This window comes from Garra rufa, chromosome 23, assembly GCF_049309525.1.
Source record: "Garra rufa chromosome 23, GarRuf1.0, whole genome shotgun sequence".
Taxonomy (NCBI): Eukaryota; Metazoa; Chordata; class Actinopteri; order Cypriniformes; family Cyprinidae; genus Garra; species Garra rufa.
The window spans coordinates 33,046,343-33,190,521 of record NC_133383.1 but is presented as its reverse complement, the minus strand read 5'-3'; the positions used below and the strand labels follow the sequence as shown (position 1 = coordinate 33,190,521).

General features: G+C 34.7%; 4 protein-coding genes across 14 annotated transcripts in view; 2 read left to right on the top strand and 2 right to left on the bottom strand.

The window, feature by feature from the left end:
- The window catches only part of ppip5k2 (diphosphoinositol pentakisphosphate kinase 2), a 73,407-nt gene extending 24,858 nt beyond the window's left edge, over window positions 1–48,549 (bottom strand). For all 11 annotated transcript variants that reach the window (XM_073830205.1, XM_073830199.1, XM_073830195.1 and 8 more), the window contains exons 1-25: window positions 48,268–48,549; window positions 44,786–44,842; window positions 42,606–42,886; window positions 40,895–41,090; window positions 36,602–36,692; window positions 26,123–26,208; window positions 23,026–23,180; window positions 21,334–21,435; window positions 20,060–20,221; window positions 19,827–19,948; window positions 18,219–18,320; window positions 15,464–15,550; window positions 15,258–15,333; window positions 15,044–15,153; window positions 14,160–14,245; window positions 12,907–13,032; window positions 12,703–12,824; window positions 9,565–9,747; window positions 8,935–9,076; window positions 7,548–7,771; window positions 7,305–7,432; window positions 3,816–3,930; window positions 3,598–3,705; window positions 2,744–2,860; window positions 2,377–2,547 (exon numbers count right to left, since the gene is read on the bottom strand). In XM_073830205.1, coding sequence (XP_073686306.1) covers window positions 2,377–2,547; window positions 2,744–2,860; window positions 3,598–3,705; window positions 3,816–3,930; window positions 7,305–7,432; window positions 7,548–7,771; window positions 8,935–9,076; window positions 9,565–9,747; window positions 12,703–12,824; window positions 12,907–13,032; window positions 14,160–14,245; window positions 15,044–15,153; window positions 15,258–15,333; window positions 15,464–15,550; window positions 18,219–18,320; window positions 19,827–19,948; window positions 20,060–20,221; window positions 21,334–21,435; window positions 23,026–23,180; window positions 26,123–26,208; window positions 36,602–36,692; window positions 40,895–41,090; window positions 42,606–42,767 — 2,973 coding nt within the window. In that variant the 5' untranslated portion in view covers window positions 42,768–42,886; window positions 44,786–44,842; window positions 48,268–48,549. The remainder of the gene's footprint in view (window positions 1–2,376; window positions 2,548–2,743; window positions 2,861–3,597; window positions 3,706–3,815; window positions 3,931–7,304; window positions 7,433–7,547; window positions 7,772–8,934; window positions 9,077–9,564; window positions 9,748–12,702; window positions 12,825–12,906; window positions 13,033–14,159; window positions 14,246–15,043; window positions 15,154–15,257; window positions 15,334–15,463; window positions 15,551–18,218; window positions 18,321–19,826; window positions 19,949–20,059; window positions 20,222–21,333; window positions 21,436–23,025; window positions 23,181–26,122; window positions 26,209–36,601; window positions 36,693–40,894; window positions 41,091–42,605; window positions 42,887–44,785; window positions 44,843–48,267) is intronic.
- A 10,315-nt stretch (window positions 48,550–58,864) lies between these two features.
- Window positions 58,865–78,533, top strand: ddx4 (DEAD (Asp-Glu-Ala-Asp) box polypeptide 4). Its single transcript, XM_073829610.1, has 24 exons — window positions 58,865–58,888; window positions 60,609–60,639; window positions 62,331–62,378; window positions 62,853–62,885; window positions 64,553–64,606; window positions 64,904–64,960; window positions 68,056–68,082; window positions 68,166–68,252; window positions 68,750–68,788; window positions 68,863–68,889; window positions 68,966–69,028; window positions 69,260–69,304; window positions 69,390–69,425; window positions 69,514–69,558; window positions 69,653–69,795; window positions 71,842–71,994; window positions 72,114–72,268; window positions 74,411–74,540; window positions 74,635–74,801; window positions 75,570–75,715; window positions 76,332–76,431; window positions 76,625–76,895; window positions 77,511–77,618; window positions 78,450–78,533. Exons 1-24 carry the CDS (start codon window positions 58,865–58,867, stop codon window positions 78,531–78,533), a joined length of 2,073 nt encoding a protein of 690 aa, XP_073685711.1.
- A 3,012-nt stretch (window positions 78,534–81,545) lies between these two features.
- On the top strand, window positions 81,546–105,136 carry slc38a9 (solute carrier family 38 member 9). The gene is made up of 15 exons (XM_073829744.1): window positions 81,546–81,590; window positions 88,156–88,268; window positions 89,403–89,532; window positions 91,370–91,488; window positions 91,778–91,841; window positions 91,931–92,024; window positions 92,580–92,750; window positions 92,866–92,922; window positions 95,352–95,549; window positions 96,020–96,127; window positions 96,489–96,595; window positions 100,493–100,606; window positions 102,104–102,252; window positions 104,038–104,127; window positions 104,675–105,136. Exons 2-15 carry the CDS (start codon window positions 88,186–88,188, stop codon window positions 104,838–104,840), a joined length of 1,650 nt encoding a protein of 549 aa, XP_073685845.1. The 5' UTR covers window positions 81,546–81,590; window positions 88,156–88,185; the 3' UTR covers window positions 104,841–105,136.
- A 1,976-nt stretch (window positions 105,137–107,112) lies between these two features.
- Window positions 107,113–132,768, bottom strand: sh2d4a (SH2 domain containing 4A). Its single transcript, XM_073830028.1, has 9 exons — window positions 132,572–132,768; window positions 130,401–130,665; window positions 129,737–129,896; window positions 126,111–126,234; window positions 125,868–126,006; window positions 122,827–123,016; window positions 113,121–113,251; window positions 112,759–112,976; window positions 107,113–107,538 (listed from the first exon to the last, which is right to left on the bottom strand). Exons 2-9 carry the CDS (start codon window positions 130,573–130,575, stop codon window positions 107,443–107,445), a joined length of 1,233 nt encoding a protein of 410 aa, XP_073686129.1. The 5' UTR covers window positions 130,576–130,665; window positions 132,572–132,768; the 3' UTR covers window positions 107,113–107,442.
- Window positions 132,769–144,179: the final 11,411 nt, after the last annotated feature.

The following is a 144,179-nucleotide window of genomic DNA, read 5'->3' as shown; positions in this document are numbered from 1 at the left end:
AAAATTACAATGCTAACATTTATGAATGTTGACTTTTACTTTGGCAGAAACCCGCAAGAAGACCTCAGTACTACTTTTTGCTGACAGCAGCAGATTTATGAATGATTCTCATCACGCTTTGGACTTGGTGCAGCGCTGTCAGAATAAATACAATTGGTGCGTGTATTAGACAACATAACGCTCTGTAGTTTATTCACTAATGGTTTAAGGCCATTTGGTGATTTCAGTCATCATACAGTAACCAGCAACAACCAGCCCTTTCTCTTCTCCTGGAAGACATGCGATACGGTTCTAAACAGTCTCTCGCTGTCGGTGCTTGTAATGATTTTTGCATCTTTCTCAGACAGTTTTAAATGCTTCCACACTGACCACATGTTTGCTGCATTAGTGCACGCCTCTTTTAGATCGTGTCTCGTCATTGATCGGGATAATTTATTCATCCTTTTCGATTATTCAAAATTAAAATAATTTTGGCTGCCGAACATTCGGTGCATCCCTAATTTGAATGATTTTGAAAGAAGAATCCGCAGTTACCACTTTGCTGCTGAGCTTTTAACGTCGCTCCTGAATGTTTCTGTGTGTGCGAGTGACTGTCTCTATGCGTGTGCTTCACGGAAGGCATTGATTTAGAACGGTGATTAAACTGGGACTACACTGTTCCAGCCAATCAGAATAGAGTATTCAGATAGACCATGATTTAATGACTGTTATAAATCATTTTCTCATTATTACAGATGGCTCTGATTATTTGGTTATTTAATGTAATAACAATTATAAATGGGCATTGAAGGAAAAATGTAGAAGTAACATACAGTTGATGGGTTTTTTTTTTGGCTAATAAACCTAAAAAAAAAAAAAAAAACATTTAGCATTCTTTTGAAATGCACAGTGCAACTCTGAGCTCTGAACAACTCTGTTAGTAAAGTTTGAGGACAAAATCATCACTGTTATATTTTGCAATATGTAATTCTATACCCAATAAAATTCTAATACCCAAACAATGTGCTATTTTCCTCCCATTTTGAGTAGATACTGTAGATAAAATTACATAGATGAACATACTATAGAAAATAAAATATGGAAAAAAAATGGAAAGAAACTGAAAGTGAAAAGAAGGCTTTGGCCATGTAAAAGCATATTCAGGCTAAGAGAGACTGTTGAAAGTGATGAAAATTGTGAGCACTTTTTTTACAGCGATGCATAATGTAAATGTCACAGCAATGGAAAAGTATGTTTAAAAAAAATAAATAAATAAATGAGATTCTAGCTATGCACAGCACATTCACTACCAGGGAAAAGTTGAAACACTGAATTAGTTTGTCATTTTAAATACCTTTAAATCTAAAAGCTTATGCTTAAATGCTTGAAATCAGTTTTGAGAACAAATTTGAGCATATGAATTTAAGTTCGTTTATTTGTTAAAGCTGCAGTTCGTAACTTTTGGTGCTCTAGCAGTTAATTAACAGAACTGTATGCGTCTTGTGGAAGAACATTTTAGCCGGAGCTACTTCTCTCTGTTTGTCTATGATGAGTCATGCAGATACTGGGCTACTCCACAGCGCTTTTCAACTAGTCTACAATAGTCAGAATATAAAAACTTATTACAGGTGTACCGAAGTGATTCAGGATAAGCCAAAAACAGTGTCAAAATGTACTCACTTATTATATAAATTGTGTACATTCTGAACACAAAAAAGTTACAGACTGCAGCTTTAACAGAGTTAATATGAACTAACAATTAACTAAACTTTTATAGAAATAATCTTAATTTCAATTTCAGCTAATATATTTCTAACATCAAAAGTTGTATCTGTTACTGTTACACGCACTATTAACTAACATTAAAAAACAATGTACACCTGTATTTTTAACTAAATACTGCAAAAATATATATGCACTGAAAAAAATGGTAACCTAAAAAACTGGCTTTATGTGAAATAGCTCTTTCAACAATACAATTGCAGGTTGCCACTTTTTACATGCAGTGTGGCTCATTGTTAGCTAATGCATTAACCAATGTTAACAACTGAAATGTTACTGTAAAGTGTTAGTGAATTATTTAAGTAATATTTAAATTAGTATTATTTAAAATAGTCTATCATACTAGGTAACTAAGTCTATGCAGCATCGCTCTAATGAAGCTATGAGTTCATTCATGCATTCAAATAAAATGTATAATGTGCTCCCTATAATGAGCGCAAAAAGGTCACACTACATAGCGATAAATTGTTTCATTTAAATTTGCTGTAAAAATGGGAAGTCTGTGTAAATAAGCCTGGATTCCATGACTGTCAACAGTGAATGACTTCATTTGATTACATTAACAAAATAGTTTAGAGACCCTTTTTTATAACAACATACTGTGTAATAACTTACTTCCACAGAGCCAATCTTTTTGGAGCGGGGAAGAGGGGACTTCCTGTGGATGTAGATGGGATCTGACACCATGGGCCGGAACATCATAAGAGCTCGATCCGGCTCATCACGTTTAGCACCACCGGCCTCCTCATCACTGTCATTATGGGATTTCTTCTTGGAGCCCTCATTCTGAAACACATTCAACATTTAAGTGAAGATTTAGAAAACTTAGATTTAGAAATACTGCAAATGAAAACATTCAAAAGAACATACTACAAACAGCAACTCCTAACTGTGATGGAATCTCAGGAAGAGGAAATAAAATGTGCAGAATCAATTACGAATTAAAAACAAAACAAAACAATAGCCATTAATGATTGCTAACCTCTCTGGATGCTGGTCTATATCCAAATCCAGACGGCAGGTTTTTATCTTCTTCACAGCCTTTAGCTCCTGGACTGAAATGAAGCTCCACATGGAAACGATCCTCTGATGAAGGATCCTACACATTCAAAGCCCTCATTAACACGCATTACATGTCTGTCCTCATACATACCTTAATATATACTGGATCACATACGAAGTTAATTGTCTTTTTTCACAATTATATGTGACCCTGGACCACAAAACCAGTCATAAGCGTCAATTTTTTAAAATCTGAATTGAATTTATACATATGAAAGCTGAATAAACAAGTTTTCCATTGATGTATGGTTTGTTAGGATAGGACAATATACAACTATTTGTATTACTATTTGAAAATCTGGAATCTGAGGGCGCAATACAATCAAAATATTGAGAAAATCATCTTTAAAGTTGTCCAAATGAAGTTCTTAGCAATGCATATTACTACTAATGAAAGATTAAGTTTTGATATATTTACAGGAGTACATTTTTTAAAATATCTTCATGGAACATGATCTTTACTGAATATCCTAATGATTTTTGGCATAAAAGAAAAATCGATAATTTACAAACATACCTGTGCTACTTATGTGGTCCAGGGTCACATATTTAGGGAAAAGAGTTTATTGAAGAAGGTACCTAAAATTCCTTAGAAATACTTTCTAAAATCACAACACAAGCACAATCATTTTATAAGGCAAGTTATGTTTTGTGTGTTCAAAATATGGCTTGCATGTGCAAAATTATGGCAGAAAAATCACTTCATACATTTCTTGGATATTAAGACAAAAGCTGTGATTACCTCTAACTTGTGTTATTTAAAAGCATTGGTACCTTGTTTGGGTCTTCATAGAGCATGATGACTATCTGAGTCATGTAGTTTAGCTCGCTGACTATTTTGAGGTAGTCCATCGCTCTCTTCCACTGCTCATCCCTGGCCTCCTGCGGATACAGTTGAACAAATTCCTTCAAGTAGAATCCAGTTTTTTACAGCCAGGATATTTCAATGCACTTCAAAAAAGCTTTACAAGATGATACTAATAAGGGCATACATCACAAAGGGCTCCATAACGCAAGATTGACAGCAGTGAGTGTACGTGACTCTCACTGGTGAAGTAAAGTCTGGTCCGCACATGCCGTTCTGGAGACATGACTCCTCTGGAATATCTGTAGACAGAACAATCAACCCAAAAAAACATTTAATTTCACCCAAAACCTGAGTTAATGCATAAATGATCATGACTTACAGTTTTGTTTTATTAAGGGGAGACACTGCAGGCAAAAACACTGTTTTGTCATGCACCTGTTGAGTTTGAGATTTTGGGCTTTTTGGTGTTTCATAGTGTTTTTTCAGACTAGTGGAAATAAAACACCCAAAAGACACTGTTAAGTGTTTCTTTTAAAGCACTTTATCTATTTGTGACCCTGGACCACAAAACCAGTCATAAGGTTAAATTTTACAAAACTGAGATATATACAAAAATAAATAAGCTCAATAAATAAGCTTTCTATTGATGTATGGTTTGTTAGGATAGGACAATATTTGGTCGAGATACATCTATTTGAAAATCTGGAATCTAAGGGTGCAAAAAATCCAAAATACTGAGAAAATCATCTTTAAAGTTCTCCAAATTAAGTTCTTAATAATGCATATTACTAATCAAAAATTACATTTTGATAGGTTTACAGTAGGAATTTTACATAAAATCTTAATGTGACATGATCTTAACTTAATTTCCTAATGATTTTTGACATAAATTATAAAAATCTATAATTTTGACCCATACAATGTATTTTTGGCTATTGCTACAAATATACCCCAGCGACTTAAAGGTCCACTGAAGTGCCTTGAAACACGCAGCGTTATTCTATGTGGTGACGTACTTTTAACTGAAACAAAAACATATCGCCCAGCCCCGCCCACTAATTTTGAATAGCCAATAGTAGGGCTGTGCAATTAATCGCAATCGCAAAAAAATCGCGATTTAAGCACATGCGATTTCTAAACCGCACAAGGTTGCGATTTTATCTATCCCCCCAACGGCACCCCCGCCCCTTGAACGTCAAGTTCATTTTATTTTCGATTTGTTGCCACATCACAATAGAAGTCATTTAAGGTTATCTTTCCTATAGAACAGGTCTATACATAGTTATTTTATTAAACATACTAAATTGCCTTATGTTATTTATCTTATTTACACTAAGGCATGTCATTTCTGTCTCTTCATGGTCGCGTGATTACAATGTCTCCACCGCGAAAACACGGACTGGATCGCGGACTCCATTCATAAAAACCGAATTTACTATAGCGCGGAATGCTACGTAATTCGTCGATTTTTATATTAATAAATCAAAAGTTGGTCTGTCACTTAATTCAAATCGCGATATGGACTAGTGTCTGTGAAAACTGAAATGCAAAAAGACCGTTTTAATATGAATCTTGCATGTTCCGTTTGCTTCTTTATGAATGAATGGTGGAGACGCGTTTTATTTTTTTACTACATTCATACTGAAGCACACGTGACGCTCCCGCTAATTTTTGGCATTTGCATCTCACAAATAAACTCATTCGCCAAATAGCTGCTTTGAGTTTCACTTTTACCGTTTCATTTGAGAAAACTAGCATCATATACACACAGAAACTTCACGGCAACCTGTCAAAATAAAAGTATGGTTTAACATGTAACAGAACAGTATTAGTCCTGTATTACTTTTGTACAGTATAATGTAGGTGTTTATATATTCCTATTTAAATAATTTACATAAAACAATATATATGATAAAAAAATATTACAACAAGATTAACCACTTAATTATTATTTAAATGTTTTAAACTGAATATAATTTTTCTTCCACACATTGATTTTAACAGTAAATTTATTTTTGTTTGACAAAAATTAAAAGGGTTTATTTATCATTTGATTAAAAATAAATAAATGTTTATGCTTTTTCATTATCAGAAAAATTAAAACACATAAGAAAAAAAAAAGATTTTAGAACCCTCAAAATGTTAAAAAAGAGAGTTTTGGACTTATTTTTCCACTGAAATGAATGTATTCGTTATTGCACAAAGTAGGCTAAAGTACTGGGAAAAAAGTAAAATGGCTTATTTATTTTATGTTGTCTGTTTTAAAGACAATTTTACTACAGTTTTGTTTATTAAACTTAATACTATGTTATTTCATGGTGAAATATTTTGTTATGCACTACTTGTGCACTGAATACATTTAGAATGTATGTATGTAGCTTGTTTGAAAAAGCAAAAAAAAAAAAAAATTCGCAAATAAAATCGCAATCGCAATATTCGTTCAAAAAATCGCAATATGATTATTTTGTCCATATTGCACAGCCCTAGCCAATAGCGTTCCAAATATCTGCTCGGGCCAGAGCCGTTGAGCTCGGTAAAGCCGCATTTGTAAGCTTATGACAGCCACAGACTAATAAATTACCCCACAGATTCAATATGAAACTCTTGCTAAAACGAAATAGTGATCATAATCATGCTGAGGCTGTGTAGTTTAATACATGCCGACCGCACATATGAGCGCATATGATCTGCTCCGGGTAAATGCGTCTCTCTGTAGGGGGCGGGACATTACGGACTCTAGAGAGCATTTGATTGGACAGAACGTTTGATGAGAAACTGAAGTGCACGGTGATATCATCCAAATCCTTGATTCATATTGGCGGAAGTGACGAGACTGTAAGTTTTGAATGCCCATATCTTGTAAACGCGAATTTTGTCTTTGTTTTGCAGCACACTAGCTTATAGATAACCTTAAGGCTAATATATTCATACTAAAAGCCAAAAAACTTTAATTTTGATTTCAGGGGGACTTTAAGACTGGTTTTGTGGTCCAGGGTCACATTTGTGTTAATAGATTTCAATTACAATACATATTTTGAGTTTTCTCAAAATGAGTTTTTTTCTTCTACACTGAGCCATAAATCTCCACTTCAGTAGCACTTTTTTTTTCCTGTCTATATTTTTACAGAGGGATTTGTTCATAAATAATTTTCTGTCTGTTCTGTTTTTTCCTGAATTATGAGAGTGACAATATGAGATCCCCAAAACCCCTCTGTAAAAACATTTGACTCTTATATGTCTAACAAATTAAACAAGAATTTTGAAACTGACTTCAAAAAGTATGCAAATTAGTGGATATTTCATTAAATAGTGGCTCATTTGCATACTTACACCTAACATTTCAGAAAACTTGTAATACAAAAAAATGCTTGCAATTATCAATGTAATCAATCAACTGGGCAAGTAAGGTCATAACTATTAGTTAATTTCTTTACCCTATATACCTGCAGTGTCTTGTCTTAAATCTCTCATAAGGGTCAACTTATGATACAAGTATTATACACCAAAACTAGAATTCATTTGGTAAACTGACTACTTTTCACCCTGTCTATATGAAGGGTTATGAATTGGTTTTGGTGCTCTTTCTTATTTAAGATTTCAATGTAAATTGCCAAGACTGCTAACACTGACTACCCTGAGTCCAACTGAAGCAGCAAAATAAACAATGTCTTACACTGGGTGCAGTTTATTGACAGTGTCATCGTCTTGTGTCCTTTGTAGATCAGAGCGGATCTTGCGAACAAGAGGTGTACAGTAACCTTTGGCAATGTCCAGTTTCTCAGCTTGAGAAATACCATATTCCTGACAAGAGCAAATAAGGACAATTACCAAAATATACCAAAATTACCAAAATTTTAGTAGGACAATAAACAAATTGATCCACATGGAGGAATTAAAAGTCAATTAAGATGGGCACCTGTGGGATGACAATGTCAGCCAGTGCTTTGGACAGCCGGTAAATTTCCATGGTGTTGTCGAGCTTTAATGAGCTGTTGTGCTGCACGTCGTATTTGATGCAGTCATAGATATCAGGTATCTTGCTGATGTTGTATCGGCCGTTCTTCATCTTGAAATCCTTCTCGAGTTTAGACCACCGTCGCAGCATCAGCTCAAGAGTCTCACTGTGGTACAGCTGGATATCTGTTAAAAAAAAACAAAAAAATAAATAAAAGTGCCACTGAATTAGATGTCACCAAACACACACCCTCTGGTGAAGGATGAAATGCACGTGGATTCACACGTTTAAAAAAAAAAAAAAAAAAAGTAATAAAAAGGCCAAATAGCATAACCAAGATTTATTATTATAAATTATTTATTATTAATTGATTGTTTTTATATATCATAAAAAAAGCTTTGATTTGAGTCAAAGGTTTTGAACAGCAAGACTTTTAATGTAAGTCTCTTCTGCTCACCCAAGCCTGCTTTTATTTGAATCAAAGTACAGCAAAACTGTACTATTTAAAATAACTGTTTTCTATATGAAAATATTTTAAAATGTAATTTATTCCTGTGATCAAAGCCAAATTTTCTGCATCATTACTTCAGTCTTCTAATATTCTGATTTGCTGCTCAAGAAACAATTATTATTATCATCAATATTTAAAACAGTTGAGTAAAGTTTTTCAGGATTCTTTGACGAATAGGAAGACACAAAAGATGAGCATTTATCTGAAAAAAAAAAACAACTTTTGTAAGATTACATACTACACCATTCAAAAGCTTGGAGTCAGTATAATATAGAAATTAATACTTTTATTTAGCAAGGATGCTTTAAATTGATCAAAAGAGATGATAAACATATTGTTACAAAAGATTTCTACTTTCTATTTTACTCAGCGGTTTGTTAATATAATAATGAATGTTTTTTTTATGCAGCAAATCAGAATATTAGAATGATTTCTGAAGGATCATGTGACTGGAATAATGGTGCTAAAAATTCAGCTTTGAAACCACAGGAATAAATCACATTTTAAAATATATTCAAATAGAAAACAGTTTTTTTACAGTAAAAAATAATATACAATTTTGCTGTTTTTGCTGTACTCAAATAAATGCAGGTTTGGTGAGGAGAAGATACTTTAAAAAAAACATTAAAAACTCACTCTTCAAAACCTTTTGACTGGTAGTGTATATGAATTTCAGAAATATACATGACATTAGATTATTACATTATACACCTAAAAAAGCATTTTAAGGTTTTGCTGAACACATGACTCAGTAACATTTCATTTATACACGAGGTGTAAATGTATTTGTTTAATGCTTTAATAATGTGCATGCACAGATTTTAACATCGAGTCTACCGGCTGATTTGGGGTCCTCCATTCTCTGGCGAATCTGCAGCGTCAGGTTCTGAATGAGGGAGTAAACCTTATCACACGTCTTCACCGGGTTTTTAATCATCTGCATGGACTTCACCAGAGATGTGCTGGAAGTGGGCGCCAACTAGTCCAAAATAAAACAGATCATTACTCACCAGTAACAGAACAATTCAGATAAAATGGGGGGAAATTCTGAGACCATTTTGAGAGTTAAAGTCACAGTTGAATCAATTTTTATTAATTCAGTAATGACAATTACTTTATAATAGGGCTGCACGATATTGGGAAAAAATTACATTGCAATATATGTGTATATGTATATGTATATGTGTGTGTGTGTGTGTTAAAATGTTAGAACATAGCTGAGGGTTTTCTTTTAAATTCAAATGTATAGCTTTAATTTAAAGTTAGTTTGAATTTAGATTTTTTTTTTTATAACATGCAGTAGAATAATAAAAAGGCAAAACAAATGCTTTGGTTAATAAAACAGGTTTAAAAATAAACATCTTTAGAGGAAATGTCAGGTATGGGGGACCTTGCAAAATTGACCGAAGCAGGAGGGGGACCCGGCCTAAAAAAGGTTGAGAACCCCTGCTCTAGATTGTCCCTGACCTTTTCGTAGTCTTCTGGCGTGAAGTCTCTGTCCTTCTGCAGAATGTCATGAAGCCGCGCTTTGACTTTCTGCTGGCAGCTGCTTAAGGAGTCACTGTCACTGTCCAGCAGCCCATTCATATTCGCACTCTTTACCATCTGCACCAAGATGGGCGTCAGCTCTCCCTCTAACGCCAGCAGACCCTGAGAACACCAGACATACTTTTACTCACACTCATGTGTCCAGTCATTGATATGAGAAATAATCATCTTAAAACAACAATATCTAAATAAATATATACAGTATCTCACAAAACTGAGTACAACCCTCATATTTCAACAACTTTTTAGTATATCTTCTCAAGGGACAATACTATAGAAATGAAACTTGGATGTATTTTAGAGTAGTCAATGTGCAGCTTGTATAGCAGTAGCAGATTTACTGTCCTCTGAAAATAACTCAACATACAGATATTATTGTCAAAATAGCTGCCAACAAAAGTGAGTACACCCGAAGTGATAACAGCAGTATGTTGTTTAACCATGCAAAGCCATGTGTCCTATTCATCATGTTTATGTTTTTGTCTGCTTGACAGGACCATACAAACTTGTGTATCTTGTATTAGAGAGGTTAAAATTAGGTGCTTTAGGTACAATTCTCTCATACTGACCACTGGATGTTCAACATGGCATCTCATGGCAAAGAACTCTGAGGATTTGAGAATTAGAATTGTTGCTCTCCACAAAGATGACCAAGACTATTAGAGAATCAGTAACACCCTGAAACCGAGTTACACTACAGTGGTCAGGGTCACACTGAGGTTTTCCAAGATGGGTTTCATTCTGAAAAGGCCTCGCAAGGGTCGATCAACGAAGTTGAGCACTCGATCTGTGCGTCAGGTGCAGAACCTGGCTTCAAAACACAGATGCATGAGTGCTGCCAGCATTGCTTTAAAGGTTGCAGAAGTAGAAGGTCAGCTTGTGCTCAGACCATACGCCACACACTGCAACAAGTCGGTTTGCATAGGCATCATCCCAGAAGGAAGCCTCATCTGAAGCTGGCTCACAAGAAAGCCTGCAAACAGTTTGCTGAAGACAACCAAGAGCACAAATTACTGGAACCATGTCCTGTGGTCTGATGAGACTATAAGATAAACTTGTTTGGCTCAGATGTTGTCCAGCATGTGTGGTGATGCCCTGGTGAGGAGTACCAAGAAAATAGTGTGTTGTCTACAGTCATCATGGTGGTGGTAGCATCATGGTCTGGGGCTGCATGAGTGCTGCTGGTTCTGGGGAGCTGTGGTTCATTGTACAGTACATAATGGAAACCATGTTTCCCTCATTCTGAAGCAGAACATGATGCCTTCCCTCCAGAAACTAGACCGAACGACAGTTTTCCAACATCATAATGACCCCAAACACACCACCAAGATGACAACTGCCTTGCTGAGGAAGCTGAAGCTGAAGGTGAAGGTGAAGGTGATGGGGTGGCCAAGTATATCTCCAGACCTGAACCCTATTAAGCACCTGTGGGTCATCCTCAAGCGTGAGGTGGAGAAGCACCATGTGTCTAATGTCCAGCAGCTCCATGAGGAGAGGAAGTGGATCCCAGCAACAATCTGTGCAGCTCTGGTCAATTCCATGCCCAGGATGATTAAGGCAGTGCCAGATAACAATGGTGCTAACACAATATATTGACACTTGGACAAGTTCACTTAGGGTGTACTCACTTTTGTTGCCAGCTATTTTGACAATAATATCTGTATGTTGAGTCGTTTTCAGAGGACAGTAAATCTATACTGCTATACAAGCTGCACATTGACTACTCTAAATATATCCAAGTTTCATTTCTATAGTATTGTCCCTTGAGAAGATACACTACAATGGTTGTTGAAATATGAGGGGTGTACTCACTCTTGTGACATACTGTATAATAATAATAATATATATATAATTTCATAATTAACATAAAAGCATGCAATACATTTTTTTTAATTAAAATATTTAAAACCATTTATGCTTTTAATATCCACACATGCAGCACACATTAAAAGTTAACATTTTCACCCTCTCTCCAAAACCCTCTCAAACTGTCAGACAAATTGTTTACAAAAATTAAGATTAATCACAATTTATACATTTGACGAATTGAGGTGGATGAAGACAATTTTGTCTTCTGTACAGCTGCTCTATAGCTGAATCGAATTTCATAATTGTCAAATTATGCAACATCAACACTGTTATTGAACTAAATTGACACTGAATAAACTTGACTTGAGCTGAATAATGAATAATACTGTCTTCAGCAAAGCTGTTTATAGCTGAATTAAACTTATCATAAACAGTATCATAATTGTGTATGTATGTAGGTGCAAGTTATTTCTCCACTTTATATATATATATATATTTTTTTTTTGTTTATTTATTTATTTTTCTTTGTCCTCAGAATTGTTCTAACTACTTGTATTTATATATTTACTAGTATTCCCATTTTATGCTGGCATTCATAATTGTATTTGTGTTTGACTCTGAGAGTAAGGACGATTTTTACTAATTTATTTTTTTTACCTTTGTTAACAGATTAAAACTATTTTATTGGATTTTAATTGTTTTTGTATCTCTCTGATTGAATAGCACCAATAACAAGAGTTAAACTAAACTTGTATCATACTTGTATTTATATATTTATTAGTATTCCCATTGTATTTTGTGTTTGACTCAGAAAGTATTTTTTTTTTGTTTATTTAGGGAAATAAATAAAATAATTTGTTTTTATTTTATTTTTATTAATTTACTTTGTTAACAGATTGAAACTATTATTTTGGATTTTAATGTTTTTTGTATCTCCCTGATTGAATAGCATCAATAAAAAGTTAAACTAAACTTGTATCATAATTGTTTATCTTTACAGTTATTGAACTGCTAATGACAATCTTGTCTTTTTAGAGTTGCTTTACATTTGAATTTGTCTCATATTTGATGAAGTTGGCATTACTGATTCTTTTTATCACTGAAAAGCTGCTTCAAAACAATCTGTATAGATTTTTTTTTTAAATAAAAAGTGACTTAATACATTGACAGCCATACTTTTAATAAACTAGATAACACTTAATATTTTATATTTAGGACTCAATAGAGAAATAAATGTGGTCATGCTACTTTTGCAAACGCTGCAGCAGTCATCTGAACGCGTCCTTCGTCAGAGGCGTATATCTTCAGGTCATGCCTGTATGTGCTGTGCAGACGGAGGAGGCCACAGCCAGGAAAGCCAGCATAATCGCCTGAGCAATGGAGAAAAATAAAAAAATAGAATGAGGAGCAGACATATGAAAGACATTAATGAGCACCGTGAGAGTAAAGTACCTTGTCCTCCAGGGTACATGCACCTAAAGGCCCGACCAAGCTCCTCAGCCTGAACCCTGCCTGCTGGAGTCAGCTCTCCACCCCACTTCAAAACCAGCAAAAGCGACGGGTCATCCCTCCGCACATCTGAACAATAACACACACAGATCCAAAAACATCAGCCTTGGATGCAACAACCATGAACTATTCATTCAATAAGAGCAAGAGCTTTACTCAAATTTTAAGCTCTCTTCTTTTCCCATGCCCATTTCTTTTACCTTTTTCAAATCTGAGACCGGTGGCTTTAGGAAAACAGCGAACGGTGGGCAGTATGCTTTTAATATAGTAAATATATGAGAAATATGTCAAAGTCATTATATGTGCCAAACTTCCTGTTGCCAGATGGTGGCGCTATGCCTATAACTGATTATTGGCATGTAGATGTGTTCAGGCCAGCACTTTTATCAAACATATGAAGTTTGGTGCAGATTAAAGACTGTATATTTAAGTTAGTGCAAAGCAGGTTGTATCCCATTGCCAAGAGGTGGCGCTTTGATTTTATCTGAATATTGGCCTTTAGATGTCTTCAGACATGGACTCTTATTGAACATATGAAGTTTGGTGCAGAATGAACTTGGTATGTTTGAGTTAATGTAAGACATGACATATCCAGACACGTCCTCCAACGAAACTCTAGGTCTTCGCAATTTAATGTCACATGGGCCTTTAGATTAGACTGACCAAATTTGGTGTTGATCTGAACAAATCTCTAGGAGGAGTTTGTTCAAGTACGACGCCTGAAATGTCAAAAATGACACAAAATTGGCTGAGAAAATAAAAAAAATAACCAACTTCCTGTTGGGTTTTGGATTTTACTCCAAGAGACTTATTTGTTGGTATTGGTGTGTTACATGTGCGTACCGATTTTTGTGCATGTACGTCACTTCTGAAACCCATATCAGACGTAAAGTTCTGATGTGTGTGCAAAGTTTCATGAGTTTTCGAGCATGTTTAGGCCCTCAAAAATGCGAGTCATTTTGAGGAATAATAATATTAATAATAATAAAAAATGGAGCAATTAAATATGAGAGGGGTAGATTTCATGACCTATCATTTTACTGCACTAAAACAAGCCTCTTTTATACCGTCTAATGTTTTTAATAAAATGTAAACTGATGTTAAACTTACACAAAACCATGCAAACAGATAGAAGGCCTGAAGAAACTAATAATCAATCATAACCAGCCAAAAGATACATGCAAGACTATTCTTACCTTCCTCTTCACTAGAGGTTTTAGGGCAGCCATGTGGCAGATATGTTAACTGGACCTTGCGATTAATGCCAGAGAAATGACCGTACCTGAACAAATAAAATGAGATATTACAAATGGGACAGAAATATAACTGTATATTTGATTAGAACAGGGCCACACTGCAAAATTAGCTTTTCTTACTTAGATTTTTTTGTCTTGTTTCCAGACAAAAAATCTAAAAATTCTTTAATCAAGAAGTATTTTCTAGACTAATAAAAATTATTTTTTTGTCTTCAGAAAAAAACGACTCAAAGTTAAGTGCGTCTTTGCTTGAAAAGAGCAAAATAATCTGCCAATGGGATAAGAAAAATAATCTTGTTTTCCGTTTGAAATTAGATTTTTTTTTCTTACCCCATTGGCAGATTATTTTGCTTGTTCTAAGCAAAAACTCACTTAATTTTGACTTGTTTTTGTCTAAAATTTATTTGTCTAGAAAATCTTCTTGATTTAAGAATTTTGAGATATTTTGGCTGGAAACAAGAAACATTTTTTGCAGTGCAAGCATAACTAGCATGGTCTGAAGATGATATAAAGGTGATACTAAATTTGGTAAGGATCTGATTAAAGCTCAGCTATTTCAATACAATTCAAAATAGTGGAGACAGCAATGTTGTCTTTTAAACTTTTCAGTAACGATCAGGACATGTTGACATGATATTTAAAGCAATTCACCCCCAAAATGAATATTCTGTCGCTATTTACCCATTTATTGCTGTACAAGTTTTAGTCTTTTGGAAACAACTACAAACCAGAAGCAAATGGCAGAAGGATAATAATCTGAAACTAATATGCCCAGACACCTTTGTTGTTTGGCCCCCAATAACAAACTTACTGGACCCACTTACATTTCAAGGACTGTTTTCAGCTGTTCAAGCTTTGCTTTGCTCTCCTCAATTTCTGAATCGTTATTTTGGCCGAGTTCTACTAACAGCTGCCTGGCGATGTCCAACACTTCCTGTCCGATTCAAACAGAAACAACAAACAACTGAGCAAATGAGCTAATCTGGAATAAATGAATGCTTTAAATATGTGTGATGAATAATATATATTTTTCTTTACTTGTAGTTGCTTTGGTTTTTTCAGTTTAAGTTTTCCACTTTTGTAACCTTCACATTTTTCAAAGAGGTCAAAAAACCTGAAAGACACAACATGAGAAATTAAAAAAGACATGCATAGTGTCAACTTGAATTTCATATTTTGTTGGAAGTAGTGAGAGTTCCTGAGGAATATAGATCAGTGTCAGAGTAGAGGTGAAATATCTGTACCGCTGATGTCGAACTTCCATTTTCATTTTCTGTTTGGGAGTTCTGTCACCATGTCGAATCACAGCGATCACACACCTCAACTCCATCCTGAAAGTCATACAACAGCACTTGAACAGATATAAACTTTGAGCTTACACAGAAATAAAAAGGTAGAAAGTTCCCCTACAAATGAAAATGCTGTCATCATTCCCTCACTGTCATTCCAAACCCATATGACTTTCTTCTGCTCACCACGAAAAGCGATAATTTAATGAATATCAAGCTGGGTGGAATCAATACAAGGGCAGTACATTGTGGCTCTCTTTAAACTTAAAGGGGTAGTTTACCCAAAATTAAATTCATTTACACACCATTCCAAACCCATAGGTCCTTTGTTCCTCTTCTAAACATTTTCTGTCACTCTTCTGGATTTCTGTTACGCCATTACAAATCCATGACACCAAAAGTGAATCAAATAGTTTAATCCTTCCAAAGCAACAGATTTAATTTAGGTTTTGTAAACACTTATCAGCGCACATGTAGTCAGTGTTGGGGAAAGTTACTTTTAAAAGTAATGCATTACAATATTGAGTTACTCCCTAAAAAAGTTACTAATTACGTTACTTAGTTACTTTTTATGGAAGGTAATGTGTTACGTTACTTTTGAAATCTGGGCAGGGCTTGCTTGTTTATTTTTAATATAAAAAGTTCTATTTTTGTCAAATGTAAAAGCCTTTTCACACCAAAAGCCTCAGGCTTAGAGAAAAGTAAATTCACGTCTGTACAGTAGACCGCAGAAGAAAAAAATGTCAACTCTTCAGCAATAAAATTATTTTTGACTAATTATCTTGAGTAATTTTTGCTTAATAGTATGGATGAATTGGATCATCGAAAGTTAATAAAATGGGATTAAATACATAAAGGATATTTGTATTATTTAACATATTTAATTATTGCAGGTTTGCGTTGAATTTCACTGTTTTTATTCATTTTGAGGAATACAGGATCTGTTTTTTTAGTGAGTGAGATGAATTAATGCATGTTCACATTTATTCTAGAACTAAAGCAACATCTTACTCACAATTTCTCTCAACATGGGGACAGAAGAGCTTTTAATCAACAAATGGGGGGAAAGTAACTGGCGTTACTTATTTGAAAAAGTAACTCAGATATTTTCTTGTCAATTAATAAGTAATGCGTTACTTTACTAGTTACTTGGAAAAAGTAATATTATTACGCAACTTGCATTACTTGTAATGAGTTACCCCCAACACTGCATGTAGCACATCAAATATGGCAAATGGAAGATCAAATGTGGTTTGTGTGATGCACAAGAACTAATAAGGTTTGTTTTCATGCCTCAAAAAAGCATGACTGAGCTTCTATTTACCATATGTGACCCTGGACCACAAAACCAGTCATAAGTGTCAATTTTTCGAAATTGAGATTTATACATCATCTGAAAGCTAAATGAATAAGCTTTCCATTGATGTATGGTTTGTTAGGATAGGACACTATTTGAAAATCTGGAATCTGAGGGTGCAAAAAAATCAAAATACTGAGAAAATCACGTTTAAAGTTGTCCAAATGAAGTTCTTAGCAATGCATATTACTATTCAAAAAATAAGTTTTAAAATATTTAGGGTAGGAAATGTACAAAATATCTTCATGGAACTTGATCTTTACTTATTATCGTAATGATTTTTGGCATAAAAGAAAAATCGAAAATTTCGACCCATACTTTGTATTTTTGGCTATTGCTACAAATATACCTGTGCTACTTATGACTGGTTTTGAGCTCCAGGGTCACACATTTGATGCTGTGTTGAACTGGTAATGTGAATGAATAAAAACTTAAATTGAATCTGTTCATCATATAAAGCGAACATGACGACCATACATTTACAACATTTTTAAGATATTTTGAATCGTCAAAACTTTGGACGTTCAGTGCAGAGACATGAACCTCTCAGGTTTCATTAAAAATATCTTCATTTGGGTTTCAAAGATGAACAAAAGTCGAACAGGTTTGGAATGACATAAAGGTGAGTAATCAATGGCAGAATTCTTTTTCTTTCTTTCTTTTTATGGTAAACTATTCCTTTAATAAAGTAGTGTCAGCTATAAACATCCCGCTAATAATTTTTGCCTTTGCTGAAAACAGAAGAAAGTCATACAAGTTTGAGACACAAAGGGTGAGTTGATGACAGTTTCATTTTTGGAAGAACAATTCTTCAGAAGAACATTGTTATTGTTTTGAAACAACAATAATTGAAGTTTCCTAATAAATAAAAAAGATACTATCACTGCAAAAAATGCTTTTCTTAGTTTTCTTGCTTCCAGACACAATATCAAAAAATTCATAAATCAAGTAGGATTTTCTAGACGAGTAAAAATTATTTTCTTGTTTTCAGAAAAACAAGTCAAAATTAACTGAGCTTTTTGCTTAGAACAAGCAAAATAATCTGCCAATGGGCAAAGAAAAATACTCTAATTTCAAACTGAAAACACGATTATTTTTCTTACCCCATTGGCAGATTATTTACCTCGTTTCAAGCAAAAACACACTTAATTTTGAGTAGATTTTTCCTGAAAACAAGACAAAAACAAAAAAAATTATTAGTCCATAAAGTCCTTGAATTACACATTTTTTTAGCTATTTTGGCTGGAAAAAAGACAAAAAAATAAGTAAGTAAGTAAAGCATTTTTTTGCTGTGTAAATGTTATTATTCCTACAAATGTAAAACAGTGTTTGTCTTTGCTTGCAAGGACATACATAGTGCCAGAGGTTGTGGGAACTATGGGAATGTCCTCTGCTTCTAAAGGTATGGACCACGGGATCTGAAACTGTGGAGCCAGTTCTCTCATGATGATATTCCTATTGGACAACAGAAAAACAACATCAACTTACTTTAAACAAATACTCAATTGACCTATATAGATTAATGCATGTTGTGCATTGAATGTACTAATAATCCATTAAGTATTGGCTCTCATAAATGACCATAGTGTAATTATCTGATTATAATGAAATTGCAGAAGTTTGTGTCAAAAAGGATAAGATTATGTCTTTGTATCTAATCAACTACTATTAAACAGGGTCCCCACATCTTTGTTAACTTCAAATTTAAGGACCTTTCAAGGACTTTCAAGGTCCAATGAACTTAAATTTAAGGACTTAATGTGGGGACAAAGTCACAAAAAGCTTTTTTTTTTTGCATTTATTTTTTGCATTATTCTATTTGTCTTATTTTAGTTTTGCATAAAACTGAAGAATATTCAGTAGATGCTATACTGTATTCTAAAATGGTCTGATATTAACTTTTGCATGGATTTGATTAAATACAGCTCATGTAACCAGAAGTGTTGAGGTATATGCTCGCACCTGGCCAAGTGGATGATTCTTTGTAATCTTCTTTGCACTGCTTTTCTTACTTAAATTTTATGTCTTGTTTCCAGGCAAAATATCTAAAAATTCTTAAATTAAGAAGGATTTTCTAGATGAGTAAAAATTATTGTCTTGTTTTCAGAAAAAAAAAAAAAAAAAACAAGTCAAAATTAAGTGAGGTTTTGCTTGAAACAATTTTTTTTGTATTTTAGCTTACCCCATTGGCAGATTATTTTGCTTGTTCTAAGCAAAAACTCACTTCATTTTGACTTTTTTTTTCTGAAAACAAGAAAATCATTTTCACTCGTGTAGGAAATCTTTCTTGATTTAAGAATTTTTAGATATTTTGGCTGGAAACCAGACAAAAAAATCTAATTAAGAAAAGCATGTTGTGCAGTGTGGTGAGCCAAATATCTTACACTGCAAAAAATGTTTTTTTGTCTTGTGTCCATTCAAAATATCAAAAAACTCTTAAATCAAGAAGGATTTTCTACATGTGTAAACCTTATTGTCTTGTTTTCAGAAAAAAAACAAGTCAAAATGAAGTGAGTTTTTGCTTATAACAAGCAAAATAATCTGCCAATCGGGTAAGAAAAAAAATCGTATTTCAAACAGAAAACAAGATTATTTTTGTTTACCCCATTGGCAGATTATTTAGCTTGTTCTAAGCAAAAACTTAATTTTTACTTGTTTTTTCTGAAAACAAGAAAATCATTTTCACTTGTGTAGGAAATCCTTCTTGATTTAAGAGTTTTTAGATATTTTGGCTGGAAACAAGACAAAAAAATCTAAGTAAGAAAAGCATGTTTTGCAGTTTTCCATGCATCATGTTTCTGCAGTTTCAGCCTATTTTTGCAATGTTTCACAGTAGCCTTGAATTATTTTTTTTTTAGATTCACAAACTTTCAAGAACCTGTGGGAACCCTGATTTAAGTATATTATAAACTTGAAGTGATTTTTGTACATGGATACTTTGGATTTGTATGATGTACTAACCCCAGGATTTTCGCACAGTCGTCATAATATTTCATGGAGTTCTTGACGAAGCTGAAGCCATTGACGTCACAGACGTATGACTGGCCATTGGCACGGAGCAGGTCGAACCCACACACTGTTTGCTAGAAATGAGAAGTTATAACCAACTTTCAGATATAAGGCTCTAACTTTTAAAACGAGTATCATCACGACACTTTTTGCATTTCATAACTGTTTTCAACATCTTCATTTACCTTAAAAGCCAAACAGACTTTCCATGCGATGAGTTTTTCTCTGGCATTGAGGATGACTGGATAACGGACCTCTTTCCCCTCACTGTCTCGTTCCACCTTCCCATCCAGAGCTGGAGATTTACGGGCCTCTGCATGGGCATAGTCTGGACCTACAGTATACACCTGAGGTGAACAAACACAAAGCATATGAACAGGTATAAACTATTTTATTCATCAGCGAATAAGTGTCTATGAATAACTTTAAAAAGTGGAAGAAAATCTTTGTGAAAAACTAAGCAACCTAAATGATTGATATTTATTGGAGTTAGAATAAATGCACAGGCTGATTAGATGAGCCTGCGTGATGAAGACTGTAAAACTGTCACAAGGTGGCACTATATGAACTAATTCCCATTTCTGCTTATAACTTTGGACACACACTGTAAACCCATTATAAGAGCAAATCGGTTTAGACATTCTTTTACACTAGTATTTTAGTCTATGATTAAAAGGATAGTTCACCCAAAAATGAAAATGTGATGTTTATCTGCTTACCCCCAGGGCATCCAAGATGTTGGTGACTTTGTTTCTTCAGCAGAACACAAATGAAGATTTTTAACTCAAACCAGTGCAGTCTGTTAGTCATATAATGGCAGTGGATGGGCACCAAACCTTTAAAAGGAAAATAAAACATGCACAGACAAATCCAAATTACACCCTGCAGCTCGTGACGATACATTGATGTCCTAAGACACGAAATGATCGGTTTTTGTGAGAAACTGAACAGTATTTATATCATTTTTTACCTTTGATACACAGCCACATCCATCTGTCCTGAGCACGAGCTTATCATCCGGATCGTTACATGTGTACGCGCTTCTGGCGTAGTATACGCATATGATATAAATACTGTTCAATTTCTCACAAAAACTGATCGTTTTGTGTCTTAGGACATTAATGCATTGCCACAAGCCACAGGGTGTAATTTGGATTTGTCTGTGCATGTTTTTTTTTTCCTTTTAAAGGTCTGGTGCCCATCCACTGCCATTATATATCTGGCAGACAGCACCGGTTTGAGTTAAAAATCTTCGTTTGTGTTCTGCTGAAGAAACAAGGTCACCTACATCTTGGATGCCCTGGGGGTAAGCAGATAAACATCACATTTCATTTTTGGTTGAACTATCCCTTTAATCAAAATTACCACCACTAATATGAAAATACATGGAAAACATGTTTGTTTGAGTTTGTTAGTGTATAAGCTTCTTTCCTATGTTGAAGATAAATGATTACAATACCTTCACATCAGTTCCATCTGTAGGCATGAACTCCTCATAGATGTAGGATCCAGTCTTTCTGACGTTACTCTCAGGAGAATAGACGCTACTTCTGCTGCCAATCTGAAACAGATGTAAAGTGGTCAGAAACTGTAAGACACATGTCTGCAGTTGGGATGAGTTTGAATGATCTGATACACTGAAAAACAACAACAGTGTTCCAGAAGTAAAACTATTTATGTATTTACAGTGATAACATATAAACCTTTCAATATCAATATACCATGCCATACGTTCTGATTTTATCTCCATGTTTTTGAATAACTGTTGTTTTGAATAATCATTAAACACAAACCAGAAAATGAGAAATCAGAAATGTCAGTTACACAAGCTAATTAAAGAGGTCATGAACTGAAATATCAAAATTCCCGCAATATTTTGAATATAAGAGGTCAATGTAGTATAAAAACATCCTGAAAGTTTCTGATCCCAGAGTTCAGAAAGAGTGGATGAACTTTATTTTTAGTGAAGTTGCAGACAATATCACTAAGAACTTGGTCCTTTGTTCACTTCATTTTACCACTGATTCATTTAAGGCATAATTTGACGTGGGATTTTTGGAAAGAATGAAACTAAAAGAAAAGCAGTGCCGAGTATATTCACTGAAAAAATAATTGTCTTACTTAGATTTTTTGTCTTGTTTCCAGCCAAAATATCTAAAACTTCTAAAAACAAGAAGGATTTTCTAGACGAGTACAAATTATTTTCTTGTTTTCAGAAACTTCTTGCTTAGGACAAGCAAAATAATCTGCCAATGGGGTAAGCAAAAAATTCTCATTTCAAACTGAAAATAAGATTATTTTTCTTACCCCATTGGCAGATTATTTTGCTTGTTTTAAGCAAAAACTCACTTAATTTTGACTTGTTTTTTTGCAGTGTATAACCTGCCACAAGTATTCAAACAGTCAAAACAGGACAGACAATAGCCTATTACCTAAAGGCTATAGCCTATTGATGTACAAATGTTGATAACATTATGAGTAGACATTAGAGAACAGTACAAAATATTAAAAAAGGGAGTTAATAACCTGACTTAAAGCAGATCAGCAATGACTACTCACTCATAAAAATACTGCATGTTATGTCCTTAAGTCTCTGTATAATGACAACCTATAAATTTGCATATATTAGAGAATTTTATTAAAAAATAAATGCTTTAATGAATGCATATTAAAAAGCATGCTATTTTAGTGTTGTTGTAGAAAAAAACTGAAGGCTCTGACAACAAATTTAGCTAGGCTTTAAACTCTATTCACTCCTTCAGCAACAACACAATGTGATTCCATTCATTTTCAATGGCAAGCTGGCAACACGAGGGACAGGGACTGCTGCCGTCTATAAACAGGACACACATTTATCAGGGCAAGGCATCTTAAACTATACACTTATGCATTTGTTTAATATACAGCAACACAAAGCACTCTCATGTTTTGGGTAGCTTGGACCATGCACTTTGTGTCCTCTATTTTTCCAGGTGTGTTCAATAAATAAATTCATTGTTGATTATATTTATGATCAGTTTTATTGATTAGTAGTTGATTAGAAGTAAAATTTAGAGTATTTTTTTAATACTTGCTTACTTGACTGAAAACAATGTAATGTGTTGTGCATTTTAGTGTTTAAGGATTGATTGTGAATGTGAAAGGGTCAAACCTTGCGGAAGAGCCGCTGACTGCCTCCTCCTGCAGATGTGGGGTAGTAGATGTAGACATTGTGGTCCTCAGCGCTCACAGGCTTCTCCACGAAAGGCTTTTGGAAAATCTCTCCATTCACCTCCACATGGTCCTCTCCCTCCACCAGATTACATTCTACAAAAACATCACACAATATCAGGAAGAACCTTATAAAGATGGCATTAAATTGTTTACTGAATGCAACATTGTTCTGTATTGATGCATTTTTTTAAGAGACAGGATATTTGGGTAGGACAAATTTGGAGAGTCCACATACACATGGTCATGATCAACCAATCAAATCATCAGTAAAGGCACTACACCTCCTCTCACACGACTTTACATTTGTCTTACTTAGATTTTTTTGTCTGGTTTCCAGCCACAATATCTATTCTAGACAAGTCAAAATAGTTGTCTTGTTTTCAGAAAAACAAGTAAAAATTAAGTGTATTTTTGCTTGAAACAAGCTAAATAATCTGCCAGTGGGGTAAGCAAAAACATCTTATTTCAAACAGAAAACAAGATTACTTTTCTTACGCCACTGGCAGATTATTTTGGTTGTTTCAAGCAAAAACACACCTAATTAGGGGTTCAAGCACATAGTACATATAAACGGCTCTAAATATGCAACCGTTGGTCCGATCAACTTGAAAATTGGTATGCAGTGTCTTGGTTCAAAGTGGCACAAGCGTCTATAAGGACATTAGTGTACCCCAAAAAACATGGGTGCCATCAGCCAATGAATTTTTAACACCTATTAGACAAGGTCAACGGCGGTCGATCGGAATGAAGCTCGGTGGGCATGTTCCACTCATGGCCCTAAAGGTCTGTAGCAATTTTGAAAGAAATCGTCCACTAGTTGGCCATAATGAGTTTTATGGCTCTGTAATCACGTGGAGTTTCACATATCAACACAATGTGCGATATCATACGATAGAGCACCTCATGCTGAACAACTTTGCCTCAAGAACCATTGCTGACAATCAAATCGTTCATTAAATATTTGCAATGTTAAAAACCTAACAAACTAGTCCTAGGTTTTTTAACTCAATCTCGATCAAACCACTGCAGTGCAGTTCTCTGGACTCTCTAGATCAATAATTACCCCCCCCCCAAAAATTTTTTAATTTTGTCCTTTGGTTAGCTATAACAAGGTAATTTAGAAAAGTGGCTTGACCACATAAACCCAAAAGCCTATAAAACCTTAACAAAAACTCAAAACTTTACGAAAATTGGTAAAAACATGTGGCAGATGACTCTTACCAAGCATGCAGTGTTTAATTGAGATCGGACCATAGGTGGCGCTATAACAATTAAAATAGTGTCAAAACATGATATTTCTATTGTAAAAGTACTAAAATTGCAATAAAATGTCCATATATTCACATATACACTATATCTTCATATCATACGATAGATCTACTCATTCTGGACAACTCTGCCTCAAAAACCATTGCTGTCAATCAAATCGTTCATTAAATATTTGCAATTATGTTAAAACCCTACGTTTGCAAACTAGTCCTAGGTTTTTCGCCCAGTCTGGGTCAAACCACTGCAGTGCAGTTCTCCAGATTCTCTAGATCAATAATTATCAAAAAAAAAAAAATGTAAAATTTTGTCCTTTGGTTAGCTATAACAAGGTCATTTAGAAAAGGGGCATGGCCACATAAACCCAAAAGCTTATAAAACCTAAACAAAATCTCAAAACTTTACAAAAATTGGTAAAAACATGTGGCAGATGACTCTTAACAAGCATGCAATGTTTAATTGAGATCGGACCATAGGTGGCACTATAACAATTAAAAGTGTCAAAAACATGGTATTTCTATAGTAAAAGAACTAAAATTGCAATAAAACATCCATATATTCACATATACACTATATCTTCATATCATATGATAGATCTACTCATTCTGAACAACTTTGCCTCAAAAACCATTGCTGTGAAACAAATCGTTGATTAAATATTTGCAATTATGTTAAAAACCTACTTTTGCGAACTAGTCCTAGGTTTTTCGCTCAATCTCGAAAAAAACCACTGCATCGCAATTCTCTGGACTCTCTAGTAATAATTATATAACAAGGTCATTTAGGAAAGGGGTGTGGCAATATATACCCAAAAGCCTAACCTAAACAAAAACTTTGGTGAAAATATGTGCCAGATGACTCTTAACAAGCATGCAAACTTTCATGGAAATTGGACCACAGGTGGCGCTATAACAGTTAAAAAGGCTTCAAAACCACACGATTTCTATTTTAAATGACCTCAAATTACTAAAAAAAAATGCTCATATATTCACTCAAACACTAGATCTTCATATCATATATCATTTATTTCATGTTGGCCTACACGCTAACAGCACAGAAGCCAAAAAGGCCTTAAATGCTCGAACCCTGGTAATTGCTGCTTTCAGCTATATTTTTGACTTGTTTTTTCTGAAAACTAGACAATTTTTACTCATCTAGAAAATTCTTTTTGATTTAAGAATTTTTAGATATTTTGGCTGGAAACAAGACAAAAAAAATCTAAGTAAGAAAAAGATTAAGCTCAGGCAAACACTGCTTTTTTATTTTTTAAGGTAAACAGGCAGAAAAAAACTAATTGACATGGTCTTGATTTGATCAGATTAGAAACTGATGTGAATTCAAATTTTAAAAAAAAAAATACAAAAATGCTCTGAAGTAATCCTGTAAACTACAAAGGGAGCCTGCGACCATTTAATTCATTATTTATTTATGTTCATGGACCCATATGTATAAATGAACTTCCCTGAAAAAATGAACAGAGGATCTGAATAAGCCTTTCAAAACAGTGAAAGTAACCCACAATAATTAATTATTAGAAAAACACAACTGAATAAAAGTCAAACTTTTATAATATAACCGCTTATATTGTAGGCTCTTGTTTCTTTTTTTTTTATTTGCAAGTTTCAGCTAAATGACACTTATGCTCTACTAACTACCTGAGAACATATCACTGGGACACAGATGATCTAAACACATTATCCGTTCACAGGTGCCACAGGCTTGCTTTCTGCAGTCTAAACTAGGTCAGTATGAGATTTGAGTTAACAAACCTTCTGGTCTGGCAGGATCTCTGTTCAGAACCGCAAATCGGGGAAGTTGTATTCCCTCGGCTTTCAGTATCCGATACACCTCTCTCCTAAAAATGAAAATATCACATATGAATTTTGATTTTGTAGTTGGAAAAGGTAAATTGTAAAAAAAAAAAAATAGCAGTTTTCAGAGCAGAGTTTTTGTTAAACTTCTTTAAATTTGCTTTAAGAAAACCAATTTTTAAAAATGCATTTAAAAAGCGTTGTTAAAGTCCCATCTGTCATCATCATCAACCCTTAAGACTTTTGTTATTGTTAAGACATTTTAGACACAGTATCGCCAGACAGTTACTTTGGAACTATTTTCAATGGCAGAACAAAAACAGAAGCGCCACTAGGTCAATCACAATTAGTGAATCAGTCTCTGAGTGATTCACTGTGCATTGTGTCCGCATCTCATTTTTGACTTCCCATATTGCTCAGAACTGAAAAGAACCAGTTGTGTCACTATGTGGAAGAACTACTGTGAGAGGTAATTTGTCATGTAGATGCAAGACATTTCAATGTTTCTACAAAAAAAAAAAAATCAAATGAATTCATACAATATATCACTTTTTTAAATATCCCTTCTGTTGCAATGACAACCGTTTCATGGGCAAATTAAAAAAATAATGATATCTGTGAAGTAGTGTTGTTTTTGGCGGCCGATTTTAATTTTAGTTTTAGTCTAGTCTTTGTGTGAACCTGTCATTTTAGTTCAGGTTAGTTCAAGTTCATACTCTTTTTAGTCTAGTCAAGTTTTAGTCGACTAAAAGTCTGAGCATTTTAGTCATATTTTAGTCAGAATTACCCATGACTATTTTCGTCTAGTTTTAGTCGACGAAAACTGATGCCATTTTAGTCTAGTTTTAGTAATGCAATTTTATTTAACCCAGTCAATATAGTATAAGTACCTAGTAGTATAGACAAAACCAAAGTTTTCTTTTAGCCAAACCCATTTCAAACAAGGTTATCTTATTATATTATTGTTATCTTATAGGCTGAAAAATGCATCCAATGCCAGAAAAAAAATACAGAGAAACAAGGTGTTTGAATGGTCAAGCTACAATTTACTAAAAAATTAGTGATGTGACGTTCGACACAGAAGCTTCGAATAATACTATTATTCAACTTAACAATATTCTTAATTTACTTGATCATCCTTGCATACACGAATCATGCTTGTACTTTTATTTTTTAAGTTTATTTACAGATGAATTCATTTCTTACACATAACTGCATGATATAAACTCACTATTTTGCCTTTTATTGTCATAATTGCATGATATTAACTCACTATTCTGACTTTCCTGTCATAATTGCATGATATAAACTCACGATTCTTTCTTTTATTGTCATAATTGCATGATATAAACTCACTATTCTGACTTTCCTGTCATAATTGCATGATATAAACTCACTATTCTGACTTTCCTGTCATAATTGCATGATATAAACTCACTATTCTGACTTTCCTGTCATAATTGCATGATATAAACTCACTATTCTGACTTTCCTGTCATAATTGCATGATATAAACTCACTATTCTGACTTTCCTGTCATAATTGCATGATATAAACTCACTATTCTGACTTTCCTGTCATAATTGCATGATATAAACTCACTATTCTGACTTTCCTGTCATAATTGCATGATATAAACTCACTACTCTGACTTTTGTGTCATAATTGCTTGATATAAACTCACTATTCTGACTTTCCTGTCATAATTGCATGATATAAACTCACTACTCTGACTTTCGTGTCATAATTGCATGATATAAACTCTCTAGTCTGTCTTTTTTTTCATAATTGCATGATATAAACTCACTAGTCTGACTTTTGTGTCATAATTGCATGATATAAACTCACTATTCTGACTTTTGTGTCATAATTGCATGATATAAACTCACTACTCTGACTTTTGTGTCATAATTGCATGATATAAACTCACTATTCTGACTTTTGTGTCATAATTGCATGATATAAACTCACTATTCTGACTTTTGTGTCATAATTGCATGATATAAAATCACTATTCTGACTTATGTCATAATTGCATGATATAAACTCACTATTCTGACTTTTTTTTTCATAATTGCATGATATAAACTCATTATTCTGACTTTTTTTTCATAATTGCATGATATAAACTCACTATTCTGACTTTTGTGTCATAATTGCATGATATAAACTCACTATTCTGACTTTCGTGTCATAATTGCATGATATAAACTCACGATTCTTTCTTTTATTGTCATAATTGCATGATATAAACTCTCTAGTCTGTCTTTCGTTTCATAACTGCATGATATAAACTCACTATTCTTCCTTTTATTGTCATAATAGAATGATACAAACTCACTATTCTGCCTTTTATTGTCATAATTGCATGATATAAACTCACTATTCTGACTTTTGTGTCATAATTGCATGATATAAACTCACTATTCTGACTTTTACGTCATAATTGCATGATATAAACTCACTATTCTGCCTTGTATTGTCATAATAGAATGATACAAACTCACTATTCTGCCTTTTATTGTCATAATTGCATGATATGAACTCACTATTCTGACTTTTGTGTCATAATTGCATGATATAAACTCACTATTCTGACTTTTGTGTCATAATTGCATGATATAAACTCACTATTCTGACTTGTGTCATAATTGCATGTTATAAACTCACTACTCTGACTTTTACGTCATAATTGCATGATATAAACTCACTATTCTGACTTTTGTGTCATAATTGCATGATATAAACTCACTATTCTGACTTTTACGTCATAATTGCATGATATAAACTCACAATTTTGCCTTGTATTGTCATAATAGAATGATACAAACTCACTATTCTGCCTTTTATTGTCATAATTGCATGATATAAACTCACTATTCTGACTTTTGTGTCATAATTGCATGTTATAAACTCACTACTCTGACTTTTACGTCATAATTGCATGATATAAACTCACTATTCTGACTTTTGTGTCATAATTGCATGATATAAACTCACTATTCTGACTTTTACGTCATAATTGCATGATATAAACTCACAATTTTGCCTTGTATTGTCATAATAGAATGATACAAACTCACTATTCTGCCTTTTATTGTCATAATTGCATGATATAAACTCACTATTCTGACTTTTGTGTCATAATTGCATGATATAAACTCACTATTCTGACTTTTGTGTCATAATTGCATGATATAAACTCACTATTCTGACTTTTGTGTCATAATTGCATGATATAAACTCACTACTCTGACTTTTGTGTCATAATTGCATGATATAAACTCACTATTCTGACTTTCCTGTCATAATTGCATGATATAAACTCACTATTCTGACTTTTGTGTCATAATTGCATGATATAAACTCACTATTCTGACTTATGTCATAATTGCATGTTATAAACTCACTACTCTGACTTTTGTGTCATAATTGCATGATATAAACTCACTATTCTGACTTTCGTGTCATAATTGCATGATATAAACTCACTACTCTGACTTTTGTGTCATAATTGCATGATATAAACTCACTACTCTGACTTTTGTGTCATAATTGCATGATATAAACTCACTATTCTGACTTTTGTGTCATAATTGCATGATATAAACTCACTATTCTGACTTATGTCATAATTGCATGTTATAAACTCACTACTCTGACTTTTGTGTCATAATTGCATGATATAAACTCACTATTCTGACTTTCGTGTCATAACTGCATGATATAAACTCACTATTCTGACTTTTGTGTCATAATTGCATGATATAAACTCACAATTTTGCCTTGTATTGTCATAATAGAATGATACAAACTCACTATTCTGCCTTTTATTGTCATAATTGCATGATATAAACTCACTATTCTGACTTTTGTGTCATAATTGCATGATATAAACTCACTATTCTGACTTTTACGTCATAATTGCATGATATAAACTCACTATTCTGACTTTCGTGTCATAATTGCATGATATAAACTCACTATTCTGACTTTCGTGTCATAATTGCATGATATAAACTCACGATTCTTTCTTTTATTGTCATAATTGCATGATATAAACTCTCTAGTCTGTCTTTCGTGTCATAACTGCATGATATAAACTCACTATTCTTCCTTTTATTGTCATAATAGCATGATACAAACTCACTAGTCTGACTTTCTTGCCATAATTGCATGATATAAACTCACAATTTTGCCTTGTATTGTCATAATAGCATGATATAAACTCACTATTCTGACTTTTACGTCATAATTGCATGATATAAACTCACAATTTTGCCTTGTATTGTCATAATAGAATGATACAAACTCACTATTCTGCCTTTTATTGTCATAATTGCATGATATAAACTCACAATTTTGCCTTGTATTGTCATAATAGAATGATACAAACTCACTATTCTGCCTTTTATTGTCATAATTGCATGATATAAACTCACTATTCTGACTTTTGTGTCATAATTGCATGATATAAACTCACTATTCTGACTTTTACGTCATAATTGCATGATATAAACTCACTATTCTGCCTTGTATTGTCATAATAGAATGATACAAACTCACTATTCTGCCTTTTATTGTCATAATTGCATGATATAAACTCACTATTCTGACTTTTGTGTCATAATTGCATGTTATAAACTCACTATTCTGACTTTTGTGTCATAATTGCATGATATAAACTCACTATTCTGACTTTTGTGTCATAATTGCATGATATAAACTCACTATTCTGACTTTTGTGTCATAATTGCATGATATAAACTCACTATTCTGACTTTTGTGTCATAATTGCATGATATAAACTCACTATTCTGACTTTTGTGTCATAATTGCATGATATAAACTCACTATTCTGACTTTTGTGTCATAATTGCATGATATAAACTCACTATTCTGACTTATGTCATAATTGCATGATATAAACTCACTATTCTGACTTTTGTGTCATAATTGCATGATATAAACTCACTATTCTGACTTTTGTGTCATAATTGCATGATATAAACTCACTATTCTGACTTATGTCATAATTGCATGATATAAACTCACTACTCTGACTTTTGTGTCATAATTGCATGATATAAACTCACTATTCTGACTTTTGTGTCATAATTGCATGATATAAACTCACTATTCTGACTTATGTCATAATTGCATGATATAAACTCACTATTCTGACTTTTGTGTCATAATTGCATGATATAAACTCACTATTCTGACTTTTGTGTCATAATTGCATGATATAAACTCACTATTCTGACTTATGTCATAATTGCATGATATAAACTCACTATTCTGACTTTTGTGTCATAATTGCATGATATAAACTCACTATTCTGACTTTTGTGTCATAATTGCATGATATAAACTCACTATTCTGACTTATGTCATAATTGCATGTTATAAACTCACTACTCTGACTTTCGTGTCATAATTGCATGATATAAACTCACGATTCTTTCTTTTATTGTCATAATTGCATGATATAAACTCTCTAGTCTGTCTTTCGTGTCATAACTGCATGATATAAACTCACTATTCTTCCTTTTATTGTCATAATAGCATGATACAAACTCACTAGTCTGACTTTCTTGCCATAATTGCATGATATAAACTCACAATTTTGCCTTGTATTGTCATAATAGAATGATATAAACTCACTATTCTGCCTTTTATTGTGTAATAAAATATTTCTTATGGTTTTCTTAGCACACATTTATTTATTTTATGAAATTGTCCAAAAATCGCTTGGAAATCTGGGACGTAAAAGAAACTTTTTCCACCTTTGACCACAAGATGTCATTAGTGTACAACGTGTTGAAAAGCTTCGAGTATGAACCTTTTTACGATACAGTTGAGGGGAATGATTTGGTGCTTCGAAAAGCTTCATTTTCCTATCACTACTAAAAAGTAGAAAAAAAATGTATGTGTTCTTTCTTCTTTTTTTTCCCCAAATATGAACCCTATCTGGCCGGCCATTGGTCCCTTTCTCTGTGTCAGACTTATGCCACGAGTGGGGCTTGAGGGAGTGACGTCGCCTGTGGTTTAGGATACAGCTCTGGCTACTGGGCATTCGCACATCAATCTTACATTATAACATTTTGTTTCGTCTCGTTTTTGTCAACGAAAATAAAGAGACATTTTAGCATAGTTTTTATTTTGTAAACAACATTTAGTCTCGTTTTTATTCGTCAACGATGTTTCATAATACATTTTTTTTAGTCATCGTCACATGACCAGCATTTTCGTTTCGTCTCGTCTCGTTTTCGTCACGTGATAAAGGTTCATTGGCGACGATATTTAGTCATAATTTTCGTTGACGAAAGCAACACTACTGTGAAGATTTCCAATCAGGATTTAGACCGAATCATAGTACTGAGACTGCTCTTGTAAATGATCTGCTCTTATCATCCAATCAGTGTTGCATCTCTCTGTTAGAGCTACTGGATCTTAGCGCTGTGTTTGACAATACTGACCACAACATTTTTTTGAATAGACTTGAAAATTATGTTGGCATTAGAGGAAGTGCATTGGCATGGTTTAAATCGTACTTATATGAACGCCATTAGTTTGTGGCAATAAATGAAGAGGTATCATATCGATCACAAGTGCAGTATGAAGTACCTCAAGGCTCAGCACTAGGGCCATTACTTTTCACGCTTTACATGTTACCCTTGGGAGAGATCATCAGGAAACATGGTGTTGGCTTTCACTGTTATGCTGATGATACTCAGCTCTACATTTCTTTGCGGCTTGGCAAAACATACCAATTTGCAAAACTAATGAAATGCAGAGTTGATATAAAAAACTGATGAGTAATTTCTTACTGCTAAATTATAAAAAAAAACAGAGGTGTTAATTATTGGACCTAAAAACTCTGCATGTAATAACCTAAAACACTGTCTAATACTCGATTCCTGCTCTGTGAATTCTTTGTCATCTGTTAGGAACCTAGGTGTGCTATTCGATAGCAATCTCTCCTTTGAAAGCCACATTTCTAGCATTTGCAAAACCACATTTTTCCATCTCAAAAATATATCGAAATTACAACCTATGCTCTCAATGTCAAATGCAGAAACATTAATTCATGCGTTCATGACCTCAAGGATAGATTATTGTAATGCTTTATTGGATGGTTGTTCTGCACGCTTAATAAACAAACTCCAGCTGGTCCAAAATGCAGCAGCAAAAGTTCTTACTAGAACCAGAAAGTATGACCATATTAGCCCGGTTCTGTCAACACTGCACTGGCTCCCTATTAAACATCGGATAGATTTTAAAATCTTGCTAATTACTTATAAAGCCCTCAATGGTGTCGGCGCCGATAGCCTTGTGGTTAGTGCGCTGACATATAGTGCTCACGGTGACCTGAGTTCGATTCCCGTCTCGAGGTCCTTTGCCAATCCTGCTCCCCTCTCTCTGCCCATTGATTTCCTGTCATCTCTCTACTGTCCTGTCCATTAAAGGCATAAAAAGCCCAAAAAATATTACTTAAAAAAAAAAAAAAAAAAGGCCCTCAATGGTTCAGCTCCTCAGTACTTGAGTAAGCTCTTATCACATTATAGTCCCTCATGTCTGCTGCATTTTCAAAACTCTGGCAGTTAGATAATACCTAGAATATCAAAATCAACTGCGGGCGGCAGATCATTTTCTTATTTAGCGCCTAAACTCTGGAACAATCTACCTAACACTGTTCAGGAGGCAGACAAACTCTGTCATCTCTTTAACCTGGCCTACACTTAAAACATTAACACATTTCTATAACTCAAATCTGTTAAAGAACTGTTAGGCTGCATTAATTAGGTCAAACAGAACCGGAAACACTTCCTATAACACCAGATGTTCTTGCTGCATCGTAAGAAGAATGGCATCTACACTAATATTAGTCTGTTCATTCTTATTCTGAGGTCACTATAGCTGCCAGATCCAGTCCATATCCAGCTCAGATGGTGGATCAACACCTAGAGACGACCTCTACAGGCCTGAATGTCATTGGAGACCACATCAACTAGATGAGCCCCAGAGACGATCATTAGTAAAAAAACTCCTCGCCTAGACCACAGGAACCAGATGAGTCCTTTGCAAATCTGACTTTGTTGCAGCAAACTTTTGCACTATTGACACTATTATGATACTACGCTTAAGTTGCTTTGACACAACCCTTATTGTTAAAAGCACTGTATAAATAAAGGTTAAAAAAAAAAAAAGCTCTCATGCATGGTTTAGGTTGCTGCATTGACCCCGGTTAAAGGCAAACATTCCAGCAGTTAAAACATTAGCTAGCTACTGCAAGCATCAACACAAGAGTAAACAGTGTCACAGCAATACCTCTCTGACAAACAAAACTTTCCACTAATAATGTTAACTGTTTCAGCCAAGTGGTAAACTGTTTGTTTTAGGCTAAAGGAAAATATTTTTTTTTCCATGGCAACAAGATTTTTCAGGACATTTAATGTTTTCTCTTATTTTCCATGTACTTTTCAGACTGGAAACATTTCATCAATATGAAAGAGTGCTGCTGTTCTGAATATAAGCACAGCTGGGATTTGGGTGTAGGCAGCAGTGGCCTGTAGCATGAAGCGAGATGAACAAACTCAAACTCAAAGAACAGTAATATTGCAAAATGTTATTATAATTAATTAAAACAATTTTTATTTTAATACACTTTAAAATATAATTTATTCCTGCGACGCAAAGCTGAATTTTCATCAGCTGTTACTCCAGTCTTAAGTGTCACATGGTCCTACAGAAATCATTCTAATATGCTGATTTATTATTAGGATTATCAATGTGGGAAACAGTTGTGCTGCCAATTATTATTATTATATTTTTTTTTGGAACCTGTGATACTTTTTTCCCCCTGGAATCTTTCATCAATAAAAAGTTAAAAAGAACAGCATTTATTTCAAATATAAAGGTTTTCTAACAATATACAGTATTGTTCAAAAGTTGGGGTCAGTAAATTTTTATTCTTTCTTTTTTTTTTTTTTTTGAAAGAAATAAATAATTTTATTCACCAAGGTTTGATAGCATAGATTTACATTGTTAAAGGAAAAATTATACTTTGAATAAATGCTGTTCTTTTTAACTTGTTTTTCAAAGAATCCGGAAAAAAAAGAATCATAGTTTCCAAAAAAACTGAAGAATCATGTGACTGGAGTAACAGATGATGAAAATTCAGCTTTGCATCACAGGAACAAATTATATAAAAAAAAAATTTTTTTTAAATATATATATATATATATATATAGCAATATTCCTGTTTTTTCTGTATTTCTGATCAATTAAATGCAGCTTTGATGAGCACTTTTGTGCAGCAGTGTATATGAATTAAAATATCAATTACCATGAATATAATATAAATATAGAAAAATAAGTTTATTTCAATTTTATTTCTAAAATTCTTTGACTGTAAACTGATTAAATTTGGAGCTACAGGGGAGTGGCTATATTGCATCAGATATATGTCACTTTGCTGAGAGCTGATTGGTCCAGTTTGGGTTTGCTGGCTTGGAGCTGGCTTCTAGCGCAAGTTACTATGATGACAAAACCTGCTTAAAACCAATGCACCTTCTTGAGCCTGAAATCTCAGAGTTTGCACAGTAAATGCAAACTTAACTGGGTAAAAACTAAAACCGGCTTTGTGCTACACTTGCCATTGCTATTCAGACCAATAGCAGGGTTTCAAACATGATTTTGCTATAATATAACAGGTTAAGACCGTATTGTAAGTTAATGTATGAGTAGAAACCATGACAGTCAGTCAGCCATGCTAAACACTATGCAAGTGCGCAGAACTCAAAGTGAACTGAAATCACTGACCACTTTAGGAATGGGGAACATTCTTGGCCCAGTTTATTCTCAGTTTGAGTAACTGTTTTGTTTTTCATGTCACTAAGAACCAAGATAGTCTTGATTTTTTAATCCGATTAATTTTGTCTGTGTAGAAAGATTGTGATGTACAGTTTCCACACACACAGCAAGTTTATGAATTCTATTAGTCTAAACAAGTATTTGTAATAAAAACAACACAGATGCATTTAATAATGAGCAAATTCAAAAAAAATAAATAAAAGCCCAATGAAATCAATTCCAGGGGCAAATGTTGCCCTTTAATGGATGATTACCATAGCAACATTTCAGCGCCTCGTGACTGAATGTGAACAGTTGAACCCATCTGGCTGTTTTTGATCAACATGATTGTAGTCTGGCAATCTTAGAATAAAATAAGAAACACGCGACATTTAATGTCGTTTCTAATCAACATAAACACAATTACAATACCTGGAAGAATACATCTACTAATCTATTATGTAAAAAGCATTTAGTTGAGCTGGCAACATCTTTTGTATTAGAGAACATCATGTGGTCCATAAACAATGCAATTAATCTGCAATTTGATGAAGACATGATGGTGGACATGAAGCTCACCTGTCCTGAATAAAGTACTGAAGATCCAGATCATTGATGACAAATGGACTCCTCAGCTTCTTATAAGCCACAGCCTTATCCAGTGGGAATCCTTTAAAAACAGACAATAAATGAATACATTCACACAAACATGTGCAGGGTTCATATCAAGAGAGAATGAAAACATCTTCATTCTTGTTCTTGATACAGTAACTGACTGGAACTATCTGTGCATGCAATATCCTTATCGCACACATTTCAGCCAATCAAAATAGAGTATTCATACCATGGTTTAAATAAGTACAGTGTCTTACAAAAGTGAGTACACCCCTCACATTTTAGCAACGATTTACTATCCCTTCTCAAGGGACAACACTACAGAAATAGTGTTTACAGCAGTATGTTGTTTAACCATGCAAAGCCACATGTCCCATTCATCATGTTTATGTTTTTGTCTGCTTGACAGGACCATACAAACTTGTGTCTCTTGTATTAGAGCAGTTCAAATGAGGTGCTTTAAGTACAATTGTCTCATACTGACCACTGGATGTTCAACATGGCATCTCATGGCAAAAACTCTCTGAGGATTTGAGAATTAGAATTGTTGCTCTCCACAAAGATGGCCAAGACTATTAGAGAATCAGTAACACCCTGAAACTGAGTTACACTACAGTGGTCAGAGTTACACTACAGTGGTCAGGGTCACACTACAGTGGTCAGAGTTACACTACAGTGGTCAGGGTCACACTACAGTGGTCAGAGTTACACTACAGTGGTCAGGGTCACACTACAGTGGTCAGAGTCACACTACAGTGGTCAGAGTCACACTACAGTGGTCAGAGTCACACTACAGTGATCAGAGTTACACTACAGTGGTCAGAGTTACACTACAGTGGTCAGAGTCACACTACAGTGGTCAGAGTTACACTACAGTGGTCAGAGTTACACTACAGTGGTCAGAGTCACACTACAGTGGTCAGAGTTACACTACAGTGGTCAGGGTCACACTACAGTGGTCAGAGTTACACTACAGTGGTCAGGGTCACACTACAGTGGTCAGAGTCACACTACAGTGGTCAGAGTCACACTACAGTGGTCAGAGTTACACTACAGTGGTCAGGGTCACACTACAGTGGTCAGAGTTACACTACAGTGGTCAGGGTCACACTACAGTGGTCAGAGTTACACTACAGTGGTCAGAGTTACACTACAGTGGTCAGAGTTACACTACAGTGGTCAGGGTCACACTACAGTGGTCAGAGTTACACTACAGTGGTCAGAGTTACACTACAGTGGTCAGAGTCACACTACAGTGGTCAGGGTCACACTACAGTGGTCAGAGTCACACTACAGTGGTCAGAGTCACACTACAGTGGTCAGAGTCACACTACAGTGATCAGAGTTACACTACAGTGGTCAGAGTTACACTACAGTGGTCAGGGTCACACTACAGTGGTCAGAGTTACACTACAGTGGTCAGAGTTACACTACAGTGGTCAGAGTTACACTACAGTGGTCAGAGTTACACTACAGTGGTCAGGGTCACACTACAGTGGTCAGAGTTACACTACAGTGGTCAGAGTTACACTACAGTGATCAGGGTCACACTACAGTGGTCAGGGTCACACTACAGTGGTCAGAGTTACACTACAGTGGTCAGAGTTACACTACAGTGGTCAGAGTTACACTACAGTGATCAGGGTCACACTACAGTGGTCAGGGTCACACTACAGTGGTCAGAGTTACACTACAGTGGTCAGAGTTACACTACAGTGGTCAGAGTTACACTACAGTGATCAGGGTCACACTACAGTGGTCAGGGTCACACTACAGTGGTCAGAGTTACACTACAGTGGTCAGAGTTACACTACAGTGGTCAGAGTTACACTACAGTGGTCAGAGTTACACTACAGTGGTCAGGGTCATACAGAGGTTTTCCAAGATGGGTTCCATTCAGAACATGCCTCACAAGGGTCGATCAATGAAGTTAAGCACTTGTTCTGTGCGTCAGGTTCTGAACCTGGCTTCAAAACACAGATGCATGAGTGCTGCCAGCATTGCTTTAAAGGTTGCAGAAGTAGAAGGTCAGCTTGTCAGTGCTCAGACCATATGACGCACACAAGTCAAGTCGGTTTGCATAGGCGTCATCCCAGAAGGAAGCCTCATCTGAAGCTGGCTCACAAGAAAGCCTGCAAACATTTTGCTGAAGACAACCAAGAGCATGAATTACTGGAACCATGTCCTGTGGTCTGATGAGACTATAAGATAAACTTGTTTGGCTCAGATGGTGTCCAGCATGTGTGGCGATGCCCTGGTGAGGAGTACCAAGAAAATAGTGTGTTGCCTACAGTCATCATGGTGGTGGTAGCATCATGGTCTGGGGCTGCATGAGTGCTGCTGGTTCTGGGGAGCTGTAGTTCATTGAGGGAAACATGGAGTCCATTATGTACTGTACATTCTGAAGCAGAACATGATGCCTTCCCTCCAGAAACTAGGCTGAACGGCAGTTTTCCAACATGATAACGATCCTTGCTGATGACAACTGCCTTGCTGAGGAAGCTGAAGCTGAAGGTGATGGGGTGGCCAAGTATATCTCCAGATCTGAACCCTATTTAGCACCTGTGGGACATCCTCAAGCGTAAGGTGAAAAAGCACCATGTGTCTAACGTCCAGCAGCTCCGTGAGGAGAGGAAGTGGAACCCAGCAACAATCTGTGCAGCTCTGGTCAATTCCATGCCCAGGATGATTAAGGCAGTGCCAGATAACAATGGTGCTAACACAATATATTGACACTTGGACAAGTTCACTTCGGGTGTACTCACTTTTGTTGCCAGCTATTTTGACAATAATGGCTGTATGTTGAGTTATTTTCAGAGGACAGTAAATCTATACTGCTATACAAGCTGCACACTGACTACTCTAAAATATCTCAAAGTTTAATTTCTATAGTATTGTCCCTTGAGAAGATATGCGGCTGTATGCGGTGGCATAGCGCAAATATGTGAATGAATGAAAGCGTAGTAAACGTCAACGGATATCCCCTGCTCAGGGAGTAGGGAGCAATGAACACTGTGCAGGGACTGTCATTCACGGAGCTTACTTCTAACGAGCGGTTATCTGAATCAGGTGTGTTAACTAACAGAGACATGCAAAATATGCAGAGCGGGGGCGTGATCTACCACATGTCCAGCCAAGCTAAACAAGTGCGTGGTTCGTGGTTGCTCCCTCACGTTGTATTTTGGCCTTATAAATGTTACAAACTGCGATCTTTGTGTCATCTTCACTCACACCATGTTTACACGTGACTGTGAGTGTGCGGCTGCGCGCGCATGGCCGTGACGTAATTGCATGCGCCGCTGGCAATAAAAGGATCGGCTTGGAATCGGCAAGAGGAGAAATTGACCGGCTGGCCACCGATCCGGGCCGATCATGCCAAAAACGGCCGATTCCGATCACTAGCCGATCAATCGGTGCATCTCTAATATATATATTATTATTATTAATTTACTCACCCCAATGTCATCCAAGATGTTCATCTCTTTCTTCTGCTCCAAAGAAATAACGTTTGAGGAAAACATTACAGGATTTTTCTCCAAATAGTGGACTTCAATGGGGGCCAACAGGTTGTAGATTTAATGCAGCTTTAAAGGGCACTAAAGCCAAGGAATAAGGGTCTTATCTATTCGAAAGGTCACACATGATGTAGGCAGAAATATCAACCCAATGTTTACAAAGCGAACATGCAAAGAAAGTCAAATGCCCTTTACAAAAAAAAAGACAAACAACGATGTTGGACGACTTTGAAATGGGAGGAGAAAATAAGATTTTTGCTTTACCCTATCTTTTAACCAAAGTACACAACAAAAAACTAACCACACGTGACCTTTTCAATGTGATTACGTTATGCGTGAAGTCACACATGTACATTTCGTAGAAATAGCACAAGACAAGCATTTGTGGTAAATAGTATATAAATGTATTTTTATTTTTTAGAAAATGACCGATTGGTTCGCTAGATAAAACACTTATTCCTCGGCTGTGACCCCTTTAAAGCTGCACTGAAACTACAGATTGGACCTTCAACTCATCGGCCACCAATAAAGTCGACTATATGGGTAAAAATCCTGCAATGTTTTCCTCAAAAATAAAAATGAATTTCTTTGCGACTGAAGAAAGACATGAACATCTTGAATAACAGGAGTGAGTAAATCAACAGGAAATTAGCCATAATCTTTAAGTTATTTTAAATTTAAACCATTATCCACGTCAAGTGACACAGTCATACGCAGTAAAAATAGTCAAAATGCCACAAACCTTTGGAATGGAATGAGATGAGACAATCACAGAGTGGCCAGTTCTCCACCGGCTCATTCAAGATCACTTCCTCTTCAAACGTAACCACAGTGATGTATTTAAACAGACACAGTCTTTCCAGTATCTCCTTCATAGGTTTGGACTTTGACTTCTTAGACATGGCACAGATACCAACCACGATCTGTCTCTCTGGAGGCTGCAGATAAAAACACACGCATCTCAAATTAAATCATTTCATTCGTTTGAGTCATGAGTTTGAATCTAAAATGTTGAGATATTAATAAAAGCTGTGTGTCATATAGGTCAATTGTTTATGTAATTGTAAATGTAAAAAAAGCATCCCTAACTAACAGCTGAAACAATACACCTGTCACCCATCCTCCAACGCAACAATCAAGTGGTCTAACAATCACAACTGCTTTATGAGCCTCAAAGTGCCATGTAAAGCTTTTATGGGGGTTAATTTGACTGCTGCAAATGTTAGTAAATCACATGACTTACTTAAACACTCTTTTACAACTGCATTTCTTTTCACAACTAATTTTTCACTAGGTTTTTTAGTAAATCCTGATTGTATTTTTTTTAACACCAAAAGAGGGTTTGCACTGGCACAAGCTGTTAGTAAATCTGGCATTAAGTGTGTATTTTACATGCAAATTACAAATTTACTAATGATTTATGAAGTATGCACTGATTTTTGTAATGTTCAAGGCTTTGAGTTTTCTACATTGATGCTTAGACATCTTCTGTATTCTACCCATATGTTTTTTTTTTCATTTCATTTCTCATTTTTAGCCAAAATATCTAAAAATTCCTAAATCAAAAAGGAAGGAGTTTTTGCTTAGAACAAGCAAAATAATCTACCAATGGCGTAAGCAAAAAAATCTTATTTCAAACAAAAAACAAGGTAATTTTTCTTGTTTAAAGCAAAAACTCACTTAATTCTGGCTTATTTTTTCTGAAAACAAGAAAATAAATTTTACTCGTGTAGAAAATCCTTCTTGATTTAAGAATTTTTAGATATTTTGGCTGGAAACAAGACCAAAAAAGCTAAGAAAAGCATTTTTTTTTTACTTGCACCAAATTTTATACACGGCTGATTGGGGCCATGTTTCTTTACAATTAGCCAAGTCCAACAGTTTATTAAAGGAACACTCCACTTTTTTTGGAAATAGGCTCATTCTCCAACTCCCCCCGAGTCAATAAGTTGATTTTTACCGTTTTGAAATCCATTCAGCCGTTCTCCTGTTCTGGCGATATCACTTTTAGCATAGCTTAGCATAGATCATTGAATCCTATGAGACCAATAGCATCACGTTCAAAAATGACCAACGAGTTTCCATATTTGTTGTATTTAAAACTTGACTCTTCTGTAGTTATATCGTGTACTAAGACCGGCGGAAATGCAAAGCTGTGATTTTCTAGGCTGATAAGATTAGGAACTACACTCCCATTGCGGCGTAATAGTCAAGGAAGTTTGCTGCCGTAATATGGCCAAAGCAGGCGGAGTATTATCAGAAATGAGTTCCCAGCTAGTTTAGCATTTGCACATGTGCTGCGTGGTATTACTGCTCCTGCTTCAGCCTTATTACGGCAGCAAACTTTAAACCTGCAGACAAATACTGCTGATATTTGTTAAATAAATGCAAATCACAAGGTAAATCTAAGACTCTCTTTTCTCTACTTGATCTGGAAAACTTCTTTTACATACCGAATCATATTCTCCATCATCTCTGTCTTCATCCTCTTCTTCCACATTTTCATACAGACAATCATAGCTGAGCACTCTGCCTGGATCGAGCAGCTCGTCTCCTTCTCCGTCATCAGCTCCCACAAAGAAGCGCGGGTGATCTAGGTCCTCGTGCACAGACATGTTCACCACAGTCACTCAGAGGCCCAGCAGAGGATATAATGAAGGTTAGAGCTGGTAACATCCAGCCTCACAGGCCTCTTCCTGCCCTTCACAGCCGCTCATCCTCACTGTGTCTCTCTCTTTAACAGCACAATAACAACAGCTGAATCAGGGGCAGTGTCTAATGTTTATGAAAGAAGACTCTAAGTCTGCTCAACAAGGCTACATTACTTTGATCAAAAACACATTAAAAGGTTATATTAGGAAATCTATTATATATATTTTAAAATCAAATTTATTTCTGAACAAACAAAGCTGAATGATCATATTATTCACATACATTTGGCTATGTAGTATACACTATAAAAGTATTAGTATTGGCTGTAGAAATAAATGCACTACTTTTACACTTTTTTTTGTCTTGTTTCCAGACAAAATATCTAAAAATTCTTCAGTCAAGAAGGAGGGAGCAAGCAAAATAATTAGCCAGTTGGGTAAGCAAAAATATCTTATTTCAAACAGAAAACAAGATTATTTTTCTTACCCCATTGGCAGATTATTTAGCTTGTTTCAAGCATAAACACTTAATTCTGACTTGTTTTTTTTCTGAAAACAAGACAATAATTTTTACTCTTCTAGAAAAAAATTCTTGATTTAAGCATTTTCAGATATTTTGCCTGGAAACAAGACAAAAAACCTAAGTAAGAAAAGCATTTTTTGCAGTGTAATACCTTCCCACTTGTTTACTTTCTTTGATCAAAAACACATTGAAATAGTAATATTATGAAATCTATTATATACATTTTAAAATCTAATTTATTTCTGTCCAAACAAAGCTGGATGTTCATATTATTCACATACATTTGGCTATGTAGTATATTTAATTAAATTATTAGTGTCAGCTAAAAAAAAAATTTGCAGACTGTAGAAATAAATGCACTATGTATTATTCATATGGTTTCAAAATAAAGTTACAAAATGTTAGGATAGGTTTGAATATAATCAGTCTTAATCTTATGCACAGCAAAAAATGCTTTTCTTACTTAAATTTTTTGTATTGTTTCCAGCCAAAATATCAACAAATTTCTTTAATCAAGAAGGAGGGAGCAATCAAAATAGTTTGCTAATGGGGTAAGCCAAAATATCTTATTTCAAACAGAAAACAAGATTATTTTTCTTACCCCATTGTTTTTTTTCTTCTGAAAACAAGACAATAATTTTTACTCTTCTAGAAAATCTTTCTTGATTTAAGCATTTTCAGATATTTTGCCTGGAAGCAAGACAAAAAATCTAAGTAAGAAAATAATTTTTCGCATTAAAATAGGAATATTATTACATTGATTTCTGTATAAACAAAGCTCTTATTATTCACATACATTTGGCTAAGTAGTATATTTTATAAAATTATTAGTGTCAGCTAAAAGGTGTAGACTATAGAAATAAATGCATAAATGCAAATGAATGTACTATTTATATGGTTTTGAAATTATAGAATTTTAGGATAGGTTTGAATATAATCGAAACAGTGTAACCATCAGGTAAAATGCCATACACTACCAGTCAAAAGTTTTTGAACAGTAAGATGTAAGTGTAATTTAACCTTTAGAAAACGTTTACATTTCCAGAAACTTTCCAAAAATCTCAGAAAGATTCCAAAAAATCTTGAAAACCAAAATTCCTGGAATGTTTCCGAAAATGGAAATGTTCCACATTTTTGCAACCCTAGCTGCACCACATGACTAATTTAGCTCATAACTTTTTTTTTAAACATCAAGTAGTAATACATTTTAGTCATTATTCTTTTCAAAGGAATAATAGTAAAATATTATGCAAAAAAAAAGAATCTCATTTTTAAATAGACGCTCTATTTTTTTCATTGTCATCAGGGCATTAGTATCACCCTGATATTTTAAATGGATCCCACATCTAAAAATAACTTTAATACAGAATTTAAAAACCATGTTTACAGGAAATTAGTATTTAGGTTATTATGAGAACTGCACAGTATATTTTGTCTGTTGAATGTTTAATGAACTCACCACTCGGATGTGTCAGAATAATCCCTAAATGGCCACACGTTCAGAGTTACTATTGTCCTGCATGGAAAAAAAGATAAATGATCCAGTTTTTGAAATATTAAAAAAGCTGCTTAAAAGCTGCAGAACTGGGTTACTGTTAAAAAACAGACAGAACGAGGTTATTTCATTCTATGTGCTCATGTCTTAAACAGAGTTGGCACTTCTCTAAAGACAAACACAGATGATTATGAACAGCACAACACGCTCACAATAAGATTAGGCAAATATTTGACCTTCTTCCCCGTACCCAAACAAAACATAATGATCAAGATCGCTTTCAATTCCACTTCAGTCAGATTATTACGGGAAGGGTTCAAAGATCTTAAATCTTTTTAAGGTGGTAAATATTGTACAAGTGCAGAACATTTCTGGTTTGTGAATACTCTGTGTTTTATTTAACGGGGACAAGTGAGTGCAGAAAATGCCCCTTCAGTTACAAGGTTGATTATCTCTGGTGGGGAGCAGACAGGAAGCTGACATTACAGATAGGAGTCCATGCTAACATTGTGCTGGTTTCAAATATGAGATTTGATTCAAACAAAATGCTTATTCTGACTTGTACATATTAAAATATATAAAAGAAAAAGGAAGCATATTACATTTTATTGTGTTTTAAATGAGTAAAAAAGTCTTACTCACAAATGGGCAAAACCTAGAATAGTGGCACATTTAAAAATATATATATTTAAAAAAAAATAAAATTACAAATAGAATTACACTACAAAAAATGCTTTTCTTACTTAGATGTTTTGTCTTGTTTCCAGCCAAAATATCTAAAAATTGTTAAATCAAGAAGGATTTTCTAGACAAGCAAAAATTGATTGTCTTGTTTTCAGAAAAAAATAGTCAAAATGAAGTGAGCTTTTGCTTAGAACAAGCAAAATAATCTGCCAATGGGGTAAGTAAAAAAAATCTTATTTCAAACACAAAGCAAGGTTGTTGTTTTTTTACCCCACTGGCAGATTATTTAGCTTGTTCTAAGCAAAAACACACTTCATTTTGACTATTTTTTTCCGAAAACAAGAAAATAATTTTTGATTGTCTAAAAAATCCTTCTTGATTTAACAATTTTTAGATATTTAGGCTGGAAACAAGACGAAAAATCTAAGTAAGAAAATCTTTTTTTGCAGTGTACAACTAATTACCGGTAGTATTTTGGGGTGAAAGTAATTCCTCTTTTAATATGTCATAAATTAATTTTTGTTGGAAATATGCCTGACAAGATCGTTACACTGAATGACATTTTAGTGGGTGTCTTCTGTAAATTAGGGAAAAATGTTAAATATTTATTTTGTGCTCAGAAAAACAAAAACAAAAATGCAATTAAATTAAACCGAAAACTTTTTAATATATATATATATATTTTTTTTTTTTTTTTTTTTTTTGGAAAAACAACAACAATTTAAAGCAGTATTACACTTACTGTTTTATTGCTTAAACCCTTTGTCCCATTTATATACGTCTATATAAGGGTCTGTCCATCTCAAGTGGTCCAACAATTTTAAAGTTGATTGCTCGAGCTATTTTAAATTGTGATTGGAATATATTTTTTTCTATTACTTGCTTTAACCGCATTGTGTTGTGGCTCACAAGTAAACTTTGCTTATACTGAGGTTTACGGAAACCTCTGTCTCATTTTAACACGACTCGCTCGCCCTTGCTGTGTTTTCCCAAATCCAGTATGGTTTTCTTTACCAAACAGCTTTAAAATCTCATTCTGTTGATTTCAGAGCTAGTAGAAACCTGGGGAAAGCCTTATTTATCTCATCATTTTGAGAAATGAACAAATATTATACAAGCTGTGGAACATATACTGTACATATACTGTGGAACACAGAAGATAACGTTCTGAGAAATGTCTCAGGACAATGGTTAACAAAACTGTTTGGTTTTTTTAACATTCTGCAAAAAGAATTTTGTCTTCAGTGGAAGACAGAAAATCATACCGGTTTGGAAAAACACAGTGAGGGTGAGTAGTGTTAAAATAAGATAGAGGTTTCCATAAACACTAGTATAAACAAAGTTCACTTGTGAGCCACAACACAATGTGGTTAAACCAAGTAATATATAGAAAAATATATACCAATGCAAATAATCACTTATAAAGTTAGAGAAATTAAAATAGCTCAAGCAACCAACTTTACATATACATATATATATAAATAAATAAAAGCAAAAACAAAAATGCAATTAAACAGAAAATATTTTAATATATATTTTTTATTTAAAGCAGTATTACACTTAATGTTTTTTTTTTTTTGCTTAAACCCTTAAATCCTCAGTGTAACAGTCTTGTCAGGCATATGTACAAAAAAAATCAATTTATGACATATTAAATTATGAATTACATTCACCCCAAATACTAACTAGTTGTAATTCTACATTTTTAAAAAGTGCCACTATCCTAGGTTTTGTCCATTTGTCACTAAAAATGTTTTACTTATTTAAAACACAATAAAATTTAATATGCTTTCTGATTCTTTTATATATTTTAATATGCACAAATCAGAATAAGCATTTGTTTGAATTTTTACATAAATATTGTGTTACACTGAATGACAAAGTAACATTATTTCAACCAAATTTTGACATTTTATTCTCCAAAAACCTCAAAAGTAGACACTTTCCTTACATTTTGTAAATTTCATAGATATCCTAATGTCTTTAACACACACATATACATATATATATATACATATATATATATATATATATATATATATATATATGGATAGTTAGATAGATATACACAGTGTTAGGGGTAACGCATTACAAGTAACACAAGTTATGCAATAATATTACTTTTTTTCCAAGTAACTAGGAAAATAACACATTATTTTTTAATTGACAAGAAAATATCTGACTTTTTCAAATAAGTAGTGTCTTTTTCCCCTCATGTATTGATTAAAAGCTCTCCTGTCCCCATGTTGAGAGAAAGACTAACCAAATAAAATGCTGAAAACCTTGTTGGTTATCTGAGAATCCAGACATAAACAGAGCACTGCCATAATCCTGGGACATCTGTCACTGACAACACATTCACAACAATAGGACAAACACAACTTATACCTTATTCCTCACACACCACTAAACAAATAAGTATCAAATAACATCAGATAATCATCATAACTGATTAAGAATCCACTGTAAAAGTAAATATATTATAATGAATGTATTATATTGCATTAAAGTGTTTATCAGATTTGCTGATCAGCTTGATCAAAGTTAAATCAACACAGTATTGTATTAAAAGCCAGTGTAATTTAGATTAGATTAGATAGATTATCGGTTCAAATGCACTCTTATGGCAGTAAAAGTCAAGGCAGGAGGTCAGTCATGTGCTGTTTGATGTCTCACTTTTAGCAGCTAATGACTCTTCCTGCACAAACACAACACGTGCATGATCTTAGCGCTGATAAACAGAAAAGACTTTATATTCTTACCTGCTCTAAAAGAGATGAAAGTGAAGTCGAAAGCTGTGGGCTGCTATGTTAGCTATTCACACATAGAGAAATACTGACTGAGGAGAGCTAACATTAGCACGCATGCTAAAAGCACCAGCAGCAGCAAACATCATCACCATCATCATCCTCCTTCAGCTAACGGACACACACATGTGATCTCCTTCTGATCTTCTGCAGGCCAACGCGATTCTCCAGGAAAGGTGTATTACACTCATCTGTGTAAACTACCGCATGAATGTACTCAAGTTTAGACTTTAAAAATCAAAAACACACCAGTCGATGCGACGTGACGTCAGTCGTGGCGTCACCTCGAGGGCGGGGCTAAGGTCAAGGTGTTTCGAAATGGCCTGGATGTTTTACAACTGCTTTGCCTGATTTGTTTAAAAAATAATTATTCATCAGTATTTGCGAAGAAAAAAAAAACTAAATGTCCCAAATAAACAATTAAAAGATTAGTTATCCTTTTAGACAGGGACGTTAAATAGACAACACAAAAAAGTGGCCTTACAAAATGTTAATGATTTATGTTTTAACTCTATGACTATGACTGACCTCATTTATTCAACACATTCTTGTATTCTGTCTGAAATATGTTTCTAGCCTCTGCACCACATCTCGCTCTTCAAAGGGATAGTTTACCTAAAAACGAAATTTCTCTCACTATTTACTGAACCTCTGTCATCCCAGATGTTTATGACTTTCTTTCTTTAGATGAACACAGGCAAAGATTTTATGTCCATATAATGCAAGGGGACAGGACCACTTCAGAAACCACCCAAAGTGAACACGATGGTCAAGATTAAAATATTAGTATTTGTATTCTTCTTTGTTTCACTTAAGAAGACCCTGATTCATTAACAGGGGTTGCATAAATTACTGTCATTTTCACCTTGTGTAGAGTTTTTGAAGTGGCATTTTTGGATGTCCCATACACTTGTGTTAAGAGATGATTTTTTTTTTCTAAAACAGTTTGTGTTCACCTGATAATAGAAAGTCATATGGGATGGCATGACGGTGGAAAGGATGGAGTTTCCTTTTAATTGTATCTTAATTCCTTTTAATTGTATCTTAATTGTATTTAATCCTTTTCTTGTATTTTTTTGTGCTTCATTTTAATTGTTCTTGCACTAGATATATACGTGTTTAACCTGTGCCATTGCATTTAGTTTCGTTCTCTCCCTTTAACCATACAAAAAAAAGTACTTTTACTTTTTCAATACTTGAGTATAATTTAAAGTTGTACTTTTTTACTTGTACTCAAGAATGTTTTAGGCCAGATACTTGTACTTTTAATTGAGTAAGATTTTCACTGAGTATCTGTACTTTCACTTGAGTAAAATTTTTGAGTGCTTTTTACACCTCTGATAAAGCCGCATCTGTCAGCTACTCAGCCATATTGCTGCAACATGTTGTAACGGGGACTCGACGACAGCACTGATAGATCCAAACGCTAGCTTTATTTAACAGATCGTAGTCAACACAGGCAGGGTCAAATACCAACAAACAGGAACATCCAGGGCAAGACAAAAGCGTAATCCAATAACACAGGCGAGGGTCAAAATCCAAATGAGCAGTCCAAACTAACAAAATAATAAGGCAGAGAAACAAAGACAAAACTATAACTATGACTATACTCTAACTATGAAAGAAAAACAAACATGGCAATGGCAATGGCAAAACGCTTGGTAAAGTCCGCTACAGCAAAACAACACTTCGCAGAGCCTGTTTGGTTTAGGCCCTGCTATATCTTGTTATGTTTTGGAAAGTTTTTTATTCACAAGTGCAGATAGTGTAAATCTATACCTAACTTTATTCAGTGGCAGAATGAGGTAAAACTCTTATACAAATCTTTAAAATTGGTTAAGAATAAGAAAGCCCTTAAATTGATTTCTCTCCTAGATCTGTACAATTTATTGTAAAAGCCCTTTTATTTGTATTTTACTTTTGATATATTTTACTTCTTAGTTATCCTTTCTCCTCTGGTTTATTTATGCTTTATTTTGTTCTATTTTTGGTTATGCTCAACCAAGGCTGAACATGATTGGTTATTTTCTGGATTGTGATTATGTAGCTACCTTGTTTGGTTGTAAAGTGTTGCAATAAAAAAAAAAGTTTAGGCCCTGCTTCAATGGCCACCAAACAGGAAGTCCATATGGGAGGAGCTGGAGCTCCAGCTCCCCCTTGCTGGAGGTAAGGGGTTGAGATAGACACCTAACCACACCCTAACCCTACCCCTTACCCTATCCCTAACCTTAACTCCACCCATTTGATCACTCAGCGGTGGAGCTGGACATCAAGAGAGGTGGAGCTGGAGGCAATTTGGCTCTGCAGTGAGCAGTACTTGACAACAGGGGGCAGTTGCAACATTCAATAAAATCTAATTAAATCATTCTTAAATATCATTTTGCTATTTCTTAATTTTATTTGTGCCCAGCAAGGGTCTTTAAAATTGTAAATACGCTGTATAAAAACTAAGAATAGTAAATGAAAAACATTTTTAAGTAACAAGTAGATTTTTTACCTATTCACTTTAAAAAAAAAAAAAAAAAAGGAGGAACTATTACAGGGGCTCATTGCTATTATCATTATAGCCATGATAAAACTGGCATATTAGCTTGACACAATATCATTGACAAACACTAGCTATGCCTATTAGAAGCTCAGAAAGCACTGAGTAAAATGTTATGTTTTTACAATGCGTCACACAAACTACTTAGACACTATGACCGAAAATCTCATCTTTAAAAAAATACTTTTTTATCATGAAATTGATTTTTAGTAGAAAGTATGATCACATGTGGCTGATTTCTTCCAGGACGTGTGAGGGGCCAATAAAGCATGTGCAGTATGAATATCAACACTGTATCTTATTCCTGCTTGAAGAAATAAGCCATGTTGCAACTGTCCCCACTCTCCCCTACACTTTAAATAGGTTGTATCCAGAGGTGTAAAAGTACTCAAAATTTTACTCAAGTGAAAGTACAGATACTCAGTGAAAATGTTACTCAATTAAAAGTACAAGTATCTGGCCTAAAACATACTTGAGTACAAGTAAAAAAAAGTACAACTTTAAATTATACTCAAGTATTGAAAAAGTAAAAGTACTTTTTTTTGTATGGTTAAAGGGAGAGAACGAAACTAAATGCAATGGCACAGGTTAAACACGTATATCTAGTGCAAGAACAACAATTAAAATGAAGCACATCAGAAAAAAAAATACAAGAAAAGGAATTAAAAGGAAACTCCATCCTTTCCACCCTCATGCCATCCCATATGACTTTCATTTATCAGATGAACACAAACTAAGTGTTTTAAAAAAAATCATCTCTTAACACAAGTGTATGGGACATCCAAAAATGCCACTTCAAAAACTCTACACAAGGTGAAAATGACAGTAATTTATGCAACCCCTGTTAATGAATCAGGGTCTTCTTAAGTGAAACGAAGAAGAATACAAATACTAATATTTTAATCTTGACCATCGTGTTCACTTTGAGTGGTTTCTGAGGTGGTCCTGTCCCCTTGCATTATATGGACATAAAATCTTTGCTTGTGTTCATCTAAAGAAAGAAAGTCATAAACATCTGGGATGACAGAGGTTCAGTAAATAGTGAGAGAAATTTCATTTTTAGATAAACTATCCCTTTGAAGAGCGAGATGTGATGCAGAGGCTAGAAACATATTTCAGACAGAATACAAGAATGTGTTGAATTAATGAGGTGAGTCTTAGAGTTAAAACATAAAACATTAACATTTTGTAAGGCCACTTTTTTGTGTTGTCTATTTAACGTCCCTGTCTAAAAGGATGACTAATCTTTTAATTGTTTATTTGGGAAATTTAGTTTTTTTTCTTAGCAAATACTGATAAATAATTATTTGCGACTAATTCAATTAATTAATGAGCAAATAATGTAATTATTAAGATGAAAAAAATATTAATTCCTACTCAATGTGTCATATAAGGACATTGTAAATGCAACCTATCCACTATCTGGTAAGAACATGACTAAACATGAATTACAATTAATTTAATATACAATGTTTATTTAAATATTTTTTGGGGGGAGATTTGTAACATTTATTTCAAAAAATTCCCACAAAAATATGAATTGTATTTAAATTCTTATCACTGATTTCATTTGCACTCAATGTTGTGCATTCAGCTAATATATTACACAGCTAATGGTTCTATAAAAATAATGAATGAATAATGAATAAACTTTTTAGGGGGGAAACACAATTTCGCTACATCAATATGCTTCCTCAGATTTGATGGTGAAGTTTTAAAGCCAGCCATTTACCTGATAAAAGTCATAACTTAATACAATTAGTCAGTTTAATTTGTACTTGAGTAAAGTTCAAATCCCCCGAAATAATACTTAAGTACTGTAATCAAGTAAAATTACTCAAGTATTTTACACCTCTGGTTGTATCAAAATTTCAAGAAAAAAAAATCCATAGGCCTATCAGAAAATAAAAACATATAGACAGGGTTTAGTTTAAGCCGATTCGGACGTTTAAGTAACTTTGAGACAGGTGCCTTAGAACAAACATTATTTTTGAGACAAAACAAAGGCACTGATATATTTTAGGATCAGTCAGTGCAAGTTTCTTAAAGTTGAAAGAGCTCAGACTTATATTTTAGTCTAGGATCAGTGGTGTATAAAGTACCTGAAAGCCATTTTAAGTAACAGTACAGATATCTTACCAGAAAACGATTTTGGAAGAAGGTGAAGTCACCATTTGGAATATTACTTGAATAAAAGTCTTAAATGTGATATTTATTGTACTTAAGTACAAAAGGTTTTAAATGTACTTAAGTATTGAAATTAAAAGAACAAGTAAATGCGATTTTTTTTTTTGCAATTGTGAGTTTATATCACCCAATTCAGAGGAAAAAAAAGTCAGAATTGCAAGATGCAAACTTGCATTTGTGAGGAAAAAAGTCAGATTTGTGAGAAATATTTCTCATAATTGCAGGTTTATATCAAGTTCTGAAAAAAGTTTCTGAGAGTTTATATCTCGCTGTTCTGACTTTATTTCTTGCAATTGCAAGCTTATATCACCAAATTCAGAGAAATAAATTTTTTTTTACTATGCAATTCTGGGAAAAAAGCCAGAATTTCCTGAAAAGTCGGCAGAATTGTGAATGGGGTGAATTTCTTTGAGGGAAAGGCAATATTTCTGTGAGCAAACACTTTCTAGATAGAACGCAATACTTTTGTGAAATAATTTTATTTCATACAGTTTTGCAAAATTAAGAAAAAAAGGGAGTAAAAGAACGGGCTGTTCATTAGAAGTGGCTGTCCCAATACTTTTGACAATATAGTGTAAAACTTTGGTAACTGCCAGATTTAAAAAAAAAAAAAAAAAAAAAAAAAACAGGTTAGTACTATCTTTAAAATTTTCTACATTGTGCAACCTAAAGAAGTTTCAAATATACTGTTTCTTTGTGTGATTTATACTCCAAAAAAAGTCAAAAAAAAAATAAAAAAATAAAACCTGTTACATATTAAACATTAAAAAACGCCTCTCTCTATTTCACAAAACGGTTGCAAATAAGGATGAAGTGAGTATCTTAGTGCAGCAAATTAGTTTTATTTACACAAACCCAAAACTGGAAACATGAACAGAACAGAACAACTGGGTTAAACGTTTGACAAATGTTAGATTATCTTGAGTAATTTTTGCTTATTAGTATGGATGAATTGGACCATCGAAGGTCGGCAGCAAAGACATTCTTTAATAAAATGGGATTAACTACATAAAGGATATTGGTTTTATTTAACATATTTGTTTGGGTTGAATTTATCTGTTTTTATTCATTTTGAAGAACACTGTATCTGTTGTTTTAGTGAGTGAGATGAATTAATGCATGTTCACATTTATTCTAGAACTAAAATAATATCTTACAATTTTTTTTCAGCATGGGGACAGGAGAGCTTTTAATCAATAAATGAAGGGGAAAAGTAACTACTATGATATATTCTCATCAATTAAAAAGTAATGTGTTACTTTACTACACTATAAAAAGTGAACAGTTGGATCAACTTAAAAAATTACTTCAATTGGTAACACCTAAAAAAATTAAGTTGATAAAAAGTAATATTATTACATAACTTGCGTTACTTGTAATTCTTCACCCCCAACACTGTTGGTTCATCAGCAAAGTCATTCAGATCTTTCCAAACATAACAAAGTGAATGTCAGTCTTTAGAGGGGAAAACAAATCCTCTGGGGCGAAATATTCCTCAAGATCTACAGCATAAGGTTTCACAGTCCACCATATCTTATCAAACACATTGTCTCCTATTAGCAGATACTGAAAATGCATGTTTCACAAAATCCTACTTTTGCATCTTCATGCAAAAACTTTGTCTAAACTAAACTAATCCTATGTTTAATAAACGGAACTTTTTGTTGGTGAAATGCACATCACTCCTCTAGGAGTGTTTGGAAAGTCAGTGACAGAAGTCACAACTCACGCGTCTTTAGTGTTTAACCACCATATCCTAAACCTTATTTAGCAAACACTGCATGTCAGTACAGCTGTGGGTGCAGGGACACACAAGGACTCTCAAGGTGAAGGGATTGTTTTTTATTAAAAATTCCAAAACTAAACTAAATAAATAAATAGGCCTAAATAAAAAACAACAACTACTAGTGGGAAAAAATGTAGTCAGCAGTAGTATAGAGCAAACTGTCTTGACTAGAGAAAACTAAATCAATATTACTGAAATTGAAAACAATGATCAAGCACAAGAAAGAGCACACAGGGAGAGTAAACATTAAAGGAGTAGTTCACTTTCAGAACAAATATTTACAGATAATGTACTCACCCCCTTGTCATCCAAGATGTTCATGTTTTTCTTTCTTCAGTCGTAAAGAACTTATGTTTTTGAGTAAAGCATTTCAGGATTTCTCTCCATTTAACGGACTTCTATGGTGCCCCCAACTTCCAAAATGCAGCTTCAAAGGCCTCTAAATCTAGAGTTTAAAGTGGGAGAACAAGTAGGACAAAGAAACTAAAAACAAGGTAACAAAGGTGTTGGGAAGAGACATGACTGAGAGTGGAGTAAAAGGCCAGCAGAAGCAAACCAAAGTGCTGTGCTCACATAAACACAGCAGTGAATTCGCCCAACCATGTGCTCAGAACCAAGACTGTAATTCTGTTACCCAACACTAGAAGGAAACCCACAGGAGTGACAGAACTGTGACAAAGATATCATAAATCTGTCCTGTCAGGCTGAAAGGTGTGAGGTCTTAGTATCATGTGGACTGATGAGTATCAGAGTGATGACATTTGGCTCATAAATCAAATCATAAATCACCTTTTTGACATAATATAGGATACAATGTGTTTGCTTCATCTGTACACCTAAACCACAAATTGAACATGGGAATGTATTCACCCTCAGGCCATCTGAGATGTAGATGAGTAAATCAAACAAATGATAAAAGCATAACAATTATCCACAAGTGATATGACTCTAGTCCATCAGTCAACTTATTGTGAAGCGTTCCATCATTAAGGTGCTTTTTTTCTACAAAAATACAAGTCCTCTGTCCCTTTATGCATAATATTGTTTTCTCAGGTGAAAAAGCCATTTAATATGAATAAGGAGAGAAATACAGTACAGACCAAAAGTTTGGACACATCTTCTCATTCAAATGAATGCCAAGGTGTGTTCAAACTTTTGGTCTGTACTGTATATTTTTCTGTTTATTAAAGTTTTTACTCTACATTTGTGCAGTTTTCAGTGGGTAAGTGATATTTTTTAAATATATATAAATTAATAAATAAATTTTTTTTAAATGGGTTTTTATACAAAAACTGCTTTTTTTATGCAAAATTGACTTTATAAAAGACCCACATTTCTAACTTTAATTCATGGGGATAACATGGATAATTTCACATGGTTTAGTGTAAGATTTTTGTAGCCTAGAATCTAGACGCGCCCCTAGCGGCAGCAAATTACATTTGCTTCTACATTTATGTGGGTCTGGCTTGCCAGGCTAAGATTTTTGCCCATCTTTTGGAAAATCCAGTTTTAAAAGTAAAAAAAAATAACTTTTACCAGTAGGTGTCTGCAGAGCTCCACTATTTGCTATTTGACCACCTGAAAGATATTTTTCACAAGTTTTTTTTTCAGTTGAATTCATATCTACAGTACAGACCAAAAGTTTGGACAGACCTGAATGAGAAGGTGTGTCCAAACTTTTGGTCTGTACTGTATGTCCAAACAGTCCAAAACAAATATGTTGGTGATTGCTGTGAGAAATCAACAGGATTATGGTTAACTAGTTTGGCTGGAAAGCCTTAATGATGGAATTATTTGTTTATGCAAACAAACATAATGTTTTCACTTCATTAAAAACATTAATTGATGGACAGGAGTTCTGATCTACTTGTGAGCAAGTGATGTAATATTACAATTTTTAGCAAATTTTGAATGGTGTTAATTGGGGACTAAAACCAATGTACCAATCATCTGGACAAGTGACAAAAACATAATCAGTTGCTATTTTAAAAATATGCATTTCCTTAATTTATAATTTTTTATCAGTTATTTTAACACACAAAATCCTCATTAAACACTACAGGTGCTTCTAGGATTAGCTTGCTCACTCATTTTGATTCAGACATGACTAAAAGAGTCATAAATAAATGGTGAAGGCATATCATATATTGGCAAATTGTTATTTCTGTGTGAACTATTCCTTAAGGACAGTGAGGACCAGTGCCAAAACTAATGATGATCTGAACAGGTGACAACAACAACATACTCAGTTGCTCTTAAAAAAATATGCATTTTCCTAATTTCTGATACATTTTCTAGATATTTTAATACACAAAATCTTCATTAAACACTACATGTGCTCCTAGGATCAGTTTGCTCACTCATTTTTATTCAGACATGACTAAAAGAGTCACCAATAAATGGTGACGCAATGTTTTCAGGTGACAACAACAACAGAATCAGTTGCCTTTTAAAAATATACATTTCCTAAATTATGATACGTTTGCTAGTTATTTTAACACACAAAATCTTCATTAAACACTACAAGTGCTTTTAGGATTAGTTTGCTCACTCATTTTGATTCAGACATGACTAAAAGAGTCATAAATAAATGATGAAGGCACAAATTGTCATTTTTGGGCGAACTATTCCTTTTTAAGGACTGTTATTTGAGGACCAACCCCAAAACCAATTTACAAAAAATCTGGAGAGGTGACAATAACAACAACATAATCAGATGCTCTTTAAAAATATGCATTTCCTTAATTTATCATACAATTTTATACCCTAGTTGTTTTAATACACAAAATCCTCATTAAAGTGCTCCTGGGATCAGTTTTTTTCACTCGTTTTGATTCAGGCATGACTGAAAGAGTCATAAATAAATGGTGAAGGCATGCAGTTCCTTTAAGGACTGTTACTTGAGGACCAGTGCCAAAACTAATGATCATCTGGACAGGTGACGGTTATTTTAATACACATAATCTTCATTAAACACTACAAGTGCTCCTGGGTTTAGTTTGCTCACTCATTTTGATTCAGACATGACTGAAAGAGTCATAAAAAGATGGTAAAGGCAATTTTATTTTAGCAAATTGTCATTTTTGGGTGAACTATTGCTTTAAGGACTGTTATTTGAGAACCCAAAACCAATGTACAAACAATCTGGACAGGTGACAATAGCAACACCATAATCAACTACTCTTTAAACATACGAATTTATTCCACTTTTTTTTTCTATGCTAACGTAGCTCTTTTAAACACCGCGCCGCAAGTGCTGTCGGGAACGGTTCTCTCACTGACTCATTTTGATTCAGACCAAAGAGACCGAAAGAGTCATGACTTTGCGTAATTAGTCCTATTGATTCAGACCAATAACTTCAAATTATAGAAAAGATTCAAACGGGTTTGTGAATCGTTTGTCTGATTCGTTTAAAAGAATCTGTTCAAAAGCGCGAATCGGACACCAAACCGATTTTCCCGCCCACAAGCAGAATATGTGCGTCATTTCGGCCCGGTTTTTCTAGAGAGCGGTTTCTTCACGTGTCTCCCGCCATCGACTCTTCTACTAAACGTAGGCCTGTGTGGTTTTATCTTTAAAAAGTTACATTAATATGATCTAATTTTTGTTTTTTAGTAATGCGAATTAAAGAGCAACTTGTGTTAAATTGTTTGACGATAACGTTAATTGTTAAGATGTCGTTTACTGCCGCTGCCCAATTAACCTTAACGGTAGTCGTTTTTGATGTTAATACTTATCTTGATTTATTATTTGCATTTAAATGAAACTATTACTTTAATAACACGACGTTGTTAGCTGCTTTTGCTAACGTTAGATGTCATGGTGTTTTACACGCGGTTGTCGTTGAAAGCGGTTTAACCTCGTGTAGAAAGTAATGACCGCTTTATATTTAATTGAAATGCTTAAAATGTTAACAGATAATTATTTTGATGTAGGACATTGTGTTCTCTGTCTAAAATGTGTTTTGTGGTAACGTTACAGATCTGGGAAAACATTTAATTGACGGTCGCAAACACACCTGAAGCTGCTCATCATGGATGACTGGGAGGAAGATCAGGTAATGTCGAGCACACTCATCCTCTTGTTGGATTGGAATAGAAAACCACGTTTTTTGAGTGTGTAACGTTAATTAATCACAGTAATTTTGCCATAAGTTCTTAAGTTTTCCATTTGGCACACGTTTTTATCCAGAGCGACTTGCACTGCATTTAGTTGCTTTGTATTGTTCGTAAACTCTTATGACTTTTCTCATTGGCGTTTTTGCCAAATATTCAGTGTTTGGTGTATAATAGGTAAATTTTGTAAGCAGTCTGTGATAGAAATCAAACCTGATTGCAGTGTTGCCAGATCGGGTTGACGATTTCCAGCCCAAAAGCTCACCAAAACCTTCCCACTATAACAAAAACTTGCCCAAAATGTTTAAATGCCAGATTAAACTGATTTTATTGCCATGCTTAAAAAGAAATAAAATAAAGATGAATCAATTTAAAGGGAATATGGATCAAAACGGGCCAATGCAGGCAAAAACTGTTTTTTTCAGACTAGTAGAAAGAAAACACGCAAAAGACACTGTTAAGTGTTTCTTTTATAGCAGTTTATCTATTTGTATCAATAGATTTCAATTGCAATACATATTTTTAAAGGCCGTTTTCTCAAAATGAGTTTTTTCTCCTACACTGAGCCATAAATCTCCACTTCAGTAGCTCTTACACACACCTAACTTTACATTATTATTCCTGTCGATATCCTGAAGGTTTTTACTGAGGGATTTGTTCATATGCATTTTGCTTGATTTTATACATTTTATTCCCCCATATTTTCTGCCTGTTCAAAGTATTTTCTTAATTATGGAGTGATAAATGAGATACCCAAAATCCCCTCTGTAAAAACAATTGACTTTGTCAAAAAAATGAAACAAGAACTTTGAAACCGACTTCATCCAGTGATTAGCTATTTGTACTAGAAATGTATGCAAATTAGTCCATATTTATTTAAATAATGCAGGATTTGCATATTAAAACCTAACATTCTAGAAAAGTTGTAATAAAAAAAAGTTTGCAATTTTCAGTGTAATCAATCAACTGGGTAAGTAAGGTGATAACTATTAGTTAATAATATTTTTTTTTTTTTTTACCCTATTCACCCGCAGTGTCTCGCCTTAAAGGGAGTCCAAAAATATGCTTAAAATGTCAGGGAATCTTTTTAAAGTGGCAATCAAGAAATTAACCAATGACTTAAACCCTTGGAAAAACATGCATCATTTTTAATGTCCACAGTAAAGTGATCAGAAAGCAATGAAAATTAGCTGGATGATTTAAAAGATGCTCTGATGCAGGACAGCATTGTAAGTCCCTGTATTCAGTTTTGATTTTTATGAAATCATTCAACTTGTTCTCTTATTTTAGTTAGTTATTATAATTAATGCTTTTAATTTTTTTAAAGCAGCCCAAATTTGGTCTGCCCGCCCAATGCGTTATTCTCTGGTCCAAGCCAATTAAAAGATGCCCAATTGGGTGGCAACCTGCCCAATCTCGCAACGCTGCCTGATTCAATTCTTAGTACAGACTTCAAAACCTGAAATGGATTTGAGGTAAGGTTTCACTTTCAGATCCAAAATGTGTGCTGGATCAGCTCCAGAAGCAGAGTTGGAAACCCTTTTAACTATAGAAATTAAGTTGTATAGGTTACCTGACTGTATCTGACTCAAACCAAATACAATATCGTTAGATATGAATGAGTAATGCTTTTAATGTGTTAATTTGTTCATTCTTGTACAGGGCCCTGTTGTTTCCTGCAGTACAGGTTTTGGTAGGTTTTCTTTTTACACATTCTTTGCACTTATTGTACATTCGTTCTTATTGAAGTTAAGTTCCATACAACTAGATTGGAGTTACAAACAACATTCCAGGTGTTACAAGCCTTTAGTGTTTGATTTTGAATGGGCATCACTGAAAGGAGAGATAACTTGGAGTTTAGTGAGTCAAAATTACACAGTAACTTCTCTGATTTTGGTTAGTTCATTCTTTTAAACTACTAACACAAGTAAAAACTAATTACAGTAGTTTTTGAACATTTCAGTGTAAAATTACGCTGTCTGTTCGACATTCATGGGCATCTTTTAAAGTTTTAGCAACAACCGTTTTATGAAATGGAAATTGGCCCATGAATTTCATTTTATACAATTAATTAAACAAAGCGGAAGTAAACCTGCTATATCAAGCAAAACCACAGGGAGGTGCAAAAAAAAATACAGCTTCACTGACCTAACTCCATATAGAGACGGACTCTTTCATAATTACTAAACAGCGAAATACAAATGAAGAAAAAAAAGTTTGTGAATGTTTGGAAACTGAGCTTAACATTACCAGTAAACCGTCTCTCTGAAAACAATAGCTACGTTTCCATTACACCTTAAATTGCGCAAACTGAAATTGCGAATTGAAAATATACCTAATGGAAACGCGTCAATTGCGCAAAACTCCCATATATCGCAAAAAAGTTTACACTTGCACAAGGTGGTTTTTCAGGCAATTCAAAATATTTTGCAAAACAGCAATGGTAACAGCTTTTTCGCATTTACAGTTTACATTTGATTAAATATAGCCCAAATCCCACAAATCTGTTGCCGTGACTTACCGTGAGAGGAAAGTTTTAGGCGCATAACATCGGTTAATGGAAACGCCCTCTCAAACTCCTCTCTCCATCTCTGTTGTGAGTTTGGGTTTATAATAACGTTCATCTGGGAACCCAGTGTTTGCTTTTTTCATCAGATTTGTAATTTAAATCATTAATAAACCTATGCAAACAGGAGACACATCAGTATGTTTCTCAATATGCTAACTTTTCATTATGATTTCTAAATAAGTTTAAACCCTCGCCCTGAGTTTACACGTTTTGATGTCCACATATTCATCAAATTACAGTGGCTGCAGCATTTCTGTCGTAAAGAAATGGCCAAATATTAAGTAGACATTTGAATGAAATGTTTGAGTCTATATTAAATTAGGATTAAACAAAGATAAAAGTGTAAAAACAATTGTCAGGTCATTGGTGTCCTCTGCAGGCATTAGTAATGCGTAAATGTACATTAGCTCTACTGTTTATAATACATTGTACTTAAGTTTTGTTCAATAAAACCATGACTACTTGCTTTTGATACTTCGTTTGAACTAATTATTGTTGCCTCATTGATATATGTATTTTAAGTAATTTTAAAGGCTATTGTTAACTTTATTTTATATTGTTTTATATATTATATAACTTTATTACAAAAAATTTGATAATTATCCAATTACTTGATTAATTGTCAGAATAATCAACAGATTACTCTATTACCAAACTAGTCGATAGTGACAGCCCTAGCTGAGAACCCATAACATGAGACAGTAAAAGTGTTAGTCCATTACTGATAACTTGTTGCGGTAAATTCAAAATATTTGCATATTTAAAGGACTTTAAAATGCACTTAAATTTCAGATGCACTATTGTTTTACTTGCAGGTCTGGGCTCTAGTGGTGCAGATGGAGGATTCAAGAGCTTCTATACAGGTTCACTCTCCCAATTTACATCCATTTGTAACTGTTTCTAGACAAACGCAAATACACAGGCATTGATTGACATTGTCCAACACACTGTCTTTAGTTACCAAGTAATTGGGGTTGGAGATTAAATCTGGGGTGGAGATCCCTGCTATAGAATTTGTTGTTTTTGCAGCTGTAGAATAGAAACATTAGATGGAAACTTTTTGTTGTATATTCATTAAGCTGCTGTTTTTAGACAGCCTGCTTTGTTCTTTTAATTCAGTCCTGACATATGCAGATTCTGTTTCTAAAATTCTCTACTGAGAGTAAATCCCATTACATAAAATGCAATTGGCACTTCTGTAAATTAGTGAAGGGTCTGTAGAGAACTTGGTTAATCATTCAGTAGAGAAGTGGCATGTGTTTAGATGAACCGTGTACGTGAACCGATGAACCGTGTGTGACTAGCATTGTAGCAATTCACATGTTTTTTGTTTGTAGGAAGCACAGGAAATGGGAAGGCAAACAATGAAGGTCTGTTTACAATTTTCTTTCGTGTTGTTTCTGTGAATTTGTTTTGGAATCCTGAAGGGAATTTGTGTGTTGCAAGGCTCCAAAACACAACTGAAATTGTCGCAAATGCAACCAAATCTGCTTTTTAAATTTATTATGACAGTCAGTTGCTTTAAACCAATTAATTGCAGAGATTTCTGTAATCACAATTAATCAAGCCTAATATTAAAATGTGTAATCAGACCTGCCAGCCTGTATGCCTTTGGGGGAGCAGGCATGTGTTTTGACCTCATAGTACTCTGGTGCGATTTGGGACCATAAATGGTATAATTCAGTTATGCACATGCAGTACACTAGTCAAGCAAGAGGCAGCAGTGGTCTAGTCTGCTGACATACAAAATAATCAGAGCTTTAATAATAACTTGAGTAAAATTTTGCCTTTTTGAATGAAAACCGCACTGTTCAACAAAAAATATTAAGGGAACGCTTAAAGGGATAGTTCACCCAAAAATGAAAATTTGATGTTTATCTGCTTACCCCCAGGGCATCCAAGATGTTGGTGACTTTGTTTCTTCAGCAGAACACAAATGAAGATTTTTAACAAAGCGTTGCTGTCTGTCAGCCATATAATGTTAGTGGATGGGCACCAAACCTTTAAAAGTAAAAAAAATGCACAGACAAATCCAGATTAAACCCTGCGGCTCGTGACGATACATTGATTTCCTAAGACGCAAAACGATTGGTTTTTGCGAGAAACTGAACAATCTATATCATTTTTTACCTTTGATACACAGCCACGTCCAATTGTCCTGAGCACGAGCTCAGCATCAGGCTCGTTACATGTGAAGGCGCTCTGGCGTAGTACACACAAATGCCGGAAGCGATCTGTCACGTGTACGACACTCATTGTTTACACAGGGCATAGAGATTGTGCATATAGCGGCTATTCAAAATGGTAATTACTTGTGCTTAATCTTCGTTTGTGTTCTGCTGAAGAAACAAAGTCACCTACATCTTGGACGCCCTGGGGGTAAGCAGATAAACATCACATTTTCATTTTTGGGTGAACTATCCCTTTAAATTGCATCTTTGATCTCGCTGAATGAAATATGCAAGTTGAAAATCATTGCTTATATACATTTGAGATTTGTTGAGAATAAATTGTGATTGAATAAAATGGTCAATGCAAAGCACAATCACAAAGATTGAGGGCTAGATTCAAAATCAAGCTGAAAATCAAGGTGAAAAATTGAAATCACATACAGATCCAACTTGAATTTCATCACAGCTCTTAATGTAAGTCAGTAGTGTGTAGATACCGGTCCTACTGCTGGGTTGTTGCCCTTCTACAGTCCTGTCCAGCTGCCCGTCTTCCTGGTATCTGAATACTTGGTAGGAACAAATATAATCAGAACCACTTGGATCCAATTTGTTACACATTATAATACAGCTTATTGAAATAAAGCTCTTCTAAACCACTAAGCAATTCTGTATTTGGTCAACCTTTCCGCTTCTAATTGTTTTTGGGAGTCAGTGATCTGGAGCCCTGTGTTTGTTGTTAAGCAATTTGCATTATTAACAAAAGTTTTGAAATCTCGTATCAGATTCTTTTATGATTTGGGACTGTGATTACTGAAAGCTAATGTAAGGATGCGAAACACATCTAAAGTGTATGCTCGTGTTTGTAGATGGTGATGGCAGCTCATGGAAGACGACTGCTGGTGATGGGTTCAGGGGCAGAGGTGAGTAGGAAACTTACTGATAGGAAATAATGATAAAGCATAACAAAAAATTTGTGCAGTAGCAAAAAAAGTTTAAAACAATTTGTTTGAAAACTGCATATGAAGGTTTTTAAATAAATCCTGATCTATGCAATTATTAGTGAATTAGACCCATTGACTATACTCTTTAGAGTCTGAATAATAAATAACTACAGATTTAAACTGTTGATCTGAATCAAAAGTTGTGTGTAGTCTGCTTGCATATTGTGAAGCCTGTAAGCTTATGTATGTAATGTTAAGTCTGCATTATGTTTTTAGGAGGCAGAGGAGGATCACGAGGAGGAAGAGGAGGCTTCAGAAATGCCTTTAAATCAGGTGATATTACATTCATCCATGATTCAATTGAAGTCTGGTTTTAACAGGGTTCCCGCGGGGTCTTAAAAAGTCTTAAAAAGTCTTAAATTTAAAAATCAAAGTTTTAGGCCTTAAAAAGTCTTAAATTCGCTGTTCTAGGTCTTAAATAATTTTACACAGGTCTTATTTTTCCGATGTCCATGTAACGCTACCTCTAATGCTCATTTAAATTCTCTTTTTGTTGTTTCCGTGGTGTTGTAGTTCTTTATTTCACTATTCTAAATATAATTTGCTGTATTTAAACTACAAATGAGACCAACATGCAATAGCCAATCAGCTTTCTGTTATTGGCGCGAGTCTCTCTCGGATTGTACCACAGAAGTAAAATGGATTTAACTTTTTAGCTATGAGGAAGTGCAAGTTTAGCGATAACGTTACTTGTCTTGAAAAAACTGAATATAGGGCTTGGCTAAGGCCAGTTGCTAACATCTGTAGATTTTTTTTCTCCCTCTGTGGAAGTTACTGGGTCTTCAGACAGAATCGCATTAGCAGAATACAGGTCAAACTACCTTTTTCTGTATATAATGTTCTCAATAATGATAATAAATATAGGTCGAGCTAGCTGACCGCCAGCCTTCGAGATACTTTAAAAAAAATTTTTTTTTTTTTACTTGCCCGACCGAACAAACCACCTGATTAAAACTGAAGTGACAAAAACAACCAGCGAAGCATCGAAAGGCAAGAAAGATTCCTATTTTAATACATTCAACGTAAACAGAAATTGATAATGGATATGTGTGTATTTCTGGTCTATTTGTGACATACTTTAAAACAAATGAGCGTAATAGCACTCTAAAGAAACACACTGAGGTAAAAATTTCAAATGTATAGTTTATTTAGAATATGATATAGTTCAGTAATATACCAAGTGAGCTTTTTGCTGAAAATTCTCACAATTACAAATGTTACATTAATTTTAGCTCAATAAACAAGTAGTTAGTCAAGTTACTTACATATTAGACAAAATATTTTCACTGTTTTGTTCTGTTTCACCAACGAAAATAGTTCCAAATAAGGATCGCAGCAGAAGCATTCTCCTAGTAACGTTTTGCAATGATTCAGCGTTTGGTCGAATAAGTTGAAATAACTCGCTCATAAAGTGACTTACCGCCACCTGCTGGTAGTTTAGTGTGTTTAAAAGTATGCCTCCACACCCAACATTTATAATGTATATATTTATAAATCAATAAATGTATTTAAAACATTAATATCACTTTTAATTTTGCAGTTTAAATTATGTAATCTCACTGCTAACAGCAATTTAGAATTTATTGATAAATTCATAAAATAAATTTCAAAGGTAATGCATACATTTCGAAAGTAAAAGTTTTTTTACATCAGATATTTCTAGTGGTACTTTTATGGGGATAGTTTGTGTGGAATAGTATCTGCTGATATGAAAAGTTCACTGTATATCATAGTATTAAATTTATGACAGCCATGAAATTGTTTACTTTTTACATTAAACACATTAAATATTACATGTATGCATGTAATATAATATCTAGTTCCGTTACAGGTTTAGGTCTTAAATTTCATATAAGGTGGTATTAAAAAGGTCTTAAAAAGTCTTAAATTTCACTTGTTCAAATCTGCAGGAACCCTGTTTAAGGTCATCAGTCATTTTTTTTTTTTTTTTTTTTTGTATTATAATCAAAGCAGAACACAAGCTGTACCAAAAATAATGCTGATGTAATTAGGTTTTCTTTTTTTTTTTCACTCATGTGATAGTCAAGTATATGTCTTGATACGTCTTCAAAATTTTTCTGGGTGATATCAGTTTGCGGTAAAGACATGAATGTGAGACTAAATCTTACTGAATGGCATTTTTGTGCCCTTGAAAGGCAATGTGGGATGAGTTGTTTTGGATCAATTCCCTTTAAGAATTGCCTTTCTTTAAGGCTGTTAAAGAAGGATGCATGGTAAATTACTTCCTTGAAGTGACCATCACATTTATGGTAGTGATCCAGGGGGGTTACGATTACTAGTTATAGTATGAAATGAACATCAGAAGGTGGATTTAAAGAAGCAGTTCAGCTTACTGCAATTTGTCAAATGACAATAATTGAGAGACAAATTGAGCTAAACAATCACAGTTATCAGCTTAATTGTCAAGGTCATTGCACACAAAGTCCGAAATTTACATATGCATTTTTTCGTGTTCTTAATCAAAAAAAATTGTCATGCACAGAAACCTTGCACACTGAGTCCAATGCGTATTAATTCATCCGTTGCGAAAAATTCACTAAACAATACAAAATAGAATCTTCAAGTACTTTAAGAAAATGCTTTTTTTCAAACCTTCTTATTAATGAGCTGCAGGATTATCCCAGGTGATACAAATGGCGCTTTTCCACTACGCAGTACCAGCTCGCCTCGGCTCTGTTTGGTTTTCCACTGTGTAAAAGTTGTACCTGTACCGGCTTCCAGGTACTTTTTTTTTCGTACCACCTCCGGCGAGGTTCCAAGCGAGCTGAGGCGATACTAAAATGTGATGTGAAAACAAAGCAGACTGCTGATTGGTCAGAGAGAATCGTCACTATTCACTGCGTCATCATTGCACGCGCCAGCAATAGTATACAGAATAACCCCGCCATTTTTAAAAAGTTTGGCCAGAGGTTGCGTGACATATCCAATCCATTACATATTATGGCAACTCGGAAGAATACGCCGTGGTCAAACGAGGAGGTGCAGACAGCGGATGTGTGTCACGTAGAAGATTACGTCACGGCAGTTTCCTGCAGCGTCGCTATGACAACCAGGTACTATTGTGGAGGTACAGGTACAACTTTTACACAGTGGAAAACCAAACAGAGCCGAGCTGGTACTGTGTAGTGGAAAAGCGCCAAAAGTTTACTTCAGGATGTCAGTAAACTTTGTTGCTTTGCATGCATTACTAGAGCCGTGTATTACAAAAAAGACAACTAATTTCTGTGAATTTATTTTTCAACATGCAGAAAATTTGGATAAACTGTGTGCAATGACGTTTAATCATACAGTCTTGCATGTGTGCATTTTATATGTATTTTTACGTGATGTTTTTGCTAATTTTTCAGATATTGATGAAAATGGCAACGATGAGGGTAATGTTCCTTTTTAAAATAATAGACCTGTTTTTATGACTCTTGTGCTCCATTGTTTCATGGATCCCATTTCTGCATTGTAGGTTGGAAAAGTAGTGAAGGCCAAGGAGGAGGTCGCGGTGGCTTCCGTGGTGGTTTTCGCGGTGGTTTCCGTGGTGGTTTTCGTGATGGTTGGAATAATTTAATTTGAATAGTAATTTATGTGAGAAGATAACAAAGATGACATGAAATGTGCATGAAGTTGGGTGTCTGGGGCTTATAGTGCTTGTTATACATTTAATTACAAAACCCTGCCTTTGACCAGTTGTAGCCAACCAGTTTTTTTTATCTTTCAGGAGGTGATGAAAGTGGCACCAATGAGGGTAATGTTTTTTTTTTTTGTTTAAGTAATGGTTATGATAAATCAAACTCTTGTGCTCCGTTTCATGCTCCCCATCTGATTGTTGCAGGTTGGAAAGATGAAGGCCAAAGAAGAGGCCGTGGTGGCTTTCGTGGTGGTTTCCGTGATGGTGTTTTTTTTTTTTTTTTTTTTTTTCTTGTAGTTTGTTAAATGACCATGCATGTTTCATGTCATCTTTGTAAAGTTGGTTACCTTAGGCCAAGGTCAATTAATATAGTGTAGTGCTCATTTAACACAATTTAATATTCATGTCTTTTTTTTTTGAAGGTGGTAATGAAGAGAGCGGGAGAAAAACCTTTGGAAGAGGTGATGAATTTACATTTTCATTTGTGTACATTTTTTTGTAAAATCTTAGGTTTTTGACATTGTTTATCTTTCAGAAAACGATGAAAATGGCGCAGATGAAGGTAATGTTTTGTACTTTCGAATAATAGATATTCTTTTATGACTAGTGATGTTTAATGGAGAGCCTATCTGTTGCAGGTTGGAAAGGAGGCGAAGGCCGAGGAAGAGGTCGTGGAGGCTTCCGCGGTGGTTTCCGTGATGGTTAGTTGTTGGAAGAAATTAATTCAAGTTGTAGTTATAAAGTGAGATGATGGTGGGTAAACATGAGGTATGAATCTTGCACAGCTATGTAGGAAGTTATTTGCCTGGGGCAACAGTGAATTATACAGTTTACGTTATATATAGTTATATTCTTGTTTGACCATGGGTGCCTTTAACCAATCACAACTGAATCATGCAGTTACGTTTGAATATTTATGTCCTGCTTTTAAGGTGGGGGTGATGAAGACGCAGGAAAAAGAGGCTTTGGAAGAGGAGGTGATATTTTAATGTTTCATGTTTAAGTAGTTTGAGTAATTTATCTTTTGGGTTCAATTGAACTCTCTTCAATGACGTCGTGTAGGTTTCAGAGGCCGGAATGAGGAAGTGTTTTCCAAGGGTAATTTACAGCATTTATAGTAACTATAAGTAACTGATGCTTTTTTTTAAATTTGCTTAGTTTTCTTGTTGTTTTTCTGATTGTCCAGTCTCAACAGAAGACAAGGTAGATCAAGAAGCAGGTGAAAACACAGGTGGGTTTTAGCCATAGCTTGTTATAGTTGGTATACTTTTTTTATATTATGAGTTATATCCAGAATAAGCTAACATTTGTTCTTTATCTTGTAGGACCCAAGGTTGTCTATGTGCCGCCTCCACCTCCAGAAGAGGAGAGTTCCATATTTTCCCATTATGCCACAGGCATTAATTTTGACAAATATGATGACATCCTTGTGGATGTGAGTGGCAGCAATCCTCCAAAGGCTATTATGGTAAGTTGTAGTGAATTAGTATTGGTATCGTTCAGATATTTCAGTATCGATATTTATCGAAATATCAGTATTTTTGACAACACTAGTAAGTTGTCAGTGCATATATCTGTTTTAAAGGGATAGTTCACCCAAAAATAAAAATTGTCTTCAAATCTGTAAAACCGAAATTACCCGTCATATTGCGATAATGCTGCTGCTATATGTCTGATCTTTGTCATCAGTTCATGTTGTAGTTCAGTTCATATTGATTGTGGAGAAGCGATGTTAGGATGTAAGGGATGGGTCAACAGTGGTAATTACAGAAATTAATTACAAATGTAATTACATTGTCTACATGTTTTTACATTGTACTGTATTTTTTTTAAACCTATAAGTACATTGTACAAAATGATTAATTTGAATGTACCTACGTAGTTAAGGTGTGGGACCAAATACCGTAGTATCGTGCTACAGTGTGCCTTTGTCTTAATATACTGTACGACACGACATGCATTCACTCATGGGACACTGCACTTATTCTCAGTCACAAAAGTACAATATTTGCATGTGCTTTAAAGTCTTGTCAGTAAATACCATTATTTCGTCTGCGTGCTGTTCTGTCAAACAGCGCCTGATTACTGGATTAGCTTTCTTTCACATCAGATTTGCTAATGCTGTCAAAACCACACAAGAATTGCAAATAAACACAGGTGGTTATGTCTAAAGTGAAAGTAAACAGTTGAGAGAGAAACTGATGCATGCCTGTAGACATTAGATGTGTGCAGCTTTTAAAGCGACAGAACTTAACGTGACAGTCCGTCCAAAAATTACTCGCTCACTTGAATGTGGATAACAATAGCTGGTCTCCACTGATTTTGATACTGGGGAAAAAATAAATATAATACTATTGAAGTAACTGGGGACCCAGCAACTGTTTGGTTACTCACATTCTATGTTCAACATGTTTTATGTATTAAAAAAAATCCAGAGTAAATGATGACAATTGTCATTTTTGGGTGATGGTAGGCTAATAAAGAAATCACTCACTGCTCTTGACTGAAGAACTTTATATACAAAAATTATGCATTGACTCTTATTAAAGCTGTATTAGTGTTTTAATTTTGTATTCGTTAATTCAATTTCCTGAATGCTACTGCTAAATACACATACTGGACCTGAAAATTAAAGTTGATTTTATTTGTATATGTGTATTTGTAACATGTAGCCTATCTTTGTTCTTATTCTTTAATAACAAAGATTAAAAAATGACAACGATTTTTATCTTCGCTCAATTTGGCCTAAACATCTGCCATTCTTATCTTATATTTTGTTACCATGTAAGGCTTTGGTTTTAAAATGGAGAAATTAGTTTGGCTGTACTGCTCAGACAGCTTGCAAAATCAAACAAGACAAAGAATCGTGATAAAATTGAATCGTGATATTTCAAAAAATTATTTTTGCCATATCGCCCACCTCTCTGTGGAAGTAAGTTGATTGTATTTGACACAGTGGCATTGGAATTATTTTAATCGAAATGAACATGCGAAACGTTGACTGGTGAAGAGCATCTCCACAATAAGCCATCGCATGAAATCAAAACTCATTTGAGAAAGGACAGCTGTCCATCACTACATTTATGACCCCATGGACAGATTATCATACAGCATGTGAATGTGGTGGTTTTTCCCAAGAACATGTAAAACCATAAGTGCGATAATCGTATACTCAAGTGTATATGTTCGGTACAATAATGGGGTCAGTCTGCTTTATTAGCTTTTTTTTTAATTGCTCTTGTGGGCTTGAATGTTTTGTTTACTTTCATTGTTTAATGCCTTCAAATAAACACAGGAAAAAGTCTAAACTCTAACAGACACTTTCAATTGTATTTCGTTTGACCGATGACGCAAAACACTGGGAGCCTTTGCAGTAAATTTAAAGCTTCAGTTTAAAGTGTCATAACCTGGAACGCCACTGGAGGATGCCTGTGTGCTTGTGAAGAATGATCTGAAACCTCAGTAGATCTGATTTTACAAATAAGATCTGTCATGCACTTGCTCTTTTTTGCAGACTTTTGATGAAGCAGGACTTTGTGAATCGCTGAGAAGGAATGTGACGAAGTCTGGATATGTGAAACCTACTCCTGTCCAGAAACATGGAATCCCCATTATTTCCGCTGGACGAGATGTAATGGCTTGTGCCCAGACCGGATCAGGAAAAACGGCAAGACCTCTATGACATGCTGTTCTTATTAAATGCCAAGACTTTTATTTTGTGGTTCTGTTGTGGTTTATCAGTGGTGGTAATTACTCGCATAATTGCATGACTTTTTGCTCACTCAGGCGGCCTTCCTGCTGCCCATCCTGCAGCGGTTTATGGCTGATGGAGTGGCAGCCAGCAAATTCAGCGAGGTGCAGGAACCTGAGGCCATAATCGTGGCCCCCACCAGAGAGCTCATCAATCAGATCTATCTGGAGGCCAGGAAGTTTGCATATGGGTACACATTTTACATTTTTTCTCTGATTATATACATCTATGTACCGTTTAAGGGAGGATCACTGCAGGAATTTTTTTTTTTTTTTTTTTTTTTTTTTGTATCAAGTTTGAGATTTTGGGCTTTTTATTTTTTATAGTGTTTTTTTTCAGACTAGTGGAAAGAAAACTTCCAAAAAATACAGTTAAGTGTTTCTTTTATAGTTATTTTATAGTTTTTTTTTTTTTCTCCTACACTGAGCCATAAATCTCCACTTCAGTAGCTCTTACACACATCAAACTTTACATTTTTATTCCTGTCTGTATCCTGAAGGTTTTTATAGAGGGATTTGTTCATATATCATTTGCTTGATTTTATACACTTTATTCCTCTAAGTTTTTTTTTTCTGAATTATGTCGTGATGAAATGAGACCCCTAAAACCCCTCTGTAAAAACTTTTGACTCTGTCAAAGAAATAAACTTTTGAATTAAATTTAAGTTCTTAAAAGAATTTTGAAACTGACTTCATCCAGTGTTTAGATTTTTGTACTAGAAATGTATGCAAATGATCACATTTCATTAAATAATAAAGAATTTGCGTATTTGAACCTAACATTTTAGAAAACTTGTAATACAAAAATGTTTGCAATTATCAATCAACTGGGTAAGTATGGTGATAACCCTATTCACCTGCAATGTCTTGCCTTAATTTTGAATTTCCTTGGCTGAAACAAAAAATTCTGAAAACACTGGTTAAAAAGCAAAAATAGTTTAAATTACGCTTCGATTGGACCAATTATGATTTTAAACCGTTTTTTGTGAAAAGATTTAATTTAATCACAGTTTTAATCAAAAAACATGCAGCCAGCAACATGTGAATATGAAACTTTTCAAATACAAGACATGCAAGTTTGTCTCACAGCTTTTGCCAAAATGCTGGTAAATGCTTCACTTCTGAATATATAATAGAATAATTATTATAAAAAAATAATTGTAAAATAACTAGAAAAATATACTAAATCTAAATTTGCAGCTAGAGCTGTGCAATTAATCAATTCAGTTTGGATTTCGATTTCAGCTTCAAACGATTATGAAAATGCAATCAAGAAAACGATAATTGCACTCAATTTGTGTGCTTTCTCACCTCTATAAAAGCCCAATTTCACATGCAAAACAGTAAAATCATGTAATGTGACTTGCATAAAATTCTACATGCTTGATTTATTGTTTATTTGATGTGTTTTTAAAAGCACAAAATTTGTGCTGTTCTGTGTATGCGGTCAGACGGAACAGAACACGGACAAGTAAAGTGAACGTTTAGCTTAAGATGCGTACCTGAACAGTCAAATACATGTAAATGTCAAAGCGGCATTTGGCGATTATTCATGTAAACCTTCATCAGTTACGTCTCAAATTAATGTTAACCGGTAAGAATGAAACTACAAGTGTAACCGTATATTGCAGGGGTTTTCAAACCTGTCCTGGAGCCTCCCCTGCCCTGCACATTTTGCTTGTCTCTCTCATCTAATACACCTGATTCAAATCATCAGCTCATTAGTAGAGACTGCAAGACCTGAATTGGGTGTGCCTAATAAGGGAGACATACAAAATGTGCAGGGCAGGGGAGGCTCCAGGACAGGTTTGAAAACCCCTGGTATATTGGATCCGTGCAGCTCTTAAAGCGGACACAAATAATATTCCTTCTGCCGTCTCTGTGCAAAAACAAAATCACTCACTGCTCTTGACGGAGGGACTTTTGTAGTTTTTATAAGAAACAAAGCATTTTTAATTCTTAAACTGAAGACTACGCTGTTTCATTTTGCATTCAAGTAATTGCATTCCATTTAAAAAAAAACAAAAAAAAACTGTTTTATTATCCTTTTTTTTTCCTATTGCATTGCGGCCTTTAAATGAATAAATCATAAAGTTTCAGACCCACTCAGAATAGTGTTAAATAATCGTGATTACAATATTGACCAATAATCATGATTTAGATTTTTCCATAATCGAGCAGCCCTATCTGCAGTTGTCTTTTAAATATTTAAAATATTATAAAGCACATTGGGTGTGGATAAAGATTTCATGATACTGGTTCATTTATTCTGTATTGCTAGTAGCTTTTTAAAAATGTTAATTAAATCAAATTTTGTTTTGAATGTTGTGTAGGACCTGTGTGCGTCCTGTGGTGGTTTATGGCGGTATAAATACTGGATACACTATTCGAGAAGTGTTGAAGGGCTGCAATATTTTGTGTGGGACCCCAGGAAGATTGCTTGACATCATTGGTCGTGGAAAGGTATTTTTTTTTTCCCTTAATGTGCTAAGTATTTTATCAATGTGATTGAATATATAATGTGGCTATATTTTGTTATTTTCATTTTCTCTGTCAGGTTGGCCTGAGTAAGCTACGTTACTTGGTTCTGGATGAAGCAGACAGAATGCTGGACATGGGCTTTGAGCCGGACATGCGCAAGCTGGTGGGATCTCCAGGAATGCCTTCAAAAGAAGATCGGCAAACCCTCATGTTTAGTGCAACCTACCCTGAAGATATTCAAAGGTCTGACTCTGACACACTTTAAAGGCCAATTCACATTGCACCGGCAGATGCAGACAAACATCAGAAATTCATCAGGTTTTGTCTTATCAGTATGTTGTATCTGCATTTGCTGCCGGTTGTTTGTTGGGTCTTGGACTGTCTGAAAAAGTGACGTACTGTGGTCTGGGTCTGTCGGTGTGGTGTGAGTTGGCTTTAAAGAGAATAACTTTCAGTAACTGATTGTTCCAAAACTGTGACTTCCATGGAACTCAAAAGATGTTACATTTTCAATCGATGCAGTTGCATCGATTTCGACGTAAAAAGACTTAAATGCCTTAAACAGTACAAGAAAATTTTATTGGAATTTTAAGAGGTCTTAAACCTTGAGGACGGAAAGACGAGAGTCATGATATGGCTTAATGTAAATATTAAACTTTATAAGGGTATGTTTCAGGCCCGGTGTGCGCTCATTGGTGGCCCCTCCAGCTGGTTACACCCTAGGCGACCGCCTAGCTCGCCTATGCCTAGAAACAGTACTGGATATTAATTTATAGCTGCTTTTTGGCTACATTTTAGGCTGAAATGTATTTGTGAAAAACTTCTTCACTGGCAAGTTTTAGAATTTTAGTTTAATATCATGATTTTTACAGTCATTTAAAATAAAGAACTCATGTGAGTTGTAACTTACCACAGATGTAAAGTGCTGGAAAAGCACCTTGGAAGTGCTTCAATTTTACTTTGGAAAAGGTGTAAGAACCCTGAACGTATGTATCATGTGTTGTATGATAGGATGGCAGCGGACTTTTTGAAAGTGGACTACATTTTTCTGGCTGTTGGTGTGGTTGGTGGAGCATGCAGTGATGTGGAGCAAAAAATCGTTCAGGTGGACCAGTACTCCAAGAGAGAGCAGCTGCTCGAGTTGCTCAGGTCTACAGGTATATTCACATATGTATTTAATTGTTTTACATTGAGGGCTTGTTGGAAGTCCATATGCAATGCATTTACTTTAATCCTCTGGGCCTCTTCATTAGCTATGTTTATTAAAATTGTATAAATATTGCATAGTATCATTTAAAAACTCCTCAAAATGATCACAAAATATTATTGAACAAAAATGTATTCCATTGTTTTTCCAGAAGAAAGTTACTTTTTAAAGCTTCGGTCACTTTTGACTGCAAAGGAGCCAATTGTGACTCCTAAAACAAGAGGCTTAAACGTATTGGTTTTTTAAATGCAAAAGCTATTTGATAACATTGTGAGGAACCAATGGATATTTAAGTCATTAAATCTAACTTTACACAAACCCTTTAGAATGTTCATGCACTTGTAACAGTAGTGTTTGTAGTGTTTAGAATTTTTTTTACAAATGAAAACATTGATTACAGAGGTTATTTATTTTTATACACATTAGTATGATTATGCATTATATACATTTACAACCCATTTTCATTTCTAATGCATTGCAAAAATGGTTTCATGTTGACTTTTTTTTTTGATGTTCATATACTAAGCAAATGGGTCAATTTTGTCACTTTGTATTTGCAATTTCAGGGAATGAACGCACAATGGTCTTTGTTGAAACCAAAAGAAGTGCTGATTTCATAGCAACATTTCTTTGTCAAGAGAAGATCTCTACTACAAGCATCCATGGGTATTTATTTTTTCCTGTTCTTTTTTTTTTTTTCTCCTTTGATTTCTCTCTTCAATAACCTGTTAATGCTGTTATGTTGTGTTGAGGAAACCAAAGCAATATCAGTAGCATTGTAATCTCCAAATCAATACATTATAGATGCATTTGACTCTGATCAAAGCTTTTCATTGAATTTTATTTCTTTTCTCAATAGTGATCGGGAGCAGCGAGAGCGAGAGAAGGCTCTCAGTGATTTTCGCACTGGCCAGTGTCCTGTGCTGGTGGCCACGTCTGTCGCTGCCAGAGGCCTGGACATTGAGCATGTCCAGCATGTTGTGAATTTCGACCTGCCCAGCAGCATCGACGAATACGTCCATCGCATCGGAAGAACTGGACGCTGCGGGAACATCGGTCGGGCCGTGTCCTTTTTTAACCCAGAGTCTGACACTCCATTAGCTCGCTCTCTGGTCAAAGTTCTGTCAGGGGTTTGTACTTTTCATGTTGCATTCGAGATATTTGAAGGTAGGGGTGCTCCGATCGATCACTATTTGCAGATAATCGGATGTTTGATCGGCAGTCTCTAAAAAGGCAGATCTCATAAACTGATCTAAAGCTGATCACTGTCTCTGTCCTGCGCAATTATAATGCTGAAGTTGAGGTACAATTCATATTTCTTAGTTAAATAACTTAAATTAGTTTGGAAACATTATGCAAGATGTAATTTCACAAACGGCACGAGTGAATGACTGCGCTCTTTCTCTTTCAAGGTAAGCAAATGACTTCAAATCAGCACATCGTGTCTGACTATAAGCAAGCTGCTTGCTGCACAGTTGACACATGAATTGCTACTTGCACAATAGAGGGCAGTGTCACATTGTCGCTAAAGTTTATAAATTGCATTTTTTTTACTTTTGCAAAAAACAGCTTAAATGCCTAAAAATCTACATGATAAAAAAAAGGCTTTAAAAAGATCGGGATCAGTGATCGGATCGGCAGATACTGCCTCCTGTGATTAGCAATCGGTGATCGCCTCAAATCCTGATCGGAGCACCCCTATTGAAGGCAGTGTTTTCACATCTCACTATAACTTCATCTCACAGGCCCAACAGGAGGTTCCCAAATGGCTGGAGGAAATTGCTTTCAGTGCTCATGGGACAACAGGCTTCAACCCTCGAGGAAAAGTGTTTGCATCTACGGACACTCGGAAGGTATGCAGTGGTCTAATGTAACGGAGTGATAATACTTCGTTACAGTACTTAAGTATTTTTTGGGAGTATCTGTACTTGAGTTTTTATTTTTCAGCCTACTTTTACTCTGATAGTCAGGATCTCCGTCAGAATTGAGATGTAAACTTGCAACTGTGAGAAAGCTTTTTTTTTTTCTTTTTGCAAAACCGTATGAAAAAAATCTCATAAGTATTGCGTTGCATTGAAATTGTTTTCTTTAACCTCTTTATTTCCGTCACAAAGTTTTTGTGAGCAAACAGTTTATAAACTCATAAGTCAGAATTGTGAATTATCTTGCAATTCTGACTTTTTTTCTGAGATAAAGTCAGAATTTTCACAATTACTACTTTTCTCGCAAATGTGAGTTTGAATCTTACAATTCTGCCTTTTCAGGAAATTCTGGCTTTTTTCTTTTTTGTAGAATTGTGTGATAAACTCCATTCTGACTTCAGAATTGTGACTTTTTTTATAATTATCCTCACAAATTCAAGTTTGTATCTCGCAATTCTGACTTTTTTTTTTTTCTCTGAATTGGGTGATATAAACTCACAATTGTAAGATAATCAGAGTTGCAATATAAACTGATAATTCTGATGTTGTTTTCTCAAATGGAGGATAAACTTGCAATTGCAGGGGAAAAAATTTGCATTTACTTGTGTTTTTACTTTCAATACTTAAGTATATTTAGGATTAAAAAATAGTTTTTGTACTTAAGCACAATAAATATCACATACTTTAAGACTTTTACTCAAGTAATATACTAAATGGTGACTTCAGCTTCTACCAAAGTCTAACAACGGTTTTTGGTTTTAGGGTGGATCCTTCAAGTCGGATGAGCCTCCACAAGCGTCCGCTTCAACCCCAGCAGCTGCTGCAGATGATGAGGAATGGGAATAACTGCTCTTACGCCTTACGTTCTATTATGTAGATTTATTTTTATTATATATATTTGTGAGGTTATTCATTTCTCCAGCATGTTTGTTAATGTTGATTAAGGTAGCATTACGGTAAAGCTGTTGCATTAAAAAAAAAGAGAGGGAAAAGTGGCATTCTGAAAACTGTAGGTTTGATCTGAAGGATGGAGTATTAATCAAGACATGATACATTTTAGCAGTTTGGTTTGAATTAATAATCTGATTTTTCTCACTTGTTTTGACTGAAGAGCACAACTGGATTAGTGGATTTGTTTTGCGTTGTCACTTTAACACTTTATGCTAAGAGAGTATTGAGTTTTGTGAGCCTTTACCTGAATGTCTTTCCTACAGCTGTACTGTTATCAATCAGTTCTGTTGTTAAATGTGACAGTTTGCAGGTTGTTTTTCTTAATTTCTGTCTTAAAGCCAAAGTATATGACAAGTAAAGAAACTTGTTTTGCCAAATGTACCTTTCCTGATAAAGGTAAATAAAGTGATTGTTTACCAGACAACTTTGTTTTAATTCAAGATTTCTTGTGGCGTTTGAATGAGTCAAATACGATGAAGCTGAAATGTAATTTTTCTAGTGTTGATTTCTAGACATCAATCTTTTTCCCTAAATATGTCAAGTTTTCAAGTATTTTTTGGGAGTAGAAGTTAACAAGGAGCAGCTGTAAGTAAAATAGCCTAATATTTTGATCATAAATGGCGAAAACAAATGAAAAGAATAAGTATAATTTTAACATATTGGTTCTTCAGCATGTCTGGTATGACAAATATTGCTGCCAGGGTGTCCGTGGGTCCTTAAGTCTTGGATGTCTTAAATAACCATTTCCTAATAAAAGGCCTTAAGTCTTAAATTCAGATTCGATGGGTCTTAAATATTTTGGTCACATTACCGCTAAAATATCTTTGGTCTGATGGACCTGATGGCTGTTTACAGTCATTGGACAGAACGGAGTGTATTTAAAACAAATCTTATAACATTTATTTATTGCACTTGTCAATTTGCAGTGTAAATTATTTAATCTGCCTGGTAACAGCCCTATAGAATTGTTGAATTGTAATAATTTGAAATTAAAGGTGATGCATGCATTTAAAAAGTAAAAAAAAAAAACTTAAAAGGGTAAATTAAAGAAAATTGGTGATTTAAGAGTTAAAGTTGAACACTGCTGAAATTATTGCTTATAAAATATTTGAGTGGAATATTGCCTGCTGACATGGATAGTAAATAGTAATATCATTAATAACATTTTAGTTTTGAAATTGTTTTGTTTTTGCAGTAAACACAAAATATGACATATACTGTATGTATGTAATATGTATTTCCATTACAGGTTTAGGTCTTACATTTAATATAAGGTGGTATTAAAAAGTCTTAAATTTCACTTGTTCATATCTGTAGAAACCCTGTGCTACGCTTCTGTAGAGTAATGTTTATTGCATTTGTAACTGATTGTAAAGCTCAAAGTGATTAAGTGATATACCTTTCACTTAAGTTATATCTCCTGTAATTAGAGAATATGTACTTCTGCATTTTTTTTAACGTTTTCTTACACAGTAACCCTTTAACCATAGCATCTGGTTAGTGGTAGCAGGTGTTAGTCGTCTATTCAGTTATGTTTGCATAAATATAGTTTAAAACTGCTGTATTAGTCAACACTGCAGATGTTGTAATTGTCTCACACACAAAAATGATTCTTTCATTTCATCAGGCACAAAACATTACACTGCAAAAAATGCTTTTCTTAGATTTTATTTTTGTTCTGTTTCCAGACAAAATGTCTAAAAATTCTTAAATCAAAGGATCTTGTTTTTAGAAAAAAGTCAAAATTTAGTGAGTTTTTGCTTCAAACAAGCAAAATAATCTGCCAATGGGGAAATAAAATAAAATATTATTTCAAACAGAAAATAAGATTATTTTTCTTACCCCATTGGCAGATTATTTTGCTTGTTTGAAGCAAAATGCACTTAATTTTGACTTGCTTTTTTCTGAAAACAAGAATTTTTACTTGTATAGAAAATCCTTAGATTTTTTTCCAGCCAAAATATCTAAAAATTCTTAAATAAAAAAAAAAAAAAAGTCAAAATTAGGTGCGTTTTAATAATGATCTTTTTAAAAATAATATTGTTTTCTGTTTGAAATAAGTTTTTTTTCTTATCTCATTGGCAGATTATTTTGGTTGTTTCAAGCAAAAACACACTTGATTTTGACTTTTCTGAAAACAAGAAAATAATTTTTACTTGTCTAGGAAATCCTTTGATTTAAGAATTTTTAGATTTTTTTTCTTGTTTCCAGCCAAAATATTTAAGTAAGAAAAGCCATTTTTGCAGTGTAACTATTTGTCCATAACTATAAAATATATTTGGACTTGTGCATTTTAATTTCCTCTAGCAGTACAAACACTGGCTTTGCTTCTCAACCTTTTGATTTCAAGGTATACTTTTCTACAATATTTGTGATTTTTCCAGTTTGTTTTCCATTTTGCATATTTATACATACCTGATAAAATGGTTTAGAACTTGGCTTGACTAGAAAAAAATATATTTTATATAATGTATAAAAATACGGTATTTTAAATACCCAAGGAATTATACAGATTTATTTTATAACTTTTTTTTCTTTTCATATCTAAAAATCACTTTTTGAACTAGGCGGGATTTAAAAAAAAAAAAAAAAAAAACTTTTGCCAGCCATCCTTGCATTTATTTGTTGTTTTGTCCCTTTTTTAAGAATTAACATTTAATTAAAACTTTTATATTTGTTTTTAGTAATTTAATATAAAACGTTAGTTTTGTGTTTAATTTTAGTAACATAACGCGTTTGGTCATAAGGGTGGGTCATTGCTGCGCTCGCTGTGGAATTATGGGTAATGTAGTTGTTTGAATGCTTCCTTACGTTTCTTACGCATTGTGCAGCGCTGAAACCCGCACTACTATTCCCATACGACATTGGAAAAGCATGTGCCCATTTAAATACTGTGTTTCCTTTTCAAAACATTTGTTTGTCTCAGCGGATTGTCGGCTTTTGTCTGTCGTGGTAAGTTTAAAATTCAAACTTCCTGTTTATAAGCGTTTATCTAAATACTAAATCAACAGGATATGTCAATGTGAAGCGTGTGGCTACCTGTGCAGACAGGCACATAAATATACTAAGTCTACACTTTTGTTTATGACCCATATTAAGCTGATGTAAGGGCTTTTGAGTTGATTTAGTGAATTCTGGTTGGTTCGTTTATTTTGTTATAGCCTAAATTAATAGTATCGGTTAATAAGATGCTTTCACTTGTGAGTATGTCATCGCATAAACTGCAGATCTTTTGAAAGATATAAAAATGAACAGAAATATTATTGACACATTGGATGTAAAGGTGTGTTTTCCATAGCGATAAGGGCTCATATAAAGACACCTGATGTCATGTAACTTTCAGAAGTGTCTTCACACAGAGTTCAGATCATTTTATGAACTTCAGCTCATCTAGTCGTGTTTTAAACAGTGAATTGCTAATGCACAAGTAAAAGAACGAGTATTAATGCTCTTTTTCGCGAAATGCGTTTTGTTTAAGGTAATCTACTTACATTGTGAGTTAGCTCTTTTTCTCCTAATCAGGGTTAATCAAAGTGCTGATTAGAGTTTCTGTTTCTGAATGGCATTGTTTCTGCTTGCTGAAATGTAGATAATGTTCATTGTGAATATAATAATGAATTGGTTTGCTGGTTTTAAGATATTTACATACATACGACATAAGCACATTTATGTTTATATATGTATGTACAGAGCTGGGTAGATTACGAAAATTGTAGTCTGTTTCCAGTGTTGAGGAAAGTTACTTTTAAAAGTAATGCATTACAATATTAAGTTACTCCCTAAAAAAGTAACTAATTAGTAATTACGTTACTTATGCGTTACTTTTAAAGTCTGGGTAGGGTTTGCTTGTTTGTTTTTTAATATAAATAGTTCTATTTTTGTCAAATGTAAAAGCCTTTTCACACCAAAAGCCTCAGGCTTAGAGAAAAGTAAATTTGACGTCTGTACAGTAGACCGCAGAAGAAAAATGTCAACTCTTTAGCAATAAAAAAAGAAAACAAATGTTTGATTATCTTGAGTAATTTTTGCTCATTAGTATGGATGAATTGGACCATCGAAGGTCGGCAGCAAAGACATCGGTTAATAAAATGGGATTAAATACATAAAGGATATTTCTATTATTGAACATTTAATTATTGCAGGTTTGCGTTGAATTTCAGTTTTTTTCTTCATTTTGAGGAATACTGTATCTGTTTTTTTAGTGAGTGAGATGAATGAATGCATGTTTACATTTATTCTAGAACTAAAGTAACATCTTACTCACAATTTCTCTCAACATGGGGACAGGAGAGCTTTTAATCAATAAATGGGGGAGAAAAGTAACTGGCTTTACTACTTATTTGAAAAAGTAACTCAGATATTTTCTTGTCAATTAAAAATGAATGGATTACTTTACTAGTTACTTGGAAAAAGTCATATTATTACGTAACTTGCGTTACTTGTAATGCGTTACAGCAAACATTGTGTGTTACTAATTCCAAATTGCATGACAAAAGTTGTAGTTAGTAACGTAATCCATTACATTACACATTTTAGGTAATATTTTGACCTACCTCGTTTATCATGTTGATTTAAATAGGATAACCTTGTACTATATTGATGATAAACAGCAAAGAAAAAGAAAATATATTCTATTCATTGTTATTAACATCCAGTGGTGTATAAAGTACCTGAAAGCCATACTTGAGCAAAAGTGCAGATATCTTACCAGAAAACGACTTTGGTAGAAGTTGAAGTCACCATTTAGAATATTACTGGGGTAAAAGTCTTGAAGTACGTGATATTATTTGTACTTAAGTACATTTAGGATTTAAAAAATACTTTTTGTACTTAAGTTTTTTTTCCTCAATTGCGAGTTTATATCATCCATTTCTGAGAAAAAAACGTCTAAATTATCAGTTTATATTGCAATTCTGACTTTATTTCTCACAATTGTGTGTTTTATCACCCAATTCAGAGAAGAAAAGTCAGAATTGCGAGATACAAACTTGCACTTGTGAGGAAAATTAATTCTCACAATTGCGAGTTTATATCATCAATTTCTGAGAAAACAAGTCAGAATTCTGAGTTTATATCTCGTGATTCTGACTTTATTTCTCGCAATTGCGAGCTTATATCACCCAATTCAGAGAAAAAAGTCAGAATTGAAAAAGTCAGAATCATGCAATTCTGGGAAAAAAAAGCCCAAAAAAGTCAGAATTGCAGGATAAAAACTTGCATTTGCGAGAAAAAAGTCAGAATTGTGAATTTTATCTTGCAATTCTGACTTTTAATCTCTTAAAAAAGTCAGAATTGCGAGATAAAATTCACAATTCTGACTTATGAGTTTATAAACTTTGTGTTTGCTCACAAAAACTTTTGTGATGGAAATAAAGTGGTGAAAGAAAGAACTAAATTTCAATGCAAATGCAATTTTTTGAGGGAAAGGCAATTTTTTGTGAGCAAACCCTTTCTAGATAGAACACAAAACTTTTGTGATAATTTTTTTTCCATAGAGTTTTGCAAAATTAAGAAAAAAAAAACTTTACATCTCGCAATTCTGACTGAGATCCTGACTTCTGACTGTTTTGTAGTAAGTAAGGAATATGCTTCGGGAAATGTATCGGAGTAAAAGTATACATTTTAATCAGGAAATGTAGTGGAGTAAAAGTAGGTTGAAAAATAAAAACTCAAGTAAAGTACAGATACTCCTCAAAATACTTACTTCGTTACATTACACCACTGTTAACATCACAACGTGTATTAAACATTACAGAATGAATGTGTACATTCAAATGTGTTAAAATCTTAAGGGTACTTCAAGTAAATATATTAGGAGAAAGAGGTTTGGCTGACAAAAAAAAGTTAGGGAATTCTTTATTTTATTTATTTCTTTATTTTTATTTTAAAAGGGACAATGCATATTAATTTAGCATAAGTAAACAAGTCTACTAAATAAATGTGCCAGATTTAGCCATTCAGGCTAATTTTCATCTGCAGGTTGATGGTAAAATCCAAAGTCCACAAATACCCTGAAAAAAAAAATACATTCTGGCAAACATAGTCACAGACGAAACCAAAAACAAGCAAGAAACCACTACTTCAAATGATAAAGACATGCTTAATTATCCAATAACCACCATCGATTCAGAGAAAGAAGCAAAAGATGTAATATTTCTTAGTTCTATAGGTATAGTATGTCAGGTGTGTGCTGCTCTATTCACTGCAAAAATGCTTTTCATACTTAGAATATTTGTCTTGTTTCCAGTCAAAATATCTCAAAATTAGGGATGCACGGATACCGATACTGAGCTCCTGTACTCGTACTCTAGTGAAATGATTCAATTTCCCATTCATAAAGACTCGCTTTATTCCTGAACGAACCATCCGTTCGAACGAATCAAATGAATGATATGATTCAGCAATCAGTCTCCTGCCGCTACCTGCTGGCAGTTATTTAAATCTGTAATATTTCTGTATTTAAAAATGTAGATTTAAAACATTAACCTCAACATGAATTTAGGAATTTGACTGCACTCCTGCCACCTCTGAGCCTCATTAAGCATATGAAAATGTAAAAACAAACTCTAATGCTATTGAATTAAAGATGATGTACCATAGAGCAAAAAATGAACAGTGAAATTAACAAAAACTTGTAAAATAAATTTTAATGGGCATAATTAACTGTAGAAATAACCGAAGGATATACAGTCAAAGCAAAAATGATTCAGACACCACATGTGGGTGCGGGACATTAGTTCATTTATATAAGTGAGCATAGCATAATAAAGTAAACTGTGACATTTAATACAGTGGACTTCCAGTAAAATTGATAATTTGGGACCAACAATTATAAATTCAGTTTTGCATATACCCTTTTAATAGCATGCCCAGGAGACTACAGGCTAAGGGTGCACCTGACAGAGTATTGATAGTTGTGTAAATATTGTCATACTAATAGTTGTCTAAATCATTTTTGGTTGATTGTAATGCACTACATACCTTTCTATTAAAGCTATCCGACATGATGAAGATGAATTTGTTCTGACACATTTGAACTCTTGTCATATTTTATTACCATTTTCTAAACTATAGCGAATAAACTGTGACAATGTGAGAAATTTTCAAGGTGTCTGAATACATTTTGGATTGACTGTGTCTATTTGATAAAATGAAGTTAACAAACTACCATTATACATATTATTTTAGTTTCTCTACCCAATATTTTACTAATTTTCCAGTAAATTAAAAAATATCGGTATCGGTACTGGGAATTGGCATGTACCAAAAATAAAAGTATCGGTATCGGGCGAGTACTGGAAAAAGTGGTATCGCTGCATCCCTACTAAAAATTCTTAAAGAAAGATTTTCTAGACAAGTGAAAAGTATTGTCAAAATTAAGTGGGTTTTTGCTTCGAACAAGCAAAATAATCTGCCAATGGGGTAAGAAAAATAATCTTGTTTTCTGTTTGAAATACGATTTTTTTTTTTTAGCTTACCTCATTGGCTGATTATTTAGCTTGTTCTAAGCAAAAACCCACTTAATTTTGACTTGTTTTTTCTGAAAACAAGACAATAATTTTTACTCGTCTAGAAAATCCTTCTTAGACATTTTGGCTGGAAACAAGCCAAGAAAATTTAAGTAAGAATAGCATTTTTTGCAGTGTAAGAAAATGCTGACTGCTCAAAAACACTTCTTCTATGTGGTATTATCCAGTCCCCTCTAGTAATGGCTCTAGTAGATAAAGAAATAATAAATTAAGTAAATTCCTGCATTAAATGTAAATAAGAAATGATGTTTGTTTGAAAGTCAAAAGCCTTCCAAAGACGTAGTAATACTTGGTTAAATAACTATAGTTATAATTATAATTAACTATTGTTCATCAGTAGTTGATGCAATGTTGATTTTTCTAAATTTAGTGGTCAAATACTATTTTATTCATACCCCTGGCAAATTCTGACTTAAAGTTACTTTTATTCAACCAGCAATTATTATTTTTTAAATTAAAAATGATACAGACGTCTCCTAGAAGATAATAAGACGATGTACAAGAGGCATCATTGTGGAAAAAAATCATTACTCCTCTTATGTTTACATTTGAACAAAAACGTCCAAAATAATACCCTTCTCAGTAATCAATAGAAAAGCCTTTATTGGCTATTACAGCAATCAAACACTTCCTATAATTGCTGACCAGCTTTTTGCATGTCTCCACTGGTATTTTTGCCCATTCATCTTTAGCGATGAGCTCCAACTCTTTCTGGTTGGAGGGTCTTCTTGCCATCAGCCTGATCTTTAGCTCCTCCACAGATTCTCAACTGGATTTAAGTCAGGACTCTGGCTGGGCCACTGCAAAACGTTCATGTTTTTGTCTGCTAACCATTTGTTCACCACTTTTGCTGTGTTTTGGGTCGTTGTCATGCTGAAATGTCCACTGGTGCCCAAGACCAAGTTTCTCTGCAGACTGCCTGATGTTGTTGTTGAGAATTTTGATGTATTGCTCCTTTTTCATGGAGCTGTTTACTGTGATTAGGTTCCCTGGTCCACCGGCTGAAAAACACCCCCAAAACATTAGGTTCCCACCACCATGTTTGACAGTGGGGATGGTGTTCTTAGGGTTGAAGGCTTCTCCTTTTTTACGCCAAATGAAGGCTACATCATTGTGGCCAAACAATTCAATTTTTGTTTCATCTGACCATAAAACAGAAGACCTGAAGTCTTCTTCTTTGTCCAGATGAGCATTTGCAAAGGCCAAGCTGGCTTTTGTGTGCCTTATCTGGAGAAGTGGTGTCCTCCTTGGTCTGCGTCTGTGGAACCCAGCGGTGTTCAGTGTCCGTTGGACTGTCAGCCTTGAGATGTTGCCACCAGCAGAGCCCAGATTCATCAGGATGGCCATGGTGGTGATCCTTGGATTCTTTTTTTACCTCTCTCACTATCCTCCTGGCCAGCACAGGTGTCACTTTTGGCTTCTGACCACGTCCTCTGAGATTTTTTTAATAATACTTTGCACTGTAGCCACTGGAACTATAAAACATTTAGATATGGTCTTATAGCCCTTTCCTGACTTATGAGCAGCCGCAGGTCTTCAGTGAGCTCCTTTGTCTTAGCCATGACTGTCCACAAACCCACAGCAGAGAGCTTCTCTTTTTCACCTGTTGAGTTGATAAAAACAGCTATGTTTATGTGTTTTAATTTTTTTCCCCCCATAACACATGCAAAAGATACATTTTTACCTGGAGGAGTTGTTTTTATCTGGCGTGTAAGTGAGTGTCCGGCTGGACTCTTCCACATTACTCACCGGACAGGAATCTCTGTGCTGTTGTTGACACTTTAGAGTCTGTGTGTGACATGTCTCATCATGCCTTATCCAGTTATTTCTATGTGCAAGGTTTAAAGCGTATATTTTCCACAGGAAGTTTGTCAGCAAATTTTGTCCTCTTGGTCAAAAGAATGTCTGTTTGTGTGTCGGTTTTGACAAGAATATCATACTTCTCACTAAACACTTTGGTATTGTTCTGTGTTTGTCCATCTTTACAGGTGATGACGGTTTAAACAAAGCAAAGCATCATGGATGAGGACAGTAGACCGTTACTAGGATCAGTGCGAACTGGGGAGTATTACACAGATTCACTGGACCCCAAGCAAAGAAGGTACTGTTTTTCAGCTAGTTTAGTTTTAACGGCTTATTGCTAATATTTCAGTCCGGAATTGAAACATAGAATAGATATTATATAATATATTATATATTATATAATATTTTGTAGCTATGCATCCTTTTTTGGGCAAGGCATAAATTGATTGAGTGGTACTCAAAAAAATATATATGTGACCCTGAGCCACAAAACCATAAGGGTTAATTGTTTGAAAATAAGATTTATACATCACCTGAAAGCCATTGATGTATGGTTTGTTAGGATAGGACAATATTTGGCTGAGAAACAACTATTTGAAAAACTAGAATCTGAGGGTGCAAAAAATCTAAATATTGAGAAAATTGCCTTTAAAGTTGTCCAAATGAGGTTCTTAGCGATGCATACTACTAATGAAAAACTTTTGATATATTTATAGTAGGAAATTAACATAGCATCTTCATGGAGCATGATCTTTACTTAATATCCTAATGATTTCTGTCTTAAAAAAAAGATAATTTTGACCCATACAAGAAATTTACAAATACACCCGTGTGACTTAAAGACTATAGTTTTGTGATCCAGTGTCACATATCATATGAAGAGGGCAGCATAACCAACATTTTAAGAACTTGGGACAGTGTTTGTAGTTGTCTGAGCCCAGTAAAGGCCCTAACGTTAACTCATAAAAGGTTGTTGTTGTTTTTTCAACTTAGTTGCTGGTTTCCCTACAGGACTAATTAGCATCACTAGCCAGATCGAATGAACTCAGTCTGGTATTTCACAAATACTGTCTAAGATGTAACAGTATGTGCAGTGTGCTTCAAAACAAAAACCCTCCTAGTGCTATTTAGAAGTACATTTTTGGATTAAATCACCTATATGTGCACAATATTACAAATCACACTAATGCAGGGGTGGCCAGTGCTGTTTCCGGAGATCTAGCTTTATGCAGAGTTCATGTCTAGACAACCTTCCTCCATCAAGTGTTCCTGAAGATCTTGATTAGCTGGTTCAGGTGTGTTTGATTAGGGTTGGAGTACCGCTATACTAATAGTACATTAACATCTTGTGAAGAACATGTCCTAGATCAGCATTCTCAATTTGAGATGTTTATGAATCTCACCTCAGGGTCCTGTTTGCTTTGTCTTTCAGGCCGTTCCATGTGGAGCCCAGAAACATAGTGGGGGATGAAGTTCCAGAGCGAGTGTCTGCTGAAGCAGCGGTGCTGAGTAGCAGAGTTCATTATTATGGCCGTCTGACAGCCTCTTCAGACCGACTACTGGTGTGGCCACTCTCTATTACATTTCTACATTATTACAAATACCACAATATTTGTCAAAGCTGCCACATTGTGTCTAGACAAACAAACATCAACATATCTACATAATCTATTGTTTATTATGCCTGTTGTAATTATTCACTGCAAAAAATGCTTTTCTTACTTAGATTTTTTTGTTTCCAGACAAAATTAAAAAAAAATCTTAAATCAAGAAGGATTTTCCAGACAAGTAAGAATCATTTTCTTGTTTTCAGGAAAAAAACAAGTCAAAACTAAGTGCATTTTTGCTTGAAACAAGCAAAATAATCCGCCAATGGGGTAAGAAAAATAATCTTGTTTTCTGTTTGAAAAAAAAAAAACCGAATGTGCTTACCCCATTGGCAGATTATTTAGCTTGTTCTAAGCAAAAACTCACTTAATTTGGACTTGTTTTTTTCTGAGAACACAAATAAATTTTACTTGTCTAGAAAATAATTTTTAAATATTTTGGCTGGAAACAAGACAAAAAATCACTGCCAAATTACAGCAAATAAATTGTCAAAAGTGTAACAATATATGAAGCACAGCTCACTACAAGCCACTTTCTAGCCAAGCAGCTTTCTGTTGGTCAACACAGCAAGTCCATGCAACCAGTTTGAACCCACTGAGAAGTCTGAATCTTTAATGTGAAATTCACTAATTCATGAATTACTATCAAAATTAATGGGTTTCACCTGCAAAAATGAGCAGGTCAACCATAAATGTGATTGCACCTTTAAAAACTGAAAATGTATAAAAAAAGACGTTTGTCAAATACTCACATTGGTGTAAAGTTAAGGTTTTTGGGTTTAGTCAGTCCACCTTGATACTGACCCATGAAAATAAAAAATTCAGGATTAGGTTTTCAACATTATTGTGAACTATTCAAAATTATTCATTCTACACCTATCCAATATTAAGTGATAGTTCGCCCATAAATCATTGTTTAATCACACTCATGTCTATTAAAACTTGTAAAACTGTCCCTTTTCTGTGAAACTAAATACAAGTTTTTTTAATTACATGAGATTGAGAAAAATTATCTTGCACTGTGACTTAATCAGTGTACGTATTTATATTCCAATTAGTCTCAAGCTAAAATTTCATGATTGTGAGATCATCCTGCTCTTTGAGGGCAGTATGTGGGTGAAACCTTTTTATGCTGCCTTATTTCACAGATATTTGTGAGCAGTCTGTTGTTTTGTGTCTGTGTATAATTGCATTAGCCTGTGGCTTTGATTTCCTTTTTTGTTTTGCCTAGTTTGGTTTGTAGAGGATGCATCTCTAAATACAGATTAACACAGTCTTCAACCACAAATTCTGCTTTCCGCCAGTATTTCAGGACAATGCATCAATTGTTTGGGGACTTCTGAAGTTTTTGCAAATGCTAGAAATGTGGCTTTTGAACGAAAGGTTGCTATCGAATAGCACACCTAGGTTCCTAACTGATGACGAAGAATTGACAGAGCAGCCATCGAGTATTAGACAATGTTTTAGGTTATTACATGCAGAGGTTTTAGGTCCAAAAATGATCACCTCTGCTTTTTCAGAATTTAGCAGTAAGAAGTTACTCGTCATCCAGTTTTTTTTATATCAGCTATGCATTACGTTTTTTTAAATTGGTATGTTTCACCAGGCCGCAAATAAATATAGAGCTGAGTATCATCAGCATAACAGTGAAAGCTAACAGCATGTTTCCTGATGATCTCTCCCAAAGGTAACATGTAAAGCATAAACAGTAATGGCCCTAGTACTGAGCCTTGAGGTACTCCATACTGCACTTTGATGTAATACATTTGTTTATGCACCTTATCTTCATCAGGCACCTCCAGACCATGTGATTCCTTCTCATGAGGACATCTATATCTACAGTCCACTGGGAACAGCGTTCAAAGTGCAGGGGGGTGACAGTACTGTCAAAAACCCCAGCATTGTCACAATGTAAGACCACCTTCAAAAAAAAACTTTCAATGTATTGCTTTTGCACACAGAGTTATTAAGCCTTGCCACAGGACAGGTTTAACTGTGAATTACAATTGCAAAGCTATACAGTGTAAGAAGATACAGAGCTTGCATTATAAAATAAGAGTTATTTCTGCAATGGGTCAGTTTTAGCATGTGAGGTAACCCGTCAGACAGCAAACATGATATAGAAGAGTTAAGACAAGCAGAGCAGGTGATATTTCCACAAATGTATATTCTTTTGATTTAAATGATTGTGTTTGTGCAGCTTCGCCATATGGAACACTATGATGGGAACATCTATATTAAGTATGCCATGGGGAATAAAACAAGTACGTTTTTGTTTTATTCACCTTTTTCTTGTGTGGTTCCTTTCCACGTTGCCGGCTGTTGTGAAATATTTTTTTTGTCCTGTTTCTAGGCCGGTTTCACTCTGGGCATCATCATTATTGTTCTTATGGGCCTGCTGACGCTCTACTGCTGCTACAGAGTATTAAAGTCCACAAAGTCCATACGTAAGCTGACCACATGACTGCTCTCAAATAAACAGACATTCTTTCACATTTTTTTTTTTATGGCCCCAATACACAAGGCTCAAGTTATCAAACATCCTTTGTGAGCTTAATAGGATGTTTAAACCATTCTCAGTTTAATTTAGAGTGAGGGGCATTATGCACCTAATTTTTTAGGGCACCTCAGTGACAGCTGTGATACTACTTTATGTGACAGACAGGTTAATCCAGGGCTATAAAGTTCGTTTGATACGCAAGGGTTCAGTTTCTGAGTATTACCGTTCCTATGCTCATTTTTACATAAGCTGGCCGTGCTTAAATGTAAGAACTTTAATACTTTACTGGGAGTTTTTGTTTTGTTTACGAAACCAATCAAGCTATCATTTAACAACCTCAGGAGTTTGTCTTTATACACTCCTACATTATTGCTAGAAAATCAGTTTCTCTATGGAGGAAATTAATGTGATGACTTCTGCGTTCTACGATATTTCCACTATTGGACGAATGCAGCAGGTGTTCAACATAAATCCTGTGTAATATGGAGCTCTGTCTTTGCAGCATATGTAGACACCTCAGACTGGGAGTTTCCTGATGTGTGTAAATATTACTTTGGGGGATTCGGAAAATGGTCGAGTCTCGTCTTCTCACTGGTGTCACTGATTGGTGCGATGGTGATCTACTGGGTCCTCATGTCCAACTTCCTGTTCAATACAGGAAAATTCATTTACAGTAAGTGATTTGTTTTACCCGCCATTCCTTATTTGTTCGACTGTCCATTAACCGATGGACTGTTTATGATTTGTGGGAAGATCTGTAGAAATGCTTTTATATTTCTCATCCACAGACTATGTTCACAATGTCAGCACATCAGATGCGTTTGGCACAAATGGAACAGACAGAGGTGAGTGATCCATTATTGTTAGGGGCCAAGCACCGAAGGTTGCAGTGGCGTTCTTATTCTTTTAACGTGTCATCCGCCATTGCGTCTATGGGAGCCCATAGAACCGCTTGCGGGAAAGTTGTGAAATTTGGTACACTGATAGAGGACAGTCTCAACATTAACCATAGCAAATCTGGAGTCTCAAACTCTCTAGCGCCACCACTTGTCCAAAATTTCAGTAATTTTATGCCAAATACTTTTGAACCGTAAGGCACAGAATCAAAATTCTTTTTTTCCTCTGAATCCTTGGGTCATGCCGTGTCGAATAACGTCCAAAATACAAAATAAGGTTTTGGAATTTTGGGTTTATTTTTTTTTATGTTTTTAATAGTTCGTAAAGCCTACTTTTTTAAACTCTTCCTAGACGGTTTGTCTGATTTTCAAAAAAAATTGGCTCAGATCATCTTCAGACCATGCTTTCAAAAAGTTATGGAATTCAAGTTGATTTGTTGAACCGTTCTCGAATAACGTGCAAACGAATTCTACGCAAAGCTCTCAAAAATGGATGTGTGGGTATATCTCTGCAACGGTTTGGCGAATTGAGACCAAACTTAGTGTGTGTTATAACAAGCTTGAACTGAGGTAAACAGCAGTGTTTCGGCGCAGTGCCACCTAGTGGTCAGGAGATATGAAAAATGGCTATTTTTGTTTATAACTTCTCATTGGTTTGACAGAAAATCACAAATCACTGTTTAGGACTCTTTAGGTTCAGTGCATCATGCCAGGTCGAACAATACCCATTTTTTTCCATGTCAGCCATTTTGGGCGTTAGCCATTTTGAATTTAGTCCAAAGATGCTATATTTTACAAACGCACTGGTGTATCGCTACGAAACTCTGTGTCTTCTTCAGCACCATGCCCTGACAGTACTCAAAATGTTTGGGGCCTACCTTGTGGTCAAAAGTTCAAAGTTATTAGCATTTTTAGAGAATTATTTATGTTTACATTAGCCTATTGTAAGGAAACTGGTCTTGCTCTATTCCTTAGGTAATATTGAGAACATCGATACCAATTATGGCATAATTGGATGAACTTCCTGTCCGCCATTTTGGTTAATGTTGAAAACCTACTTTTTCGAACTCCTCCTAGACCGTTAGTCCAATTTTTATCAAATTTGACTCGGAGCATCTTCAGACCATGCTGACAAAAAGTTATGGATTTTGTGTTGATATACGAAACGGTTTTCGTTTAGCCCATCAACAAATTTGCTGGAAAGACGACAAAGTGCGTCTGAAGCTGTATCTCGGCAAAGTTTTAAGATATTGACACCAAATATTGTATGTGCCATCAAGTTTTAAGATAGTGACACCAAATATTGTATGTGCCAAATATTGTATGTCACCTCACACTGACCAAACCACATCAGTTTGGTAACAGCGCCACCTATTGGTCAAGAGTCATAAACGTTAATAAAACATTATTAATGAAATTTCTAAAAATGCTTATAACTTTTGATTGCATTAGCCTATTGTTATGATTGGAGTAGTCAACACTACAAAAGACGATTGTCAACCATCAGCTATAATGATGTAGATAGTAAAGCACAAGCCGTATTTATTTTTGATGTGATTGACCTGGGTTTGAATCTGCCTTTTGTCTAACTTTTTTTTCTCTCCCTTTTCAAATGTCATATCACATCAGAAAGGCATTTATTTTCAATTAAAATGAAGGAATAATTGAAAAGTTGAAAATAAAGTACTTTATTGGGACTTTATAAGGACTTTATTGTCACAGTAAAATGGCATTTAATAATTTGAATAAAAATTGTAATTTACACTCAATACGTTATTATTGCATACAGTTTTATAATGTACTACAATACTAAGGTGCAGATATTTGCCACTATTTGGAAAAAAAGTAGTACAAATGGCAGAAATTACCTGCTATTTTAACATAGTATAAATAGAATCTATAGCTATTTGCAGTTAGTGTAAATTGCATATCGCTAAGGAAATATGCTTTTTTTTTCCCTATTAAATTTCTCTATTTTTCTCTCCTAAAATATTGGTTTCTAATACTGATCCAGTGTTGGAATTAATACTTTTTTTAGACTATTGAAGCTGCATTTCATGTGCTTGACCAGTTAAAGGCCCGGTTTCACAGACAGGTCTTAGACTAAACCAGGATTAGGCCATAGTTCAATTAGGACATTTAAGTAGTTTTTTTTTTTTTTAAAGGTGCCTTAGATAAAAACATTACTGCATCTAAAGACAAAACAAAGGCACCAATATATTTTAAGATCAGTCGGTGCAAGTTTCTTTCAGTTGAAACAGCTCAGACTTACATTTTAGTCTAGGAATGTGTTTCTGAAACTGGGGGAAAGTGCTTTCTTATTTCAGTTTAAATCAATTCAATATGACAACATGTGTTTCTCCGGTATCTTTCACTAGTGATATGTCCATATCCAAATGTGGATCCAGACGGATATGGCTGCACTCTCCAATATTATGCGAGTGACAACAGCACAGGACAAATGTTTGATCGCTGGTGGAGTAAAACCAACACCATCCCGTTTTACCTCATTGTTCTGCTGCTGCCGCTGCTCAGTTTCCGCTCGGCTTCCTTCTTCGCCAGGTTCACTTTCCTAGGTATGGTCTTTATTTTCCCAGCTTCTGCTTTTGGATGAACAGCACACTGCAAAAAATGCTTTTCTTACTTACATTTTTTGTCTTGTTTCCAGCCAAAATATCAAACAATTCTTAAATCAAGAAGGATTTTCTAGACAAGTTTTTTCAGAAAAAAACAAGTCAAAATTAAGTGTGTTTTTGCTTGAAACAAGCAAAATAATCTGCCAATGGGGTAAGAGAAAATAATTGCTTTTATTGCTTACCCCATTGGCAGATTATTTAGCTTTTTCTGAGGAAAAACTCACTTAATTTTGACTTGTTTTTTCTTCCTTCTTGAACTTTTAGAACTTTTAAGATATTTTGGCTGGAAACAAGACAAAAAATATAAGTGAGAAAAGCATTTTTTTTGCAGTGCAGCTTGTGTTTTGAACAGTTAGCGGTGTCATTTACCACGATCCTGCTTTATATGAGGCTTTCATTGGTTTTCACAGGCACCTTGTCGGTGGTCTATCTCATCTTTTTGGTCACATATAAAGCCATTCGACTGGGCTTTCACCTGGAGTTCCACTGGTTTGATTCATCAACGTTTTTTGTTCCAGGTAAAGGGATTTTTTTTTTTTTTTTAAATCATACAATGTCTTGAAATCACCTTGCAGATAATTTTTTTTTAATTCATCCAATGATTGACGGAATAAATTGTATGACCTCTAAATGAGTATGTGACAAATAAAATTAGAATCTGAATTTGAATTTGAATTTAAACTAGAATTTGAATTTGAATTTAAATTTAAATTTTAAATGATGCAAAATCAGGAATTTTCCAGACCAATGTTTAGTGAGTCTTTTCTCTTTTCATGATGTGTCGAGGCAATCAAAGCCCTGGCTCCAGTCATGTGAAAGAATTTTGATAGTGTGAATAAGCACTGTTCTCTAATGTGTCTTTATCTCTGATTGATTTAGAGTTCAGATCACTGTTTCCTCAACTGAGTGGAGTTCTCACATTAGCATTTTTCATTCACAACTGCATCATCACGCTTATGAAGAACAACAAACATCAAGAAAACAATGTGAGTGTTCTCAGCCTGTCTACATCAATGCATTACTACCAGTGTTGGGGAAAGTTGCTTTTAAAAGTAATGCATTTCAATATTGTAGCAACTAATTACGTTACTTAGTTACTTTTTAAATCTGTATCTTTCGTTACTTGTAATGCGTTACCCCCAACACTGATTACTACTAACTCAAAACTTAATTTCTGTCCATGTAGGAATAATTCCATACTCCATACATTGTACTTTTGCAGTGAGTGCAGAAAAGTTGATCTTTTTCTGCTACAGAGAACTAAAACGGCTAGTGCTGCAAAAAAGACGTAACGCTGTACTTTGTACAAAGGGAAAATGGAGATGAGTCATTGTGGTCAAAAGTGAGTTGTCAGGAAGATCAGAAAGAACCAGAAGATCAGCAGACAGTCAGCCAAACTATCTCAGTTTTTCTTTCTACACTCTTAAAAATAAAGGTGCTTCACAATGCCATAGAAGAACCTTTTTTTGTCTGAATTGTTTTATAAAGAACCTTTAACATCTGAAGAACCTTTCTGTTTCACAAAAGGTTCTTTGTGGCGAAATGGCATCGCTGTGAAGAACCTTTTAAAGCACCTTTATTTTTAAGAGAGCATGTCATGTTTTGGTGTGTTTGTGTGTGTAGTTTGGCCATAGCACTTCGTGCACAATGTCTAGTCACTGAGCAAACATTGGAATTGTTTGTAGCAACATCAACATATTTATATTTGGTTAATAAAACCTCTGGTCACATTTCAAATCAAAAGGGTTTAAAAGGAAAAGTCTAAGAGTGATTTAAAATACAATAAATATGGTCATACAATGAAATATTGACACAGTTGTAAATGGTTGGTTTTTATTATAATATATAGTAAAATGTAATTGATTGCTGTGATCAAAGCTGAATTTTCAGCATCATTACTTGTTTGTCACATGATCCTTCAGAAATCATTCTAATATGCTGATTTGCTGCTTAAAGGAGAAGTTCACTTTCAGAACAAAGATTTACAGATAATTCAAAATGTCTTTAGTCGTAAAGAAATTGTTGGTAACACTTTCTATGAAGCCTGTATTTATAATATTAATAATATATTATAAGGGTATTCTTAAGGCATTATAATGAATGCATAATGCATTACAAAAAACCTTATATGTTTTATCATCTCATGAGTATTCGTAAGAACAGTTTTAATGTATTATATTTTTTACTTATAGATATAACGCATTATAAGTCTCATATTTTGCCATGTTACGCATGTCACTTTACTTAAAGCGTACAAAGATCACTTATAAGAAGTAATAATAATAATAATAATATTTCTCCAAGAGCCATAAGTTATCAGATCAGATGAATGTGTAATATGACACTTGTATTATCAGTTTGATTATTTTGATGGTCCCCTTTAGACAGCTTTTGATAAATGCCACCCCAAATACCCTAGCAACCACATAGCAACACCTTAGCAACCACCCAGAGTACCCTAGCAACCACATAGAAACACTCTAGCAACCATGCTGAGAACCTAAGCATCTGACTTGAAGCTTTTAAAACTACTTTAAACTTCAAACCAGTCTTAACTTTCTATCTATATAACGTTAAGCTTTAAAACTACTTTAAACTTCAAACTATTTCTGACTGAAAACTGTCAAACTTAAAAACTAATCAAACTGCATAAAGCTTTCAAAACTTCTCAAGCCAACCTAAATTTTGTCTTGACAAACTATTTTATCTAGTTATTAATAGTGTGCTAAATATATGCTATTTTGATCTGCTAATACTCTAAGAAGTTGACATGTAGTTGCAAAGTTGCTTATAGTCAATGGACTAAGAGAACCATCAAAATAAAACGTAATATAATGTAAAAAATAAATATAATATGATATAGTCCATTGCAAATGAAGCAGATTTAATGTGTTGTCTATTGTGTGTTATAAAAAATCATAATCTTAAGTTTTAACCTCAGATATGCAAGTATTATAATTGTTGTTATGATTATTCATGAGATGATATAACATGTTATAAGGTTTTTATAATTCTTTACGCATTCATTATAATGCCTTAGAAATACCATTATATTGTATTATAAACACTTAATAGAAAGTGTTATCAAATTATTTTTTGAGGAAAACGTTTCAGGATTTCTCTCCATATAATGGACTTCTATGGTGCCCCCGAGTTTGAACTTCCAAAATGAAGTTTAAATGCAGTTTCAAAGGGCTCTAAAAGATCAAAGCCGAGGAAGAAGGGTCTTAACAAGCAAAACAATCAGTTGTTTTCTAAAAAAAAAATATTACAGTTTAGCTATTTAGCTTTTTGTGAGGGAAACATTTCAGGATTTCTCTCCATATAGTGGACTTCTATGGTGCCTCTGAGTTTGAACTTCCAAAATGCAGTTTAAATGCAGCTTCAAAGGGCTCTAAACGATCCCAGCTGAGGAAGAATGGTCATATTTAGCGAAACATTTAGTTCTTTTCTAAAAAACATTGACAATTTATATACTTTTTAACCTCAAATACTCATCTTGTCTAGCTCTGTGTGAACTCCGGTTCAAGACAGTTAGGGTATGTCGAAAAACTCTTTTCTTTTTCTCCAACTTTCAAAATCATCCTACATTGCTTTTTACCTTTTTTTTTTATTTTCTTCGTATGTTCACTTTGTAAACACTGGGTTGGTAACTTCTGCAGCGATGTAGGGTGATTTTAAAGTTGGAAGAGAAAATGAGATGGGAGTTTTTTGACATACCCTACCCTAAAGTATAGAGACAGAGCGCATTTAGGCCACGCCCACACTGGGGGGCAAAACAATCCAACGCTCTCCATTGACTTTGTATGGTGGGAAGTTGACTCCTTGTCATTTCTGACTTATAACAAAAAACAGAACAATGTCTAAAAGCTGCTATGTGACAAGGTGTGCAGTAAACAAGCTAAAAAACACAGAACTACGTTTTTATAAGCTGTTGACCCAAAAAATGAGTGTTTAAGGACAAATAGTTGTAGATGTCAGGGTATTTCACATCGGGCCATTCAGCTGGATCATTTCTCCAACAAAAGGAAGGTAAGGAAAATGAGCACTGACATAGACCAATAAAACGTGGTGAAATAATCCTTTGACGTGGTTAAAAATAATCAATGTTTACTGTCGCTGTTAAATTTCCCTCCAGTGGACAGTTCTCAGAGTAATGTGACACGTAGCGCTCTACTTTTGTGTTATCAATCACTCGTTTTTTAGGTCAACAGCTTATAAAAACGTAGTTCTGTGTTTTTTAGCTTGTTTACTGCACACCTTGTCACATAGCAGCTTTTAGATATTGTTCTGTTTTTTGTTATGAGTCAAAAATGACAAAGAGGCAGCTTCCCGCAGTCCAAAGTCACGGAGAGCGTTGGATTGTTTTCCCCCCGGTGGGTGTGGTTTTCAGATTTTGACGCGTGTCGCTCTGTCTTTAAATAAATTGTACATTTTTTAGGAAATTATCACTAGATAAGACCCTTCTTTCTCAGCTAGGATCATTCAGAGCCCTTTGAAACTGCATTTTGGAAGTTCAAACTCAGGGCACCATAGAAGTCCATTATATGGAGAGAAATCCTGAAATGTTTTTCACAAGAAACATAATTTCTTTACGACTGAAGAAAGAAAGGCACGAACATCTTGGATGACAAGGGGGTGAGGACATTATCTGTACATTTTTGCTCTGGAAGTGGATGTCTCCTTTAAGGAACATTTCTTGTTGTGATCAAGTTGTACTTAATATTTTGTGGGAATATTTTGATGATATGTGAAAAATCTAAAAAGGTATAATCATCATTGTGAGATATTTGTATTTGCTGGTGGTATAGTACGAAAGCTGCAGATTTATCCAGTAGTGTAGTGTAGTGTGTGATCTGTAGTGATCTGATGCTGTGCTGCAGGTGAGGGATCTGTCGCTGGCGTATCTGCTGGTGGGCTTGACCTACCTCTATGTGGGAGTGCTGATCTTCGCCGCTTTCCCGTCTCCACCGCTGACTAAAGACTGCATTCAACCAGTAAGACTGAGCTCTACCTGCAGCTCCAATATCAACATTTAGGTTTGAGAAAACCAACTTACTTAATCATATTTAAACTTAGAGTTATTATTCTTCTGAGATTAAAATGAACAACTCTATCTAAATCATGCTAACACTATGCTAATCATGCTAGCGACTTGCTTATAATTTTAAAAACATGCTAATCATGTTAGAATCATGCTAGCAACTCACTAATCATGTTAGAAACATATTTACAACTTGCTAATCATGCTAGAAACAAGCTAGCAACTTGATAATCATGCTAGAATCATGTTAACAACATGCTAGTAACATGTTAACCATGCTAGAAACATGCTAGCACCTTGGTAATCATGTTAGAATTATGCTAGCAACTCACTAATCATGCTAGAAACATATTTACAACTTGCTAATCATGCTAGAAACATATTTACAACTTGCTAATCATGTTAGAAACATGCTAGCAACTTGCTTATAATGTTAAAAACATGCTAATCGTGTTATAATCATGCTAGAAAATGCTAGCAACTTGGTAATCATGTTAGAAACATGCTAGCAACTTGGTAATCATGTTGGAATCATGCTAGCAACATGCTAGTAACATGTAAATCATGTTAGAAACATGCTAGCAACTTGCTTATAATGTTAAAAACATGCTAATCATGTTATAATCATGCTAGCAACTTGATAATCATGTTAGCAACTTGTTAATCATGTTAGAAACATGCTAGCAACTTGTTGATCATGTTAGAAACAAGCTAGCAACTTGATAATCATGCTAGAATCATGTTAACAACATGCTAGTAACATGTTAATCATGCTAGAAACATGCTAGCACCTTGGTAATCATGTTAGAATCATGCTAGCAACTCACTAATCATGCTAGAAACATGCTAGCAACTTGGTAATCATGTTGGAATCATGCTAGCAACATGCTAGTAACATGTTAATCATGCTAGAAACATGCTAGCAACTTGCTTATAATGTTAGAATCATGCTAGCAACTCATTAATCATGCTAGAAACATGCTAGCAACTTGTAATTTATGTTGGAATCATGCTAGCAACATGCTAGTAACATGTTAATCATGCTAGAAACATGCTAGCAACTTGTAATTTATGTTGGAATCATGCTAGCAACATGCTAGTAACATGTTAATCATGCTAGAAACATGCTAGCAACTTGCTTATAATGTTAGAAGCATGTGAACAACATGCTAGCCATGCTAGAAAGATTCTATCTATCTAGTTATCTATCAAACATTAAGCTTTTAAAACTACTTAAAACTATTTCAGACTGAAAACCCTCAAACTTAAAACTTTTAAAACTTGGAAATCTTTAAAAACTTTTTTTTTTAAACTTCTCAAAAGTTTTTTTTTTAAACCATTCAAACTTTTTCAAAGTTTCTGGTCCAGCTTTCTCAAGCCAGCTTCAGAGTTTATGTTGACGCACTTGTTTATCTATTTAACGTTACCATTGTCTCGTCCTCTATTGCAGAACTTTCTGGATAACTTTCCCAGCAGTGACATCCTGGTGTTTGTAGCGAGGACTTGCCTTCTGTTCCAGATGACCACAGTGTATCCTCTGCTGGGGTACCTGGTGCGAGTGCAGCTGATGGGGCAGATCTTTGGGAACCATTACCCCGGGTGAGCAACACTGGTGTATGATAATGAGGAATGACATCTTTTGAACACCTGCCAAATCTTTCGTTTCAAATCAGTGCATTGTTACGTAGTCATGTGATTTTAGCAAACAAGGCTTAATTACATCTTATTGCTCTGAAACATTTCGAACTGTCAGCGGTTTAAGGTTAAGGGAGTTTATCTCAATTAAAAGCTTAAACCAGTATTAAAAGTATGTTTGTAACTGATCTCAAGTCAGTTGTTGATTGGAGTGGAATTTTTCAAGTTCTACTTGTAAAACATGTTTGCAGGTCTTATTACTTCTAAAAGTTATTTGATAGTATTTATTGATTCTGTAATACACTTTGTGGATTACACTTGCAATTGTTTTGCAAAACATGTCTTTAGACACAATTTTGCTGCATTTCCATGGCTTTAACCAGCAGATGTCCTCAAAGTAGAGTTTTAATCGCTTCAAAAAAGCAAAACAGTTTAATGAACTGTTTTGTGAAATGATTCAGTGTTTTCCTTGTTTATGACACATTCACTGAAACATGAGAATTGAATCTTGGTTTGGTTGAAATGTTGGTTCCTCTGAATGAAAAAGGTGGTCAGGGCAATGCATCCTTTTTTTAGAGCCAATGCATAAATACGTAGAGATTTGAAAATTGTCGTAAGACCCACTTTTGAATATTAAATTGAACAGATAGCTGAGATAATGTAACATTTAAAACAATTACTACACCCATTTTTGGTATCATTTTGGTAAGAATGACACATTTTTGAGATATGCGTTGCACTTTATGAAACAAAAGAGAAATGTTAAATGTTGATTTAAGGCTGAGTGGCGTTTTCCTTTAAGAAGGTGCTGTTTCATAGTTATTCATAACATTATGTGGCATTTTAAATGCTCAAATGTGATTTAGTCTGACACTATACACTATTCCTTCAAACCACTTACATTTATAAAACAGTGTCATATTTGAAATGTATTAAAATTTCGAAAGCAGATTTACACTTTTCAGTGTAGACTTTTTCATTGTATGTAAAACCTTTGACAGATCAGTCGTGCTGTATTTGACAGCCCAGTCCTGATTATCAGCTCATATTGGGGGCAATAACTTTACGTGCTTTTACATTTTTCAAAATTTTACACTTTTTAAAATTGCAAAACCTAAAAACCTATAAAAATGTTTATACTCAATCATTTCTCAGACTGAAATGCTTTAGAGTTGAAACAAGGGCTTATATGTGACCCTGGACCACAAAACTGTCATAAAGGGTCCTTTTTTGGAAATTGAGATTTATACTTTCAGATGATGTATGGCTTTTTTGAGATTGGTCGAGATACAACTATTTGAAAATCTGGAATGTGAGAGTGCAAAAAAATCTAAATATTGAGAAAATTGCCTTTAAAGTTGTCCACATGAAGTTCTTAGCAATGCATATTACTAATCAAAAATTAAGTTTATATATTTATGGTAGGAAATTTATGAAAAAAAAAATTTAATTTAACTCATACAGTGTATTTTTGGCTATTAATACAAATATACCTGTGCTACTGAAGACTGGTTTACGGTCACAAATAATAAACAAAATAGATAAAAAGTAACTTATTTTAAATTGATTTAAATATACAACAAATAATGTTCATCGATCATACTCTGAGATCATACAGAGCATTATTTAATGTTCTTAAAATGTCCTATCCTAATAATTTTTGGCAAAAAAAAAAAAATATATATATAATTTTAACCCATACAATGTATTTTTGTCTATTGCTACAAATATTGTTTTTTTCATTCCTAGTTTCCTTCAGGTGTTTATTCTGAACATCTTTGTTGTGGGAGCTGGAGTCGTAATGGCCAGGTTTTATCCCAACATCGGCTCCATCATCAGGTAAGGGATGTGTAATATTTCAGGGTTGTTTTCTACTTCCTTATTTTAATTCGACATTTATAAAATAGCAGCAAAGTTTTGCGCAAATCTGTAATGGATACGCAGCTAGTATCTGTATTGTATAAAGCACTATAGACATGAAAGTAGCTGTGTTTCCATTACCCCTTAATTGAACTTGCAAATTGAAAATACGCCTAAAAGTTTTTACGCTCACATGAGGTGGTTTTACAGGCCATTTTGAAAAAGGAATATTTCACAAAACTGCAATGGAAACGGTTTTGTTTTTTTTTTGCATTTACAGGTCACACTCAATTAAATATAGCCCAAATCCCACAAAATCCGTTGCCATGAGTTATTGCGAGAGGAAAAAAAAAATGCTTCATTTGCATAACATTAGTGAAAACGCCATAATTTCGCAATACTTTCTAATCGACATTTATAAAATAGCAGCAAAGTTTTGCGCAAATCTGTAATGGAAGCGCAGCTAGTATCTGTATTGTGTAAAGTGCTATAGAATTAAAGTGACTTGATGTTGGTTTTCTTTCAGGTATTCAGGGGCCATATGTGGCTTGGCTCTAGTGTTTGTGCTTCCCTCTCTGGTCCACATGATCTCACTGAACCGCAGAGGTGAGTTACGCTGGCCCTCTGCTGTCTTCCACGGCTTCCTCATTTTGCTCGGGGTGGCCAATCTGTTCGGCCAGTTCTTCATGTAACGCGCCGTGCCTTAAATAAACCACTCATCGTCTGCGTTTACCTGATGGAAGAGGAACTCTGTGCGTAGGAAACGGTTCCTTGGGTGCTAGGACTAGAAATTCAAAACCTACTAATCGAGTACCAGTGGACTTCATCACAAGAAACTCAATTAAAGACACCAAACGTCTTCGTTTTTACATTTGAAAAAGTTTAATTAAAGCTATGCATTTATCATAACACTTTTACTAGCTCTTATTAGCTTCAGTTAAGGTATTTCAGCAGGGATTCAATCATTTAATTGTTTTAAAATTTTCTTCAGAATCACCTTACGTCAAGATACTCTGAATTTGAAACAGTTAAATGCAGAGTAAAGATAGTCGTTACGTGAAATAAGCAGGTTTTTTTTATTACAATAACTGTACTGAACGCCAGTGAATTCTTGCTTTTAAATGATTCACATCCAAAATCAAGTTCTCACATTAGGACCTTGCTAAAAAAAGCGGATCCAGATAAAGTCAGTGTGCAACATAAATGCAACTCAAAGGTCTTCCAGACCCAGTTTTACAACAGTGTTGTGCAAATGTACTCAAATGTAACTTGCGTACAGTAATTAATGGATGCATAAAGGGAAAACAAGATCTGTAGATTTGGTTGCAGGCAAAACATTTTTGGATTGTATTGATATTGTAAAGTCATTGTGTCATTCTCCAATTGAATCTGAGTGTACTGATGCATTCTGTGTGAGTTCGTGTCACTTTATCAAATATGTGCATTATCAATAAGGGAAGCCTAAATTTGCACACTTTTGTGAGATTCCGAAGCTTATGTCACTTTTAAGTGTTTGTAAATGTACCTTCATGTCAGTTTCTGTCTTGTGTTTTTTTTAAACAATTAAAGTGAAATTGTATTAGAAAAGAAATGCATTTTAAAGCATAAATTGAACCCGGCTCACAGTTGAAACATAAAAATCCAATATAGCTTTGTTAGCCAAGGGTTTTTTATGCAGTCTTCTGGGTATTTTTGGACCCCGAATGACGTTTGCTAAATTAAAAAAAAAAAAGTTCCCTTTGTCCAAATGGTGTGAAACTTTATACATTGGTCAACACTATCTTGATCTACAAATAAAAAAAAAAAATAATAATATATTGATTTTATGTTAGTGTGACACAAACTCCACATTTGTGCAGTTTTTGAATAGATTTAAATATATATAAATTAATAAATAAATATGTTTTATAGGTTTTTATACAAAAACAGCTTTTTATGTAAAATTCACTTTATAAAAGACCCACATTTCTAACTTTAATTCATGGGGATAGCATGGATAATTTCACATGGTTTAGTTTTTCCCATCTTTTGGAAAATCCAGTTTTAAAAGTAAAAAAATTAACTTTTACCAGTAGGTGGCTGCAGAGCTCCACTATTTGCTATTTGACCACCTGAAACATATATTTTCACACGTTTTTTTTTTTTTTTCAGTTGAGTTCAAATCTATATATTATCAAATACACAGGACACACAGGAATACATTTGAGACCATAAAAACTGCTCTAATTTGTCAAATAAAATAAAAAAAACATTAGATGTTGATGTTCATGCCGTGTACTGCTACTCAATATGTAATAGAGCTGATTTTGTTTCAGTACAAAAAATGCTAAACTTTGACAAAAAGCATTTTTTATTGTTATAATTGTGATTTCATATGTAGATATGAACTCAAATGAAAAAGAACTTGTGAAAAGATATCTTTCAGGTGGTCAAATAGCAAATAGTGGAGCTCTGCAGCCACCTACTGGTAAAAGTGATTTTTTTTTCCTTTTAAAACTGGATTTTCCAAAAGATGGGCAAAAATCTTACACTAAACCATGTGAAATTATCCATTTTATCCCCATGAATTAAAGTTAGAAATGTGGGTCTTTTATAAAGTGAATTTTACATAAAAAAGCAGTTTTTGTATAAAAACTAATTTTAAAAATATTTATTTATTAATTTAGATATATTTAAAAAATATCATAAACCCTCCAAAAACTGCATGGTGTGAAGTAAAAACTTTAATAAACAGAAAAAAAAATATTATATATATATATATATATATATGTAATGTAATTTTTTTTTTTTTTTGGTTACAAAATTGCATTTTTGTTTCCTGGGGTGAAAAAGTACCCCGAAAACCCCAAGTGTAATTCGAAAAAGAAGACCGCATGAGGGTTAAATGGTTGTCACTCATTTAAAAAGTGCTTCTTTTTTTTATTTTATTTTATTTTTTTTAAAGAAAATGTTCAACTCTCAGACCACAGCCAAACATTTTTATTATAAAATGTCAGATAAACAAAACCACACTGTTCCAAAACTCTTCTGTTGTTGTGATTAAAAGGAATAAAGTTAAAAACAATGAGTGACGCTTCATCTTTGAGCTTTATCTGTTCTGTAAACACAGGAAAACACATGGAAAATCGTGGTTAATGCAGGATTTAAACTTTTCACCTAAGTTCAATACTTTTATGAAATGTGACGATGCCTATAAACAGAATTATGATCATGTGTTCACAGATATGTTGATTATTAATGTTCATGCATTTCCAGTGTGAAGGCACAGGTTCTCCACTCTTCTCTTTGTTGGGTTCAGGTGAAGAGCTCTGTGTAATCCGCCGCGGCCGCTTTCTGTCCACAAGCACACCGTAGATACTCCTCCACTTCAGATGAGCTCAGTGGCTCCACCTAGTGCCAGAAAATATAGGGTTAAACTGTGATATAAAAGGTGGAGGGCAGTAGAGTACTACTAACATTGACACACTCTTGGGTTGCCATTACCGCACACATATGAACACTTGCAGTCAAACTCAAACCAAACCTAATGTGAGATGACTGGCACATACACCCAAATGATGCTTTGTGTGAATTATGAGATTAATTTAGGTTAAACTGTAACTAAACAAAACAGGGTGCAGAATTGAAGAAATAAAACCTTGTACTCAGACAAAGGAAAGTACATTTATGTATCTTCTATGTACTAAGCTACTGAGCTATGCTTTGATACAACCTCCCACCTGTTTCCCACCATGTGTTTTTTAACTTGGACTGTGTGATATAATTTTAACTTTATCTTTAACAGCTTTCTAGATGTTTTTAACACAAAATACATTCTCATGTTAGTAGACAAATTACACTTTCACATCTGACCAACAATTCCACAACAAATATAAAATATCTTAATGAAACATCATCAAAATATTCAGGTTTTGGTGTCAACTCCATCAGATGAATGTGTAGTTATTTTAACTATCAAATACAACGAATCTATTAATTACTGTATTAAAACAACCACAACAAATAGTATGTTATTGTTTATAAAGCTTCTATCCAAGAGTCACATTTAAGTATTTTGAGATATCATTGGAACACAAAATCTAACGGTGGTGACAAATTTGCCATTTCTTTCACAAAACAAATGGAGTTCATGTAGTAGACATTTTGGGGTTTTTTTCTGTTGATGCTAGAGGCTAATGGAACCTGCTTCAGGAGAATAAAATGATCTAAATATTAGAAATAATATAACTTGACATATCATGGTTGTGACACAGGAAATATTAAAACTATAAAAACGTAGCAGAGACTGTGTGACATTGATGTACTCTGCAGAAGAGGACTGTGGCAAGGGGTCCTTCAGGGATGATATTCCCTGATTTTATGACATTTTATTTAATGTCTGACGGTGTTGACCAAAAGTGAGGACACAACTTCCAAACTTATGTAATATGAAGACATTATTAAGTGTTGCTTTTGATAAAACAAGGTCTTTTTTTTATCAATTTCATAGCATATGAATGAATAAATCCTTCTCTGTGGACACTGTTGTAGATGTAGTGAGAAAATAAGTGTCATAGATTTCACATGATAATGATAAAATTTAATTGAAGGGCATATTATTAATCCCTATAATATTTACAATTGATTTTTTTTTTTAAACTAATAGCAGTTATATATATATATGCTCAAAAGTTTGGGATCAGTAAGACTAGGTAATGTTTTAAAGAAGTCTCTTATGCTCATCAAGGTTGCATTTATTTGATCAAAAATACTAAAAAACGGTAATATTGCAAAATGTTATTACAATATAAAAAAAGTTTTTTTTATTTGAATATACTTTGATAATCTAATGTATTCATGTGATGAAAAGCTGAATTTTCAAAAGCTGTTACTCCAGTCTTAAGTGTCACATGATTCTTCAGAAATAATTCTAATATACTGATTTATTAGTAGAATTATCAATGTTGGAAACAGTTGTGCTGCCAAGGATTTTTTTGGAACCAGTGATTTTTTTTTTTTTTTTTCAGGATTCTTTGATGAATAACAAGTTAAAAAGAACAGCATTTATTCAAAATATAAATGTTTTTTAATAATGTAAATCTACATTATCACTTTTTTGTAACTTAACACATCCTCGGTGAATAAAAGTATTAATTTCTTTTAAAAAACAGAAAGAATAAAAATGTACTAACCCCAAACTTTTGAACAGTAGTGTAAAGAATGCGAAGGTGTGTTCAAACTTTTGGTCTGTACTGTATATTTTTCTGTTTATTAAAGTTTTTACTCTACATTTGTGCAGTTTTCAGTGGGTTTGTGATCTTTTTAAAATATATATATATATATATATAAATATTTTTTAAATGGGTTTTTATACAAAAACTGCTTTTTTATGTAAAATTCACTTTATAAATGACCCACATTTCTAACTTTAATTCATGGGGATAACATGGATAATTTCACATGGTTTAGTGTAAGATTTTTGCCCATCTTTCGGAAAATCCAGTTTTAACAGTAAAAAAAAATAACTTTTACCAGTAGGTGTCTGCAGAGCTCCACTATTTGCTATTTGCCCACCTGAAAGATATTTTTTCACAAGTTTTTTCAGTTGAATTCATATCTACAGTACAGACCAAAAGACCTGAATGAGAAGGTGTGTCCAAACTTTTGGTCTGTACTGTATATATATATATTGTGGATGTAGATTAAATCAGGAGAGCAGGATATGTAGTCTTTTCATATTATTACAATGGAATAAAAAGAATGCAGCAGACCAGAAAGTCAATAATAAATGGTTGTGCGGTGATTAGTGTTGGTTGTGAATGTCGTTGGGTATGTGTTGTGACTTTTTCTTTTGTGTGTTGAGTCTGGAATGTGCTCAGCATGACCCCGATCTATTGAACACTACAATGACTTTCCCGCCTATGACTGGCATGTGTGTTGACATTTCCTGTCATCATTGCCATGTTCACTACATTTATGGTACTAACAGATATTTGTGGGTCGTAGGAGCATTTCCTTTAATCCACATACACAAAGAACATAATTCATGGATTTACTTTAAGTGCTTCACTTTTATACAGCGTTCTCCATTTTTGATTCTCTAAAATACCTATAATGTAATCTATAATAGTTTTGATTTAACATGCCATAATACTACATTAGTCAGAGTTGAACATAACTCCAGTATAACTGGCACAAATCCTCAAATGTGTGCAGAAGGTAGAACTAACAATCAGTTCATAAATGTAAAAACATAAAAATGTTTGAAGACACCTTGTGCATTTATTTATTGTCTATTTTTTGTATGTAAATCTGGTCACACATTTGTGAATAATAATTTCTCTCATTTGATGCGATTAAATTTTTTTTTAATAATAGTTATCACCTTACTTACCCAGTTGATTGATTACACTGATAATTGCAAACATTTTTTGTATTACAAGTTTTCTCAAATGTTAGGTTTAAATATGCAAATGAGCATTATTTAATGAAATATCCACTAATTTGCATACATTTCTAGTACAAAAATCTAAACACTGGATGAAGTCAGTTTCAAAATACTTGTTTAATTTTTTTGACATATTAGAGGCAAAAGTTTTTACAGAGGGGATTATGGGTATTTCATTTAGCCACTCCTTAATTCAGAAAAAACTATGTTTTTTTTTTTTTACCATTTTGGGGGGAATAAAATGTTATTTAAAACCAAGCTAATAATATCTGAACAAATCCTTCTGTAAAAACCTACAGGATATGTAAAGTTTGGTGTGTAAGTATTACTGAAGTGGAGATTATGGAGATTTATGTAGGAGAAAAATGTCATTTTGAGAAAACGGCCTTTAAAAATATGGATTGTAATTGAAATCTATTGACACAAATAGATCAAGTGCTATAAAAGTAACACTTAACGGTGTTGTTTGGGTGTTTTCTTTCCACTAGTCTGAAAATACTCTATGAAAAACCAAAAAGCCCAAAATTTCAAGTTACAGGTGCACGAAAAAAACAGTGTTTTTGCCTGCAGTGACAATCATTTTCTTTGATCATTTGCAAAGCTAATATAACTTCCAATTAAAAAAAAATATTAAAATGGAAAAATGGAAAGTGTGCATCTGAGCGCTGCGCTGTTTGTCAGAATCTATTACTAAAGACAGTACTTAAAAGATTACTCCACTTCCAAAATAAACATTTCCTGATAATGTACTCACCCTCTTGTCATCCAAGATGTTCATGTCTTTCTTTCTTCAGTCGTAAATAAATTGTTTTTTGAGGAAAACATTTCAGGATTTCTCTCCATAAAGTGGACTTCTGAGTTTGAACTTCCGAAATGCAGTTTAAATGCAGTTTCAAAGGACTCTAAACGATCCCAGTTGAGAAAGAAGGGTCTTATCTATTGAAATGATTGGTTATTTTCTAAAAAAATAAAATACAATTTATATACTTTCTAACCTCAAATGCTCATCTTGTCTAGCTCTATGGTTCAATACAGTTTATGTACAGGGTATGTAAAAAAAACTTCCTTCTCATTTTCCTTTCCAACTTCAAAATCATCCTACATCGCTGCAGAAGTACCGACCCAGTGTTTACAAAGTCAAAGTGAAGTAGGGTCAAACACCCTTCACAAAAAAGGAGGAACAACGATGTAAGATGATTTTAAAGTTGGAGGAGAAAATGAGAAAATAAGTTTTTTTAAGCAAATGACTGATCATTTCGGTAGATAAGACCCCGTTCATCGACTGGGATCAGTTGAAACTGCATTTTAACCTTAAATTCATTGAGCACCATTGAAGTCCACTATATGGAGAAAAATCCTGGAATGTTTTCCTCCAAAAACTTTGATGAAAAAGAAAGACGTGAATGCAGTTTAAACGCAGCTTCAAAGGGCTCTAAATGATCCCAGCTGAGGAAAAAGAGTCTTATATAGCAAAATCATTGGTTATTTTTGAAACAAATTAACAGTTTATATACTGTTTAACCTCAAATGCTTGTCCTGTCTAGCTCTGCGTGAACTCTGTGTGCTCTGGTTCAACACAGTTAGGGTATGTCTCCCATAAAACTCCCATCTCATTTTCTTCCCCAACTTCCAAATCGTCCTACATCGCTGCAGAAGTACTGACCCAGTGTTTACAAAGTGAACATACAAAGAAGCACAAATGCTCTTTACAAAAAAAAAAAAAAAAACGGCGTTGTAGGATGATTTTGAAGTTGAAGACGGAAACAAGATGTTTTTGGACATACCCTAACTGTATTGAACCGGATCACACAGACTACACATGTGCATCACAGAGCTAGACAAGACGAGCATTTGAGTTTAAAAAGTATACAGATAGTCAATTTGTTAACAAAATAACCAATCGTTTCACTAGATAAGACACATCTTCCTCGGCTGGGATCATTTAGAGCCATTTGAAGCTGCATTTTGGAAGTTCAAACTCGGGGGCACCATAGAAGTCCATTATATGGAGAGAAATCCTGAAATGTTTTCCTTAAAAAACACCATTTCTTTATGACTGAAGAAAGAAAGACATGAACATCTTGGATGACAAGGGGGTGAGTACATTATCTGTAAATTGTTTATTCTTCTGGTCCAGTTGAACCCATTCGCCCAGAGCCACTGAGTGATGTTGACACATTTACCTCATGATACTCCATGAGTTCACAGAGTGAGTTGAATCTGATCTGGTCTCCCAGCAGCATGTAGCAGTTCTCTGAAGCATCAATCAGCAGGTGCTTGACTCTCTCACTGGATCGGTATGAAAGCACATATCCAAAGATCCTCTCGCTAACACGCACCAGGAAGTACCCGACCTCGCCCTCGTTCAGTAGCGCCTCTGCCTGTTCACGAGATATGATACCTGCGGGTAACATGAGATTATGTGTTTGACAGGAAACCCAGAGCAATCTGACACTCTGTTGATGCTGTTTGAATGCAGATGGCAACAGCGTAACCTAGAAGTTAATGTCTAGGTTTAGAAGTTCAATGAATGCATTCTTCTCACCGTGAAACCAGGGTGCGATCCGGCTCTGGTCGCGCTGGAATCCCGCTCTGAGCGGCAACTGCTCCTCCTTGAACCAGCGAATGATATGCTCTCGACTAGACGTTGATATTGAGCGCCGCATACCACCCTTCCTGTCATTCAAAACATGAGAAATCTTTGTCCAAACCACAGAACTGAAGCTATGTTAAATTATACAGTAAAGCCCGTAATTATTCATACCCCTGGCAAATTCTGACTTAAAGTTACCTCTATTCAACTAGCAAGTTTTTTTTTGACCGGAAATGACACAGGCTTCTCCCAAAAGATAATAAGACGATGTACAAGAGGAATCATTGTGATAAAAAATATTTCTCAGCTTTTATTTACATTTGAACAAAAAGTGGCATGTCCAGAATTATTCATACCCTTTGCAAACTGTCACAGTCTATGGGAAAATCCAAAGTTCTATATCATTCCAAATAGTCTAAGCTGTTCTAAAGCATCCTAATTACCCTGATTCATTGGGAACAGCTGTTTTAATCAACTCAACAGGTGGAAAACAGAAGCTCTCTGCTGTTGGTTTGTGGACAGCTCAGAGTCAGGAAAGGGCTATAAAACCATATCTAAATGTTTTGAAGTTTCCAGTGGCTACAGTGCAAGACGTTCTGCACTGTGAAAAATCTCAGAGGACGTGGTCGGAAGCCAAAAGTGACACCTGTGCTGGTCAGGAGGATAGTGAGAGAGGTAAAAAAGAATCAAAGGATCACCACCAAGGCCATCCTGATGAATCTGGGCTCTGCTGGTGGCAACATCTCAAGGCAGACAGTCCAACGGACACTGAACACCGCTGGGCTCCACGGACGCAGACCAAAGAGGACACCACTTCTCCAGATAAGGCACACAAAAGCCCGCTTGGTCTTTGCAAATGCTCATCTGGACAAAGAAGACGACTTCTGGTCTTCAGTTTTATGGTCAGATGAAACAAAAATTGAAATGTTTGGCCACAATGATGGAGCCTTCATTTGGCGTAAAAAAGGAGACGCCTTCAACCCTAAGAACACCATCCCCACTGTCAAACATGGTGCTGGGAACCTAATGTTTTGGGGGTGTTTTTCAGCCGGTGGACCAGGGAACCTAATCACAGTAAACGGCTCCATGAAAAAGGAGCAATACATCAAAATCCTCAACAACAACATCAGGCAGTCTGCAGAGAAACTTGGCCTTGGGCACCAGTGGACATTTCAGCACGACAACGACCCAAAACACACAGCAAAAGTGGTGCAGAAATGGTTAGCAGACAAAAACATGAACGTTTTGCAGTGGCCCAGCCAGAGTCCTGACTTAAATCCAATTGAGAATCTGTGGAGGAGCCAAAGATCAGGCTGATGGCAAGAAGACCCTCCAACCTGAAAGAGTTGGAGCTCATCGCTAAAGATGAATGGGCAAAAATACCAGTGGAGACATGCAAAAATTGCTGTAATCGCCAATAAAGGCTTTTCTGTTGATTACTGAGAAGGGTATGAATAATTCTGGACATGCTACTTTTTGTTCAAATGTGAATAAAAGATTTGTAATGCATTTTTTTCCACAATGATGCCTCTTGTACATCGTCTTATTATCTTCTGGGAGACGCCCTTGTCATTTAAAAAAAAAAAAAAAAAACTTGCTGGTTGAATAAAAGTAATTTCAATTCAGAATTTGCCAGGGGTATGAATAATTTTGGGAGTGACTGTATTCAACATTTTCTGTTAAACATTGTTTAATGTTGTAACAGGAAAACATAAATCTTAAAAGCTGGCGTTTGCTTAGTGTTGATGTGTCGAGGGGAAATCCGTGTGAGAAGACGTAATCACTCAAACAGTCTGCAGTACAACATTCCTCAGATGAACGTGACGCCTGAATGAAAAGATGTGGCACACAGCTATGATCAATACATCACTATTTATAGCACTATCCAGAGAGACTGATGACATTTTCTGCATAACTTTCTGATTACTGATTATTTGATTACTTATTAATACATTATTAAGTTGTCTTGAGAAAGCCAGCTTACTGAAATGCTACTTAAACTTACAGTTGTTATTCTTTTTCTGAGACTAAAATTTCTGACTGCTGCTCCTCCTAGAGCTTTACCTCTACAAACTCAGGCCAGATCTTCAGACTGATCTGACTCCAGCTGCTGGATCTTTTCTAACTGATCGGACTTCCAGTTTCCCTAAAAATGACAATTAAAACTGGAGAAAATCCCAAAGACTTACATTGAGGGAATGTTCAACTGATCAACACTATTCAAACTCAGACTGACAAAACTCCCACAATCCCTTGTATGTAACTTCCCTTCTATGTTATATTTCTAATCCAATCAAACTCATCTAATATTTCTTAACCATCTATCAATTCAATTCAAAATTACTTTATTGGCATAACTTTAAAAATACAATATTTCCATAGCTTTGAGTGTCTGTATGTCTGTCTATCTAACCAAGCCTAGCAATTACAATCATGTTAGTGACATGCTAATCAGACTAGAATGCTAGTAACTTGCTAATCATGCTTGTAATGTTAGAAACATGTTAACAACATGATTATCATGCTAGTAACATGCTAATAACTCGTTAATCATGTTAACAACAGGCTATTAATGCTAACATCATGCTAGCGACATTCTAATCATGCTAGAAACATGCTAATCAGGCTAGAAGCATGTTAATCATAGTAACTTGCTAATCATGCTAGTAATGCTAGAAACATGTTAACATGTTAATCGTGCTAAAAATATGCTAGTATGTAACTAGTATGCAAATAACTTCCTAATCTAAATATGCTAGTAACTTCCTAGTAATGCTAACAACAGGCTACTAGTGCTAACATCATGCTAATGACATTCTAATCATGCTAGCAACATGCTAACAACAGTTTAGAACTTATCGGTTTAAGAACATGTTAACAACATGCTAAACACGCGAGAAACATGTTAACAACATGATAATCATGCTAGTAACATGCTAATAACTTGTTAATCATGTTAACAACAGGCTATTAATGCTAAAATCATGCTAGCGACATTCTAATCTTGCTAGCAACATGCTAACAACATGCTTATCAGGTTAGGAACATGTTAACAATATGATAATCATGCAAGAAACATGTTAACATGATAATCATGCTAGAAACATGCTAATCACGTTAGAAACATGTTAACAACATGATAATCATGCTAGCAACATGCTAACAACATGCTTATCAGGTTAGGAACATGTTAACAACATGATAATCATGCAAGAAACATGTTAACAACATGCTAATCATGTTAGAAACACGTTAACAACATGCTAATCATGCTAGAAACATGTTAACAACATGCTAATCACGCTAGAAACATGTTAACAACATGATAATCATGCTAGTAACATGCTAATAACTCGTTAATCATGTTAACAACAGGCTATTAATGCTAACACCATGCTAGCGACATTCTAATCATGTTAGCAACATGCTTATCAGGTTAGGAACATGTTAATCATGTTAAAAATATGCTAGTATGTAACTAGTATGCTAATAACTTCCTAATCTAAATATGCAATTAACTTCCTAGTAATGCCAACAACAGGCTACTAATGCTAACATCATGCTAGTGACTTTTAAATCACGCTAGAAGCATGTTAATCACATTAGTAACTTGCTAATCATGCTTGTAATGTTAGAAACATGTTAACAACATGCTAATCATGCTAGAAACACGTTAACAACATGCTAATCATGCTAGTAACATGCTAATAACTCATTAATCATGTTAACAACAGGCTATTAATGCTAACATCATGTTAGCGACATTCTAATCATGCTAGCAACATGCTAACATCATGCTTATCAGGTTAGGAACATGTTAATCATGTTAGTAACTTACTAATCATGCTAGTAATGCTAGAAACATGTTAACATCATGCTGGAAACTTTCTAATCATGTTAACAACAGGCTACTAATTAGAGCTGCACAATTAATCGTTAAAAAAGATCGCGATCTCGATTCGACCTCCTCACGATCTTAATCCAACATTTATACGATTCAGCCAATTATATTTTATTTCTATATTACAAACTTTTGCTAGCCTAATTACTGCACAGACTGCTGTGAGCTGATGCAGTGACAGATTCGCTGTTCTCTCCAACATTACATAACCATCTAAACTTCATCTTCAGCGCACATTCTGTCAGATTCATGGCGCCTCTGTCTCAATATACTGTACAACGCAGCATTCATTCACATCAGATGATAACTCAGCGGCAGAGTTACGCTCACGCAGCGGCGTAATTTCCACTGGGGACACGCTTTTCAAAATCCCATTGGTGTCCACCCACTTTCAAATGGTTTTGTTAAAGTAATTTCTTGTATTGTAGAATGCACGCTCAGCGCTGCCGAGAGTCTCGCGGGATCGTTAAAACGAAACCAAAAGTAAAACGTTAGGTTACTCGCGTAACCCCGGTTCTCTGAGAACAGAGTGAGGTATCTCACTATGGGAACGCCCCCAGGCATGATAGACTATGGAAGCACCAATTACACCATGTCTGTCTGAAGGACCGACCAATCAAAGCTCGTACAAGGAGCCCACCTCCTCCCTATATATACAGCTGTGATACCCGAAAACAGCATTCTCAGCACGCTCTTCCCCCGTGTTATGCGAGTAGGGAAGCTTGGTGAGATACCTCGCTCTGTTTTTAGAGAACCGGGGTTACGCGAGTAACCTAACGTTCTCTTTCAAACATTCGCTCGGTATCTCACTATGGGAATGATATAGCCAACTCCCGTAACTCCCATGCTTTCCGAAGCCGCCTGACAGACTCGAAAATGAAAGACAACCTTTCAGTTCCCCAAAGAGCCAACTCTAAGGACTGCATGAGCCATTGAAGGCGCAGTGACATCAAGCCGATAAATCTGATAAATGTATGGGGGGAGGTCCAACTTGCAACAAATATCTCCCACCGAAATCCCCTTAAACAGAGCCCATGAAGTAGAAATTCCTTGTGTAGAATGGGCCCTAAGGCCCTCTGGGGGCTGTAGACCCATAGATGTATAGGCTAGTTCAATCGCCTCCACCATCCAATGGGAGAGGCACTGCGAGGAGATCGGCTTACCCTTACAATGAGTGGCCCATAAAACAAATAACTGATAGATTTTCCTGAACAATTGTGTCTTGTTTATATAACAGTGTAACGCTCGCACAGGACACAAAGTGTGCAATTTTTTCTCCTCTGATGAAGAAAAAGGAGGAGGGTAGAAAGCATTTAGCTCCAAAGCAGAGAAGTTATAAGCTGAATCACTGACTTTGGGAACGAAAACTGGGTTTGGCAGCAGTGTAACCTTGCTTCCGTCCGGACTAAAACTTTGACATGCTTGATGAACCGACAAGGCATGCAACTCCCCCACTCGCTTAGCTGAGGCTAAAGCAAGCAGTAAGACCGTCTTCAACAATAGGAGCTTAATATGAACACTCTCCAGAGGTTCAAATGGGGCCTGAGTTAAAGCCTTCAAGACTGTAGACAAATCCCATGATGGGACCAGTCGATTTGACACGGGTCTCAAACGCCTCACTCCTTTCATAAAACGGCATATTAGAGGATGGCGGCCCACTGAAACTCCCTCAAAACCTACATGACAAGCCGAAATAGCAGCCAGGTAAACTTTAATGGTAGAGAACGCTCTTCCATTGTTAAGCAAGCTTTGCAAAAAACAGAGAACCTCACTCACCGCACACTGAAATGGAATAACTCCTTTACCAGTGCACCAGTCCTCAAAGACCCGCCATTTCAGATCATACAGTGAGCGCGTTGATGGCGCTCTAGCACTCTGTATAGTATTTATAACCTCCTGGGAAAGCCCCAGAGCATTCAGATTCAACCCTTCACGGGCCAGACCCACAGATTGATTTGCTCTGGATGGGGGTGAAAAAGCTGCCCGTCCCTCCCCTGCGGAGCCTGTGTCCCTCTTCTTTTTGCTGGAAGGGTTAACGGACCTGGACTGACTGCTTTCCCCACGGTTTAGCATTCGGAACAGCAGGGGGGTGGGCTGGCTGCTCTATGCGCTGGGGTTTTGCAGTTCTGGACGCATTCAAAAACCTCCTGCTCTGCGTCGGAGGAACAGGCCGAGGGGGAACAGGAGGACGGGAAGCTCTTTTACGAGGTAGACAGATGTCAAACGCTTCTCCCTCCTTCTTCTCGAGGTCGCACCTCTGTCTCATCGCCGCGACAGCCGGGCCGAACAGCCCAGTCGAGTCTACAGGAGCATCAAGAAAATCCAGTTTCTCCCTGTCCCCGATACTCGACAGATTTAACCACAGCGACCTCGCGCCCGCAACGGCGAGAGCCATGGAACGGCCGCTGCTTTGCACCGCACCACGTGAGATGCGCAGTTTGAGATCTGTGATGTTGCAGATCTCCTCCCAGACCGCCGGGTTTGGGTTACCGCCATCAAGCTGCATGCCCAGCTCATCCAATAATTCGGCTTGATAGGCCATCAACAAGGAAGTGACATTTAGTGCCCTCACCGCTAACGCAGAAGATTTATAAATTTTTTGGTACATGGAAGCGGTAAAGCGTTCCATTTTTCCAGGGAGGGAGGGGCTGGCCGATGAGAGAGTGGTCCGCCTGTTCGGATGCAGGTGGTGGGCCACTGACTGCTCGACCGTGGGAGGGTTAGAGAGCCCAAGCCCTTCCATTTCACTCACATCAAGAGATGAGTAGCCCTTGACGGGCACGCGATGAGAAAAAGGTTTATCCCATGAGCGTTTCATCTCTGCTATGCACGCCAGCAAAGCGGGGAGCAGTTGTTTCGCCGTGGGAAGGCGGGACGGGAGCCTTTTCCCGTCATAGATGTCACGTTTAACTCCCGGATCCCCGGGAGTTACGGGCCAAGGGATGTCAAGCTTAGCTGCTGCACGCTTACAGACCTCAACTAAGTCGCATTCCCCCACCGTCGATGCCATATCGCCACTTTGCACACTCACTGGCCTGGATGTTTAGGCTGCTGACAGAAGAGCATCATCTTCCTCATCATCCGGCTCATCTCGGAGGAGGCGAGCTAGCATCTCCTCATCCTCCTCTTCATCTGCCTCGCCCTCATCGCCGCCCGCCAGCAGTTGCTGGTCGAAAAGCGGTGCGAACTCTGGGGACTCCGAATCCATGATATCTCCCCACGAAGTAAGATCACGCAGGGGAGAAGGTTGGGCCCCCTTAACGGAATGAGGGACAGCGGAGAGAATCGGATCGTCTTTGGAAGATGCCGCCACTCGAAGCCTTCTTTCCAGAATCCTGGCCGGCATTACCCGACAGTGCGAGCAACTTTCCGCATCCGCCAGCGCAGCCTGAGCATGCTTTACACCCATGCATGCGATACACATCGGATGCGAATCCCTGCCTGAGATCATGAATCCACATGCTGCCGGACATGAGCGCAAAGGGGCCACCTTTCCCTTCTCCGCAGCGACCTTGGACACAGATATGGTGAGTCCAAAATCTCCTAAACTTATTATTATTTCTAATGTGTAATAGGGAAAAAAGGCAACAAGAAAGTCTGTCTGAGTGAAAGGTCAGAACTCCTGTTATGAAGTAGATTTTTGAGGTGCACTCTTGTCATAAATGAATCTCAAATGTCAAATATCTATTTAGGAGCCTTAGACCTTTCCAACGATGTATAGTTTGTCATGATTAGATTAGGATTTATTTGTAAAATGGTGAAGTAAACTTGGGCATCCCACAGAGTGGACGTTGACAGCCATAAAATGTTGACACCAAAACAGGCAAGTGTTTCTAGCTAAGAATCTTTAAATGGCTTTACTCTGACATAATACCTTTGTATGTTTATTTTTTAATGTTTATTTTTTTTTGTTTACATTATATTTCTTTACATTTAAAGCAAAGTTTATTTTGTCTTATTTCACTGCTATTTTACTGTTATTTGATAACCTTATGTTCAGGGGTAAATCTTTAAAATAAAGTTCTCCAGAATCGTGAGAGAATCGTGATCTTTATTCTGAGCAAAAAAATCGTGATTCTCATTTTATTCAGAATCATGCAGCTCTACTACTAATGCTAACATCATGCTAGCGACATTCTAGACATGTTAACAACACGCTAATCGTGCTAGTACCATGCTAATAACTTGTTAATCATGCTAGAAACATGCAAACGACATGTTAATCATGCTAGTCCCTTGCTTATCATGCTAGAAACATGCTAGTAACATGCTAAATAAGTTGGAAACATGCTAGCAACATGCTAAAACATGCTATCTGTGCATTTATCCATCCATCCATCTGACAGACTGTATTGCCTTCAAACACTCAAGCTTTAAGCTTTAAAACTACTTTAACCAATATTTTACATCACAATACTGTTACCATATTCTCACATCATGATCAATATTTTGGGTTGTGTGTAGATTTTTGTGAAAAAACAGGTTGACCAACATTCAGGGCAAACCTGAATAATGAACAAACGCTGCAATAATTCCACAATAAATCTAGTGCCATAATTTAAAAAATAACAGTAAAAACATTTCTAATGTTACAGAAGATTTCTTTTTGAAATAAATGCTTCTCTTTTGAACTTTCTATTCATCAAATAACCCTAAAAAATAAAATTTATTTTAAAATATTACTGTTTTTACTCTTTTTTTTTTTGATCAAATAAACGCAGCCTTGATTACTAAAAAACATTTTAAAAAATCTAACTAACTCCACTGAGTGAATATTGGTGTTTATACTAAAATAAAAAATTGCTACATCATTGCATTAAGACCCAGATATTGATATAATTTCATATTGACAGGTCTCTATTCATTCCACCCCTATTCAAATGTAATAGACTCTGTTTACATGCACACCCCAAAATTCAGTTATAGCAGTTGTTTTTTTCCCCATCTAAATTAGATGACTAATAATTTAAATGATATGTAATTGAGGCACCTTATTGACAACAGCCATCTTTCAATTATATTTGCATGTCCAAATGAAACAGAAAGCATTTTGGGAGTGTGGAGAACAATTCCATACAAGCATTAAAGGAAGTGAACGTACATCCAAATACAGATGGGAAAAAACGTCCTATGACCTACATTCGGCCTTTGATCGCACCTTCTGTCTGCTGTTATCAAGAACATGAATGAACATGAGTAAGGTTCAATTACTGTCCATAATTACAACAAAAGAACTTCAATAAATGACAAGAGCAAGCCTTTCCAGTATTTCCACATGAGAAGAGCAGGAAAAGAAGAAGTTGTTTACAATTCATGTGGAATATGCTGATTACATGAATAAAACCTTTTTGGAAAATGATGTGCATGTAAACATGGCCATTACGACTGATGATTATGATCATTTCAGTCTATGGTTTCTATAGCTTCAGGCTCTTCGACTTTTTTATTGTTGTTTATATGTATTTTTTATTTTTCTCGGCTTCTGCCTAGGTTTCTCGTCTATGGTTAGCATGGCTTCGGCCTCTTCGACAGTTTTTTTAATTGTTGTTTATATATATTTTTTATTTTTCTCGGCTTCTGCTTAGGTTTCTCGTCTATGGTTACATGGCTTCGGCCTCTTTGACTCTTTTTTTACTATTATTATTTATTTATTATATTTTTATTTTACTTGGCTTCTGCCTAGGTTTCTCGTCTATGGCCACACAAGTCAACAACATTGGCTCTGATGCGAAGCATGAAGCACATCACATGACTCACCGACTGATAGCATTGGTGGTGTTTCTGGGTTTGGGTTTGGGTGGAGGGGTTGGATCCGTGCTGCCAAAGGCCTTTGTCATAGCCGCTACACGTCCTCTATCTAGAGCTTTAATTGAGCGCCTGCGGTGGTCCTCAACAGTCTGTTTGGCTAGAGATCGTCTGCGCATGTCTGCAGCTTTTGACTTCTGCACTGAAACCACATATGCAAAAATCACACTGGTTATTCCTATTAGTTATGCATGGCTAAATAAAACAACAGCACAAACAGAACCACAGAGAACAAAACAAGTACTCAAACAAGAGCTGTCATGTGTCAATTTCCCTCCTAACACATTTTTTTTGTGTGACTTTCAATATTCTTAGTGATGATTTTTAGTAAATTCAGGTAACACTTTATTTTAAGGTCCAATTCTCACTATTAGCTAACTATTAACTAAGACTTTTCCCTCTGTTGCTTATTAATAGTTAGTAAGGTATTTACTGTTTTTTGAGGAAAACATTTCAGGATTTCTCTCCATATAATGGACTTCTATGGTGTCCCCGAGTTTGAACTTCCAAAATGCAGCTTCAAAGGGCTCTAAATGATCCCAGCCGAGGAAAGAAGGGTCTTATCTAGCAAATCGATGTTATTTTCTCAAAAAAAAAAAAAAATTGTATACTTTTTGACCTCAAATGCTCTTCTTGTCTAGCTCTGTGTGTACTCCGTGTTAAGATTAAAAAGTATATAAATTGTAAATGTTTTTAGAAAATAACCGATCGTTTCGCTAGATAAAATCCTTCTTCCTTGGCTGGGATCGTTTAGAGCTCTTTGAAGCTGCATTTAAACTGCATTTTGGAAGTTCAAACTCAGGGGCACCATAGATGTCATGATCTGGGCTGGGGGTTTTCCCTCAGCCACCTGAGGTCGCTGTTCCCCTTGCACTGCACTTCCCTGATTGTTCACACCTGTCTTTGTCATTAGCACCCATCATTTACACTCACATATGTTCACTATTACCAGGACTATAAAGTTGCTCTTCACCCACTACTCATTCTGTCTGCATTGTCTTCCGTATGGTTTGTTTCTGTCCCAGTTCTGTTTATTCCTGCTTTAGTCTAGTTCTTGTCGTGTGTGCCGTGTTGGCCTTTTGTTTGTTCTGTTTATTTGTGTTTTGTTTCATTAAAAACTCCCTTCCCTGCATTTGGACCCAGACCCCTCCTTCTCTCACGTGACAATAGAAGTCCACTATATGGAGAGAAATTAGAAATGTTTTCCTCAAAAAACATAATTACTCCAGAATGTTATGAAGAGTGATCAGATGAATTGCATAGTCCTTCTTTGCCATGAAAATTAACTTAATCCTGAAAAATTAACTTTCCACTGCATTGTTAAGAAGGCTTCAGGGTGTCCAAGAAAGTCCAGCAAGCGCCAGGATCGTCTCCTAAAGAGGATTCAGCTGCGGGATCGGAGTGCCACCAGTGCAGAGCTTGCTCAGGAATGGCAGCAGGCAGGTGTGAGCGCATCTGAACACACAGTGAGGCCAAGACTTTTGGAAGATGGCCTGGTGTCAAGAAGGGCAGCAAAGAAGCCACTTCTCTCCAAAAAAAAACATCAGGGACAGATTGATCTTCTGCAAAAAGTATGGCGAATGGACTGCTGAGGACTGGGGCAAAGTCATATTCTCCGATGAACCCTTTTTCCGATTGTTTGGGGCATCTGGAAAAAGGCTTGTCCGGAGAAGAAAAGGTGAGCGCTACCATCAGTCCTGTGTCATGCCAACAGTAAAGCATCCTGAGACCATTCATGTGTGGGGTTGCTTCTCATCCAAGGGAGTGGGCTCACTCACAATTTTGCCCAAAAACACAGCCATGAATAAAGAATGGTACCAAAACACCCTCCAACAGCAACTTCTTCCAACAATCCAACAACAGTTTGGTGAAGAACAATGCATTTTCCAGCACGATGGAGCACCGTGCCATAAGGCAAAAGTGATAACTAAGTGGCTCAGGGACCAAAACGTTGAAATTTTGGGTCCATGGCCTGGAAACTCCCCAGATCTTCATCCCATTGAGAACTTGTGGTCAATCCTCAAGAGGCGGGTGGACAAACAAAAACCCACTAATTCTGTCAAACTCCAAGAAGTGATTATGAAAGAATGGGTTGCTATCAGTCAGGATTTGGCCCAGAAGTTGATTGAGAGCATGCCCAGTCCAATTGCAGAGGTCCTAAAAAAGAAGGGCCAACACTGCAAATACTGACTCTTTGCATAAATGTCATGTAATTGTCGATAAAAGCCTTTGAAACGTATGAAGTGCTTGTAATCATATTTCAGTACATCACAGAAACAACTGAAACAAAGATCAAAAAGCAGTTGAGCAGCAAACTTTGTGAAAACTAATATTTGTGTCATTCTCAAAACTTTTGGCCACGACTGTACAGTGTAACCTTTTATACATTTAGTTTACTGTATTTTATTTTGATAATGTACAGACTACGATGTCAAGTTTGATTGCTAGAATATGTGGTGTGTGCTCCCGCGAGGCGCCGGCGCGATTGAATAGCTAGAACAAATAATCCACTAATTTTTTGTCATACAGATAAGAGTTAGATATATTTCGAAACCGCAAAGAGTTAATTTTATTTTTGCATGCTCACAGTAAAAACTAAACATTTGTGCTTTTGTAAAATAAAGCAAACAAACAGGATGCGCTAATGTTCTGTTATCTTGATTGTCCGTTTCCTCTCTGTGAACTTGTTTCCTCACATCTGTTTTAAATCTGTTAATTATTTAAGTCAGATATATTTCACATATTTATACCTTTCATATTAGACTAAGATTGTATTTTATTTTTATGACAACAAATTGTATTTGTTATGTAACTTACATAGGTATAGGCTACATTTTCCATCATCCTGCGACATATTTTTGACCCAGGGTTTGAAAACCTGTGCCTGTGGTTTGAAAGTTTTTGCAAATGAACTGTTCATATCTTAAATAGTTCTTCATTTCTAATTAGTAATTGATGAAATGTGTAGATTGTATGGTTGGAGTTTTCTTTACATGTCTTCTGCCACTCCTGGTCCTCCTCCTCAAGAGTCTGTTTACTGCCCTTCAGGCTTATATAAATCTGCTGTTTCCTCTCCTGCTCCAGCCTCCTCAGCTCCTCCTCAGCTTTACGCCTCTCCTCCAACTCCAGTTTCTGACAAAGGACAAGCTTCAAGGTCATTACAGTCCCAGACCATTTGCTTCCTCATTTGTTTAAAGCAAAAAAGGGGAGCATTTGTGTTTGTGTAGCGGCAGTACCTTGAGTTCCTCCTCCACTCTTTTCTGCTCCTTCTGCTGGATTTCCTGTTCTGACAACACAACCTGCTCCGGTTCGAGATGCAGGCCAGAAAAGCGCTTCTTAAGCTCAGCTTCTTTCTTAGCCCTGTGCAATTATAGGTGAAAAAATACAATAAAATGCAGTCCGCTTGCATAAGTTACTAGAGTTAATGGAGGACATTAATTATTCACAGAATTGAAGAGGAAATAGTTGCCGTCAACGAGAACATTCATCATAAGTGCTCATGTTTAACACAGAAGAATAGAAAGAAATTCCTTGTGCTTACTGTCTTTAAAAAAAAAAAGTATGCAAAAAGTCAGACAACTTCTGTTTTCCATGATATGAAAATCAGGCAGCTATTAATTTGGATTTAGTCCTGGATTTAAGCCAATATTTTATTCTGCAGTACTTTAATGTTGCACATTATAAACAGTTACTGTCAGTTGCTGTCATATACCTCACAACTTATATTACCCAGAAGCAGTGGTGTAATGTAACAAAGTAATAAAACTTTTTTGGGAGTATCTGTACTTTACTTTACATATTCGCTACTTACTGCAAAATAGTCCGAAGTCAGATGTAAACTTGTAACTGTGAGATTTTTTTTTTTAATTTTGCAAAAGTATTGCGTTCTATCTACAAAGTGCTTGCTCACAAAAACATTGCCTTTCCCTCAAAAAAAATTAGCATTTGCATTGAAATTTAGTTTTCTTTCTTTCACCTCTTCATTTCAGTCAGAAACGTTTTATGAGCAAACACAAAGTTTATAAACTCATAAGTCAGAATTGTGAATTTTATCTCGCAATTTAGATTTTTTTCTGACTTCTTTTCAGTAAATTCTGACTTTTTTTCTCTGAATTGGGTGATATAAACTTGCAATTGCGAAAAATTAAGTCAGATTTGCGAGATATAAACTCAGAATTCTGACTTATGAGTTCATAAACTTCGTGTTTGCTCACAAAAACTTTTGTGATGGAAATAAAGAGGTGAAAGAAAGAAAACTAAATTTCAATGCAAATGCAAATTTTTTTTTGAGGGAAAGGTTTTTTTCTTTTTTCCAGAAACTGATGATATAAACTTGCAACTGTGAGAAATAATTTTCTTCACAAATGCAGGTTTGTATCTCGCAATTCTGTTTTCTTGCAATTGACAGTTTGTATCTCGCAGTTCTGACTTTTTTCTCTGAATCGGGTGATATAAACTCACACTTGTGAGAAATAAAGTCAGAATTGCAATATAAACTGATAATTCAGACATTTTTTTCAGAAATGGATGACATAAACATTTACTTGTACTTTTACTTTTAATACTTAAGTATATTTAGGATTTAAAAAAATACTTTTTGCACTTAAGTGCAATAAATATCACATACTTTACAACTTGTACTCAAGTAATATTCCAAATGGTGACTTCAACTTCTACCAAAGTTGTTTTCTGGTGAGATATCTGTTTTTACTGTAGTATGGCTTTCAGGTACTTTATACACCACTGCCCAGAAGTCTCTTGAGTTTTTCTTTGCATATGGACTTTTTGCCCTTTAGTTCAGGGCACTTATCTACAACACATATTGCATCATGGAAATACCAGGCATTTGGTTTGTTTGTACTGATATACACCCAAACAGGCACTGATTATTATAATCGTACACCAGAAATGCCTCTTAAAGCAGCAACTAATATTCATTTTAACTTCTGTCCAATAGTCCTACAAAAAAGAACAAGCGCATGAGGAGGAAGTGGCATTAGGAACACAGTATTAACACACAAGCCCTGTCATGACATTCCTTTAAACTGGTGAAATATTAAACTAGAGATGACTGCGTGGATTACTTTGTAGTTTATGCCAAGCAATACATTTTCAGAGTCAAAGAACAATTATAGTACTATTGCAGAGTTCAGTTGGGTTAACTCTCAAAAACTAAAACTATTAAAAGAATTTTATATATGAAAGTATAACTTATCAAATTAAAACGAAAACTTTAACTAAACAAAAATTAGAAATGTACAGTAGTTGTTTCTAGTTTACACCAAGCAATACATTCAGAGTCAAAGAAGAATTATAGTACTAAAAAAAAAACTAAAACTATTAAAAGCATTTTATATATGAAAGTATAAAATATAAAGTTGAAATTAAATAAAATATAAATAGATGCAAAACTTTAACTAAATAAAATTAGAAATATATATTAATTCATAATTGGGTTAACTCTAAAAAACTTAAACTATTAAAATATTTTATATATGAAAGTATAACATATAAAATTAAAGTAAATTATAAATAAATGAAAACTTTAACTAAACAAAAATTTGATATGTACAGTAGTTTGTTTCTAGTTTACACCAAGCAATACATTTTTTCAGAGTCAAAGAACAATTATAGTATTATTTCAGTGTTTAATTGGGTTAACCCTTAAACTATTAAAAGCATTTTATATAAGAAAGTATAAAATATAAAGTTGAAATAAAATAAAATATTTATAGATTCAACTAAACTTTAACTAAACAAAAATTAGAAATATATTTAGTTTCTAGTTTACACCAAGCAATACATTTTCAGAGATTTTACAGAACTATTGCAGAATTTAATTGGGTTAACTCTCAAAAACTAGAACTATTAAAAGCATTTTATATATGAAAGTATACCATATACATTTAAAATAAATTAAAATATAAATAAATGCAAAACTTTACCTAAACAAAACTTAGAAATGCAGTTTAATAGGGTTAACTCTCAAAAACTATTAAAAGCATTTTTATAAAGTATAAAATATAAAGTTGAAATAAAATAAAAAATAAATAGATTCAACTATACTTTAACTAAACAAAAATTAAAATTAATAATTAAAAATAAAAAAATGATCTAAACTGAACTAAAATTAAAAAATAAATTACACCTACACAGTAATATTAAAAAAAGTACGCTGGATTTTAATGAGAAACATTTCGATTAATTGACCTTTCTCAGGCTGAATGAAATGGTGCTCATTAAAATTTTTGTGATGATGCAAACTTAAAAAGTAAAAAGTTATATTCAAAATATAAATAAAAAACTATAAATAATACCAAAATAATACAGATTGTCAATGGTGATACTCATTAGATTCTCTTGATACACTGCAAAAAATGATTTTCTTACCTTGATTATTTTTGTCTTGTTTCCAGCCAAAATATCTAAAAATTCTTAAATCAAGAAGGATTTTCTAGACAAGTCAAAATTAAGTGAGTTTTTGCTTAGAACAAGCAGATTATTTTGCTTGTTTAAAGCAAAAACGCACTTAATTTTGACTTGTTTTTTGGGAAAACAAGAAAATAATGTTTACTCGTCTAGAAAATCCTTCTCCATTTAAGAATTTTTAGACATTTTGTCTGGAAACATGACAAAAAAAAATCAAGGTAAGAAAAGCATCTTTTGCAGTGTATACTTTTTCGTTTTAGTATTAGCTTATGAATTTTTATGCAATGAATGCAATGAATTATTTAAATCTGCATATAAGCATTAAAGGCCGTGCAAAAAATAATAACATTATGGATAGCTACTTTACAATTTAAATAATATGTAACTGTGACTGCATTACATCATTGAAACTGTATGACTGGTGCTGTTTTACCTGAGCTTCTCTGCCTCCATCTGGGCCTGCAGGGCTGCTCTTTGGGCCATGATCTCGTCACAGATTTGATCGTAGGGTTTGTCATCTGAATGCTCTCCCATCACCCAAACCCACACATCATCATCCAGACCCTTCATCCACGATACAGCCTTTCCTGAAACTGCATTCAGCACACACACATTTCACAAACCGAATGCCTAATAAATATCTAAGAGTAGTTTTATATTGCATAAAGCAATGCTGTGTTGACTTTGCTTCAAGAAGAGTCTCACCCTAAATCACAAATGAGAACAAGTCAACATGAAATGTTGTTCAGAATCAATTTTTCTATAATATTAAAACACGTAAGCTAGGATTCGATTATGTTGATTGGATAAAAAGCACTGAATGAGACACTGAATGCCTATTATTTATAAACATGCAATAATGTTACAGGAGGAACAAGCTGTAATAGTTTGACATTTCTGTTTCTTTGGAATAACATGCATCAACAAATCATTAATAAAAAATTCTCATTCCATGTTGACTGTACTATCGCAATTGTTTCTTCAGGACAGATTTAGTGCTTTTATAAAGTTTTTGTTTAACGAAGTACAAGCTGGGTGAAATTCAGAAAGCCATAGATTTCTGGTAATATATATAATAGACCGTGAAGATTAAAAACCTTTATTGACTTTGACACGTGCAGCTTCCTCCTTCTCCAGCTGCGTCTCTCTATCTCTCCATCTCCTGATCTGTTCTTCTCTCATCTTTAAGAACAGAATCTGTTTCTGTTCCTCATTCAGCTCGGCCAGGAGCTCCGGCTCAATGTACATGTCAGCCAATATCTGCTGCAGCATCTTCACGCCTCAGTAACACAGACCGCCTTGACAGAGCTCAAATACCTTCAGCAGAAGGGAATATCCCTCTCTTTGTCTGTGGGGCTTGAACTGTGTGAAAATAAAAACATTTAACGATAGAAAAAAAAGAAGATATTTTAGGTTTTGGTTTTATCTAATTTGAATAGTATGGGCTACAATGAGACATTTCTTAAAATATCTTCTTTTATGTTCCACAGAAGAACGTAAGTCATACTGAGTAATGATGACGATTTGATTTTTTGGTTTTAATTTTGAGCCAATTATTCTATTCATGTGTCACATTTACTTGTATTACTTAAAAAATTGTTATTAAAAAAATAAAATGACATTTAAAAAAAAAAAATCTAAAAAACTACAGGGGAGTCTGTCAATTTTGACAAACATTAACATTAAGCCTAAGGCTGAAGAAGCACAGAAGCGTACAGAAGCACTGTAGGACAAGGAAGTTCAACACTCCTTAGCAAGGTGAAAAATTAAGCACAAATGTTAGTTAATCTAAAGTAAGTTTTGCTTATTAGTATGGATGAATTGGATCAACAAAGGTCAGCAGCAAAGTCATTGGTTAATAAAATAGGATTAAATACGTAAAGGAAACAAAAAGTAACTGGCGTTACTTTTTTTGAAAAGAACTCAGATATTTTCTTGTAAATAAAAAAGTAATGCATTACTTTACTAGTTACTTGAAAAAGTAATCAGATTACATAACTCACGTTACTTTTAATGCCTTTTACTCCACTACATTTGCTGATTAAAATGTATACTTTTACTCCGTTAAATTTCCCGAAGCATATTCCTTACTTACAACAAAATAGTCAGAAGTCAGGATCTCAGTCAGAATTGCAAGATGTAAACTCGCAACTGATAGAAACGTTTTTTTTTTCTTAATTTTGCAAAACCGTATGAAAACTGTATCTCACAAAAGTATTGCGTTCTATCTAGAAAGGGTTTGCTCACAAAAATTTTGCCTTTCCCTCAAAAAAATGTGCATTTGCATTTAAATTTAGTTTTCTTTTTTCACAAAAGTTTTTGCGAGCAAACACAAATTTTATAAACTCATAATATGTCAGAAATGTGAATTTTATCTCGCAATTCTGACTTTTTCTGAGATAAAATTCATAATTCTGACTTTTTTTTCTCACAGATGCGAGTTTGTATCTCGCAATTCTGACTTCTTTTCAGGAAATGTTGGCTTTTTCCCAGAATTGCGTGACAAAAAAACTAAATTCTGACTTTTTTCTCCGAATTGGGTGATATAAACTTGCAATTGCGAGAAATAAAGTCAGAATTGTGAAATATAAACTCAGAATTCTGACTTTTTCTCTCTGAATCGGGTGATATAAACTCACAATTGTGAGAAATAAAGTGATATAATGCAATATTTAATTGCAATATAAACTGATAATTCGGACTTTTTTCTAAGAAATGGATGATTTAAACAAAATTTTTTTTTTACTTTCAATACTTAAGTACATTTAAGATTAAAAAAATACTTTTTGTACTTAAGTACAATAAATATCACATACTTTAAGACTTTTACCCAAGTAATATTCTAAATGGTGACTTCAACTTCTACCAAAGTCGTTTTTTGGTAAGATATCTTTACTGTAGTATGGCTTTCAGATACTTTATACGTACACCACTGACTAAATCTACATAACATTTTACAACAAGTAACTGTTTTAATTACACAGTTTAATTTAATTACACATTTTTCTCTCAGTAACTGTAACAGATTAAAGTTACATTTATTTTGTAATTAAATTACGTAACTCTGTTAAATTTAACTAGTTACTCCCCAACACCGGTCAATATACGAATGTAAACAAGAAACAGGAAGCAGGACAAACATAATCAATGCCACATCAAAACTAGTCCTAACACACACACACACACACACACACACATACACATACACAGACACAGACACACTTAACGCTGGAAGTAAGGCTTTACACAATACACAGTCATTACTCACATTACTCGCGCCAGGATCAGTGCAGCACATCCGTGGTCTATTTATAAATATTCCAGATGTTTCTTTGCTGAATATGAAGCTTCATTTCTGTCAGGACACCTGACTGAACATCGGAAACCTGTACAGAAAGCTAAATGTCGAGTGAAATCTGTGGTCATGTACACACCCTTAAACTCCTACAACTGAGTTCCCTCCTACAGTCAGCTCTTCCTCCGGCTGCGTGTGAAAGACTCATTCAACTGCATGAAAGGTGCTTTATATGCGCCTCTGTTTGTATTATCAGCATTAAACATGATGTTACACATACTGTAACGCCGTCAATCACACATTTCGGCATCTTGTTTAAAATACTTTGTCTATTCTGACTCTAAAATTCTGTGATATTACACTAAGAGAAAAAGCAGGAAATATCATAATTTACATAGATAGGGCGTGGCCATGTCGCACACATAGGCTGTATTTTTATGTTGTTTATTACAGCATCGATTAACAGATTTTGATGTCTTGTTTTGTGAAAGTTATGACAAACAACGTGCACTAGGTGGCGCACTTGTTACAAATAGACACTAAAACTGCACACGAGTTCAATTTTCTTGCTGTGTACCATGAGAGGTGCCATTTCTAAAAATAAAAAAATAGGGCATTTTCAAACTTTACCTTTCAGATAGGCCCATGGAAAGTGCTTGCATACACGAAACACCCACAACAAAATCACAGTGACACAAAACACTAATAGTAATAAAAATATTATTACTCTAGTAGATCAACATTTCAATTGTGTCGGCTGAAACATATAGAAAATAGGCTAAGTAAAATGGCTGCTCACATTGCCCTTGAACACTGATTTAGCTAGCAATATGCTCATTTCTTAAGGGATGATGAAGTCCTACTAAAAAAACAGCAAAAACCAGCCTAGGCTGGTTGGCTGGTCTTAGCTGCTTTATGCTGGATGTAGCTGGTTTTAGCTGGTCTCCCAGCCATCTAAGACCAGCCTGACTAGGCTGGGGAAGTGGCCCAAACCCCTTTAAAACCAGCCTGCTGATCAGCGATGACCAGCTAAAACCAGCCTGGTTGACCAGCTAGGGTTAATACATTTACCTCCCTGATAGCACATGTACATCTCAGGGGACGTCTATTTGACGTCTGCATTTAAATCTGCAAGACATAGTTTTCTCATCTGCAATACCCACTATAGCACATGTACATCTCTGAGACCTCTATTTGACATCTGCATCTACATTTGTAAGACATCTGCAAGACGTAGTTTGCTCATCTGCAATACGTCTATTGGACGTTTCCTATCAGATGTCAAATAGATGTCTATTAGATGTCTTTAAGATGTTTATGAATTAGAATGTATGTAAAACTGACATCTTACAGACGTCTGCCAGATGTTTGCACACAGCAGATGCTTTCCAGATCAAGAGATCTTTAGCAGACTTCTTGCCGACATACGTGTGCTATCTAGGACGTCTATTGAACGTTTCCTATCAGATGTCAAATAGATGTCTATTAGATGTCTTTAAGATGTTTATGAATTAGAATGTATGTAAAACTGACATCTTACAGACGTCTGCCAGATGTTTGTACACAGCAGATGCTTTCCAGATCAAGAAATCCTTGCAGACATCTTGCAGACGTACGTGTGATCTAATAGATGTCTATTTGACATCTGATAGGAAACGTCTAATAGACGTATTGCAGATGAGCAAACTACGTCTTGCAGATGTAAATGAAGACGTCAAATAAACGTCTCCGAGACGTACGTGTGCTATCAGTAAAATGCTCACTCACAGCATATAGATCAATAAGAGAGATAGTCTCTCCCTCCGTACAAAGCAAAAACATAATTTAAAAAGGTAAAAGATGATAACCATGCACAGGTACATCTCGGAGATGTCTATCTGACGTCTGCATTTACATCTGCAAGACATCTGCAAGACATCTGCAAGACATCTGTAAGACATCTGCAAAACATAGTTTGCTCATCTGCAATACGTCTATTGGACGTTTCCTATCAGATGTCAAATAGATGTCCATTAGTTGTCTTTAAGATGTTTATGAATTAGAATGAATGTAAAACTGACATCTTACAGACATCTGCCAGACGTTTGTACACAGCAGACACTTTCCAGATCAAGAGATCTTTAACAGACATCTTGCAGACGTACGTGTGCTCTCTGGGTTGTTATTATAATATAAAACACTCAAAAAACTTGTACTTTTAAAAAAAAAAAACAGTTAAGTAATATAAACATTATATATGTGGTTGGTGTTTTTAATTGACTGGGTTCATATTATCACATACTAATGACAGTGTTCTTTAACCTGATTTCAAAAAGCAATTTTCTGAATAGATTTTAACAATTTTAATATTTTAGATTTCATCACTATACATGCCAATCGTTCCTCAGAATAAATATTAGCAAAATCAAAAATTTGAGCCAGGGAACTTTTTGAAATTTGGTTAATTTGGCACGGAATGACCCAAATGTAATCAAAAGTCACTTTGCAATAACATTGTGAAATACATCATAGAAAACTTGTTAACTAGTCTAAAGCTCAATCAATCAATCAATCAATCAATCAATCAATCAATCAATCAATCAATCAATCAATCAATATTTAAATAATAAAATGGAATGGGTATTTTACACAGAAACCAGCCAACCTTAAAAATTTAATGTTCATGTTTTTTTTTACTTTTAAGCTCCTAGTAATGCACTGCAACAAACATAAATTATGCAAATTACTGTGCTACTGTTTACTGTATTTCTGACGTTTTTGCTGGGTTTTATTTATTTATTTTTAAATGTGATGATTAATCAGATTTTTTGTTAATAAAATTTGTTTGCTTGTTTATTATGAAATACCTTGTGGTATGTGTAGGTACAATAATCCTATAGAGTATTTCGTCAGAGTCTGGGATTGTCGTTAGTCTATTTGAGTAGCTGCAGAAAAACCTAAGCAGAGTGTAAATAATTTGTACATTATTTCCACTATTTACCACAATGATTGCATTCGTTCAGATATTTAAAAAAAAAAAACACTAAAATAAGTTTGCAATAGTATATGTGTTTCGGGGAGAAGGCATTTCCTGCCTCGTTCTGGAATGGAACTAATTGATCCATGTTTATATGACGCTGTGATAGTATCTCACTGGGGCTTCATGTGGCCTTGGATGTTAGACGTATCAGGGGTGTAATTAGTAGTGATCCATGATGGTTTACATATTTGGCCCGTTTGATGTCAGGAGTGTTGGGAGGTGCAGTTTTACAGCATGAGCCGATCTCTGACTGATTTGTGCAGCAGATAGAGTTGGCTGAAGGGACAGCGAGGGCCTGATATCGCAGATAAACACCTTTCTAGAGATCAGGCCTAATTCGCAGTACTGTCTTTCTGAAAACTCAACTGCACTGAAGTTTGATGGCTGGGTGTTCTGTACAGGAAAAAATAGACACTTGTTCACAAAATAGTCCGGATAATAACTGAAAATAGGAATGCACAATCATAATTTTTTATGGTGGATTCCAATTGCTGTTTTTTTTTAACAAGTAAATGGGCCAATTCCAATAATAACACTGCAAAAAATACTTTTCTTACTTAGATTTTTTGTCTTGATTCCAGCCAAAACATCTAAAAATTCTTAAATCAAGAAGGATTTCAGAAAAAAACAAGTAAAAATTAAGTGAGTTTTGCTTGAAACAAGCAAAATAATCTGCCAATGGGGTAAGCAAAAAAATCTTATTTCAAACGGAAAACAAGATTATTTTTCTGACACCACTGGCAGATTATTTTGCTTGTTTCAAGCAAAACACACTTAATTTTGACTTGTTTTTTTTTTTTCTGAAAACAAGACAATAATTTTTATCCTCGTCTAGAAAATCCTTCTTGATTTAAGAATTTTTAGATATTTTGGCTGGAAACAAGACAAAAAATCTAAGTAAGAAAAGCATTTTTGCAGTGAACAACTGGGTCATTCCGTATCAACTCAACAAGAGGTCCCCGGCTCAAAATTTTGATTTTGCTAATATTTATTCCGAGGAAAAATAGACATGTATAGCCTAGTGATGAAAGCCAAAATATTAAATGTCATGGATGAGTATTTAGTGAGTAATCCACTATTTTGTAGAGGGAGGTCAAAATGGCAATTTTCACCTTAGATTCAGAGTCAAGTTACAGGGGGGTAAAAATGACTTCAGAAAGATGACAGCATCATTATCTTATTTTTGCACAGAGATTGGTAGTTATATTAGTAAAATATGTTAACTTTAGCAATCTTTGTTGCATTATGTGCCAGTAGTGACCAATGGGGTAAGAAAAATAATCTTATTTCAAACAGAAAACAAGATCATTTTTCTTACCCCATTGGCAGATTATTTTGCTTGTTTCAAGCAAAAACGCACTTAATTTTGACTTGGTTTTTTTTCTCCTGAAAACAAGACAATCATTTTTATTAGTCTAGAAAATCCTACTTGATTTAAGAATTTTTAGATATTTTTGCAGTGTATTTAAAGTGTGCTAAATTGAAACAACTAATTTTGTACTTAATGCACTTTAATTGTGCAAAAATCCAACTAAAAGTATATTTGATTGTGTTGAAGTGTATTGCAAGTAGACTTTAGGTACAATTTAAATATTTTGCATTTAAAGACTAAAATTATTTAAGGATCATACAATCCTCATCAATAGTGACATTAAAATATATTTTAGGCTCAATATTAAAAAATGTGCATTGTGCACAAGTAGTACTCCAAATAAAGTTTAATTACAATTTTTATATCAGTAAGTCTTGAGCGATATGTCAGTAATTATGTTAATAGATTTGAACTTAGTATAATAATAAATGCATTTTAAATCTAACACTACTTTTTTACTAGGGTAGTCCCATTCAGAAAGTCCCTCTACTACACTGCAAAAAAAAAAAAAAAAGGGTTATCTTACTTAGTATTTTTGTCTTTTTCTGGTTAAAATCTCAGAAAAATCTTAAATTAAGATGCTTTTATTAGATAAGCAAAATAACATAAGATATTTAGTCTTGTTTCCAGAGGAAAAAAAAAAACTAAATTAAGTGCAGTTTGCTTAAAATAAGTAAAATTATCTGCCAGGGGGGTAAGTAAAATACTCTTGTTTTAAGAATATTTTACTAAATTAAGTGCATTTTGCTTAAAACAAGAATAATTATCTTATATAATTTTATCTAGTAAATGCATCTTAATTTAAGAGTTTTTAGATATTTGGACTAGAAATTAGAATTAAAATAAAACTAAGTAAGATAAGCCTTTTTTTGCAGTGTACCCCAGCATATTATTGAAGGACCAAACTCATGCACTGAATTAAAACAGTGATTTTATAGTCCTCAAAACTCATAAGAATCATAAACGCCAGTCACTTCCCCTGGCTATCTAAATAATACAGTATTTATAAATATGTTATGTGTGCATAAATGGCTATGACTGTAATTATTTGTGAAATTTCTTGCTGTTGCATCCAAAGCAGCTTGTAATGACAAAATTGCTGAATCAAATTGCTTCACTGCAAAAAATGCTTTTCTTACTTAGATTTTTTTTGTCTTGTTTTCAGCCAAAATATTTTAAAATTCTGAAATCAAGAAGGATTTTCTAGACAAGTAAAATTTTTAATCTTGTTTTCAGAAAAAAAAACAAGTCAAAATTAAATGTGTTTTTGCTTGAAACAAGCAAAATAATCTGCCAATGGGGTAAGAAGAAAAATATTCTTGAAAAATAATACCGCCATTGGCAAATTATTTTGAAAACTCACTTAATTTTGACTTTTTTTCCGAAAACAAGACAATGAGTTTTACTTGTCTAGAAAATCCTTGTTGATTTAAGAATTTTTTTATATTTTGGCTAGAAGCAAGACAAAAAATCTAAGCAAGAACAGCATTTTTTTTTTTTTTTTGCAGTGTTCACATTTTAAACTAGACTAGTAAATGTTACGGTCAATTAATGGATTCAGTACACTGCAAAAAATGCTTTTCTGACTTACATTTTTGTTTTGTTTCCAGCCAAAATATCTAAAAACAAGTCAAAATTAAGTGAGTTAGAACAAGCTAAATAATCTGGCAATGGGGTAAGAAAAAAAATCTTATTTCAAACAGAAAACAAAATTATTTTTCTTAATCCATTGGCAGATTACTTTAATTGTTTCATGCAAAAACACACTTAATTTTGACTTGTTTTGTCTGAAAACAAGAATTTTTACTCGTCTAGAAAATCCTTCTTGATTTAAGAATTTTTAGATATTTGGGCTGGAATGGAAACAAGACAAAAAAGAAATAAGAAAAGCATTTTTGCAATGTAACATTATCTTTAACACATGCAGCTCTAAAGGCAACTTTGTGTATAATAAGAGCTTATCTGGTCTTTATCAATAGCCGTGAATAAGTGGGAATACCAGTTCGTCTGACCAATAGAAAACTAGGGCTGGAGCAGAATTAAGTGCTGGAAAGGTAAAAATGTTAGGGAAATATTTTTGGAAATAATGCATTTAATACTATATTTATAAAGTCACCTAGTTGAATTATAGTCATGGACATCGCTGCTTAAATATGCAAGTACACAGAAATGGGATTTAAAAAAGCACAGCAATGGACTTTTTTTTTCCTCTTTGGTTTGCTCTCTTGGGGCTTAAACCCTACCCATTATCCTAATAATCTTGTTGAATCCAGTGTAAGTTTATATATGAGCAACTGCTCCATGTCACGACCCCTCAACAGAGCGCTGGCTCACATTATTGAGTTCAAGCAGAAGGGAAGTAAGGTCAAAGCTGTTGACATAACTAACCGCTTTAGATCTCAGGGAGCGACTGGAAGAGACGGCAGTTTCTCAGCGACTGAATGGATCCTCTGTGTGTGTCTGAGAGACCTCAATGTCAGACTCAGCTGTCCCTGACACCCTTAAAGAATGAGTGCTTGTGTCTGTGTCCTAACAGAAAGTGTTTTAAATAGTGAGTGTTTTGTAATTATGAGAACACGTTCATTGCACAAAGGCTGCTTATTCTTTGCAGGTCAATGTAATTTTGTTCAGCTGTTAGTGACTATGGCAGATTTAAGTATTTGTCATGCTGGAACAGAAAAGAATACTAATAATACTTTGTTACAGTATTTTTTGGGAGTATCTGTACTTTACTTGAGTGTTTATTTTTCAGCCTACTTTTACTTTTACTCCACTACATTTCCTAATTAAGATGTATACTTTTACTCTGAGACATTTCCCGAAGCATATTCCTTACTTACTACAAAATAGTCAGAAGATCTCAGTCAGAATTGCGAGACGTAAAAAAAAAAAAAAAAATTCTCTCACAAAAGTATTGCGTTCTATCTCAAAAGTGTTTGCTCACAAAAATATTGCCTTTCCCTCAAAAAAAAAAATTGCATTTGCGTTGAAATTTAGTTTTCTTTCTTTCACCTCTTCATTTCCGTCACAAAAGTTTTTGTAAGCAAACACAAAGTTTATAAACTCATAAGTCAGAATTGTGAATTTTATATCAGAATTCTGACTTTTTTTTCTCACAAATGCAAGTTTGTATCTCGCAATTCTGACTTCTTTTCAGGAAATTCTTGCTTTTTTCCCCCCAGAATTGCGTGATAAAAAAAACTAAATTCTGACTTTTTTTCTCTGAATTGGGTGATATAAACTCACAATTGTGAGAAATAAAGTCAGAATTGCAATATAAACTGATAATTCGGACGTTTTTTTCTCAGAAATTGATGATATAAACTCGCAATTTGAAAAAAAATGTGCATTTACTTGTACTTTTACTTTCAGTACTTAAGTACATTTAAGATTGAAAAAATACTTTTTGTACTTAAGTACAATAAATATGACATACTTTCAGACTTTTACTCAAGTAATATTCTAAATGGACTTCAACTTCTACCAAAGCCGTTTTCTGGTGAGATACAGTATCTGTACTTTTACTGTAGTATGGCTTTCAGGTACTTTATACACCACTGAGCTCAAGTATTATATTGGAAAACGTTCACATTAGAACCTCTTACTGATAGTGATATAAAGAACTGAAATATGACAGCTGCATATTTTGTTAGTATGAAACTGGCATTGAAATTGCTGGGAGTGACATTCTGTGAACAGGAACATTCAGACTGGGCGTCTCATTGTATCATCAGAGAAACACTGAGCATTTGCTAAAGTCAGCAGTGTCCTATCTGGAACAGAGCGAATGTGAGATAGCAGGTGCATTATGCAAATGTGTTATCACCAGAACTAGTTCAAGTAATGAGTCCTGATGCTCTTTTCACAGCTCAATCACTGTTTGACCCATTTCTTTATTTTAAGACAGTCTGTTTCTCAAATAATCTTCGGCCTCATATCTCCTGTGGGTTAATTTCAAAAGTAGAATGTCCTCATTTTCTGAACTAAAAGGTTCTGATGTAACCCAGTTCATCATTTGAGGGCTAATTTTGATAGTGTCCATTCTGTTTCTGCTAGTGTTGGGGGAAGTTACTTTAAAAATGGATTGCATTACAATATTGCATTACTCCCTAAAAAAGTAACTAATTGCATTGCTTTTAATGGAAGGCAATGTGTTACATCATATGTTACTTTTTTCACCTGGTCTGGGCTTGCTTTTAAAAAATAAATGAATAACAACAACACTCTTATTTGAGTATTAAATGTGACCCTGCACCACAAAACCAGTCAGTAATTTTTTTCTGAAAGCTGAATGAATAAGCTTTCCACTGATGTATGTTTGTTAGGATAGGACAATATTTTGTCGAGATGCAACAATTTAAAAATCTAAAATCTGAGGGTGCAAAAAAAATCGAAATATTGAGAAAATCGCCTTTAAAGTTGTTCAAATGAAGTTCTTTGCAAGACATGTTACTAATCAAAAATGAAGTTTTTATATATTTACGGTATAGGAAACATACTAAAAATTGTCATGGAACATGATCTTTACTTTTTGCATAAAAGAAAAATCGATCATTTTGACCCATACTATGTATTTTTGGCTATTGCTACAAATATACCCCAGCGACTTAAGACTGGTTTTGTGGTCCAGGGTAAAAAAACAACAACAACAAAAAAAAACACTACATTTACTCCAGATTTCTCCCAACATAAGGACAGAAGAGAAGTCAAGAAGTTTTTGAAAAAGTAACTCAGATATTTAGTTGTACATTTTAAAGTAATTCGATACTTTAGTTACCTGAAAAAGTAATCTGATTACATAACTTGAGTTACTTGTAATGCAATACGCCCAACACTGGTCTCCACTGCCATTTTTAAGTGACATACTGAAACACATAGCTAGTTATGAACACCTTTAAATGGTTTAACATGAACAGATAGACAGGAAGCTTCATCATTAGTACTGCATGTGAGAAAAAAGAGCAAATAGTCACATGTTATAGTCTTATAATACTTCCTGTTATATGTTAAACTTCTGTCTTAGTGGACAAAAGACGTGCTGATGATCTGACCCTGTGGATTTTGCTCTACAAAATGTTTTGTACTAGACAGCAGGATGCAGGTATGATTACTTGAATCAAATGATAAAAATAAGCTTTGTCTTGTCTGTCATATACATCACTAAAGAGCTGTGTTGGATTATAAGATTTAGGGTGTTCAGCATTTCCATTGTTTTCATTTATATTGCATTAGATACTTTGCAGGACTTTGATTTCCCTTTGATTTCAGCAGTCATTTCCTGGACGTTTGATTTTAATAACAGGGGTGTTGTGTGACTTTGTCAGGAGCTGGCAACAGTGAAAACACCCTGCATTTGTGCCTAGTCCATCAGGTTTGGGCTTTACAATGGAGCAGTAATGAGTTGTGATTTATGCTGATATATTCTGTGTGGTGCCAGCCAAGCAAACCTCCCACTCTAATAACTGTTTCTCAAAACTTCCTGCTGCTTTGATTATGTTGCTACATAATGTAGCTATGTCAGAGCACTTCACAGTGCACAAATCACATCCCTGCTCCTGGAGGACGACTGTACCTTCCTGCTGACTTCATTTCCAGCCCTGCTCCAACACACACCTGCCTGTGTTTTTCAAGTGATCCTTGATTAGCTGGTTCAGGTGTGTTTGAATATGGCTGGAGTTGAACTCTGTAGGAAGCTAGTGCTCCGGGAATGGGGTTGGCCCTCCATGTTTTGAAGGGATTTTAACTGCTTCTCATTGAATTGTGACTCATTTCAATAGAGTGCTACAGTGATGACATTTTTGTTGGTCAAAAACTGGAAACGATTTGGCTTTTAGCACTTACAGTTCCCTTGTCCTCAAATCAAGACGTTTTTTGAACGAGTGTTTGGTTAAATGCCACAAGCCGGGGATACACTCTGTGATTTCCGAGTTTTTAGTCATATCTCTCTGTAAAAGTAAATTGTGATAAAGCCAAAGCTCATGCTTTATGTGCTCATCAAGCTTCACTATACGTGTGAACTGTGTGGTTATTTCAGAAGAAATGCTTTCTAGCTCAATGTGTATGCCCAGTTTAAAATAAGGTCTGTGGTTAACACAAGCTTAAGTAATGTTGATGGTAACGTTTATGTCATGCAAATGTGGTGTAGTTCATTTAAAGCCTATAGGGCTGTCTAGTGGGGAGAAAAGTGGTGCCAGCATGAAAAAAGCTCAGGACAGTTGACAGGCCACTGTCACAAAAAGCTTATTATTTACAAGTTTTTAAGCCTTGCCAAATGAAACATTTAAGAGATTTTAAAGCATTCAAGCACAAGAAGCCATGAAAGAACTTAACTGGGAAAATACAGAGTTGAGTTCTCTTTCATTGTTTTCTTGCACTTGAATGAACAAATACTGCTTGCCAACCCTGCTGAAAAAAACAAATAAAAAAACAGCTAAAACCAGCCTGGTTGGCTGGCCGTAGCTGGTTTAAGATGGATAGCTGGTTTTAGCTGTTCTCCCAGTCTGACCAGCCTAGGAAAGTGGCCAAAACCCCTCTAAAACCAGCCTGCTGACCAGCTATGACCAGCTAAATCCAGCCAACCAGCCTAGGCTGGTTTTAGCTGTTTATTTCACCAAAAAGATGCATGCTGTGCATTGCGCACACAACCACTTTTCCACTGGGGCTGGAGGCGGAGTATATTTATGTTGAAACATCTATCTTGGCGAGTATCATTGAAAAACTGCTGGTTATGTCTTAAGTAAGCAAAAACAGATGAGAAAGAAATCAGATGTGTATCATTAAACTGAATCCATGCATTGTCTCTTACTAGCTGCTGTCAGTGTCCTTAAGGTTTCTCCCAAAAATGAAAATTCTGTCATTAATTACTCGCCCTCATGTCCTTCCAAACTTTCATTCACCTTTGTAAGACAAATTAAGATATTTTTGATGAAATCCAAGAGCCTTCTGCCCCTTACTTATTGTTAATATTAATGTTACTGCTGTTGCTTTTTATAAATAAAATGTTTTTATTGTTGTTTTGAATGCAAGGAGGAAGTGATTGTTATCAATAAAATGGTTTGTTCAGTTCAGTAGAGTTGTAATCGTTGTGTTAAAAACAGAAGTATAACAGTAAATAAATATCATTTCTTTATATTGGTTATCGGGCACATATACATGCAAATAATCTGTATCGTATCGGTTGTAAAAAAAAA

Excerpts from the sequence above, each read along its gene's own strand:
- ddx4 (XM_073829610.1), top strand. The coding sequence starts at position 58,865 with ATGGATGACTGGGAGGAAGATCAG. Across the intron at positions 68,083-68,165 it reads TGAAAATGGCAACGATGAGG|GTTGGAAAAGTAGTGAAGGC; the intron begins GTAATGTTCCTT and ends TCTGCATTGTAG. Across the intron at positions 69,796-71,841 it reads ATCCTCCAAAGGCTATTATG|ACTTTTGATGAAGCAGGACT; the intron begins GTAAGTTGTAGT and ends TCTTTTTTGCAG.
- sh2d4a (XM_073830028.1), bottom strand. The coding sequence starts at position 130,575 with ATGCTGCAGCAGATATTGGCTGACATGTACATTGAGCCGGAGCTCCTG. Across the intron at positions 113,252-122,826 it reads ACCACCAATGCTATCAGTCG|GAAGGGTGGTATGCGGCGCT; the intron begins GTGAGTCATGTG and ends TTTGAATGACAG. Across the intron at positions 107,539-112,758 it reads AACTCATGGAGTATCATGAG|GTGGAGCCACTGAGCTCATC; the intron begins GTAAATGTGTCA and ends TTCTGGCACTAG.
- slc38a9 (XM_073829744.1), top strand. The coding sequence starts at position 88,186 with ATGGATGAGGACAGTAGACCGTTACTAGGATCAGTGCGAACTGGGGAG. Across the intron at positions 95,550-96,019 it reads CGCCAGGTTCACTTTCCTAG|GCACCTTGTCGGTGGTCTAT; the intron begins GTATGGTCTTTA and ends TGGTTTTCACAG. Across the intron at positions 96,596-100,492 it reads ACAAACATCAAGAAAACAAT|GTGAGGGATCTGTCGCTGGC; the intron begins GTGAGTGTTCTC and ends GCTGTGCTGCAG.